The sequence below is a fragment of the Tauraco erythrolophus genome, chromosome 2, assembly GCF_009769465.1.
Source record: "Tauraco erythrolophus isolate bTauEry1 chromosome 2, bTauEry1.pri, whole genome shotgun sequence".
NCBI classification, from domain to species: Eukaryota; Metazoa; Chordata; class Aves; order Musophagiformes; family Musophagidae; genus Tauraco; species Tauraco erythrolophus.
Window position 1 is genome coordinate 130249927 of NC_141466.1, and position 144179 is coordinate 130394105.

The 144179-nt window shown below is 39.5% G+C and overlaps 2 protein-coding genes across 3 annotated transcripts; one reads left to right on the forward strand and one right to left on the reverse strand.

Moving 5' to 3' along the window:
- The first annotated feature begins 16005 nt into the window (after positions 1 to 16005).
- FANCL (FA complementation group L) lies at positions 16006 to 46383 on the forward strand. The gene is made up of 14 exons (XM_086631136.1): positions 16006 to 16098; positions 19078 to 19136; positions 20150 to 20210; positions 21268 to 21324; positions 22982 to 23079; positions 29717 to 29813; positions 34634 to 34702; positions 42158 to 42308; positions 43710 to 43793; positions 44404 to 44449; positions 44548 to 44629; positions 45383 to 45499; positions 45802 to 45873; positions 46345 to 46383. Exons 1-14 carry the CDS (start codon positions 16006 to 16008, stop codon positions 46378 to 46380), a joined length of 1122 nt encoding a protein of 373 aa, XP_086487262.1. The 3' UTR covers positions 46381 to 46383.
- A 43-nt stretch (positions 46384 to 46426) lies between these two features.
- Positions 46427 to 92848, reverse strand: VRK2 (VRK serine/threonine kinase 2). Of its 2 annotated transcripts, none has more exons than XM_086631135.1 (13): positions 92713 to 92848; positions 81855 to 81910; positions 81242 to 81311; positions 80326 to 80413; positions 80079 to 80187; positions 78990 to 79082; positions 70229 to 70361; positions 59800 to 59920; positions 57202 to 57257; positions 54733 to 54914; positions 50157 to 50321; positions 49639 to 49815; positions 46427 to 46666 (listed from the first exon to the last, which is right to left on the reverse strand). In XM_086631135.1, exons 1-13 carry the CDS (start codon positions 92846 to 92848, stop codon positions 46427 to 46429), a joined length of 1626 nt encoding a protein of 541 aa, XP_086487261.1. The 2 variants fall into 2 exon arrangements, with proteins under 2 accessions (XP_086487261.1, XP_086487260.1); XM_086631134.1 differs by having other exon boundaries at positions 57199 to 57257.
- Positions 92849 to 144179: the final 51331 nt, after the last annotated feature.

Below are 144179 nucleotides of genomic sequence, written 5' to 3' on the forward strand. Positions count from 1 at the left end.
AAAACAAAACCACTACACTCCATGGCGTTTGTAGGACTCTACGTGAAATTTACATTTAAAGTAAAATAACCTTGTATCTATTGTTTGCCAGAATTTAGTTACTGGTCTTTATTCTTCAGCCATTCAGCGTGTTTGGAAAGTCGCAATGCATACAATTTTATTTATCGCATAACTTTCCTTCATATCATTGAGATATACACTGGAGCTAAGATTGGCTGTCATTTGCCAACAAAAGGTTGTTATTTTTAGTGTTAAGTGTCTGCACGCTGTTTTGACAATAACTCTTCCCTTGTCTCCTCTGCTTAAACTTCATAGCACATACTAGATAATTTAGCAGATCTTCTGAAGACTGCTACTTATCAATATCTGTTAGCTCCATTTTGTAACTCGCATTTGAGGAAGGTGTCATTTGATTTATTTCTTTATTTGGATTTTTACTACTTTATAATAAGAGTATCCAGTCAATGCTCTAGGCTGTACTGACAACCTTTTTAAAATATGCATGTAAATAAATAGAATTTCCAGTTGTCTCAATATCCATCAGAGAGTCCAGCAACAAAATAGATATAACAAAAATAATTTGTCCCTACAAAGTGACTGATAGTTCCAGTGACCTCACTGGAACAGCAGCTGTATATCATCACCATAGTACCATGACAACATCACCAATCCTTCCCACCTGTATTCTTATGGAATGGAGAGAAAGAATGGGCCAGAGATGAGAAAACCTATGATTTTATAAACTAAGGGAAGGCACCTTGTAAGGGTTCTCAGAGGGATGTGCCTAATATCTGTACGACAACTGAAGAGAAAGGTATCGGGATGTAAGAGATCCTGATTATAACACTTTAAACATTAGTCTTAATCCGGCTCATCAATTTATGTGGATTTCTCTATAATTTTATTGGTTTGAAAAGAACACAGCCAAGCTTACAATAGGCCTAGTTAGCATTATAAGAATACTGATGCATACTACCTGCTGAACAGAATCACATACACATGTGTTTTTGTAAAATCTGATTCCAGTATTGCACCACAGCAGAATCCTACCTTTTCTCATAAAGTCTGCAACAATGCTGTACAGCTCCTGGGAGAGGAACTTTTTTATATAGTGTTTGAATCACCTCCCTTTTAAAATGCTGCTAAGTGTGAAATTAGTGTTGTCCCTCAAAGTGCATGAGAATAATTGTCAGTAATTGAACACAGTTTGGGGGCTAATTATATAAAAATTGGTATTAAAAGAATACTACGGGATTGATTGAGTTTTGCAGCTCATATTTAGTTTTCAAATTACTAGAGTTGAAAGGCTGTGGTAAGAAACAATAAAAAACCATTCAAAGCTGCTAAAGCAAATGAAGGTTTACTAGTCCTTTGAAAGACAAATGATCCAAGTGAGGTAATGTAGGGAGGACAGTAAAAATGTTCTTGACATTTACCACAGATTTAAAATATCAGGTGTTTTAGGATGCAATATGCTGAACACATTTCATTTTTGCACTGAATTTCTGTTTAAATGGCTGGGATTTCTGTTTTGGTTTGTCTTTAAAAAGGGGAAAACTCATAATGTTGCAGAAGAAATGAAAGAAGAAATTCTGTAGGTGTGTCAACTCCAGAATTTTGTTGAGGATCCACTAAAGCCAGTACATGCTGAGATGCGAGAAGAGCACAGCCTGTCATGACCTTGATCTATGCTTTTGAATGGGAGCAGGAAATTAGTTTTGGGGAGAATTTTTAACCATCGCTTGTTCTAATTATATAGTGTCAAAAATAAATGGGTTTTTGACAAAAGTAGAGCAAATGAACTTACCACTGTTCCTCATGCTAGAAGGAATTTTGCAACCCCAGAAGCAGTTGGAGCACTCCCAGATCTTCCTGGAAGAAGAACTGTAAAAAAAATAAGACAGAAGGGAGAGAAATCATGGATGCTGCTGCATGTCATAGGCCCAGGAGATTTCAAGACCTATAGTATATATCTTTGCGACCAGAAATAGCTGGAAATTGCTGAACAATTAAGAAAGAAAGAAGTCAAATAAACATTGATCTACCCCAAACAGTTATTGGTACAGAAACATTTCCTTTTTAAACCAGTAGCATGGAAAGACCCGCTAAGTGGTATTTTGATCACGCATGTGACAGTGCAGAATGTTTTAGATGTGAATAGCCTGCTCATGCAACATTCAAAAGACCAGACCAAAACAATTTAATTCAGGGGTTTTTTTTAATCGAAGCTTACAAGTATTGTGAGGAAGATAATACCCTTTTCAGATTTATTTTCTTATAAAAATGTCATTCTCTCTTTATCAAAAAATCTAGAGAAGTTTGTAAGAATGACTGCTGATATTTTTCTCTTAATGGAAAACGGTAACTCTAGAACCAAAAAGTATTACAATAACATTTTAAATAAATATAGGCTAGCTAAGTATAAAAAAAATATTATTGTAAAATATTTTTAAAAATCTGATAAATTCCAGTTTCCATGTAATTGTTTGGAAGGTGAATATCTTGTTATAAATAGTTACCATTTTACAGGATTTTTGTAAGAAGTAATTTGGATGTTACAAAAACAGTGAATATTTACATCGATAACAAAAATATTTCTAAATTAAATAGCAATTAATAGTTTTGGAAAAATAACTGAAATGTATTTGAGTAAAAAAATCCATTTCTTTCAATAAAGACAAAGTTCAAGGCTAAACAATTTTTTAAAAATTCAAAGAAAAGAAAAGTCATCACACCAGCAGGAAGAGACAAGGAAAGACTGCAAAATACTTGCGACCTCTAAATGACCGTAAAGAAGGGATTAGCCTCTGATGAATCATAAGATTATCATTAAAGTCATTGCTTTAAGGAAAAAACTTTTTCTTCTCTTTTGCTATTGGTATAGAGAACACAGCATTTGTGCTTCCAAGGCTCTGCTGTCAGCCACAATGTCATCGCCTTCAGCTGCTCTCAGCAGCCGGCCATTTAAAAAAGTCATTGTATCTGGAGTCACATCTCAAATTCACAGCTTTGGCTGGATGCTAGACGTTCCATGAGAGCATCCATTCTGCACAATTGGTTTATGTCCAGCAAAAAATTAATATTTGCAAAACCAAGTTACATGCCTGGGCATCTGCTCAGAGAGCAAAGTTTAGATGGTCATGAAGAAACCAAGTTAATTATTCTGGTTTTATACAAACATTCAAAACCAGACCCCTTCAGTAATCATTTCTGACATTAGAAATAAAAGCAACATGCAGCAGTTTTGCAAGTTGTATGAAATGTGATAGTGGTTAACATATGCAGAAAAAACAACGGCCACCCAATGCTCAAATACTAAAGTAGGAAATATGATTCATTAGCAAGCAATTAAAACGTTAAGGAGATAAAGCCAAACTGTTCTTTCTACAGAGATGCCACTGACTAAAGTGACAAGCAGAGGAAGAGGAAACATACTCAGACGTAACAGCCAAATGCACATGATCAAAGAAATTTGTCTACTGAAATGGGTGTACAAACTACAGTTAATGAATCTGACGAAGTTTTTAATGGATTGGGATGCATTAAATCTATAATATATCACATTGCTATAGGCCCCAATGTGCTTTCTGAAGTAGATGTGCCACATAAAACCAATTAACTCTCAGAATACAAACTGAACTCCACCAGATGGCTCAACCATTTGGAGTTAATTCAGGCTCTACTGACCGGGTTAATAGTACGGTCAGTGTACTAAAACAACAACAAAAAAAGTTATGAGAACTTTAGAGATAAGAAAGACATGAATAAAACAATCAACCTAAAGTAGTTCCCCAGAAGAGTAGGTGAAGAGATCACATCCAGACTTAAAAATGCAAGAGAGCTTTGGGATGTCAGCCAAGGAGCCTGGCAAGGCTAACTGTATAAAGAATTTGTTCCTTCAACTGTTTTCAGCAGAGGTTTGCAAGAATGAATGTTTCACAATTCTATCAGCACCTGATTTTTAGGAGTATCTTGTTGCGGGTTTTGAAGGGTGTGAACAGCACGGAATCAACTAATTACTACTGATCTGATGGGAAGTGAGGAAGATCAGCTCCCAAATCAGGATGTTTAATTTCTATAAAGGAGAAAGAACATTAGACTGAACAGAAACACACTTCTTGTTCAGCCTGGAGGAGTTTGGTTACGCAGAAGAAAATAGTGACAAAGAGCCAGACTTGACCTTGTAAAACGGATTTAGGTGTATGAATGGAACATCCCAGAACAAGAGGATCTGACATACATTCATGGGCTTGTTCCCGTACTTGAACATATTCATCCATAACTTCTTATGGCTAAGCACCTCCTTCAAACAATACATAATGACAGCAGGTTGAATGGCAGAAGAAAAGCCTTTGGAATGCAGGAAACATTATTCCTCAAGTACTAGAATATTCTGAGATTAGGCAAGGTCCACAATCTCAACTGTGTTATTTACTATTTTCATATTGACTGACACGTGCTTCTAACTTTCTAAAACACAACAGAATGCTCACACTTCTGGTAGTTCAGAAAGTCTCTTGTCTAATGCCTAAAAACTAGGATTATTTAAAAACCCCACATACAAATGATTGTTTTCCTAAATTCTGCTGTACTTGCTGAAGTCTTATTTTATACTATCACCGCTGTTTTGAAAAATAGGTGAATTATTTGACTTTTTCTATTACCATCACTGCCGTTTTAAAGCATGCGTGCTTAACTGAGATGTGAATGCTACATAGCTGGCAGGAATATCACTGCTGTGAACGCTGCCTTCTCTTCAGCTGCCTTAGAAATACGAGTCCAAGGTCAAGGTGAAAACATTTTCCTTAAAAATAATCCTTCCTTACAAACAGCTCACACATATTACTGAGTAGTACAACATAACCATAACATTACCCAGTTTTACCAGAAAAATCTTTCAAGCATTCAATGGTTTCCAGGCCATGTAGTTTGAAGAGAGAAACTTCAAAGATCAGCCTCACATCCCAGTCCTTCTATACGACTGCATTCTTAGCCAAACCCCTCCCTATTTTCTTTGTGATCTTTCATGATTTAATTAGAAACATCTTTAAAAGGCACTTTTTTTTTTTTTACTATAGTAGTATAACATCTGCATTTTCAGCAGTATGCTATTTAATCACATTGGGTTGTAAAGTGAAATTCTCAGTACTTAGTGTAATATCTTGTGGAACCCATGCGTTTGGTCTTTTAGTGTCCCTGACTCATCATCTTATATTCTTTCATCAACATTTTAATAGCCACTCTTAAAAATGTAATTTGATGGATAATTCTCTAAACCTGTTTCAGTTTTGTTGTTTCTTTAAGAAGTTAGGATTCTGCACATGTTTTCTTTCTGTGATTACTGCACCTGAAACTAATTCCAAGCATTCAAACATACAGACTTGAACCCGGGGCCAGCATAAACTCAGAAGTTGATAGAGCTGTGCTAGATTGTGTTATGCAGATCCTAATTCCCAGGTAAGAAGATTCCATCAGTGTCAAGAATTCCACTTTTAGCTTTAATTGAACATATGTATTTATTATGTATCTAATGTATGGTATGTGATGTGGTTTGAGTTTAGACACCTGAATTCTGTTTTAATCTTGGATTCAGTTCCCATGTGCTCTATTGGATCTAGCATTTGCTGTCTGTGGTTAGTTCTCTGTTCCAGTGTGCTTTAGTCAGTGACTCTGAAATCAACTATCTGCAGTGATTTTGCAGCTGACTGAGTGAGTAGAGCATTCATTCACTTACTTAACTTCTTTCTTGTTGATTTGACAAAAATAAAACTCCACACAGTAAAGTGGGATATCTATGAATTTCAAGGAATTTTGGATCAAAGCTTCCCTGAGGATAGCACCTACTTAAAACCGTACCTGATCCGGACAGCTCTGAAATAAATATTTATTTTAAATGTTTTCCTAAATATTTTTCTGAATGATTTGTTTTTCTTAAATATGGGGGGTGAATAGTAATACCAAGTTACCTATGACAGCATCTCTTCCTTTCTTTTGTAGCAATTCACAAATAGCTTTCATAGAAACTGGGGGACTAAGCTGACTGTGAAAGCCCAAAAGACAGTTCTACTACCATATTTTTCCTTTGTCAGATTTCTTCTAGTCTTTAAAGTAGTAGGAAACAGCGAAATTCAAACTACTTCCTGACTCTCTGAAAAATGCTAATGGGGAAGTGGGGAAAGATAAAACTGGCATTGAATTATTGACAAGATCCGACATCACTGAACAGCCTAAAGTTTAAAAAACAAACAAACAAAAAAAAAACAACCCTCAACCAAATAAAAACCTTTAAGGTGTCTGCCATTGTTAAGGAAACCCCAGACAGATAAATAACTTGAAAAAACAGAGTAAAGAAGATGTAGATGCTAAATATCTGATGGGGAGTCTTCACCTAAAACTTGAAAACATACTTTAAGTTCTGTTTTGAAAAGTGTTTAAAAAAAATAAATAACTTGTATACAAATTTCTACTACATGCTTAAGGATACACACAGAAAACTACTATGTTCCCATAGGAATAAGGGAATGTACTGAAAAAAAAAATCTGAATTTTGTCTACAGAGATTTGCCTCACTAGGCTGCATTAGTTGTTACAGAGTGATAGGCTCATCTGGGGAATAATGCAGAGCAAAAGCCTAATTTTAAGTGTTTTTAAATTTAATTTTAGATTTTTTAATTTTATTTTTAATTTTAAATTTAAAATTTTAACTTTAAATTTAAACAAATCTTTTTTGTATTTATGTATGTATATGATATACCAGGTGACCAGTCCTTAATTCCAGGCAGTGTTGCTGAAGTCTTCATGTTTTGACACACCCACCTTTCACTTTCTGAAACAAAATCATTAAAGCACTTTGGTCCTTGAAGCACCATTGGATTGAATATATGTTTTTGACCCACCAGTGAGAATTATGAAGCCTTGCTTCAAAGGTGGAAGGATGCTGTATTGCAACTTACATTACTAGTTAATTCTTAAAAAAAGTAATAATCAGAGCCATTGTCTGAACTCCATTTCATTACACATGACCAAATCTGGAATAAAGCTACTGCAGTCAGGTTAAAGTCAATGAACTGTATCAGATTTATATTGGCTCAACTGAGATCATAAATTGGCCCCATAATTGGACCGTTAGTTTTAAATATAACATTTGCAATTGGCTGTTCTGCCCAGGGAACAGACAACTGTGTCTTGACAGAGTTCTGAACCTATTAGAATTAGTTGGGAGAAGGTGACTACATGATGAACATCTAGTTCTGTAAAAGAAAGATAAGTAAAACTAGAAATAGGGAGGTGCTGAATTTGAAGTGGATTATTTGCATCTGCACTAGCAGTGTTTATAGACCAGGACAAGTGTTAACTTAAAACAGGTGGTGATGAGAAGGTGATGTCCATGTCACACTTTTTTAAGTTTTAAAAAAGCTATGGTTGAATTCAATTGACTGAATGCCTATTTGCAGCTGGAGTGCATTAGATGCATTCCAGTATTTTCCATTTTGGTTTAATCCTAAAGGAATTCAGTTCATATGCTTCAATACCACATCATGATTTGAATCAAAGCACACACCACTGGGACAATCAGAGATTCACTGCAAAAGCACAATGCTGATCTGAACTAAAATGCCACTAAAAAGAGGAGAACTCTCAGGTACTGCAAGGTATTTGCTCAAGACTGTTTATAGACTCAGTGGAAACGGTCTTACAAAAAGGCCCTCAGTGAATCCTATCTGTGTCCTTTCCTGAAGTAGGAAGACAGGGCAAGAAGGCCTGTCAATGATTGCTTCCTTTTAAACAACGAGATAAAATGATTTTGTCAAGATCAAACTATGCTTGCTGGTTTTTAGCCAGCTAAAACTAATCAGGTAATAGAAGAATGGTATATAAGACATCTCTTAAGACTGAATTGTTCCCAAAAGAAACTATTTGGAAAGGAACAAGGACTTGCTGAGATAACATTAACTCTTCTGCTGACCTTTAAGAGAAAACATCAGTTGCAGTGTAGATATTTTAGCCCAAACCAGCTAACCTGGCTAGGTTAAGGGCTGAAGTACAGGCTTGCTTGCTTCTCTTACATCTTCCATTTTCAGCACAGATGAAAGCTCTAATGTGTTGATAGTCCCTTTGTGCCCTTTCCACAGCTCATCCTCATGGGCCAACAAGGTGTCTTACAAGTCAGCTTGCAGGAGAAGTCCATGCTACTTGACCATATGTCATGTTGAGAGGAGGGCAGAAACTGTCTGTATCCTTCATACAGATAAGGCCTGATAGTGAGGATGCTCACGCAGTGACTAGACTCTTGTTTATGCACCTGAAGCAGCCATCTCAGCTCTGCAATTCTGCTTCCAGAGCTTTTCTGGAAAAGGCAACATAATCTGCTTCAACTGCCTTCATCAAATATTTAAATCAGCCTGGATGGCTTTGCTGGAAGCAGGAGGATCTGTGGTGTTCCCTCACTCGGACTGATCAGCTGAAGAAGCACTTTTTGGCACAGAAGGAACCGTCAGGTCAGCAGTGTCTTCAGCATCTCCAGCCAGTAGAGCTGCTCATGAAAGGAGTTATCTGTCCACAGCCTGACATTGGGGCACGAAGCTGCACGTTAACTGCACGCTGCAGACACAACCTAAATGTAATTAGTTCTTTTGTTTAAGAACAAACCGATTCTAACCACTTCTTGGGTATGTGGTTCCTTCAAGACAAAAAGGCAAATAACTCAGTTACATTTAGAAAAATGGCTTTAATGAACAGGAAAATGGCATTTAATCTTTCAGTGCATCCTGCATTTTATGAGTAAATTCCATGGGAAACTGTGTAAATGGAACATAATTATTTTTAAAATAGAATCCTTTGTTATTAGCTACATAACTGTCATGTGTACATAAAGCACCCTGCTGTACAGACAAAAGACTGGAAAAGTTTCCTGGAGAGTTTCTGCTATTGAAAGAATAAAAATTGAAGCAGTGGGGTGAACTTTTGGTTCACAGACTCAAATACTGAATGTTAAACCTGGCTGAGAGAAAATCACTTTATTCTGATAAACGGATTACTTAGAACAAAAATAGAGTAAATTAAGAACTGAAGAGCAGAAAATTAAGGTGGAATGCAATTTAAAGAGTAAGTAGATGATGTAGGCTTTCATTTTCATCCCCCCCAGTGTCCAGCTAATTAAAACTACAATCAAAATGAAAGTCTAAACTTGTAAATATCTTTAGCTAATGATTTTGTCTTTTTAATCATCTTCACATTCAAAGACTTTATTTTATTCATTTAGAGCTTTACAATAAAATGAAATTGTTTTTCTCTAGTAAAATCCTTTTAATTTTCGTTATCTGTTTCTTTTTACATCATACATTATGTATTTTCCTTTTTTCTTTCTAATTTCTGCACAGTATTCTCTACTTTTTATAGCCCGTGCTCCTCTTACGCATTTACTTATAACTATTATAAAGTTAAATGTAATAAAGTGCTATAATGTAAACTTTTTGCTTAGCATAAAATCAGTAGAGTTGCAACTACTGGCTTGAAAACTAATCCAGACAAACACTAGCTTTCTTCACAAGGTGCATGTGCAGATACAATGAATTTTTATGCCACTGATCACATGCAACTTTAAATTTAGACAGAACAGTAAGTATTCATCTTCTTTGTTTCTAAGACAAAGAATGGATTTGCCCCAATTTATAGACTGCTAGCCCTGAATAATGGCTGTTTTTCTGTGAGTTTTGAGGCAACTCTTTTAAACGGTTCAAGAGTTAAAAGTAATGAAAAAATATTCTTAATGGACTGGACAGCAATGACTCACCTTTCTGACATTAGTGTTCTAAAAATTAGTGTTTGTTGCCAGAATACTTTACACTTCCCAACAGTCTGGCAATAAGAAGTAATTTTATCTTTTAAAAATGCATACAGACTTAGAGCCTTTGCTTTACATGTTCATGTTGTTGTGAAATTTATAAAAGAATACATTTAATTTTGCTTCAAAATTAGTTTTGTTCTATAAGCTTTCTAATTTGAGGGTGAGGAAGCCTTGAAAATGTAGGGAAAATGATGCTCGGTAATATGGCTCAATCTTGATGACTTCCCTCATTTTGGATAAAACAGACATTTTATTTTATTTTGTGAGACAACATTGATTTGCAATGGGCACTAAGGCTGGAACTTAGCCAGTCATAACACCATACAAATACAACATTTATTTAGTAACTTAATTCTTTTCAACCTCAGTGTTACTTGCATGATCCAGCTATGCTGTGAAATCTCAGGATTCTGAACTGGATCTTGGGAATCAGACTGTGGAATAGCTTGAGAGATGGTTTTGTATTCCTACAGTATTTAGAAAAGCCAGTGCCAACACCCAAGTGACATACCACAGGTTCGAAACACTCGGATTCAGTGGCTGGCTGATGGACAAAAATTCCGTGTGAACATATCTAAAGGTGCTAAGCCTTTCACTTTGCAGAATGACGTTTCTCAGATTTCACATCTGTACGGACTGTTGTGGATGCTACAAGTCACGTGTGTACAGGAGACCCCATTCACATGCAAACACAGATCACAGGTGCGTTGGCAACTTTTAGCAGTTTTCAACCTACCTGGGAAGATTTATACCATCAATCATCACTCTGGTGTATGACTTATTTCCGGGTAAAACCTATTAGCAGCACGAAAACCCCTCAGAGCTATCACAAAGTGTCTGACAAATGTTTTGGGGGTTGTAGGACTTCTAGCTGGTAACAGTATTTTTGTTTGTTATCTTCAGTTTGGTTTTCTTTAGGAATTAACAAGAAAGACAATGTTAGCATTATGCTCTATCTTGCAAGATAATGATCAGTGTTGTATTTATATTGGTGTACAAATACACATCACCACTGAAACATTCTCATTTTACACTGGTAAAAGCAAGGCCAGGTTTTGGCCCAGCATCTTTTGGAATTTCTAACAACATACATTCCCTGGTTCTGAAAGGCAACTCTCATCTGGCTGCTTGGAAGATCTCCAAGAGTTTGTGCTCTGCAAGGTTTGAAAGGGATTAACTGCACACTCTTGTGCCTTTAGAATCAATACAACATATGGATTGGCCTCATCTTCTTGAGTGGCCACTGACTGCAGAGGGAGTTTTTGTACAATTCAGGAGGATGTAATTGGGCTTGAAGCCTCTGTGGTTTTTATGTGCAGAAGTTAATTTATGTGAATGCATTAATGTTCATACATCAGTCATTTCACTGGGTTGTCTGCTAAAGATTTTGCCTGTGTGTACAAAGATGAACAGGAGTTTTGAGAGCCCTCTAGACCTAAGGCGTTTTAAAATATCCAGTGCTTACTTAATCATTTAATACTGTTAATAGATCAATCAGTGTTCTTGGTTTTGGTACCAGCATGTTTTCAATATCGAAGTTCTTAAATATAGAAGAACAATTGCATTCAAAATCATCAGAACAGACACATTTGCTGCTTCAGGCACTTTTGTTAATAGCTGCACTGCTTCGTACTGAGGTATCAGAGAGATGTCCAGAGTCTCCATCTGAGTTTGTAAACTCTTAGTGATGCAAAATGTTTTAAAATAGCCAGAAATAAAAGTACAGCGAAAAACAACTCTATGCAAATCAGCAGAAATATTTTGTAGCAAAAATTTCTCAAGTCAAAGGAAGGGGAATACATGAAAACTACTAGTAACAGGCTGTGGCCTGGGTGGGTTCTGTTAGAAGGGGGAGCCTAGTGGGTCTCACCTGTGTGCTCCTTCAGCATCTGATCTAACATTTCACTGCTTCCAAACAGAGTGGGCTGGCTTGTGGCTGAGCCCTCCTGATGCTTGCTTCATGTCAACTCTAGTGCTTGTGTCACAACTTCAGCAAGCCAGGCCAGCCTAAAAGTAATTCATCAAAAAAGCCATTAGATTTTGGTCAGTGAGCAAACTGGCCCAGAGTACAAGAGGAGCAATGGGGAGCCAGAGTTGGCACAAGTGAGAGGAAGGGGCTGCAGGGCCAGGAACGGGGTGAAGGGAAGAACATGACTGTCCTTCACGACAACAGTGAGCCACACAGTGGGAACTGTAGTACAATAGAACCTCTACCAGATGGCAACCATGACCTGCTAGTTTAGTCCCAGAAAACTCCACCTAGTCCCAATGGCTGTTGGTGTGCCTGACCTGTGCTTTCACACACTGGGAATCTGAAGCTCAAGAGAGGTAAACTCCCCAATTAGCTGAGGACAAGGTTTAAGTGTTATTTTTTGTCTAGGACCTCAGTTAAGTTTCCCTGGTTTTCAGTGTGTACGCCTGTGGTGCAGCTTTTAGGCATAAGCAAGCAAATTTACCTTTAGTAAAAAAAGGTAAAACTGCCTATTATTAAAGGTAGTATCAATTTTACCTTTAAGAACTCATTAGGGCTGGAATTCTTACACTGTGGTGGACGGTGCATTTTGTAGAGGCCTGAGAAGTTGTTCTGTGTTTTTAGGTCTGCTTAAAAGACAGCTAAAATATACTAAATATTTTTCTAGTGTGGCTTTTCCTTACAAACAACGACTGCTTTTAACACCAGATTTTGTGATCACCAGATAGATGAGGAATCACCTCAGAAGAGAGGCGCTCTCTGAAATAGAGATGTGCTGTATTAAAAATAATCTCAGCTACAAAAGTTTAAAAACACTTGATCGATGGCTTTGCACTCATAGTAACATTGACCTTCAGTGGCTTGAAATACTATTGTAATTTTTCAATTTGCTATTATAAAATCCAGATTTCATAAACATATTATTATCCTTCCATTATGATTACTTATTCCCTCTAAGGTCTACGATGCTTTTCTATAACATCTAAATGGAAATGGGATTAGGATGAGATTCTGTCACTCAGGGGATTTGTGGAAAAGGTGGGGATATGCACAGAAAAGGTCATTTCTTAGGGGTGAGATGAATAAAATGACACTGAGTTATGATGAAGGACAGCAATAACAGTATTAGCAATTTTGCATGTTTTTAAATTGATTGTTTTATGTTGGAGATACTAATGTTGGAGAACAATGCACTGTTATTTTCTTGCCTTTCATAATATCCTTACATAAATAAAAAAAAAAATCAAGCTCCTAAGAAAACTACGTTATTTCAATGAATTTTTTTTTTTTTAGGTTACTGAGTGGTTTCCTGCAAATTCTGTCTTCTGTGTATGTACTTGCTGTCTGACTGTTGTGGGATAATTTTACTAACAAAATCTAGCCTATTAGATATCCAGAAATTGTCGCTTTCAAGTGTTTGGTCTGCATACTGTTTGTTTTGTGACTCAAGTCATGATGTTTTTGATTACTGAACTGGCCGAATGTGACATTTGAATGGACAAATAATTAATAACAAAGTCAGTTGTGATTCTTCTGGCAAACAATGATTGTAATTAAATTAGTAAAGGTGGCCTGTGGCTGAAAGATCAGATCAGGACTCCTTTGCCTTAAGAAATATACCTGTTGAAGCTCTTTCTTGCTTTTACTTTTTTTCCTGTTTTAAAAATGCTGAAGTCTGTGTGCCAGATTTAAATAACATGATGTTTCAAGTAATTGTGGTTTTATACAAAGTTTAAAAGAGTGTGGTATATGCAGTATAAGATAATGATTAATGTTCTCTGGGCCCCAGGACTAAAATAATTAATGGTTATGATACTAAAGTATTTTTATTTAGATACGTTACTGCATAACTGCACTAGGCTAAAGCGACTTGACATTTCTTTTAATGTCAGAGACTAAGACAAACATGGCCAAAAGAAGAAGAAAAAAACTGTATTCAGTTTTGCATTTGATGCAATTAAGATACAATCTCTGTACCTGGTGAAGTACCGAGATACTTCACAATTAAATAGGCTAATTTCTAGTGTAATGTATATTGAGAGAAAACAGCTCAGGAGAAGAAATCAAAATGAAATTAATAGATAATACCAAGGATGCAATTTACTATGAAGCATTGGATTAACTGCTCAAGGTGAGCCATGCAGGGTAATGAAATGCACATGGACAGCTTCAGAGGAGCAAACTATGGGCATACAGTTAAACAAAATGGGATTTAAAACCCGTTCTTGCCTATATTCAAAAAATGTTTCTTGGACTGGTAACTGAGTGTTGTATTGTTTGGAGTTCTCTGGAGCTAAAAAGGGTGACTAGAGCAATGTTCTTGCAAAGAACAGAACTAGAACATGCCTTTCTCAGGTACACTGATCATTTGCTGGAAGTTTAGAAATCATCAGTGACATTTGCGAGGTGTAAAAGCACCTGTTAACCAGCACCGAGTATATAGTTTTATTAGCACATATTGCTGAAAATCTTACTGTGATTAATTTAAATGGTAAATCCCGGGACTCTTTCACCTCTCTATTGACTCTTAGTGCATTGTATGCCTGATGCTTGGGCAAATCACTGGCAGAATTTGGGTACAAAGAGGAACTTTGGTAGCATACAAAAAGAACACAAGAGACTTTAAAATCTAGCTTAAACAAGCAAACAAGGCTTTATGTTCATTCCCTTACATAGTAGAATATATACGGAAGTGAAATTGTCCCAAGTGTTCAAAAGCTGGAGTGTTTTATGTGGGGAAAGGTGAGGGAGATAAAGGGCTTCGTTGTATCATCACTATGTATCATCTATGTATTTCTAATAGTCACTACAACAATACAAAACTGCAAAGGGTTTGACCCCTTTTGACTCCTCCACTTCCATGCAATTCCCATGTACAGGTCTCACCCTAAGGGAACAAGATCTAGTTGCAGGTGTAAACATTTTCATTGTTTCTTTGCTTATCTTTCAATTCTCTTGTATTGCAGGTACTGAGCTGCTGCCAGCAACGAAAGACACTGGCTGCCATAAAAACTTGCAGAAAATACTTGCAGCCACTTCCCAGTTGCCTGACTGGAACAGCTGAGCTCCTGCTAACTAATACTGCCTTTTCTACATTTAGCTTAGATCCCTGTACTCACTTCCCCAGTGAGAAGCACTAGTTTAAAGATAGGAGTGACTCAACGCATGTTGGGAGAAATAACCTCCTCTATTACAAGAGAGGAGTAACTTGGAAAAGTTGAAAAGGTTTAGCCACTTTAGTCATTCGCACCGTATCTAGCAGTGGAGACCCGATCAGCTGGCCTATAAATACATGACCTTCTACAAACTTCAGTAATATCTGCACGCAGATCAGATTGTATTTGCAATTGTTCCCACGGGAAGCAGCCTCAGGGGATTCTCAGGATTGAGCCACTAGTTCCTCAACACACCTCTTGGGTGACTTTGGGAGGTCACTTATCCCTTTGTAAACCCGTTTTTTTCCTTTCTCAAACATAACTATTTAGGCAGAAACTGCCTCTCACTGTGTTGTACATGATGCTCAATATGCAAGGTCTTAAGGCATCCTGAAATATACATGACAAACACCAAAGTTTTGGTTTAAGTCTCTTTCTTCAGGCTTTCCCGAACACAGTGACTGACAGGTCCTACTGGCAGCCCAGTAGGGAGGAAGGCTTTTATCCCAACACCTCTGCGAGAGAGCAGAAGAGCCTTTATTACCGTAACGCGTTGCAGGAGGAAACACCGCACCATCCCGAGAGCAGCCACGCGCGAACCGCGCCAGAAGCACCCCGTTGCTTTGGGCGGCGCTGCGATCTGCTCGGCGCGGCCGGCTGAGCATCCGGAGCCTCGCTCGGCGGTTCTCCTCGGCCCGGGGCACCCGTCCGCTCAGGCGGCCGAGGAAGCCGCGGGGGCTGCTCCGCAGCTCGGCCCAGCTCCGCTCCCGGGGAGCCGCGCTCCTCAGAGCTGCAGAGGCTGGTGCTCGCGGCGCGAGTCTCCACAGGACAGCCCGCCCTCACGTAACGGCCGGCGCGCGCGCCCGCCCCTCAGGTAACGGCCGGCGCGCGCCCGCCCTGACGGCCGCGCCGCGCGCCCCTCCCTCCCCCTCAGGCGCGTGCGCCGTCCGCCGGCGGGGGCGGGGCCTCAGCCAGCGGCGCGTCGGATTCGAATGGCCGAAGCGGGCGGGAAGGAGCGGGGCGAACGCGGCATGGTGGGCCCGGCGGCTTTGCTCCGTCAGTGCCCGCTGCTGCTGCCCCAGAACCGGGAGGGCACGGCCTACGAGGGCTTCGTCACCGCGCAGGTACCGCGGCCGTTACTCCGCAAGAGCCTCTCCTCTGTGTGTCCCCCCCGCCCCGCCTGCGCTGACGGGCGGCCCCGGCGCCGGGGCTGTGTGAGGGGGGGAGCGCTTCCCGCCCGGGCCGGGGCTGGCAGCTGCCGGGTTTGCGAAGCGGGAAACGCCGCGGGGCCTCTCGGTTCGCGGGGCCTTCCTGCGCCCGGCCGTGCGGTGCTGCGGAGAGGCGCCCGCGTCGCCATCCCGCGGAATTGCTTTGCGTTGGCGGCGCCGTCTCGCCGGTGGCTCGTGGGCCGGGTTTGTCGTGCCGACAAACGTTTCTTTGGGGCGGGTTCCGTGTGCCCGCGCTCTTGGCCGAGGGTGAAGGCAGAAGCCAGTGACTGACTGCGGGTGTTTTCCTTTCGCTAACTGTGCGTGTGAGGTTTCGGCTTCAGTCGCTGCGTCATCTCTCTGAAAATGTGGAAAATTGCAGGAGAGCAGCACCTGAGGACGGGCTGAGAGTGGATGCTCCGAAGCCAACCTTGTGCGCTGTGCAGCGGTGCTACAGACGGGGCTCGTTGAAATGCCACACGCGTGCGTGCGTGCGCACAGACCGCAGGAACAGCGCTTAACACCTGTACTGTCGCTTAGAAATAGCGTGGGATTCTCTTCCTGCAAAAATAAGCACAAGTCAAAAGACGTGGGCTGCGTCACGCTTTGCGTTGTTGCTTTACAGACAGATTTAGGAAGGTTTTTGGTGACTTGTAGTCGACTTTCACAAGATACATGCAAGCGAGTATTTGTATTTGCATGACTCTAACAGCTGCAACTTTTGAAAAGCTGTGTGTGTTAAAATGCGTCCTGGAGTTAATGGGAAAGTTAAGATGTGAGTGTGAGCATCTGTTCTCTAATGTGATTTGTTTTGATTAGAGCTAAGGCTATAATGTAGCAAACTCTGAGGTTATGTCCTTAATAACATAACAAGCATACAGTCAACATTGGCTTTGGAGGAGATTGGAAGCAACTGATGTGCCAACGGGCTGTATTCAGCTTTGAAACAGGTTATCTTGGTTTTGCTTGTGAGAAACACTGAGGTTGGCAGGGACCTCTGGAGGTCCTCTAGCAGGGTTGGCTGGAGCAGGCTGCTCAGGGCCATGTCTGGTTGAGTTCTGAAGTATCTCGAAGCAGAGACTGTGCAACCTCTCAGGCAGCCTCTTCCAATGGTTGACCACCCTCATTCTTTGAGGCTTTTTTCATTGCATTTAGATGAAACTTCCTGTATTTCAACTTGTACCAGTTGCCTCTCATCCTTGTCAGTGTGTGTCACTCAGTCTGGCTACACCGTCTTTAGTTGTCCTCTGTCAGGTATTTGTACACACTGATAAGGTCCCCCTGAGCCTTCTTTTCTCCAGGCTAACCAGTTCCAGCTTCCTCAGTCTCTCCTTGTACAAAAGATGCTTCAAGCTCTTAATCACTTTCATAGCTCTTCACTGGACTGACTCCAGTATGTCCATGCCTTTATTATATTGGGGACCCACCTCTCCAAGTGTGCCTCACCAATGCTGACCAGAAGGGAAGGACCACACTCCTTGTCCTGTTGGAAATACTCTGCCTGATCCAGCGCAAGAAGTTGTTGGCCTTCTTTGCTGCAAGGCTGCGTCGCTTCCTCGGGTCAACTTCATGTCCCTGAGGGACTCTCGGGTCCTTTTCTGCAGGGTCACTCTCTAGCTGGTCAACCGCCAGCATGTGCTGGTGCGTGAGCTGAATCCTCTCCCAGTGTAAGGCTTTGCACTTTCTTAAGTTCATGAGGTTCCTGTCAGCCCGTTTCCTCAGCCCGTTGAGGTCCCTCTGAACAGCAGCGCAATCGCACAACCTATCAACCACTCCTTCCAGTTTTGTATCCTCTCCCAATTGCTGTGTGAGGGTGCATCCTGGCCCATCATCCAGGTCGCTAATGAAGGTCGAATAATGTCGGCCCCAGGACTGACCCCGGTGTGCACTGTTAGTCAGGAGCTTCCCGCTGGACTTTGTCCTGCTGATCGCAGCCCTTGGAGACCAGGAGTTCTGCAGGTTTTCAGTCCACCTCGCTGTCAGCTTGTCTAGTTCATCCTTTTTCAGTTTGTCTGTGAGGATGTTATGGGAAACAGCATTACAAGCCTTTGTGAAACTGGCATAAAACATCCACTGTATCAGTCATCTATCACAGGAGGAAGTCTGGTTTTGTTCTTAACTTCCTGCCGAAGAAATCTCAGAAATCGTGGATGTAATTCAAGGTATGCTGAGCTGGAATAGAGTCTGGAATAAAAGTTTTGAGATGAGTTAACTGCCCTCTTTGCTTCAGGGAGAAGTTAAGCCTTCTTGCAAACCTTCTTTATTTCAATTTCGTTTTGATCATCCCATAAGAAAGCAGAAGGAGGATCACAAATAGGGACAGTTACTGAAAATACAAGTAGGGGACATTTAGGAGCTGCCCCATATGGATGGCACTAACAGGAAAAAAATTACATTCATGTACTTGGGACTGTTTTTGCTTACTGTTTCTAAAAACTTGCTGAAATGTGTTGTGGATCAGTGCTCAAGTTCCTTGTTAGTGTAGTACTTTTATGCTAAGAGTCTGGTTTGGCTGCTACTTGAGTTGAAGCCAGACTTTGGTGTACTTCAGCGTGGCTTGGATTAAATGATGTTTCTTTGTGTTGTCCAGATTTGGATAATGTTTATTCTTCTAAAAGGCATGAATTTTGCTTTATCAAATGTGATGCACTGAAGAGTTTTTGCTGAATACTGTTAGATGTCAAGAGTATGTCAACTTCAGAATTAAAATCAGCGTTTTTTCTACCTGTCACTCATGCTGCTTTTTTTTCTAGATAATCAAATTCCGAATAATATTCCTTAAAGTCAGATAAGACAAACTTTCTTTCTTAGTAGCTGGTCTTACGGGGAAAACTTCCCACAAGTGTCTAACTATTTTTCTTTGCTGACCTTCCTATTAACTGAATGTTTATTTTCAAGGGTAGGGACTTCCATATCAGGATACTGTTGCCAACAGATTTTCAACTGAAAAACGCAAGGTAAGATAGTCTTAGGAAAGCAATTTGTAAATGTATGTAACAAAAGCTTATTTTGATGAAAGCCATGATGTATATGCGTGTGAATTAGTATTTTTTTCAATATCAGTGTTGGTAATTAATTCTTACTGTTTTCAACCTTGCAACAAAATTGTACTGCATCAGTGCTAATAAATGCTGACAATAAACATTGCCTATATCAAAATATTTTGGTATTAATTAACTTTGAAACCTGTTGTAATTAATTGGTTATTTATATATAAATAAATGCGCTTGAAAAAAAACCCGTTCATTTAAACCAGATTATTTATGTGTCACCATTTGGGAAACAGAAAATTCAGTGCAAAGTTGTAAATTTAAGCGATGATATACTTGTAGTTAAAAAAGCTGCGCTAGCCATCATGTTCTCTTTCCTCTTAATGTGTGTTAATTTGTGTTGTCCAACTTTTCTTAAAAATCTCTATTCTTATTGTTATATTATTATATTAATATATTATATTCTTATTGTACTTATGATTCATAGTGATCTGTGAGTGTTTATGGTAGTAACGTGGGTCTGACGTGTGTTGTGTGTACACAGACGTGCACGGCGTGGGCTTCTAGCGTTGTGTTCCCTACTCCTGCGTGGGCCAACCTGCTCATCTGTGAGCAGAGGTGGTGTTCAACAGCTTTATTACATTCTGTGTCACATTATAGGTGACTGACGTTTTCAGGACGCCACTTTTAAATATTGGTATGTTGTATGAAGTCATGTTAGCTTGCAAGAAGTGTGTTGTTGTTTTCAGCAAAGAACAGAGGCTTTTGTAGGTAAATGCTCAATTTTTAATAGGCTTTGGGGTAGTGACATTTGAAAGTTTTAAGTAACTTTGAATACGAAAACACAAAGACATTTTGAAGTATTGTTTACTTCCTTTGTTTTTTTGAAGGAAAACTTTTGTGGTGCAGCAGACTTTCTGATCTCTTCTAAAAATCATGTGCTGTGAATTTAAAATTTATACAAAATATTGTTTGTCTAGGATAGAGTGTAGCTGGTGCCTAAAGAAGATACTGCGTGGATATCAGCATATTTTAAAGCAGGTATACAACTTGTAAAGTATAAATTTCTGTTATGTGTACTTACAGTAGTTCTGAAAAGGTTATACTCACACACCTATTCTGAAACTGTTAAAGAACTCTCCTTTCATTATATAGCCAAGATTTATTTTGAAATGCTTGAGGATTTGTAGATCAACCTAAAGAGAGGTAGATAGAATTCAGTAAACATTTATTTTTGTTCAAGCTTTATTTTTCTGAAGATAGAATGATTTTTAGTGAGTGGCTGCTGACATTTTACTGGAGTTTTTCTTTAATCTCTCAATTAGAAACAGATTTTTTTTTTCCCTTTTTCTATATTTATGTTTTATAATGTTCACAACGCAAAGAAAATTCACATTAATTAGCGGTAGAACTACCTCATTCTGTGTTGTAGACAGTCAAAGAATGGAAGTGAAACCTCCCTATCCAGAAGAAACTCTGGAGCAAGGAGACAACAGCCCTGCAGTCGTGAGGAATATTTTATTTCTAAAAAGGCATCTTTGCCACCTGTGCTAGTTGAGACACTGGATGTCCTGGGCTGTGCACCCCTCGTAAAACAAGGGTTGTGAGCAGGGAGAAGTCACACAGTCCCACTACTACACAGTAGTAGTACTGCTGCTGAAGATAGACAGGGATCCTTAATCGTGGGCAGCATCTAAAAGCAGAGAGATCTGGAGAGTTCTTAAAGAAAATGTAACAAACTAAGAAGTGTTTTTGAGTGATTCTGTAGCTTCTGTTCTCGTTGGTGAAGACTAAGTCTTCCTAAAACGTAAACTCTTCATAAACTATATAAGTGTGGAATGTGACATGGTGTGCCGAAGGTGATGGTGAATTTTCTTGAAGTTTCCTTACTTTGGGAGGAAATTTGTTCTGTAATTGAAATATTTAAACATATGAGGAAATTACAGAGTTTGTTCTATAATTGAAATATTTAAACATATGGTATAAGGTTGGGTTTTTTATGTTAGTTGGTTTGACAATACTAGAAAAATAGACTGAAATTGTTTACCGCTGAAAGTTCTGAGTTGAAGAAAATGAACTGATACTGTGTTCCCTCCAGAGGCTGCACAGCTGTCCAGATCTTGGCAGTTTTATGGTGGAGCTGAAAACTATTTTGGTAAGTGACAGAACATGTGTGTGGGAGATGGGATGTTCTTATAGGCTTGGTTTTCGCTTTCACGTTTTTTACAGTTTAATGTTTGAAAGATGGATTTATGCTGGGATTTTTTTAAGAAGCAGCGAGTTTGTGTGTATGCTGTTCGTGCAACATTTGTATAAATATCCTTCAGGATTGTAAGTGACTGTACTCTTTGGAAATGGGAGTGTCAAATGCTGCAAGGGATCTCCACGTAGAGCCACCCTCTTTACAATGATCTTGGAATTCCTGTTGTTGTCTGGATGATAAAGAAGGCTTATAATCACATAAAGGATTGTACAGTCAGTGGATTGCTGAAGGTGCTTTCACCTGTGTGACAATTTGACCAATACATGCAGAAAGCTTTTTTTATAGTTCAGAGACTGTTGTTTGTTCTTTTTTTTTCAAAGTTTTTCTAGTCTGGGATTGAAGAATAGCAAAGCTGTTAGTTAACAACGTGAAACTGACAATTTCTTTTCTGTTAGTAAAACATTGTTCTCTGAGTGTTCTTGGCAAAGAATACTTGTGTACAACCTACTTAATTTAGGAGTAAACCACAGTAAATATTCTTCAAAACAAAACAAAAATATCCTCCCGGTATTACACTACTACTCTACAACAGGAATGCCTTTCCTCAGTACTGATTAAATCCCTGCCAAACTGGATTACTTGGAATAGGAAGTAATAAGAATGCCTACATGTGGCTATTTTGGAATATTTCACAACAGGTATTCCAGTCTATTTCCCTGGATACACAAGCATTCAGAAAATGAGAAAGCAATGAAAGTGTAATTCATTCAAAATAGTAAAATAGCGATCTTCAGTGCAGGTAGTAAAAACAACAGAAGACACTGCAGGAGAACTGGACAGAAATGATTGTTACACTGATTTTATTATTCTATTTATTATTTATTTTGTGTAAATGTCTTTTATTTTAAATGATTAACAATTTTATTATAGATATTATTTATTTGTCCTATAAGCATAGCTTTAGTTTAAGTATGCTTTTAAAGAACACGAATGTGGAACATGATTTGATTTTGGTTTTCTCTGTGTATTCATGGTATTACCTTTTTGATAAAAATTTCCTTGTGAGGCATTACAACATACTTGATGAGTGTCTGTACCAGAACTTACTCTCTGGGATCTTATGATGTTAAAACTGAGACATTGTGCGTTTTTTTTAATTTTTTTTATTGCTAAGTAAAGTTGTATATAGCTACTTAAAAATAATATGGAGGATTTCATACATGTGTTGTCTTTTGTGGCTGTGGAGCCCAGGAGACAGCTGTGGGCTTAACAGAACCTTCTTTTGAAATGTTCTTTCAGTCAAGATGCTTGACTTCAAATTTATTGTCTGAAAAAGAGACACATTTGATATTCGCATCTAAAGACTATGTTGTCAACATCTGTGGATTTTTTTTTAAAATTGCAGATGTTTTCATTACCAGTATCTGAAGGAATTTACCAGACAGCTTCTTTGTCTGCTTCAGCTGGAGGCTGTAACAAAACAAATGCAGTATACAGTTAATTTCACATAAGCTTAATATTTTGAATGAATTGCAAAAATCACCTGACTAAATGGATGCAAAAATATTGAAATCTCTTTTAATGATGTTTTTAATGTTCTTTTAAACAGGAAATTGCTTTAAAGAATACACAAGACCTTCATATACCACGGCCACCAGAATACTACTCCTGTCTTGTCAGAGATCTAGAAATACTGGGTTGGAATAAGTATGTTTATTTCTTACCAGACATTATCTTTAGAATATCTGTTCTTCTTTTGTATTTGAGAGATGAACATATCAAATGTACTTGTTCTGTTAATTTATCCTGTTGAGAAACTGGTTTTGCTTTAAAAACTCTGCTGCTTTGTTACTGCAAAAAAAACCCCAAACCTGTATCAACTGAAAGTGTATTTTCAGTCTCAAATAACTGAGCTGAAAGGTGAGCTGCTAGTACTAAGAAATCAATTCTTTTTTGACCCATAAACTGTTGGCATAGTAAACATGTTTAATACAACTTTTACAGTTCACCTTTTTCGTCCTTCTTTTCCCTGTTTTGTACAGCTTTTTTTGACTATTCCCGTATGCTATGGTTGGTCATCATGTACTTTTATACTTTCATAAAAATAGTTCATACATTTATTAAAACTAGAATAATTATTTTTAAAGAACAGTTCTATCTTCCTTTCCATAGCACAAGAATCTCCTTAGACAAAGGAATAACATATTTAATCCACATAAAGGTAAACTACAAAACCAAAAAGTGAGTAGAGCAGAGAATTTGGAAAGCTGTAAATCCAGAACTTCAAAACAGCCAGCTCTTTGCAACAGAGAGAAACTTATAGATATATTTTCTGCTATCCAGATGGGTTCAGGCAGAGATAAGGGCTCTTGAAAAGCATTCCTTCATCTCCAAAACCTGTGCAAGCAGACCCTGCTTAGGGGAGCAGGGGACGTTTCCAAGTGGGAAAAATGTTGGTTACGGCACAAGGAGAGTATAAACTGCGTCACCTGAGGATGGAGGCTCAGTGCACCCAAGAACGTGGTTTCATGTATATGCTGTACTATAAATTGAGTATCTGCGGAACACAAAGCAACAGTTCAGGTTGTCTTCTGGGGGAGGGAGAACTAGAAGTGAATCTTTTCACTGCAACTAAAATGGTTGGTTTAATACCATGGGAAAGAATCACATTAGAAAAGGATATTTGACTTTGTTCAGGAGTGAGATGTAGGCATAGCTGTCTCTGGGTGCTTTCTCATTAAGGTCTTGAATGGGTGCAAACAGGTTCTGTGTTATTCACAGTCCCATATACTATCAGGTGAGCTTGGAAAAGAAATTTAATTTCAGCCTCTACAGAGGAAAACAAGGTTGTTCTTCTCATGTCTCCTGTAGAAACCTGAAGGAACACACAGTTGTGATCAAGTATGCAAGGTCCATGTGGAAATTTTTCAGAAATCTGCAAAGCTTCCTGTTTTGCAGGCTTTTACTTGCAAGTTTTTAACTGCCATCACATGTGCCACCACTGGCAAGTTCTGAGTCTTTTACTCTTTCAGCAAAGGGCCTGGAATGGGCTCATTTCTGGCCTTTCTTCCAGAACCTCCAGGAGACCTCTGTGGGGTCGACGGTAGTTGTTTGTGTAGGGAGGCCTTAAGGAAATATATTTGAAGGCTGTCTTTAACTAATAATACACAATTAATCTCACAGTGCCTTCTTTCAAGGGATTTAGACGAAAGATTTTTTAGGATACTGAAGAGTTTTGAATGAGAAGCTACTTTTTAGTTTCAGTAAAATGAAAGTTTAAACAAAAGTCTACATTTGTGAGTTTCATCAAGAGAAATCTACTTCTACCTTAGTCTTGGATGGTAAGTTAACTTTAACAAGTGTTTATTTTGCTAAATGAAATAAAGAAGCCTTGGATTTAAGAAGAGTTTTGGGTTTTCTCACTTGATTTGTATATAAATAAGTAACATGTGGTTAACATTAAACAGGAATTTGCTTTGAAGGTCCACTTTTATTTAAAGATTTTAAAACACACTTGTTAAATCAGACAAAGTTGTTTTTTTTTTTTCAGTGATTTCTATTAAGTATGTAGTTGTGCCAGCTGATGACATACTCTATTCAAATTTCTCAGACTTGGGTCTGAGAATATTAGTGAAAATTTACTAAACACATGGGAAATAAATTTTGAATCATGCCTGCTCTCCCAAAATGAAAAAAACCCACAAACCTTCAAAAAGCCTGTGCCAGCAGAACAGACACTGACATACAATAAATATACTTTAAAGATATCAATATATAAATGTACTGTATTGATGTATAAATATAGTATCTAACTAAATATAGTAAAAATACACTTTGGATAAACAATTTAGTAGCTTATCTTAAAACTGATATTTCTTCTGACTGGCTGTACGTACAAAACATCCAGTGGTTTGTCACTGAAAAGCACATCAGTGTGTTATCAGAGAGCTTCTGGGGTAGAATTTGACCTGGCTTCTCGGCAGAGGTGGTCTTCATGTAGGTGCACAACTTAGCCGTGCTTTTGTCCAGTGTAATCATGTAATTCAGTAAACATACACCTTTTGATTGACTTATGTTACTGGTAAGGTCTCCATTTGATTGGCTTTTTTTTGTTTGTTTGAGGGAGTCAATCATTAATGAAAGGGCTTGGCTGTATGTAGGGGATCAGATGTGGTTTGCTATGAGCTGGAAGGAACATAACCTAGAGAGGTGATTTGGAGTACATTAGGAAGTTACATCTTTAATTTTAGTGTGCTTTTAACAATGGAATGAGCTACTAAGGAGACTTCTTAAGCTAGACTGGTTTTGAGTTGCAGGTGGTGGGTATTTGCATGTTAGTTAAAAACATCCTGGTGCGGTCTTTCAGCACAAAACTAAGCCTGCAGTTAGTCCTGGCAGTAAGGAGCAATCGCTTCTCACGCCTCGAGAAGCCTGTAGCTTTATTTATCAGGATTTTTCTTAGAAAAGAACTGGCTTGTTGCAGACCTTAGATTTATTTTTTCCTGCTGAGTTTTGGGTCGTGCTGGAAGCTGACTACATCCAAATCCAAGTGAAAAACTGAAGGATATTTTGTTTGAAAGAGAATCAAAGCAGTAGGCTCTGGTTCCTTTACCTCTGAACTGAGTCAAGCAGCTCTCAGGTACGGCACAAACTTGGTGTCTTCCAATGGCTTTTATCTAAGGAATACGTGAAGTTTCTCAGAAACAAATTGAAGACGTTATCTGCAATGATCTTACACCTCTTTCCTCCTAAACCACTGAAAGTACAAACAGTAATGAGGATTGCAAATGGGCAGGCTGCTGTCAGTAGATATAATCACTTTGGGATACAGAAAACTTGATTCTTTGACCTAATTAAGGTGTGGGGGAGGGTGAACATGCTTTCATATTCAAATACTTATACACAAAAGTCACAGTAAAATTATTCCAAATTTCCGACACTGAGTGCTGTCCTAACAGCTGAGGTGTCCGAAGGAGGATACTTCCTTCGTTTTAAGAACGTGGTAAAATACCAGCACACGTCTCATCAGCTGAGGTGGGAGAGAGTACACAGGTGGTGGTGGGAAAGCTACAGGAAAGGCTCTTCTAATACTGTCTCATAATCTCACTAGCTGATTCAACGACAGTGTCTTGGGAACGTAAATTATCAACTAAAACATCTGTAGGATGTTTATCCATCTTATCACTCTCATGTGGATTCATGAAGGTTGCTAGTATCTCTGGAATCTGTCGTGTGTGTCATGATCTCTGAGGTCTCAGTGCATTTCTGCCTGATACTTGCCAGGTTTTTTCACAGAAAGTATCTTCTCCTCTTGCCTTCTCCATTTCCGAGGGAATCCTGCCTTGTCGTGTGCTCTCAGTCATTTGAGTGTTACGCTGAATTACAGTACTTCCGAGATTTAGCTGAGGCTTTCCATCTTTATGGTCATTCCGTTGGGTTTTTTATGTATGAAATGATGGAGCCTACAGAGGAATAAAGGTTTATATAACTGAAATATCTTATGTAAACAATTCCTTATTTGATTATACAATCATATGGAGAAGTTCATATGACTTTACAGCATTGTCCTACTTTCTCCAGTCCTACAGAACTGACCCTTTTGTCTCTTCTTGCCCAAAGACAGATGGAGTGATGTTATCAAACAGGTAGCCACAAAGCTACCGAGTTTCTTTTTTCTATCCTGAATGGAAAATTGAATGCTGCTTCATTCCCCAGAGGTAGTTTATTATTTTTACATCTTGTTGAGAAAGAAGGAAGGCTAGCTATGAATTTTTGTTTTGGGCATTCTTCAGCCCTCTGTGCCCCTTATCTGAGGAGTTTTTTACTCCTTGGTGTTCCCATTTGTGAGAAAGTTTGAAAAGGAAGAGAAAGTTTTACTAGACAAAACCAAACCCTAGTACCTGGTTTGTAACAAGAAATAGTTAAAAAGTGTTGTGTTGCTTAGGTTGAACAGTTGTGTTCTACTAGCGGTCAGTTGTTGGAGTCAAAATTTAATAAAAGTTGTGAGCGTTTCCAGATTGAGTTTTATTGTCATGGTGCTTCAGAGCGGTGATGATCTACGTTTTTGTAGTTTTGTTCTGTCATCTCCAAGCTCAGTGAAAATCACATTTTAAAATAGTTTTAAAAGCTACTTTAAATAGGAATTCTAAAACTATGTTAAAAATTGAATAACGGGCAGAACTTGAAAATCAATTTATGATGAATCTCTTGACATAATGAAACTGGTGGATTATTGGTGCTCTTAGCACCTTTTCCAAATGCTTTCCTTTTTTTAAAAAAGTCTAATTTACGTTGTCCATAAAGCTGAATGTCAAAGTTCTTCACAAATATGATTGAATGTAATCATGTTGTTGCTATGTTTTTGATATAATGGTATGCATATATTTATATTTTAAATATATAAATAGGCACACGTGTGTACATTTATTTTAGAGGCTGTCAGGTTGTTAAACTAATTGTAGAAGTACTGAACTCTTAAGGATTTCAGTTTTAAGTTATGTATGTCCATTACTACTCAAGAAATAAAAATAATTTTTTAATCTTGTTCCCTCCCACTCAGTATAGAGTGAGGAAATGCAAAAATACTTGATTTTAAACTAAAATAATCCATACTTTTCTGACTGGCACCTCAAGAATGAAATGGTCCAAACAGGAAGACTGTCAGAACAGATAATTTTAAATCCTGACCACTTTGAGAGCACCCCTTTAATTTTCCTGTTCTCGTGCTCTCTAACCTGCCAGTGCATTGATGCAGGCACCACTTGTGCTTTGTCTTGGACGCTGCTAAATATTTTAATGCAGTAACTGGTCTGGGCCTTAGCTGCTGGTTTAGGATTTCCCCACTCTAGGCAACAGCAGATGGAGAGGTGGGCTATAAGTAGTTTCTTATCTTTATAAAACTTTGTGATATAATTTTAAGGTAAAGTTGGAACAAAGCAGGAATAATGATTTTTTTTTTCCAATTAGAGAAAGAATGCTTTAATTCTTTCTAAATAAATCGAGTTTAATTTACTACAGTTTATCAAGACATATTTTTTCAACTGTTGTGGAGAAACAGTGTCAAAATACTCCCAGAAATCTGTAGGACTATTTAATATTGCATTAAAGTTGGTCAGCATTAAACATGAAATAATATCTATCTTTCCCTGCTTACTACCTTACTACTACTGCTTTTTCCATCTGTATTTTTCAGTTCCCTCAAATTGAGGCTGTCGTTTAGGCAGATGGTTTTCTTTTCTTCTTTTCCCTTCCTTCCTAGGAATGTGCACACCCTTTGGTGTATGTCTGCTTTTTCTTGTACAGGCTTCTGCAATTTGGTTGCCAGTTTCCCTTGAAAGAGAACCATTTTTCCCAGCACGCTGTCTTGAGTGACTGGGTTGTATGCAGTGGGTTGGGTTTTGTTGTGTTTTTTTTTTTAAATCAAGTTACTTAGGCCAGCAAGCAGATGCTTTCTTTGGACTCCAATAGGCCTTTCCATCAGGCTAGGTGATGAGTTTTACAGTGATCTTGGACTGCTTTTTATCTTTACACAACAATGACAGTAAAAATGCCAAAATAGCCACATGCCCAGTTCCCTGGTAAATACATGGAGGAGTTTGAACCTTTTTGACTGTTGCTGAAGCTACTCAGCAGAACATATTTCTAGAGAGCAGTGTGGTTTACAATTGTGTTCATCTTCATTGTTGTAGCGAGCACAAATCAGTGACATCTTAAGCAAAGAGTCAGTGCTTATGTCAGAAGTTTCAAAAACTTATTTACATTTAATATGTGCTTGCTAGTTACTTGGGTGCATGTATACTGTGTAAAACTGTCATGAAACAAAGGCAAATCATCATAACTAACTCATTTTGTACTTGTTTGGGTACTATTTTCTGCGGAAAATCCATTTCAGAATATGAACCAATATCCACTGAATTTTCCACAATAATAGTATTGATAATAAAAAAGAACTTCATTGAAGAGAAAAGCAAATCAAGAGCATAAAAGTCTCATACAGTAAGAAACTGCAGAAATGGATCAAAGATTTGACAGGAAGTTTAATGTGTACATAAGTAGAGGCTGACAGGAACATGCTGTGTGTGTCAAAGGTTCCAGTGATGGAAAACTGAAACACAGTGCTCACTGACCACAGCGTGAGCCTTGACACACGTTGTAAATAACCCAAAGATATATGACTGCATTAAGCAGTAGGCTGGTGTATTAACAGCAGTAAATCTAGAGCAGCAGAAATGGTTGGCATATAGAACTTCCTCTGATTAATATTTGTAACAGACTAATAAGAGCGTTGCAGGCGTTTCGAGCTGTGCTTCTCACAACGCCAGCAGAGTTTTCTTTTCTCTTTCAGAGTCGCATATGTGGATGCTGGTCTTGCCACAATCAAGCTAAAAGCTGAAGACTCTCGTGGTCGACAGCATCTCGTCACTCTGAAGTTGAATGCAAAGGTGAATTTACGTGGGAGAAAATATTTTAAGGCTTCCTTGGAAGAAATGGATTTTTCTTAATTCAGAAAGATTTTTGAGAGTTGGTTCGTTTGTTAGTATGTCTGTTCTGCCAGATAATGGTGAGGGTTTTTTTGAGAAGTTTTTTTTATATAAAGTAGAGTTTTCAGACTTTAACTTATTTAAGTTAATATTGTGTTTTGGTTATCTGTAAGAATCATTTCATATGAAACTGTGCATCACATGAAAAACACTTCATGATATTGCAGTTATTCTACGGGATTAGAGACAAAGCCATCTGGGAGACTTTCATTCTCCATCCAGAGACTATGCATAGAACAAGAATTAGAGGATGTTGGGTTGCTTTTTTAGCAAGTCTTATTGTTAAAGCTATAAAGATTCATGAAAAACCAACTACAGAAGTGAGTTCCTTACGTTAAAAAAATTATTTCTTTTTGGTCTAAATGGCTGATCGTGACAGGGCTCGAAAAGCAAACCCATAGTATGTGTGGAAGCAGAAAAATTTTAATTCTTCCTGGTACTTAGAACTGAACTCAAATTGCAGTGATTCTTCATAGGATTTCTCATTTCAGGGCATAAATCTCTTATCAGAAACTGCAGCTATCCAGGCTGTGTGGTGACAATTGCATGGTAACAGCTGTTGTCTTCAGGAAATCAGTCTAGGGGGAAAAGCGGATCCAAATGTGTGGAAATGTTGTTGTTTGGGACTATCCTTGGTCCATCATCTGGAAATAGTCTTGAAGGGATGAGGAGTGGGCACAGTACTGTAAGATTAAATTTTACCTTCGCAGACATCCTGTATGCCTTTAACTCCTTTTACATAAGACAAGCTATTTTTACCTTAGAGAGGAAAAAGGAGCCTGTGGAAAAGGTACTGTTTGAGAATGGAGGTTGCTAAAGTGCATTTTAAAAAAAGAGTAAAACTATTCTACATGCACAGAGTAATGAATGCATATTTCATGTGCTAGCCAGTCTGTTGTTTAACACATTGATGGAAAAAATATATCAGGAATTACAATTAAGGTGTATTTAATGTGCGAGGACAGTAACTAGACTGCGTTGTCATTGCTTATAAAGGAGCTGCTCTCCCATACTTAGTATGACACTAGAAATTTAAGTGCAGCCTCTTGCCCCTAAGTTTTTTCTCGATTTTTGGGGTGACTGAAGTAACATATTTTAACTATTTGGAAGTATAAAAATGCAGAGGAAAAGTACAGTGCAGTATCCTTTTTTACCAAGCAGCTGCCATGGTCAAACACTGTTACACTTAGGCACTGGCTGGTTCTGTTTAGCTTGAATTATCACTGTGCTGTAAGGAGAATCGAGATGACTGTTTTCTGTTCTTGTAAAAACTTACGTGTTTTCTTTATAGTAATAAAATATCTCAAGTTGAGACTCCTAACAGCGGAGGAAAGCACTGTCTGACAACTAAGGATATAGCGTAATAGAGAGACTAGATTATCCAACTTGTCTGTTGTAACAAGTAATCATCAATCTTTTTTTTATTTTTTTTTTTTCCAAATCATTGTTATGATGAAGGATCAATTGCTCATCCTTTTTAAACCATGTCTGGCATTTAAACTTGCCACGAGAGAAAATTTATGTGTGAAACGTGGTTTTGGTGACATGGGGATTTGATTTTTCTTGATATACCCATCTAACACATTTGAAAGTCTTTTGCTGGAATATTTTTTGAAGGGATTTCTTTTGATAACCTGCCTCAATAAAAGTATGCTTATTTTTGTTATACTGCTGCTTTGATTCAGGTTAGTATGAGAGCTAAACTCTCCAGCATGTGTTGCTGGCTCTTGGCTGTATCCTGGCAGATGGGTTTGTTCAGCCTTGTCCTCATGGAAGCCATACAGCGAAATGAGTTTATAAGCCTGCCGACAATGTTTTCAGGAAGAAACTCTTCCATAAGTGACTTAGGAAATTCTTTTTCATAAGGTTATCATGTGTATTGAGATAATCCCCTCAATATTCTTTTGCCGTGATTATTAATGGTTTGGATGTGTTTTGAGGAATTTTCCTTTATGCGTTGTCAAATGTTTCCACCTGTTATCCCTGTCTTAATGGGCTTTGTGTTAGGAACTGTCCTTTCAAAACACTCGCCCTCTATAAACTGCATTTGTAAAGCATCTAGGAAACGTGGTGTGATCTTGGTGGAGGAATTGAGAATGGTCATATCACAGTTAGGTGTGTCAGCCAAATCCCGTGCTACAAAATTTTGACATTTGTAACTGATGAGGCTTAAACCTCATAAGAGGATATGTTGTTTATTGCTCAGATCGCATTTTGTGAAATAGTTTTCGGACTTGTTTGGTTGAAAATGCCTGGTCCAGAGATCTTTATCCATTCACAATTTAAATAAATGACTAGAGAAGTTTTCTGAAAGCAAAGTGTGCATCTTTGCAAGTGTAAAACCAAATACATGGAGTTTTATTTGTCTGATTTCATTTCGTATTGCATGAGAAGTGGGTTGGGTGCTTGCCATTTCAGATCCCAAGAATTCAAATAGGCCACTGCAAGAATTTGCATGCCATGTAATAATCAAGATGCATTCAGATAAATCATTATCTGAATGACTTGGAAAGGGTTATGAAAATCCTCCTTCTAGATAAAGTTAGCTGCATGCTCAAAAATACAGTATAAATATTTCTGTTTAATAATTGCTTGAATTGTTCTGAAGAATAATAGGATGATTTCTGACAGAAATTTGAATGTAACTGTAGTAACATATGATGTCATTGATATGCTGTGGTATAGTATTTTAAAATATATCTCCTGGGGAATCACTCACCTTGATTTATATAGGATTTCACTCTGCAAGTCTAAAAGCACTGTGTACATTTGTACAGAACCGTTGTTGCATCGTTCTTGACAATCACCTGGGGCACAGTGCAATATTGTGGTCTTAGAGAATATTTGACTAAAAAGACAGAGAAAAAGTGGTGTCTTCTTTTTTTTTTGTTTGGGGTTTTTTAAAGTAATATAAAGTGAGTAGAATCTGTTTGCAAGCCCTTGTGCAAACACACCCTACTAAAGACTGCATAACATGAAATTACTTACCAAGAAAGTAACAGATAATTGGCTAGTGCTGCTGGGATTTAAATGGAGTAGTCCTAAAACCAATCCTATGGAAGGATTGTTCTGGCTTAGTTTGTTCTAGGCATACTTTTCTCCGTTGAAAGCAAGTTCATTTCTATGCAAGCATTGAAGTATTTCATGAAAAATAATACCTGTAGTACAGAACACTAACGCTACAATGACTACAGTGCAAGAACAGTAACACTACAAGAAAAGAAACTCTGGCAGCTGTTGTGGATATCCGTTTTGAAGTTGTAACTGCCTCCTGTCCAAATTAGTTGTTTGGCTTCTCTTGCCCTGTCACCGTTATTTAACTGTCTGCCACCAATTTGATAAAATGATAAAGCACAAGATACTCGAGTTGTAGGAGTTGTCTTCAGAAAGTGGATACCTAACCGAAACCAGAAATGAAGGCACATTAAAATGCAAGTTAAAACAGATTTCTGTGAAATCCAGGAATCCACTAGATTGTTATTAAGATCAAAGCAATGAAGAATGGATGCTTTAGGGAAGCTGTGTCTCTTTTTTGCTCTTTGCCACTGAAAACAATTTGAAACTGATTACAGTAGAATTACATTTTACATAACATAAAGACTAAAAATTCTGATAAATTGATTGCCAGATGCCTGGTAAATAAGGACAATGTCTATGTCTAGAGCTTTACTTTGGAGGGAGAATGGCTATGGGAAGCAGCACAGCTAAACTTGCCTCTTTGTCTTAACTCTCTTTAATTCTGTGAGGAAGATGGGACTTTTTGTCATAATTTTCCCCAAACGAGATGCTCTGTAACATTTTCTTGTGTTGGCAGTTGATGCAATACTAAAACTATGTCTATAAAACCACTGTGTTCATCATTGGTAGAATTTGAAAGGTTGCATAGGACTGAGGAGACAACTGCTCAGGTGAAGAAAATTTTGGCTAAGAGCTCTTAGAAAAACACAGTTTATTTGTAATTAGGTGCTTCTTTCCTTTGCTACTTTATTTTTCAGAAAATACCATTTTTTTCCCCAGAGATTTCATATTGGATGTTGAACAGCAATAGATTTACTAGTGTAAGGAAATAGTCAGTGGTTATTTTTGGACTTATTAAACTTTTATAGCTTCGATTTTTCTTAATACGGTTGTTTTTTCTTTTCTTCATTGATACCTTTTAATTTGGGGTGGGGGGCAGGGAGCTGTTTTAATTTTGGATGTGTGCTCATTCATCTCTTTCTAAATAGTTCTGTACTTACTCTGATTACTTTGAGTTTCAAATTGTTGCCAGTCAGAGCAAATATTCTAGTTTAAATGAAAATTAGTTCTTGACTCATGAAAGAGTTGTGGGTTATTTTTACATTTTCTTATCCAGTACAGGTAACTGAGGAGAATTTTTTTTTAAATATTTGATCTTTTTGATCTTAAGTTCTTTTTTATTGTGTCTTTGTGAACACTGAACAGAGAAAACTGATTCTCCTGCATTTACTAAAAACTGATATATAAAAACTGTTTACATGTGGATTTCTTCTTTAAATAATTAACATTCATAACTATTTCTGAAAATGTTTTACATACTGTTTCCTCTAAGAGCCAAGTTCTCAAGATGCTTGAAGTGCTCATATTTTGTTATCAAATTTGGCAGCTGAGTATGAGTCTGACTTTAAATCACTTAAAAAAAACCCACACAAAAAAACAACCAAACAGAAAAGAAAAACTGTCTTTTTCCTTCCCTCCCTCAGTATCCAACAGAACCACCGGATTGCCTTGTGGATTTTCCTGTTCAGTTTGCTGTTTCTTGGATGCCACAGGTAAACTGCTATGCCATGCATCTTTTTAGAATAACTGAGATACATATGCAATATGTGGGTGGTAACGAAGAGTTGTACTTTATTTCTTAACTCCACTTTTTTTCCCTGGGGGCATTTTACTCTTATACATGCTGATGTAAATGTGATAGTACTGAACTTCATGTTCCTTATGCTGGTGTTTCAAATGTTTTCCTTGCCATGCAGATATACCTTGCATGTTGTATGCTTTGCACTCATACTGGCTGGCTTTTTCTTAAGCTGTTCTTTAGGAATGGTATTGGGAAAATATCTGCACGAGAAACAATCATCTTCTAGAAAAGAAGCACCCTCTAAAGTTGACAGATATTAAAAAAAAAAAAAAAAAAAAAGGTGGTCTTCCAGTTCGTTATCCTCTATAGTTTTTGTAACATAATAAAACTTTTTCAGTAACAATCAAAAGAACAAGAAGAAAGCTCTTAATAGAATTCTAATTTCATAGTTCAACTGATACCGTTAATATAAAGAACTAAGAGCCATTGTCTTTTTTTAGGCTCTCTCGCATTATTTCACGTCTCTTTTTTCTTTAATAGAGCATGTGTACTTGATTAAATGGATTTAAATGTGACCACTTAGATGTAAGTTAATTTGAATTATCTCTGGAAAATAGTTGATGTTTAATTTCATTTAATTCAGGAAAATAGATTTTTACATAAATGATTGCGTTTCATAATTCCAACTCTTGCGAGGATTTCTACCCATCGATAAAACCTCTTTCTGGTGCTAAATCTACGTAGGGAGCACGCAGAAAGGTTGCATCAGAACGATTTTAAGATGGGCAAAGTTCTGTGTGTCACCTCTGATCCTCCAGTGTGAGAGCTTGAGGAAACGACTGCAAGAAAGGACCATTGCAAATGAAAAATATGTTTAGTTTCACATGTAATTTTAGGTTTTGATTCACTGACAAGGTTTTGAACAATTTAAACAGATAACAGATAATGTTTTTCCCTTAAATTACACTGGATTCCATATACTACAGGCAGAATTTTGTTTCTAACCTCAAACTATAAACATACTTTTAGTGGTATTTTATTAATTTTACAGCCTTGCAATGGATGTTGCCTTAAATTAACTGCGTTTCAGATATCCATGAGAGTCATGGCTTCTCTGTGTTTACTTTTAGTAATTTTAAAGCTACTAGCTGGACTTAGGTTTTAATATATTCTTGAAAAACACGATGTGAAGCAACCTTCTTTGACAAGTTAAAGATGGGAGCAAATATATTAATACTGACACTTACAACTAAGTAAAAATCTAGTGTTAAAAATACAGCATTCTAATGCTTGAGATCTTAAAATCTTTGCACAGTTAGAATTACTACGGACTATTTGAAAAGACAAACAATAGATGTTTGCATGTAACTGAAGACTGTTTTGAAATCATGAGCTACTAATTCTAGCTGCAGATAGCCTGCTGTGATACTGAACCAAATACCAGCAACCTGTGCCTTGTGCTGGAAGAAATACTTCAGTTGTAGAGTTTTTTTTTAAATTGACCTTATCTGTGTGGGTGACAGGAACCTAACACTTCTGGAAAAAAAAAATCTGTAGAGTAATTGTGTAAATTGTGTTTATTTTCAAAATGCATGGAACTCATTACAGTGAGCAATCTTCACACCGTGGTAAAATAAGGGTTAAGCTTAGATAATGGTGAAACACCGTAGGTAGCAGAATTTAGCAGGTCCTCAAGTGGTTGAAAATTTTGCTTCCTAAAAGGGAAAAAGAAGACACTATACCTATTTTCTAGTAAAATAGTATGGGTCTTTTGTACTGGTAGATCTTAAATGTTAATGTTTGTTGGTCATCTTTAGTGTAAAAAGTGGCGAGGCTTAACTCAAATTTTGCAGTTGCACTATTGGAATATAAACTCCTATGAAGGAAAATCTAAATAGATTTCAGGTAATTTATTTTTTTCCACCCTGCTGTGTGTGTGCTGTTGCCTATTTCAGGTTCTTTTCAGTGCTCGTGGACTTTAAACTTGAGGGGTTGTTGGGTGGTTGTTTTTTTCTTTTTTTTTTTTTCCTCTGTATAATAATAGACATGGCTTTATGGCATCCATATTAAAAATGGGTAATTTTCCTTATGGTCCCTGTCTTCCCGCTGGGTTGATAATGTTTTGATGTATTTTTCTTTTGCTCTGATGAGAGGTCTGCTGCTGCTGCTCTGACATATTCATTTGGATGAATAATTATAACTTGCACAATGTCAAGCTGAAGATGGTAGGGTTTTGTGCGTCATGACAAGCCCAGTAGCCAGTGCAGGTGTCTCACAGCATGATCAGCAACAGCCAGTGTATTCTGGCTCAGAGGAGACATTTTAGAGTAGTAAGAAATCAGCACCAAGGGCAATGCTGCTGCTGCTGCTACTGTTCTAAGTGCCAAATAAATGCAGAGTGCTTCTCAATGACAAGTGCAAGAACATCTACTTATTTCTGTTAGATTCTTTTTCTAAATAACCAGATAAATGTGCTGCCTCCACAGCTCAGCACAGACTGTAAGCAGAGTTCTGCAGTTTCAGTGCATCTCCATTCCGCTGCCCTCGCATCAGGGTGTTGTTTCTATACTGACCACTGCCCACCTGCTTGGCTACATGAAGGTCACGAGAGTGGAAATTAATGACTAATGAGGTCATGCAGCCAGCCGACAATGGAACAGCAACGCAAGGTTCAGAAGGTGCAGTGGCACGAATGAGATTATTCTTTGGCTGTTTTGATGGAAACACAATAAAACGCGTGATAATTGTGCTTTTTCTTAGCAAAGGAGCTTCACAGACAGCAGCTTTATATGCATCCATAGATTCAAAAAATGGAGATGGTTGACCGGACGCTTCATAAAGATTTCAGAGTGTTGGGTCTCAGTTTGATTTGTGCTAAGGAGGGGGAAAATTGTTAAACTTTTGTTTGCGAGAAATAAACAAGTTTCCAAACAAAGCTAAAGGATCATAAATTATTTAGGCGATACAGGTGATCCCTTTTCCAGCCAACAACTGTTCACTTTATTAAACTGTATTTTATCTATGAATTCATAAAAGGCAAGCAGGTGGCAACAACAGCTATAGTTTAGGCTACTTTACCTTTTCCATCAGGAGACTTTGCAGTTGTTCTAATTTTCTTAGGAAGAAATTTAGCAAAAAAATCTTGGAATAAAGATCATATTTTAATCTTTTTTTGAAAATAGATTTTCGTAAATTGTGCTGCATTTACCTGAATTAGAACATTCTTACTAGCGTTTGATTAATGTTTAGTTCATCCAGGATTTGAAGCAGGTGTCTGAAATCTGGCAGAATAGCCATATAGGCATGTAGCGCTGCTAAAAAGTTACTGGAAGGCTCCATGGATTTTATGGCAGGCACAGACTCAAGGCTTTCTCTTTATTCTCCCCAGCCTCTATGGCTCTAGATATAAGAATCAAGAGTAGAGTGACTTTTTTTTCCCCATTCCTTCTTATTCCTTTAATTGAAGGGAACAGCATATGGCCAATAGGGGTAAACTTGGGAAAGTGAATTGGGATGAAGTAAAAAAAGAAGGAAAGAATTGGTGCGAGGAGCTACCAGTGATGAGAGTGCAGATGGTAGAAATGAAAACAAAAATGTTGCAAAACTACTGGAGACTCCTGGCAGAAGGAAAAGTGTGTTCCCCTCAGAAACAGGCAGGTCCAGAATACCTGATTTTCACTGACCACAGCGTGCGCTGCGTCTCCTGCTGATTGTTGAAAGGAACAGAGGATACAGAGCAGTCTGATAGCACAAAGGTAACGTTTGGGTCAAAGTTCTCTGAAACTGCTGGGGAATCATCAAAGTCGATATGTTTATGTGTCTGTTTTCCTGTAAAAGAACCAGTTTAACCCAGTCTCTACAAACAGCTGTTTTCAGAAGCTAAGATCCCAGGATCACGGCCCTCCAAATTAACATTAAATTGCTGTTCAGTCCCAAGGACTGTGTTGGTATCGCTTCCAGCAGTATGTATCAGATTTTTGCCTCATAGAGCCTGGAATAAGTGGGCTTTGTGGCTGAAGATCTGCTTTGTTCAGAGAGAAAAGTCTCTGTTCTGAGAGTTACTTACAGTGACAAGTCAGCACTAATTGTAGTATTTGTTTTCTACACTCACAACTTGAAGTTTGAAAAATCTGGAGGAGTGTTGAGTGTTTAAAGCCATGACTATGGTCACGGGAGGTGATGCTCTAATAAAAAGTCCTCTTAAAGCCAGAAGAAGGGATCTTGAGTGAAGTATTCCAAACTAACATTTTCTCAGTCCCTTATTTGTCCATATGAAAACTCGGTATGAGGCCATCTATTCTGAAAATGCGTTTTGATGATAAACTCAATAATGTTTCTGGGCTGCTCGGTTGCTGCGACAGTCATTAGAGAGAGCCGAAGGGAACAGGATTGTTAAGTCATGCAGCAGATCTCTGCCAAAAACTTACCAAGCTGGCACTTGAAGGGAAGGAGGTGTCCTGGGACTGTAAGGCTTTCTCAGGACCTCAGTGCTCCAATGGAGAGGAAGCCAACTCCAGCTGCTGAGTTGGTGTGAGCTCACATTTGATGGGTCCTTCACCCAGCCCTAGCTCTAGGTATCTTGTGCAGCTACCATAGCGCAGACAATAATCATGTCTCTGCTTAAGCTGTTTTGCTAGTCCAAACCAGTAAAACTTTTTTGACCTTGTCTAATGGTGGACTCTCCATTCCTCATCTTAGAAACTTTTCTGTCCCAGCTCTGGTTGCTCGGTTTACTTGAGAAGGTCTGGTCAGAATCAGGTGCAGTGTTCCAGCTTGGACAGCACCCTGGCTATCCCCTTCTGCACCGATTCCAGTAACACCCACTCAGCCTGGGGAACGGGGAGCGCAGCGGCAGAGGGATCGCTTCCCAGCCAGTGCCATGGAGGTCAGCGGTCCGTAGGGGAAGAGAAAAAAGTCGTAGTTGAACGAGTTAGAGCAGACTGTGCAAAAACCTGCAGTACGGTTTTGTGACTGCTCCAGCACTAGTATTTCCTGACCTCTGCCAGCTACTCAGTGCTGCTCGTGTGGGCAGCTGATGCCAGTATCCTCATCGAGTGCAAGGTTCATATTACACACTAAAAATATCTTCCTTTTGTTTGAAGTTGTGAAAGATTAAACTGCCACAGTGTTCTTCGTTTCCGTAATGGATGTTTTGCCTGATGAGCATGGAATGTACCTAACCTGCAGAGGCTGGAGTAACCAGTTTGGGTTTGCTGCTGTTTTTCAGAGGCAGAGCAGCCAGTGATGTTACAAATGTCTTTTTTTCCAAAGAATATTTGACGTATTTCATACAAATTCTAATGCATTTGTACAAAGGTGACCAAGAAACAAAGAGAGTTTGTGCTGTCTGACATTATTAATGACTATCTTGGTGTAGCATAGACAACAAAAAAGCATGATAGTCTTTTCTAAAAGTGTTGGGCAATGACCAAAAATGAGTTGGTTAATCAAATAAAAAGGAATGTTACAGTTTTCACGGTTTGCATGACAAGCATGTGATGTATTTAAATGCTATAGATGCCTTTATGTATATAGCAGGAGACAGCTGGCAACATCAATGAAGCATGCAAATAAGATCAAATGAACAGTGCATTAAAAAAAAAAGATTTAACTACCTTTTTAAGGAAGATCATTGAAAAATTACAATTAGTATTAAAATTAATTGGATTTTAAAACTTATCTGTGGGTTATAATCCCTTGATGTTTCTTTTTTCTAGTGAAACCCTTTGAATTCCCGGAAGATAAAGATAAAAATGATTATTAGAGGATTTATCTGTATGTGATATAGAAAAATGTAAAAAATCAAAATGGAAAGCAACTGTTGCAAGTACCAGAAAATTATGCTATTAATTTAAGTGTCATCAGAGCACAAAAGATCACATTTCAGGACTGTGTGAAAATTATTAAAATACTGGAAATAATAGTACTTAAGATGAAGATATTATACGCTAAGATGTGGTTAAGTGACTGACACTATTATATCACTTCAGGTATTATAAAAGTAACAAAATGCTTTTAAAGATAATAAGCGTTACGTTTTGAGATTGGCAGTATTCACACTTTTCTGCTTAAGTGCTTTCCTACTTTAATAGAATTTAATAACAGGAGGAAAAAATGTAGCATTTTATTTCTAAGCTACACCGTTTCTTTCTAAAACATGTATGCAATAAAATAGGAAAACTTATTACATATAAAAATCATACTTCTTCATCTGAGAATGTTCATATAATTTGCTTGGTTTTGTCCAGGTGAGAAAGGAAGAACATAAACTAAAGATTAAAGGAAACCATTCCATGTATATTTTGTGTTATTTCCAGAAAAATACCTCTTTAAGAACCGAACATTTAATTTGCTTTTTCTTTTTGACCCCAAAAATTTGTTCCTGGACCACGTTCTGAAGGCTCCTTATTCTCCCATGTGTCTGCTCATGACACTTCCCGGTTCCTCCTGATTCCACCTGACTTGAGGCTCGGAACCCTGGGGTACGGGGTATTACTCCAAACAGAACTCATCGCTTTCCTCCTCGTGTGTTCTTCACCTCCCTTCGGTTCCCTAAATTCCTGTTTTGTACCCTCTGGCCATCTGCATTTGGAAAGGTGTTAGCTCGGCTGCCGAGCGTGTTCTGCACTTGAGGAAGTTTTTCCCTGTGGAAATAGCTGCTTCTTTTGTGCTCACGGAGGGTTTTAAAAATGACTTCTTTTGCATCGGTGTTCTGAATATTGTCCCGTATAATGACAGATTTTTCTGATTCCATCTAATCCGCTCTCAAATATTGAAATCCCTTGAGTGTAATCCTCTGATTATTAGGTGGTTTCTCCTTCTTTTACCATATTTACATGGCTCGAAATCTAAATGTTAAGTACCTGTTTTTATACTGCTTAATTTTGAGATAATTGTGACATTGTTAGGCTCTATTTCTCAGAGTCTTTAAAAAATAAACAAGCTACTTTAGTTACGTGGGTATTTGTGGGTGTTTTTATTTGGTACCAGTGCCACGTTGCTCAGCTGAAGTAGAAATGAAATATCAGAATGTTAAGAAGTTTAATAGTAGATTAATCATTATTCTTACTTTAATTTCCCAATAGTTTGTTACAAGTTACAATGCAAATGAATAGTTGTTACCAGTTTGCAGGAAAGTTTTCAGAAAAGGAGTGTAAATCGCCATCAAATCCAGGTGTGATGTACACGTATCCCAACACGTTGGAACTACTGGGATTAGAGCACTTGTTTGTACTCAGGATCCAGCTGCTCTTTACTTAACGTTGTTTCAATGAAAAAAACCTGTGAGGTTCAAGGTTTTATGCTACAATTGGATACGTGCTAAATTTTAACACTTCTTAAATTACCTAAAGTTTGTGTTTTAAGTGCTCTCTATGGCTGTAAGTGGAAACTATATGAAATTTGTTTAAATTTCTTCTTGTCTTAGAACTCCTTAATAGACATTTATAATCAGTTCGTGGCGGCGTTAGAATCGCTGAAAGAATTCTGGGATGCCATGGATGAAATTGATGGGAAGACATGGGTGCTTGAGCCAGAAAATCCCACACGGAGCGCTACAAGAAGAAGAATTGCAATAGGTATGAAAAGATGTGAAGGAATACAGTGGGGTTTAGAAGAAAAACTCAGGGTGCTGTTTTGCTTTGCTTGTCTAACCAGATGGTGCTTGTCTGAGTCAGGAAAACAACAGGCAGCACTTAAAACCAGTGAGACACAACTCTCTTATTTTGTGTATTTAAAAAAAAAATCACCTTCCACAGAATACTGAACCTGTTCAGGAAATTAATTACAACTTTATGGGGTTATACAAAATGAAAGTTGCTGCAGGAAAATATGGTGTATTTGTAAACTATGAACACGTAGCTGTCAAAAACTGAGGACTTGCATGATAACTCTAGAAAAATGAGTATTAGTAAAAAAAAAAAAATTAGCTTAGATGAAGTCCTTATTTCATTCACATAGTCCAGATTTTTTAATAGACTGTTCCTTTAGATTGATCCTGTCCTGCAAGAGTGAAAGGAATATTAGAGTGTAGTCAAAAGGCAGAAAAGGGAGTTAAAAGTGGCGAGTGGAAAGGAGAAAGGAAAAAGAGAGGGAATTCGAGGCATATAGTGTTAACCATCTGAAAAAGTACCTTAATTCCTATGCCCATGTCTGGCATTTTAAGGTCTTAATACATATAGGATTAGGAGTCCTATAATTGCAAAGGAGAAACTTGCCACTGTCAGAGGGCAGAAACACCGGGGGGAGCATTACCTTTGAAAGAGAGTTCTGATTTTCAGCTGAAATCCAAAATACCAGTGGCACGTTGTAGAAATCCGACAAGATACAGTGGACCAAAGTAGACTGAAGTTGTCCCTGAAACCTCTGTGTGTGCGTGTGGTTTTTAACCTGGATCCCACACATTTTTGAGCCGCTTACCCGTATGAAGAGCAGACCTGCTGAGGATGATGGGGTCCCTTGTAAAAGAAAAATACTTGCTGTTTCAAAAGTCTGCCACTGTTCGCTCAGTCGGGCAGCGTGCTGTGGAGGGGACTGACTTAACTCATTTTACTGCTTGATGTTGGCTTTATGCTTCTCTTTTTGATTGTATTTTTTTTTTTTGACTGGGGAATTAATAACAACTACTTCTCTACTACCTTTAAAATTTCACTAAGATTTCAAATGGATTATGTCCTCTAGCTTCAGTTTGGTTATTCAGAAATAAGTCTAAATGTCAAGGTTAAGACTAGGCTAGAAGTGGTGTAAGACTGGCAGCTTTTTTTAATCAGTTGCTATTTTTAATTACAGTCCATTGAAATTTAAATACTTCATATATACTGATATTTTGTACAATTAATTTGGATAGCTACCAACTTTTTAATTATTTGTAGTAATGAAAAACAGCCTGAATTAACCCATTTAAAAGTGCTTTTAAAAAAAAGTTAATGTTGACTACTAAGTAAAGCTCCCCTTATGACTTACTTGCTTTCTCACTGTAGGGAACAACGTCTCGTTGAACGTGGAGGTGGATCCTCGGCATCCAGACATGCTCCCCGAGTGCTGTTTTCTGGGAGCGGATCATGGTAAGGCAGAAGTAAACCAGTAAAACCGGTTGTTTCTCTTCTCAAACCTGATCTCTGGTGAGCCGGTACCAGTGCACGCGATGTCAGGCTCCTGGGCTAAACAGGAATTCAGCGGCGTGCGTGCAGGAGAGTTTTACAGTGCAGGCGCTGGGTGTGTCACAGCCTGAATCCATGGCAAGCTGTTCTGCTCTGCGAGTGACACTTTTTTCCAGTTCAGAGGGAACCCTGTGTCCCACAGATGATTACCCAATCGTGTTTATATTGTAATATGATTTTCTTAAAAAAAAATAAAAAAATAAAAAAATTTACTGCATATGTCCTAATAGTGTTTGGAAATATTTAAGTCTTTTCCTCTGTGTCCCACAGCTTTTTTTCCAACTTTTAAAGGTAAATAAGACCATATTTTCAACAGTATGATAGTTTAAATATTAGTGTAATGAATTTCCAAAACAAAAAATGAAGAGCAGTCATTGACTTAAGAACCTTAAATAGTTTACAAAAACCAACCCGTGCCTTCCCCTGCAGTGCTGAAACAGTAAGAGGTCAAATGGGGTGGGGGAGCAAAGAGGATCCTACAGATGATGTAATGATTTATGTGCATTGTTTGCAGTGGTTAACCCTTTGAGAATTAAGCTGAACAACAACATGCACTTATGGTAAGCATCTTGAATCATACAGGTTTGAAACCGAAATGGTATTTGTCCTTTTGTCATTCCTAGTGTTGATTTTTTTCCTCCCTCTCTCCCACCTGCAGGGATCCAGAAATCAGTTTATTACAAAACTTGAAAGGCGTCTTAGAAATTGATTTTCCGTCTCGTGCTGTGCTAGAAAAAAGTGTAAGTTGCTTTTTGTTAATGATCAGTCGTTATTTCTGAATAAGTAAAATTTAAATGGTCACTTTATAACTGCCAGCAAAAAGGAGAGACTTAGAAGAGAGGTAATTGGATTAATATATTGTCACGAGGACTTCTGAACTTCCAGCAACAATTGTCAGAGCTTGTTAACCTTTGATTAGAGGTGCACACTTTCCTGTGGCCTTCATAGCAGTACGGCGATTAATAACAGGCTTCGCTATTAAAAGGGAAGGAGGAAGTTCCAGAGTAGCTAATGAGATGTGGAAAATCCAAACATTCTGTTATGGATGTTGATGACTTAAGTTCTAATTAGGTAGAGCTGCTTAGAGGGGACCAGAGGCCATCCAAATACTGGTGCATTTCAAACAAACTTGGAATTAATTTTTGACAATGCTGGAGCACTGTATGACTTCACTTTCACTTGTGAAATTTTTTAAATTAATATCTGACTGTCTGATGTCCAAATGTAATGATAAATCCTTGTGTTTAATAAAAAAGAAACAACAGGGCCCCAAAAGTATGAAAATGTTTGTCAAATGAGATGTAATTCAGTGAGAGGACAAAATAAAACCTAGCTGCTATGGTATAAACGTATATATTGAAGGCAAAACTAATTAGTAATTCTAAGTAACAAAAAATGCAAAAGCAAAGACAAATGGATGAACGTGGTTTCTGCGTTACCAGCCGTTTCTTGCTTTCAGTTGTCCTGTAAGCTAAAACGTGTTGTGTTTTAAGGATTTTGCTAAGGACTGTGGAATCTGCTACGCCTATCGCCTGGACGGCACTACTCCAGACCAAGTGTGCGACGATCCCCGATGTGGACAACCTTTTCATCAGGCTTGCCTCTACGAGGTAAAGTAATTAACGGGACAGGCTTGCTCATTAACTCACAGATTCTGGAAAAAAAGCATTGCCCACTTAACTGTCGGATGAAGCCAAGTCCTTCGAGGAGTGCTGCAACAGTCACTGGGCTTCCTCTGGCCTTCTAACCCCCCATTCATGAGTGGGCTCCCTGCGGAAGGGAACTCACCTCATGTTGTGGTTGTACAGACCACGTCAGGTGTTGTTCAAATGAACTCTGGTAATAGGGGGCTTTAATTCTTAAATTTGATACTAAAGAAATGTGAGTTTTAATCGACTTACTTGTGTTGCAGTGGCTCCAAGGCCTTCCTTCCAGCAGACAGAGTTTTAATGTCATCTTTGGTGAGTGTCCGTATTGCAATAAGGTAAGGAAATCCAGTGAAAATGCGTGATTGCACCAAATAGCGTGGGGTGGCTTACATAAAGGCAAAAACTGTAACAAAAGCAGTTGTAAAACAGAATTTGTGGCTACTATCTTCCCTTTACACTTGGGAATAAAGAGAGGAAAACTAAACTCCCATGCATTTAATGCATTGGTATTTAACTCAAGGTTTTCTGAAACAGTACAAAGATGGCTACACGCCAGTTATCGACATATTAGTGTTAAAATAATTAAACATCACACCCCATTGTATTTCTTGATACTTTTTTAATGTTGCTGTAGCAAAGGTCCAGTTTTTTAAAAAGAATAAAATAAAATCTCACCCTTTGTAACACAAAACAGCCTTGTACAAATAGTTTTGGCGAATATGTAACTCTTGAGTGCAGATTTGGAAAGTTTAAGAGCCTTTAAAAGGTATGTATTGACAGTATTATTTAAAAAAATCTTTTTCAAGCCACTGACACTGAAATCTTCAATGAAGAAACTTTGAGAAGAAACTGCGTGATGGCAACACTGGAGACACTGGCCCAGCGACATCAAAGCAAATACAAGGAAAGCAATATGAGTAGCAGAAGTACCAGTATAGCTGTGCTGTAGGGGTATGTCTGCTCAGTGAACGCCAGCCTGAACAGCACCGAGATGGAGGGGCGAGTGATGGCAGAGCCGGTTTCTTGCCGTGACACTGGAGGATCTGTTAAGAGTGGATTGTGTTTCTTTTTGGATTCTGAGAACATTGCTTGGCTGTCGAATGGTGGTAACATTCTTGCAGTGTCGTTCTGCAGGAAAAAAAATAAATAATAAACTTAATATTGAGTAAGCGAGATGTGAATTGGAAAAACCAAGCTGCCCAAGATGCCACCTAGGTATTGAAGTTATCCCAGAATACAATCCAATTCTTACAAAGTCTTAGCTCTGGGATTTGCAGGTCCAAGTACATCGTATATTAATATGCATAGCATTAGGTGTGATTATACACCTGCGAGAGAGACATGCTCTTATGGAATTCAACAGCGGAAAGTCTTCTAGATCTTTAACTCATTTTCAAAAAATGTTAGATTTAAAGTGTTCCTGCTAATAAAGTTTTAGCCTGGAAACCCTAGATATAACTCTGAAGTTTAATTTGCCATTTTAATTTGTGTAAGTTTTTGCATTTCATCCTGAAGCTGAAGTTCTCCTGATTTATTACGGGTAGCGTAACGGTGCTGTTAGCGCGGGGTTTGTTCTAGGTGGGTCGGGTGCTCTTTGGTCTCCAGAAGCAATGTCCTCCTTAGCTTACCTTTTTGATCTCCATTCCTGAAAGGAATCCCCAAACACTACAATTCTCTTTCTCACATATCCAAGACCTGACTGTGTTTTCCACTGTCCCTTAGAAAAATTTCCACCTGTGGTTTCCTTTCCATGATCCCATTCACAACATGTTATTTTTTAGCAGTACATCCCACTTATTTTCAACCCTAGCAATATAGTTTTCTTGGTGAAAATTCAAAACCTAAATTGTATTTCTCTAATAGAATTTTCCTGTCTTCCTGTTTTGTTTTTTTTTTTCCTCTTTCAACTCAGTTACAGACATGTCTGTTTCTTTTCTTTAAAAAAGAAGCATGGGCCCCGTCTGATAGAAAGATACTGTTACATCCAACATAAAGGCAGCTCCTATGGTTTTTCTTCATACTTTTTGCTGTTCCCATATTATTTTCTAGATGTTACTTCTGTCTTCCCCAGTTTGTCAGCTGTCCCATCTCTTTCAGCCCTCCTCCCCTTCTTGTCCTACTCCTCTCTGTCAGGTGTTCCTCTTTCAGCACAGAAATGTTTCTCATTTTAATTTACACCTAAACTGGAACTGCTTTCCAGCAGCATCTTACCTCAGCAGACCCACTCCTTCTTTCACCGTCCCAGCTCAGTGATGTTTTTTTGAATGTCCTCTCCCAAAGGATAAATCTGGGAGAAAGGACTTTCCCTCTGAGTAAGTTCTGTACTCAGACCTTAACTGCATCGTCTGTTACTGGCCACCCCACCTGAGTGTCTAATTTGGGCAACAGCCTGGAGCAGTTGACTGCAGGCGCCTCCTCTAACTGAAGTGTTTGGAATTGCTCTCCGGAGAACGCCTGACAGCCTCTCGCCACTCCAGTTCCTGCACAAACCACTGCCTTTTCCCCACTGTGCCTGAGGAATCCTCCTCAATTTTCAGTACTCTAAAATTTCCCATACAGCTTTCCTTTACCAATCTCCTAAACTATGTGAAAAGAATGGAGAGGAAGTCTGCAAAAGGAAACTAATACACTTCTGCCTTTTGTCCTTCTCCAGTTTCTCGTCTGAACATCTGAAACGTTCCCTGACATCCCTTTTGACTCCCCCCCATTACGCACAGTATTCAGCGAGTACCACAGAACTGTTCTACACAGATGCAGCATTAGTCACATTGGAATAGCAGCTTTTCCTTTATAAAGGCTAAATCAAAACACAAATACAATCTAAATACTAGACCAGCAACTGGTCCCTTCTTTAAAAATGTGTTTTCCTTCCTCCTACAAGGAGAGAAACACAAATCCCAGTTCCTCTCTGGTGTCAAGATCTACAATCCATACAGTGTGCTTGCTGTTCAAGTACACGGGAAGTTACACCAGCTTGTTCTTTTCCTGTATCAGGTGGGAAACCTAAATGTGGCTCGAAGATCTGCTTCTTTCTCAGGACTGCTGTACTTTCCTACAAAATACACAGGAGGGAAGACATTTGCTACTTTTTTTGCTAATCTCTTAAATTTTACATTTGAGGACTAGGAAGTAGCACTGCAATATCTTCATATCACAAAGCTGTATTTGTTACTTTGAGTCACTGCTCTGTCAGGACTCCAGAGACTTTTCAGAATCTGTCTGCCTCACTATTAGCCAAAACATCTCCAAAAATCGTTCTGCTCACCACTTTCCTGCCTGATGCTCTCAGGTACAGCTGTGCTTTTTCTGCTTCACTCTCCCAGCTTGTACCGGAGTCTCCAGGAAGTGATCAGCAGACTGCTTGAAGCAAAGAATTTTGGATTAATAATTAAGCTATCTTTAAAATTGCATTTTTTGTGCTTATTAGAAATTGTCCTCATTTAACAAGTTATTTTTCTATGTGAAAGAAAAACAGGGTAGAATCTCTTTGTTAAAATAAACTCCCTAGAAAAGGAGCACAGTGTGATTACTAAGATGTACTTTATTCTGCGTTATTTTTACTAAAACCTTGATTAAATTTTTTTCATCAATTTTTTCAGGTAACTTTTTTGTGAAGAGCAAGACTGAATTCATTCATTCAACCTTTTTATGTAGTAAATTACGAATAATATATGAGGTGAGTTAGTTAACTACTAAAATCCTCAGATTAAAAAGTCAGAATTTAAAAATTTAAAGGGCGCTGTGAAGTTTTTCACTACGTAGAAAAGGAAACAACTGAAGTAAGTTTCTACCAGGAAAACAACGGGATCCACAAAGGGAGACTCACTTCCCAACACTTTTATCTGCACGCTGGTGCAGTGCTTACTACCAAACTAGTAAAAACTGGGGTGTTAGTTTGCTAATAATATGACCAAGCCACCAAACTTAGCTTTTGTGGCAAACAAAAGTTTGCAAGTGAAAGTTTGTATACATTTTGTTCAGGCTTGCTTTGCGGTGGTGTAGGGCTTGGGTTTTTTTTAAAAAAAATCTTATTTTTCGAAAAGCTGATCTTTCTTTTGTGGGGTGCCATGACTGTTCGAAGGTAACACCAAAAACCTCACCTTTGGCGGGCGGTCAGGCTCCGGAATCACAGTGTACAATTTAACTGGCTTCTCCTCAGCCTGGCATTGCCAGCGTGCTGCCCGAGTGTGGGGCCTGCTGGGGCAGTTTGGTTCTTCCTCCTTCACCTCGGTTGGCTTCCGTCGCACTGGTTTCGGTGACGGCTTCAGCAAGGGAACCTGTCAATGCACAGACAGTAACTCTGGATGCTGGAAAGAATTCAGAACGTTCAAAATTATCACAGGTACCATTCCAGTACTTGGCCCTGTCAGGTCTGAGACAGGGATGGGCAGTGTGCCCTGTTTGCACTTATTCCCTGGGCTTACAAGAAACTCCCAGTTTTATGTGTGGAATAACACAAGACAGTAAGCACATGCCAGCTTCTGCTGTTTGTGACAGCATGCTTGGCTTTTTCCAAGCGCTTTTCATCCTTGCCCACCCCAAAAGGTGAACATGGAGCTAACAGAGCAGACGAACTCCCAGGAGACACCATGCGTCACTGCAGTGCCCAAATCCTCACCTGCTCAGGCTCTGTTTGGTGAAGCATCCTGTTTAATTTACTTGGCTTTTCTTCATCTTGGAGTTGTTTGCCTTTTAGCCCAGTACAGGCTTTGACGTATTCTTCATCTTCCATCTTTTTTTGCTTCTGCCGAACTGGTTTTGGCACAGGCTTTGGTAAGCAAACCTGTTGATGTACAGTGAACAATTTTGCGTAGTAAAAAAAAGTAATTATTTCAAAAAGAAAAATGCTCCATCTTCAGTTCCAAGAACATAGAATGAGTGTAAGCTTTTCTCTGTCTCAAAAAGAATTGTCTTCAGCATTTTAATTATCAATAAACGTCTTCTTCAAGCAGTACAAAGCACTCTGCTGTATTTGGGAAACATGGTATGCAATAAACTTCCGTTATACATTTCGAAGCATTCACTAATAACCTGTATTGGGAACGATGCCAGTAAGTCACTGTTTGTTTCCTTAACAAGTGGAGCTGAACACATTTCGTATCGCTGGATTGAGTCAAATGCAAAACTCTACAGGAAGATAATCACCAAGTCTCCTGGCTCGGGTAATCTGATGTAAGAGTTCAGGCTTATAGTCTCTTTCAGCCTTCTAGAATGTCAATGGGGATAGCTGCATGGCTTAATGCAAGTTTTTTGCAGCGCTGCTCGAAGCACTGAGTATCAAATGATATCTGGTTGTGGCTTTTGTAACTTGGAAGACAAATGCAGCCAACACCCAGGCTGCACGCCACATGCCTTTGGTACTGCTGGCAGACTGGTAACTCTGTAACTGGAATGTTTGCATATGGTCCTCTGTGCAGCAGCTGTACCTGAACACAGCAGCTACAAAAGGAGTGAAGGGCTTTTGTACACTGCAGATTAAATATGTGCAGGGGATAGAAACTGAACAACCTAAGTACTGTTGAAAACATCGGTAGGCATTTCATCTATTGTTTAATTCAAAACACTTTTTAAGAATATAATCCATAGTTCTGCTCTGTGAAACTATTAATGTTTAGATACGTAAAGGTGTATCTGAACAGCCACTCAAACTAGTTTCAAACAGTCTCCCTCAGTACGTAACACCGCAGACAGCCCTGAGAACGCAGCTGCCCGGGTGAGGCTCCGTGCCACGCCGACAGTCAGCCCAGCGCAGGGGCCCAAGCTGCTTTCTTGGCATCACGGCACCATCCTGCACCGCGCAGGAACGGCTCCTCTTGCTGCCAGCTAACTCTGGCATCTTCACAACGTACACACACCTTAAACGACTACAGCACTGTCAAACCAGGACTTGGAGCACTTGTGAAAATATTTATTTTATGCCTAAAAATTACCATATTCCACACTAATTATGCTTTGGTATCTGTGTAGTTATTTTTTAATATAAAACCTACAACATCCAGCAAGTAATCAGCTGGCCTTACACACTTCACTTGGCCCTAATGCGAGCACTATCACCGTGGGTGAAAAAGCCAAAAATATTTATCCAGTGCCAAAAACTGTGCTAAACAAATTTGAGAATCAACTCAATGAATATTTTATCACCTATGCTCCGTGTGCAATTGAAACAAAGAACCAGGAGGTAGCCACTGTTACACCTTTTATGTCATCTCAAGATTAGGTTCATGTACTATGGCAGGGAGCTGCACCTTAAAATTCATGTTCTGTAGCAATTCTTCTTCACATCATCTTCAAGGAGCAAGTGTTACAGGATCCCCTTACTGGTACTTACGGGTGTTTACTGGTCTTCAGAAGGGAATTAACCCCAAATCACCTCTTTCCTGTGTAACAAACTGGTACAGGTGGAATCAGACAGGTCATCTGGAGTCAGATTCTGCTCATAAGCAAGAAGTGAAGAGACAGTGGATTGTTTGTAGTGGCTCCCACTATTCTTAGGTTGCCTCTTTAACGGAAGAAGTGTTTGGTGAATAAAAGGAGAGGTGGAAAAGGAATGCGGAGGGCTGAGATGAAAAGAGTCAGGGCCAGGATAACTAGAGATGGTGCCGTGAAGAGATGCAGTGGGAAGTGCCTGCCTGTCATCCCACACTTTGTCAGGACTGTAGCACCAAAGCACACCAGGCCTTGAATATCCTCCACAGCCCATAACCACAGATTGAGAAACTGTATTTTCTGAAAATAGCAATAAATTTAGTTCAGTTACCTGCTCTCTCTCCTTGTGCTTAAAGATTCTTTAAGTCTTTTGAATAACCGTAGAAATTTCCTTTCTGCGGCTGTTCTGCAGTGAATGTTACAGGAAACCTGCGTATACAAGCAGCAGAACTGGCTGAAGAAACGAGTATTACGCAGGTAAAATACAGGTGATCGTTGGAGCAGCGCTACCATTCCTACTATCCCAAGAAGCAAGACGCTCAACATTAACAATTTCTCTGAAGAAGTGATGACAGGTGCCAAGATTTAGAACTATGCAGACACACTCGCTCTCTGATCTTGTTCTTGGCCTTCGAAACCAATTCTGCTTAGTCCTGCGCCACAAGAGCGGTGATAAGAGAGTTGGGGCTGTTCAGCCTGGAGAAGAGAAGGCTCTGGGGTGATCTTATAGCAGCTTTCCAGTACCTAAAGGGGGCCTACAGGAAAGCTGGAGAGGGACTTTTTACAAAGACATGTAGTGATAGGACAAGGGGCAATGGATTTAAACTGAAGGAGGGGAGATTTAGGTTAGATATAAGAAAGAAATTTTTTACATTGAGGGTGGTGAGGCACAGGAACAGGTTGCCCAGAGAAGTTGTGGATGCCCCATCCCTGGAAGTGTTCAAGGCCAGGTTGGATGGGGCTTTGGGCAACCTGGTGTAGTGGAGGGTTTCCCTGCCCATGGCAGGGGGGTTGGAACTAGATGATCTTTAAGGTCCCTTCCAACCCAAACCATTCTGTGATTCTATAACGGACTCTCCTCACTCATGGGTTTTGCAGTGGGGTTGTGCACGTGCAAACTGCAAGTGCTACAGCAGCTTTTACAGCCTGGAAGTTCAGGATCATCTTTTACACCAGCACACTGCAAAGTCTTAGGCCAGGTGATAAGAAGAAAGTAGATCTACTGTTCAATAGATGACTCCAAGAAATCAAAGGCGCTTGTGAACCAGATCAGCTGGAGATGAGTGAAGAGCTACCTGCTATTTCAATGAAGTTCAGAAAACAGTACAAAACTGAAAAAAAGCTGCTCAAATTAGTGAGAACGAAGTGGTCATCACCATAGCGAAAGAAATACTGTCCCTGAAACAGCTTTTGGTTTTGATAAAAGAAAAAAAAAAGTGGTAAAACCAGAAAAGTCAATAAAATTGCTAAAATAAGTATCTGTAATTACCAAGATCAAAACCCAGTGCCTTTTTATTAAACGTGAACTTTTGTTCTGCCTACCATAATACGTAAATAGTGCTGACAATTGGTTTGTGAGGCACTTGCTACAATAAAATGTAATTGTATCATGAGAGAAAGGTGACAATCAGGAGATCATGAAAAAATTACATATTCTCACTGGTGGTTAATTAGCCATGCAAAACCCCCTCAAACAGATATTCTCTTCTATTAGGAATGATTACTATGCAGGCCTACAGATGTCAATACCACAGTCGTTCAAATACTTCTTTCCCTACTAATTGAAGGTTGTAAAGCTCTGGTGCCAAGGTTTTGCTTCCAAAGAGCTAATTTATGACTAGAAGGATATTTTATGTCTTCAGTTGCAGCAGCTACAAAACTCAGCAAATCAGAACCATCTGTGCACCGATACTTGAATCACCATTCATCTCGCAGCCTATCAGTCACGTTAGTTTGCATCCTGCATTCTTGGCTCACGTACACTTGTGATGGTCCAAAGTTCACCAGAAATATTGAAAATGAACGGCACCCTGACCCTGCCTTGCTGCACACGCGCCAGAGGCAGAAGCGGGGCTTTCGCATACGGGGAGTTTCGAGGCAGAGTATGATGGGACTGACATTTCGCAGCAAGTCCAGTAAGGCTGCTTATTCCCTCAATCTCCACTTCTTAAAACATGGGTTTATTAACTGTGTCGTTTCAGACTTAAAAGTCCAAAAGGAAAATCTAATGCGATAGCTGTCCATTTTAATATTCTGGGTCAGTGCATCCCACAGCACTGCATACCAACAACACAGTGAAATCCCAGAATAATCCCTCCTCCACATTAGCGGCTGCAGGAGCAGAAAGGCAAATGACAAAGAACAGTTTGAAAGTGAGAAAATGAATTAAATGTTTTCACTAATAAAGGTAACGCTGCTTTTCATCTGGAACGAAGGAAAAACCTGGCATTCGGGCGCATCTTCAAGATGTTCGTGAACAAAGTCCCTGACTTCCCCATTGTCCTGAAAGTAAAGCGTTCTCCACAGACCCAGCGCTTTGAAGCGAGAGGCTGCAGGTCAAAGGACTCATGACAGTTCTTCCTCCTTAAGGGTGGACATCCCACATTTTAGCAAGCCAGGGGAAACAGGAATTAACAAACATGGTGTATTTAAGGCAAAAGAACTGCTGCGTCAGTCTCATTTTGAGATCTTAAACTATTTCCTCTTCTACAAAAGAAAAGGCAACAATCAAGCAGGAGATGTCAGAAACAAGCCCAGAACTGTCTTACTTTTGATGTTTTAACAGCACCGTGATTCCGTGTGCATGCTGCAGCAGAAAACTCCAGAGGCCCATCGTAGCGAGTTCCACTTGACTCTAGTCCATCCAGCAGGATCTTCTTGAGCACTTGATACTTTGGCTTCTCATCATAAGCCAAGTCATAAACACATGCCAAAAACTTGGATATTTCACCTGTGGAGCATATTTTAATGTAAATTTCACTTAACGTAGATCTAGAACTTCAGAAAGAATTTAATTCCAAAATGGATGACAGGATTTCAGCTGAAGACACACTCAAAACACAAACCTGACAATATCTTGTCTTTTCGAGAACAGGAAAGGAAAAGGTAGACTTGGCCAAACAAACTAACCCTGAAGTGCTATGTCTTGTCATGCACTAATTCATATAGCACCAAAAGCTATCTAAATATAAAAAAATTCAAAATACTGACAAATATTGTTGGTTCCGTGTAAAATAGAAGTATTTTATGTTTGATAGATCATAACGCCCCTTTAAACATAAACTGCTCTCAACAACCCTGTTTGAATCTGCATAAAAGTTAGACTCTGAGTGCTTGGGAAAAAAGCAACATCGTTTTTTACTTTTAATACTTTGACAAATACTGTTTTTGAGATTACATCCCTAAACCAGTCTAACAGCAGCATTGTTTTGCTATCATGGAGTGGTTCTAGAAACAGGGAAACCACTGAACAGGCAGAAATAATTCCACTGGGAAAAACATATGGGGAGGGTCAAACTTTTCTTTCAGTCAAGACCCAAGTGTATCCTGAAACTGGAGTACTACACCAGATATTAGCATCTGGTAAAATCCCAGAAGTAAAGATTTACTAAATACGTATCCACACCATGAATATATTTTATGTAACACATGATGCATTCCAATAATTCAAATACAGAAATGTTACGACAATAAGTGAACAAATCAAAAATAGGTACTGACCTTTGAAGGAAGTTTGGTGTTTTCCCTGAGTTACTCTTGTGTTTCAGTGGAAGGAGAAACACATGACAAGACAAACCGTCCATTCATTTGCTTCTCCAAACTCTGAATACTAAGCAATAAACCTTTTGTAGACAGTTGCTTACTATTTCCATACTAACGGCTCCTCTGTTTCTAAGGTAGTCACTGCTCCCTAACACCTTGGATTGCCTACGGCTAAGATCCCTGATGTCACACGTCAGAGATGAGACTGATCAGGGTTTTTGTACTACCATACACCAGTGTTGGAAATTCAGCCCTTAAAGTCTGTATCATCCACTTAGTACTTGTTTATGGGATCATGCAGGAAAGCAGCAGCAAAGAGAGTTCCTGCAATAGAAGAATTAAGTGTCCTGCATCAGTAAGGATTGAGATCCGTTTATTGCAGTGACCAGCATTCAACAGCACCCAGGAAATCTCTCCCCTCACAGTAAACAAGCCTTTGAGCTAAAAATGCTTAAAATATAAAACAAGCCTGTACATGAAGGGTCTGATCTAGCTCCACTCAAGTCAGAAATATTAATTCAATTAAACTGTCCCCTGAATTAATGAGTGTGACATTCAATCTAACAATGAGTATTGTGTAACTACTGTGTTGTCACTGCCCTGGTGAGGCCGCATCTGGAATATTGTGTCCAGTTCTGGGCCCCTCAGTTCAAGAAGGACAGGGAACTGCTTGAGAGAGCCCAGCGCAGGGCCACAAAGATGATGAAGGGAGTGAAGCATCTCCCTTACGAGGAAAAGCTGAGGGAGCTGGGTCTCTTTAGCTTGGAGAAGAGGAGACTGAGGGGGGACCTCATTAATGTTTATAAATATGTAAAGGGTGACTGCCATGAGGATGGAGCCAGGCTCTTCTCACTGGCATCCAATGATAGGACAAGAGGAAATGGATATAAGCTGGAACACAGGAGGTTCCGCTTAAACATGAGGAAGAACTTTTTCCCAGCAAGGGTAACAGAACACTGGAACAGGCTGCCCAGAGAGGTTGTGGAGTCTCCTTCTCTGGAGATGTTCCAAACCCGCCTGGACACGTTCTTGTGTGATCTGATCCAGGTGGTCCTGCTGCAGCAGGGGGATTGGACTAGATGATCCTTTGAGGTCCCTTCCAATCCCTGACATTCTGTAATTCTGTGTTATCAGCCACCCACCGATACTGCAGGCTGAGTTCTGCTGGCCAGTGAGCGTAAGCGGTTCACGCAGCCGTGACGTCAAGGCGTTGACTCAAGGATGACTTCTGCTTGCACACTGTAGGTTGCCTGAGACCAGAGCCCGGGAATACTGCACGGACTCAGGCCTCTTGAAGGCATCTACCTCACGGTGCCAAACTTTGCCATTGCACTTATGATTTCAAATTGAAGACTTTGTTTAACTTGTGTTACTTCTACTTTTGTACTGCTTCCACCACCTAGACCAAGACATTTAAGTATTTTTTGTAAGAGACTAAAGAGCTATATGGTACATAGTACAAGCACACTTACTACAGCTGCTTCCAGAAGAACCCCATTCCATCACTGAACCTGGGAGCTCATCCATAAGTCTGAAACAACATGAAAGTGCAAAAATTTAATGCGAGTTTGGAGCAGGTGATTCTTCATTTGGGATTTAGGAAGACAGCAAGTCTCAATTCCACAGGGAGCGGACCTCCGGGATAGCTAATGATTCACAGTACTGCTTTTAAAACAAAATCTCCTCTTACCAGCTATATTTTTAACTCTTTGGAGACTGCTGATTTCAGCAAGACCAGGCTTACAGCTACGACTGCACTTTAAGTTTTTCTTTGCAGAAGTTTTAAGCTTTCTAGAAAGAAAAAGAAAAGTCCTTTGAGCTGAAATGGCTGGTTTGGATTTCAGCTTAATGATTAATATTTGTATTTCAAAATTGAAGCAGTTCTGGTCTGCCTACTAGTCATTTACCACCAGCTTCTTTCTGCCACGTAGCTCACGGGCAACTGGGTGATGACTTTCAAAATTGCAAGCAGGCACGGCAGGGACAAAAGGAGAGAGGGAGGTTAAGCGACCTTCAGTCCCATGCACTTCACAGACTGAAGGGCAGGGCCACGGATGTACTTTCCATCTATCCAGAAACAGAAATAGCAAAGGACACTGGAGCTCAGAATCAATCACACCCTAAAACCAGACGAAGTAACGCCAGCTCTCATCTTTATGCAGGCGTGAACCAGATGATGTCCCAGCACCTGCAGGGACCTGCAGCTGCACGAGCCCCCTTGCCCCGCTAAGTGGAATCTGCTAGTTCAGTCCAGCTGTTAAAACTGTTAAAGGACCCCTTTTGTTTGCTTGTTTGTTTAAAGGAGCCATAAAGCCTCACCAGTAAGTAACAGGATGTGTTCTCATAAAGGTGGGTACATCGGCTAATAACCTTCAGTTTGTTGTTCAGTACCAGGAACAGGAGTTTCAATTTCGGGGAAATTAAACAGTTAAACATTTTCCTGTAATCTAGCTTAAATTCAATTCAAATGGAGCCTCTCCTCCAATTACGGCATGGCACCAACATTTCTAAGCCCAAATATACCAGCAGTCCTTAAATATCCCCTTACCAATGCCCAAAGCTTTGGCACAGTTGCCTCGTTGACCCAGCATTCCTGGGAAGCAAGACTAGGAGCTTGTAGCGAAGGGATGAGAGGATGAGACAACTGGTGAACAGAGCTGGAGGTTCTGCTCTGGCTCCTGCCTCTCAGCTGCACCCCACCTTCCAGGCCCAGCCCCTTCCTCCTCCTCATCACACAGGCTCAGAAGCGATTCGCCTGTGCTGCTTAACGCACTTCCTAACTCGTAAGCAACTGGATATGCACAGATATCCAGATGTCTATTTCTGGCCTTTGAAAACAGGATAGGCACTGAAAATTAGGATAAATAAAAGGAGATGACCCAGGTAAGTTGCCTAATACCAAGAATGTAATTCATTAGATTAACAGGCTATTTCTGATAAATGGCATCAGTATAATTTTCTGTGCGTTTCCTCGAAGCATCTGTTCGCTTGGCACCTTGAAAGCGCGAGCAATCTAAGGGTTAACGCACGGGAAGAACTGGTGAAGCAGCTCGATTGATTAAATTGATTTAACATTGAATTGTATAAGTGTTGCCTTGCAGGGGGCTGTGCAGCGATCGGAACTTCTAAAGGAGAAACATTAAACGTAACATGCGATGTCAACATTTGCAGATGCAATCTGTGTTATCCGCAGTCTGCAGGCCAACCTCGTCTCTGCTGAGAGCCGGTGCCACACGGAATTTGCAGATTGATTTCCGTGGATCAGCTCTCCCTATTGTGTACCTCTGGTGTGACTTGCCCTACTTAAAAGTTTGCTGCCTTTTCCAATTGTGATGTTACATTTATGGGTAACTACTCTTCTGTACAGCCTTCTACAGGCTGCACTGTACCAATTAACTCTCTCAAGTCCCAGCTGCAAAAGCAGAGAAAGAAAACACTAACACACTCTGATGCTTCAGTAGGCTCTAAGTGAGTCATGCTAGGAAAAAGGAAAGATTTTAATCAAGTTCCTTAGTATTTTGGTATTTAATTGTTTGTAATAACACTAAAAACCTACATAAAAACATCTGAAAAAAAGTATCATATAGAAAGTTAAATAAATTGAATGCACATGTGGAAAAACTTCCAAGAGATGTTTGTACTATAGTCTCTGCAAAGCACCGTGAAGTTTAACGCAAACACACAGCCTTCTGTATGTTCAATAAGGCCGGCACTAATTCACAAATGTTTTCTTCAAAAAAAGAGTATTAAAAAAACACACAGCAGACAAAATGACCGTGTGCTGTGCGTTTGAATTTATCATCTCTCTTGAGCAGTACATACATAAACGTGTGGAAGAAGGTACACATGCACATAGAGTTCACATTTTTAACTGCTTCTAACACCTCTCATTGAGGAAAACTGTTTCAGCTTTCAGCTCATATGGAGAAAAATTGTTTTGCCTTTCTTGTAATATGCTATTTTACAGCACATATAGCTGTCTTTTTCAGACCTGTTTTGCGAAGGGGTGAGGATGCTGTAGGGTTCGAGGGTGGTGTGCGTGTGCACATATTTGTCTGTTGTTTTATTCTTACTTTGTTTTCGCAGTCTGGACCGCCACAGGGTCCTTCAGGTTCTGTTCCCAGGGCAGCTTCCCACATAACCACTGCAGCATGCAGTAGCCAAGGATTTCAAGGTCACCTCGTCTGGATGGGGCTAAAATGCAGGGAGGGAAGGGGGAAAGAGGAAAAAGAAGAAGAAAAAAAAAGAAAGATGAAGAATAAGAACCCCTTCTTAGGAAACAGAAAAGACTTTGATTGAACTAGTGTTGATGAAATATGAAAAAGCCAAATGGGCAAAGTGTTTTGTTTATTCAGCTGTATTAGACCTAAAACGCCCCGGCATTTGGCCACAGTCCACAGACAGGCAGTGACTTGTTGCTGCTGAAGTAAGGGTCAGTTTCCTCACCTCCTCCAACTTCATCCTTCCTCAGTCTGGCCTGTCAAATGGACTTGATCCCCATGGCCTCTGACATGATCCAGACAGCCCATAACTGAGTACCAACACTTTCTCAAAGAGCCAAGCAGTAAAACAAAGAAATAAATGTCTGCCGCTAAATTGCTAACACATGTTCCAGGAAGTCCATGGGGTCCACATTGGTCATGCAGGGACCCTGTGAGTGCAGACTAAACACTGATGGCCTTTCCTGTTCTCCTGCAGAGCTATTTGAACTTGGAAGATATGACAAAACTGCCATCTAGTGTACATTTACACACCAACGCTGTCTGCTGGCAAGTAGCACCGACTGTTTGTTTAGCCGTAGCACAGGCTACGTACACTTGCTGTTTAGCAAGTCCTGTGTAAACTTACCAATACTGCTTCCAAAAAGGAAGTTACTTCAGGAACAACTTATTCTTGCACTGCACATCCCAAACAGATACACTGACTACAGAATATAAATACCATAGATACCGTTTAATCAAAAATTAACCCCATCTCCAAACACCTTCTACGCAGAAAAACAGGTAACCAGAGTTAATCTATAGATAGACTTTTCCAAGAGCAAGGGGGGGAGGGGGAAAGGTGCAATACTAAGAGAATTGCTATTGCTTGCTGCTAGTCAGAGGAAACCAAACTTGAAAACATGAACAAGTAGGATTGCTGCAATCCCTCTTTGTATGCATTTGACTTGCAGGCTATGGTTTGCAAGTCAAGACCACATGGAATCTGCAAAACCAGAAACTGTTAATCATGATTAAAGGCAGACAGATGTAGAAGTTAAATTTGTGCTTTTCCAGAATAAATTTGCGCTTTCTAGGAACGAAGGAAGATTTCAGATTTGTTCAGTACTTTTTGTCTAGCATAAAGACTAGTAGTTGAGCACAGTGCTGTTAATCCAGCTGTAAACAGATATCATATTTTATGGGCCTTCATTAAATAAATTCCAGAAAGTCACTCGGCAAACTTATCTTTTAATTTAAAAAGTCATCTGCTAAGAGCTATGGTGCCAACACATCATAACTGTTCCTTGTTACTGTACACACATTATTGTAAAAGCAGAAGATTAGTTCTTAGACGTGTTCTATCCCAACTGCTGTTAGACTACGGGATTATTCAAGGGCCTTCAGTCTAACAGAATGCTACACCGTCCCCCGGGTGTCGTTGATTTTCTGCACTAGATTCAGCAACGTCCTAATGCAAGACTTGGCTCTCGTCTTAAAACAAAAACACAATCTCTACCACTCGCTGTTCTGTAGTGATTTCTTCAGCCATAAATCTCCTGTTAACTGTGGAACTATTCCATTCATACACATGTGTTCACAACTCCTTTTTCCATTATAGCAATTCCAGATTATAACCATATAAGCCAGCATGTTTGATTGCAGATCCTCCCGTTTTCACATGATGCTTCTCTGGCACCTGCTTGTGTAAGATGGGCTACAGAAAGCGGCTTTTTGAGCAAAACTGTCAAAATCACAATGGATCAGTTTTTTCCGCTGAGGGACTAATTGATATGAATCTGTAAGTAATGCTAAGTCGATTGGATTTCAGAAGCTAACCTAAGATAACTCGTTTTCTGACAAAACAGTCCCCAGAGAGGAAAGCTTACGTCACAGTTACCAGTTTGACCATGACTAATTACCTTCTCGCTCACATGCAGATCTTCCAGCCTTTTCCTGACACACTGGGGCAAAGCCTCCACAAGCAGGGAGCTGTCTGTAAGTAAGACTTCACTACTACCTTCCTAAAGCCACGGTAGTCAGCTGGGGGGGGAAGGTACAGGTAACTAAGCCACACATCACTGAAAAATCGGAAGTGCTAACTTCCTCAATTTTTAAAATCATTTAGATCCTTATAAAAAAAGTATTCAACTAACTAATCTCTAATGAATTAATATTATCTATGAGCAATGGAATTTCCCCCCAAATAAAGCACTAATACATAAATTTGAACTATATGTTTACTTGCAAAAATAAATCTGTTAATACAATCGGAGATTACACGACTTCTTGATAAACATCAACCGAGAGAAGACAATCTGGCTTCATTTTAAATGTGATAGCCATGCAAAAATAATACGATTCTGCTTGATAACTTGCTACAAGAGTACACATTCAAAATAGGGCTTATTTAAATCAAATTCTCTTTGTAGAGAGAGAAGTAGTCTACTTCTCTGTAGACTAAAAGCTTGTTGGGATTTTTTCTTTCTTTTTTAATAGATACTTGATTTCTTCTCTTTTATTAACCAGAAATTTTTTTATTATTATTTTAGTCTGATATGAAATCCTATTTAATGGGAACATGTTGGGGATATTTTATTTCACAATATTTTTATAGTTTAATTTTTTAATTTGAAGCTTTAAGGCCTGATTCTGTCCTCATTCCTGCCAAGATAAATCAGAAACAAGTCCCCTGAAGTTAATGAATTAACAGCCATGTTGAAATCAGAGTCAGGCCATCACAATTTTTATATACACCACAAATATATACTCAAAACGCAGGCACAGGGTTCAACAATAACTCAGAATAACAGAACTGAAGCAATTCACCCTGAGAAGAAAATATATTATGTATCTCTGTATACTGGATTTGGCAGCTGAGCCCTAATTTATATTCAGATTACTATTTCAAAATAGATCATAAATGATATCACACCGGCCACAATATGCTCTCAAAACTACACAGCTCCCAAGAACTCAGCTGAAACCCATGGAAAAATAGTTTTCCACTATGGTCCTTATTAAGCTAACTTTCTCAAGCCTGTTGTACAGATCTAGGAGGCTAACGAGTGACAGATGAAATGTTCTTCTAATATTTTTAATTAGCACTGTTATGTTACAATTTTACCATTAGTGTTTCTTTAGATTGGAAGCTTTTTCATGAAAAGGATCATTTTAGTTGCTCGTATTGCAGCGGAACCTCCGATTCTCACTGGCATTACAGCACACAAATTCATGTTAATTCACAAACAAATATAGCTCATACTATACTCATTAATCCAAAAGCCCATAAAGGAAAGCAGTTAACAAGACCACGGAGAATCACAAGTATGTTTAAAATGGATCATGACAATGTTTTAACAAATGAATTTAAAATGATATAACTTTTTAACTCAAAGTTGAGATGATAAAAAAAACAGACAAATACAAGACTTGTCAAAAATCAGTGCCTATATTAGGGGCAGGAAAAAGGAAAAGACCAAAAAAAGCTAATAATCAAGTATTGCTTCTCCAAGGGGCTGGTCAGTCTGAGGAGTCCACTGCAGCAGGATAGTGACTAACTGAATAGAGCAGGTGGCTACAGAGAAAAGGTTGGATAAATATAGTTAAATTCAAAAAGTTTGATAAATTTCAATGCTTGGAGGCCTTTCTGTACAGTTATCCAGTCTCAGGCAGGGCAACTGCCAGCAGGAGCTGGGAACAATCTCTCCTCCCCTCATGGTCAGTTCTGCACCGTTGGCTTGCATCGTGGTTTAACCTCAGCTGGCAACTAAGCACCACGCAGCCGCTCGCTCGCTCCCCCTTGGCGCGATGGGGGAGAGAACCAGAAGGGTAAAAGTGAGAAAAGCCGTGGGTTGGGATAAAGACAGTTTCACAGGTAAAGCAAAAGCCATGCACACAAGCAAAGTGAAATGAGGAATTCCTTCACTGCTTCCCGTGGGCAGGCAGGTGTTCAGGCACTTCCAGGAAAGCTGGGCTCCATCACGTGTAACAGCGACTCGGGAAGACAAACACCATCACTCTAAACGTCCTCTCCCTTCCTTCTTTTTCCCCCAGCTGTATATGCTGAGCATGACATCATGTGGTATGGATGTGTGGTATGGTCAGTTGGGGGCAGCTGCCCCAGCTGTACCCCTCCCAACTTGTTGGGCACCCCCAGCCTGCTCGCTGGTGGGGTGAGGAGCAGAAAAGGCCCTGGCTCCATGTAAGCACCGCTCAGCAATAACGAAAACATCCCTGTTATCAACTCTGTTCTCAGCACAAATCCAAAACGCAGCCCCATACCAGCTACTGTGAAGAAAGTCAACTCTAACCCAGCCAAAACCAGCACAGTTTGGCATGTTGCTGAAGTACTCACTGACAGTAACCACCGCCACAGAATGCTGGAAAGAAAAACAAACCCAGTGCAAACATGGTGTCACCACAACTGGACTACAGCTCTTCCAGAGAGCTCAGTATGGGATGTGGCAATGGGCAACTTTTCCTGTGCCAGCTATGGTCTCTGTCCTAAACTCATAGAGCCTACAGCTATACACTCGACTGGTCACACAGCTGACTGGCACAAAGCCTACTGCAGAAGTGGCAGGAGCTCCCATAGTTGTTCGCAGGAAAGACACAACCATGACTCCCCAGCACTGACCTCGCCTTGGGTGGTCACAGAGGTGCCATCCTGACAATATCAGCCTCACAGTCCTGAGGGCTCACGTCCTCTCAAAGGCAGCAGCAAAGCTGGCAGCAACCAGCCCACACATCGGCACTGTCCTGGCAGCCACAGGATGCAGTCCCAGCACAGCAGTCGAATAACTCACTTCAAGACCCCCAAAGCAGCAACACTACTGCTGCTGGCTGCCGTGGCCAAGCTCGTGAGAACATGGTGAGCCAGCAGGTCTGGCAGGCCAGAAGTTCCCAAACCTCTCCAAAACAGCAGAGCTTTCCTGGACGCTCACAGCAGCCCAGTGTGCAGATGTGTGCGCAGCAACCTCCAAACAAGTAGTCAAACATGTCCTCTGACCAGCAGGATCTAACTGCAGAGCCTCTTGTTTTCACACTTGCTCTGCTGCAAGAACAGCAGCTGGCAGCAGGTTTCTCCTCTAAACATGGACTGAGAGTGAATAATCATCAGGTCAGATGGAATGGGATGTGCTGAAAGGAAGAGGGCTGGGGTCCTGATTTGGTGGGGAGAAGTTTATGTAGTAGGAAGGTTGAAAGATGCAAGGGAACTTCACCACGAGATCTGGGTGGGAGATAAAATGGTGGTGACAAGAGGTGCAGGTACCTGGTCAGAAGTAAAAAGTTCCAAGCTTGCAGTAAGGAGAATGTGTGGCAGGAGAGTGGGGACAGGAAGTTTTACTCTTCTTTCACATCTGTGTGGCTGAAAAAAATCACAAAGGTAAGCGGCTGACAAGCAGCTGAGAGATTCACTAACTTTTTGAATTCCTGGTCTAGAGAATGAGAGCCAAAATTCAACAGCCAGTTCCCAGCCACACTCATCGGTTGTGCTAGGAAGCTGTGACCCTCACCATCTTATTTTTGTTGCTTCTGGACAGAATAAGCTTACAGAGGTGGTTATAGGAACCTATTCAATCTTTTCCTTGCTGAAGTCTGACTCTTCTTTCGCTCACAACGACCTCCTGCTCCCTCTTCTGCTGGACACACATTTCTAATCCAACACTCAGAAACTAAACCATCTTTTTACTTGTTTCACACTGCAAAGTTCCATCCATTTTTTGTCAGACCGGTTAGATTTTCCTTTTATTTTTAGGGTTTACAGTTTGTCGTGCACACGGTCTTTGGGAAACACATACCAAACTGCAGAAAATCAATAATGCATTTGACTGACAAAAAAATCCAGCAGGCTCCTTCTGACTCTTAACTATACATGGACAGATGCCAAATAAACCTCTTGATTCAGAGCCATTTAGAGCTGAAGTTCCCTAGAAGCCACGCAGGCTCAGAAAGAGTAAGTTTCCAGGAATAGGTGTTTATATTCTTGCACCCTGCATATATTCTAGTCAACTCCTGCATGTAAAAGAAAGGGAAAAACGGACGAGCATTGAGCTATGTTTTTAATATCAAACAGTAACAGTTCTGTCAGAACAATGGGAAAAATAAGAACAAGAACTACAGAACTTTGCCCACGACCAGCCTGATGCCTGCATTGCCCTGTACAAACACGGCGTACGAGCATTCGGACAGACCTCAAGGGGCACAAACTGCAATAACCCAATGTAAGGGGCACAAAGAACTGGCTAAAATATGGCATCAAACCTGGCTGCAACTGCCTTCCCCACCAGAGGAGATGAAAATAAAACAAACATACTTTTGCTTGATGAAACCAGCTCAGAGAAAACATACTTAGCAGCTACAAAAAAGTGACAACCAGTGGGCCGATTTGAGGCAAACTTCATCAGACTCTACTTATCCTTAAGTTTGTCCAAAGTCACCACCACTGTCTTACACAGCTGTTACTATTCTAGCTGTAGACCTGAAGGTTTCGGTAGGAGCTCCACCCGACGTGAGAGATGGCAAAACTGCTAACAGCTACTGCGAAATGTTGTTAAAAGGAGAAGAGTTATCTTGAAATCTACGGCAAACACTAATATGTGCTGGAGGGAATTCAGCATAGACAGTTCATACTCTTATGTTCATCAATGACAGCAAATTAAAACTGGTCTTATGCACTCAATGCACAGGACTGGAGTATTTAAAAAAACTCAATATGTTAAGCGCAGTATATCTCCAGAGAAATTAGGTATTGACTGCATGCCTCAGTGAGTAGAAAATCTACAAAAATCCATAGGAGGCATTGATCCAAATATTACTTTTTAACACTAACTATGTAACAATTTTTTAAATGTACACTGGGTGCAGATATATAATTCTCTTTAATCATCAACCAACAAACAAAAGCGTAATACTGTTTATATAGTATGGTCTTTAAAAATGAAAGCAATGAATGCACGCAAATACTTCGCTAAAACTAACAGTGCAGTTGTGCCGTATGGAATTTGCATGGAAAGAAAAAGGTTTTAAATTTGAAAAAACCCACACGCTGGTTGCAATGAGATCCAGCCACCAAACACAGGAATGCCGATGGTGTGGGTTGGATCCTGCGGCAAAGCCCAGCTTGGGCCCTGACTTGGTTCAAAGCGAACTCTAGGCGTAGATGAGGGGCTGACACTCAACCAATCTGGAAGCTCCAGGCAGCACTGTGGCACAGAAGAGCCAGCTGGTGGGATCCCCACGCTGGCTGGATCACAGGTGAGACGTGCAAAACTAAAGACAAAGCCAGCACAAAGAACTGAGGCACGAGGCAGGGCAGCTGCTCCCAGCCTTTCCCAGCGCAGGGGGAATTCCTCTTCAGTTCCAGCACAAAGTCAAAGCCACCAGCACCATCAGTGCACACCAGCACGCACTCAAGTAACTTGTTTGAAGGTCCATCAGGTGCCACAGGAAGGGCACATCTGACTCGGCCCTTAGCAGAGGCTGTCAGAAGAATACAGACTAACTCTACCACCCCAAAGTGTTACCACGCAGCACCTACCACTGGAACGAAACTTGCTGGATTTCAGTGGTCTGCATAACCTCTACACCTGATGAACTCCATGGAGAGCTTGGGGAACAAACAGGCATGCAGCTGGGTTAATCTCTCAATTCAGCTAGAGAAACACCAGTGTTGATTTAAATCAGCAGGAAGTGGTTGCATCTGATTTCTGATTTTGAAAGCAACAAATTCATATTTTAAGTTTCAGCATGTACCTCAAATCACTGTATATCTTCAGATAGGTACTCTGAATAAAAGCAGGGCAAGTCAAAACGCTCTCATTTGTCTAGCTCAATACAGCAACTAGTACTATTCAGGCGTTTTGAGGTTTTAAATATATTTATGTTCCTACTACACTCAGGAAATGCCCTCTGGAAAGGGAAAAAAAGATAAATTGAAACTATATTCCAAAAGCACTGAAATAAATATTCCACCCTGAAAAACTGGGTAACACCAGAAAGAAGGCTGTCTGTTCAGCTTTAATTTGGCAACAGTGCAACAGTTTTTAAACACTTCTCAGAAGAGCAGCCCACCTCACCTGGTACACGAGACTGCGCTGAGACTCAGCCGCAAGTCAGGAGTACAGGAGACTGTGGAGCAAAGCCCTTTGCCCCAGCTGTTGGAACGATCTACACAACTCAACCTCACAACGAGAGAAGAGACAAGGCGAACCAGCTGCTGTGTTCTGCCAGCGGGACCTGTGCAATCTCCAACAGAAGTCACTGCAGATGCCTGCTTTCCCTGGAATGTGGGACCTGCTGCAAAAGGGAAACTCTGGTAATTTGACTTTAAGGGATTCAGGCTGTTACAAGGTCAGAGCTGCAGCATTCAATGTGAATAGTTTGGATTCGCTGCAACATACCTGATATCACATAATGTTCTGCAGGCTTTTCTGGCAGGAGCATCAGAAAAATCCACAGATTTTGTGTTTGCAGCTATTAACAAGCAAAAAATTTTCAAGTGTATGACAGGGGTGAGCTCCCTCAAGCTATCTTTTTGAATATTTTGTTTTCTGGAGTCCTCTGCTTTTTCCTAATTCCATCACAGCTTTAGCTACTTGAGGAAGTGATCTAAGCCACAGATTGCAGAAGACAACAATTTAACTCACACTTGCATGTGCATACCCTTTGCTACCCAAGTCTGTAACATTTCCCTACTCTTTTAAATAAAAGGAATTATCTGTCCTGTAATCATGCACCCATCACCACACACCTGTCCAATAAACAAACTAGCAGCTGTAACTATCCAACTGCCAAATCCCAAATACTCCAGCTTCCACTTGTTCTTCAAACAGCATCCACATCAAATACTGGTACACAGGCACATCGCTCACGCTAACAGGAAAAATTGCAGTCAAATTTCTAGAAAAAGCATTGTGTGCTTGGGAGAGGTAGAAGAGTCTGAAACGGATGCCCTCTTCACTACAAAATATTTTTAGCAGGTGAAATTGTGCAATTGTCTTAGCAGCAAATACTTGACAGTCTTATTTCATTTTTCCTAATGACCAGAGCTAAACGATTGCAGGTTTTAACAGCGCCAGCAAATTATCAAGACCCTCTACATTACATGGTCAATGGTCCTTTTAATAGAAAAAGCAATAATATACAGTTGTTTGTGCCAACTAAAACTCGTTAGAAAGTATTAGTTTAAGGTAACAGTTCAGCAGCTATTAACAAGCACAAATTTCTACTGTTATCGCTTGTGACACTATGATCCTAGCAAAGCTGGCAGCAGAAAACCGTTCCTTTTGTTTCAGATGATCTTGGGAGTGAGGGGGGAACAGGGGAAAGAAAAGTTAACAAAAACACTGTTTCGTAGCAAGAGTCAAAGTTTTTCAATAATCACCATTTTTTTCACTAGCATAACATTAGAATTGACTTTTTGTCTTGCTGACATAGCAACTATGAAAGTTGTGTTGCATTGACCATATTGATTGTGAACAATGCAGCCATCAGTGGGACTCTGCACCATATATTTTCGATATTGACCTCCCATTCCCTTTTCCATGGCTCTATGGGTCTGCTATTGGATTTGGACTGCAGTGTAATAAACAGCTAAGGTTTAATTAATGGTAAATGAATACAAGACATAGGTTATGACTTTAACTAATTAGGGAATTGTTGAATTAAGTCTGCCTTGGAATGCAAGGCAGTACAATCAATATCCAATAAAAGGACTATGTATGTAATTTACCTGCAAATGTGTTTCCAATACCATCAAAGTGAGTTTAAATAAGTAAGATATATGAAAGGCTACTGGAAAAAGATTTCAAAAAGTTAACGCTTTATGGCTTCAAACAAGGTTTTCCTCCTTGCAGAAGGAATGTCATCTTGAAATATCCTCTCGTAACACAGATGGTGACACTCAGACACAGCTCTCCCCAAAGGACAGCGCAGACTCGAAACATTTTTCCTTGACAATGCAACATTAGCAAATATTGCCTCTGCCTCTACAGAGTATAGCAACCACAAACCAGTACTCCCAACATGAACCTATTAAGTTTAATGGCAAGCTCTTCTTTGGGCTTCCTGGTGAACCTTCCAGTACCACACGTGCAGCAGTCTTTCAGTTTTAATCGTGCTGCGCCCCCTTCCCCCACCAGCCCTGGAGAAGCGTTCCCAGGTACAAGAAGAGGTCACCACACAAGGGTCTGATCAACCCTGAGCAATCCCCAAGACTACTTCTATTGTATACATCAGCTCACACAGCCTGATTACTTATTCTGTAATCACTCCTCTGAAATAAAAAAAAGAAACCTACCTACTCCCTTGTGAGCATCTACGCTGGTAAACTCTATTGTCCCATTATGGCCCTTCCTAGGATTTTCCTGATACTGTTTGTGGTTCCCATTGGGACAATATCTGTAGGAAAGTCCATAATCTGCAAGATAAACCTGGAAGACATGAACAGACAAATGAATAATGCTTTTGTCCTTTGAAAGTATAACCTTTATAATTAAGTCTTAAGAAACTGATAGGTTAAGGACAGCCTTAGATCTAAATTTTATTAAACCAAATGGTGCCTTAGGATAAAATATGTACAACTGGGGGCTATAACAGCTGCCCTCCCCATTTAAATCCTTCCACTACTATACTCTTATCTTATTTCAGAGTCGAGCAGAATTTCAGTCTTTTTATTTTGTTCCTAAGCTCTCTCCTCTCCAGGTGGGCATCTAGGCACCATAAACTGCAATATGCCTTTTATGTATCCTCACATTGCTTATGGGACCCCTTCCTCTCTCTACTTAAATAGGCACATACACCCCCCTGTTCAAGTTTTCCATCAGTGAGACTGCGTTATTTCACATCAGCAGTGCAACTTAAAAGTCACAGAGGAAGTGAGAGGCAGCAGCTTCCACGAGCTGGACTGGACACGGGGCTCCAGCACTAACAGAGACTGACCAGAGGGTTGATGGGCATCAGCCTGACTGTACTCTCACCTTTTTCAATGTCACTCTAGTAACTTCATACTGGCAACAACTATTTAAATATAAAGCGTTATATAAAACAAAGCAAAACAAACTAGCCCCCCCAACCCTGAAAGCGATTTTAGTAAATAGATTTTAAAAACGCACAGAGCAAGACTTCCCTCTAAGTTACTCTGAAGCAAATCCATCGAGATAAATCAGTGTGAGAGAAAAAAACTGGGGCCCCACTGCGTATATTGCAGCAAGCTCATGCATTCCGCAATGTTTACCTTTCCATCCTGGCAAAGGTGATTTTCTTTTTTTCCCCCCCAAGATGCTTCACTGTAGCTACATAAATAACCAGAGGGAGAAAACCCCACAGTTCTGAATGACATATCTGGGAGATACAACTGCATATTCTTAGGAACTAATTGTGAAAGTATTAACTGACTTGGAACTTGGTCTTGCTCACTTTTATGGGGTTTGAAGCTGAAAACAGAGCAGCTCAGGAGAGCTGAGTTTTACTTTCTGTTCTTCTGCTGCCTGTCAAGACAAACCTGAACATGCCATCTGGCTCCTATGTCTTCTCTACAGGCACAGTGCACACAGTACTGCATCCCTGTCAATTCTGCCACTCACAGAATTCAGATTAAGGGCACAAGTCCACTCTATGAAGTTCAGATTAACACGTTCTACCCTCCAACAGGGGTGGACTTAATACGTGCACATGGTCAATCACTGCAGCGCAGCTGACAAGCAGTGACTTGTTGAAAGCAGCTGGAATTTATCACAATCTGTGCACCCCACAATATCCCATAGGTTATTTTCTCACTCTTGTCATTTTCACACTCCCACCTGGCCTTTGCTCCTTACATTGACCAGTTCTCACATTAGGTAATTGGGTTTTTTTATAAATATCCAAGTATAGTACTTTCATTTAGAAAAAAAAAAAACAACCAAACAAACACAAAAACAAACGCTACAGATTGATATTATATTGCCAATGGAACTGATCTCTGAGGCAAAAGCTAAACCATCTGAAGGCATATAGAGATCATTTCAACTAAATAATTTATATTATAAAGGAAAACATTTTCTTATTCGAAACTTAGTTTTGTTTCCTCTTTAGCTAAAAGAATAGTTTATACCTTAAAAGTCTAAAATAAACTCTTCTGGTGCTCACTTTCAATTTAATTATGTCACTCTTGGTGGGGGAAAAAGAAACAAAAGAACCTCAAGAAAACTCAACGCATTATTTTGTAGCACATTCTGTTGAACTGCTGATTCCTGTTTGTGCTGCAGGCAGTTTCAAATCCAGGATGGCTGGTCTCTTGGTTTTACTGTTTCTGCTGCAGGATCTGTGCTTATTTGGAGCGTGTAAGCTGGGATGCAGCACTCACTTCCTGCAGAGTGATGGCTTTTAAGATCACCGATGATGTTTTTCACCTGACAGACTATACAAACTGTGATACAAGACTAAAGACCGTAGGCACGTCTAGAAAATCTGGGACAAGGCATAAACCTCATTGGGTTGACCGATTTGATTTTCTCCTGCATCCATTCTCCAGCGTATTCCTGATGCTCTGGTACCTCTCCTAATTGACCCCACAGTCATTGTGAGAGAACTAATTTAAACTACCCTAATGTCAAGTCTTGTGAGTCTTCTGCATCCTTTGTGGGCTGGGAAGGAGAGAGTAAGCATGGGAAGAATACACCTTTCTAGCCAAGTCACCCATTTTGGATTTTGCTTGACTACACATTTCTGACACGTACAGTTGACCAGATACAATAAGATGAAATACAGAGTGGATTTCAATCTTTAAAAAGTCAGGCTATGCCTTACATTAAAATGATAATTTACCTGTTAGAAAAAATAAAACAAGAAAAGCATCTCTGCCAGCTCTCTGGTTGTCTGGGCTGGGAACGCTCACTTAAGTGAGGGACACTCCCATATGACAGCCCAGCCCTGGTGGTCTTTCAAACTGTCTTAACAACTGGGTATCTAGAAAGCAGCCACACATATTCGCTAGTCAAACTTGAACTATGTAACAAAGTTACCAGTTATCCTACAGATGAAGCACAGTAACTAGGTACTCAATCCATTTTTAAGCAACAGATTTGCTTAAAATACATTCAGTAGTAGTATAAGCACAGCAGTTTCAAATTTATACTGAAAAACTCCTCTGAAAGTGAGAAGTAGCTTTAGGTTATCCTGTCCTGACTGACAGCGGCAAGACCTGGAAACAGAGAAACAATCACTTCTTAAAGCCACTCACGTGCAATTGCAACAGAATCTCTGACTGCACCACCATTTGCTCCAGAAGCTGGTCATGAATGTCATTGTTCGGCTTACTTCTAGCTGAGTCATTTATCATTTCCACAACTTTCACACCAGATTTTTTCCATAAACATGCAACTGATGGCAGCCTCTCAAGGCAAAGCCTCTTGGCCACCAACAAAAATCAATCCCCTTCAGCTTGTACAAAACGAGCAACGCACTGTTACAACCTTGCCACAACCATTATCAGAATGACTACATTATTTTAAATTACCATTAATTTCATTACATCAATTCTCATTATAACCCTTTCATCATTAAAAAGATATATAGTTCTTTATAGCTAGTTGTCACCTTTTGACAATGTAACACAACGTGCCCTTCCAAATTTCCTCAGAACATGGCAGGTAGGGGTAGTCAACAAATTTATAGGTTGTTGGGGTTTTTTAAAGGGTATAGGGAGGGGAAAAGAAGATGAGTATTAAAGAATATTGAGAAATAACAGGTCAGTATTAGTACGTGTTACAGGATCATAAATATTTTTCATTGGCATGCTTTTTTTTTTTTTTAGGAACAGCAAAACAAATAAGAAAAAGAGAAAACATGCAGAGTAAGATAAACAAGACACTTGAAACAAGAAATGGTAACATGGATGATGAAGGTGCAACAGTGACACAAGCCTAGAAGAGCTGGGTTTAGCTGTGTTACATTTTACGCTCCTCTCCCGACACTTAACTTATTTTAACTCCTGGTTTGGTTCAAGTTTCTCTTTTTTACACCTCCCAGTCTGCCCTAGGCTCAGCAGTGCTTAGCACGGTCTGTTATGAGTAGATTTTGTTGTAGATCAGGAGCCAGATTTCTAAAGTCTTTGCACTTAATTTCATGCAAACATGAACGTGCCCATCTTATTCAAGTGAACAGTCACAAATAATTATTTATGTGCACAAGCAACCAGCTGTAGATTCAGTTCTTGTCCTTTCTGGGCATGACTCCCTCACAGTGCTTTATATCTGAAGTGCTAAATATCTGCTAAACATATAAAATTCTTACAACTTGTACATGCTATGATATATAACTGCACTGATCTGGGAAGTCATAAGCCTGGCACGTTGGGTTCTCATGGTATTCTCTTTATCGTGGAGTACACATCGCATGAGATTTATCGCTAAAAGGATAACAATACAGTGATTTTCCTTGTACATTTTCTTTCCAATGGTTCCATTACCAGGCTTATATAATGCTCTGTAAATAATTAAGTAGCTACATACTAATAAGAGGCAGATTGGTTGCTAATGGCCGTAAAGCTATTAACTTCAGTTGGACACTACCCTACAAAAAGGCTGAAGGTAGACTGAAGTCCACCTCGGGACAGGAAGTCTGAAGTAAACTGTTGGGACAGAAATAGTATCTTTCACAAAACAGAAGCCAAGGAAGGAGGAAAAGAGGTTAAACACAGGAGAGAGGGGAAGAAATCTTCTGGGACTTGTCAGTGGCCAGTCCCAATGCTGGAATCAATTGAACTCCAAGATATTTGGGCCATTACTATCAAAAGAAATGAAACCACCGTGAACAGTTCTATCCAAATGTAGCAGTCGGACTGATTCAAGAAAATTAAGGCCATCTGATTGTGAAGCTACACCTCAGATCAGGGGCGCAGCCAGCATCCATGCTTTAAAACTCAACTGTTTCTGCAGGGTATCTCTGCACACTGTATCCTTGCTAAAAACACATGAAGGAAGACAGAAAAGATTTTCATTCTGTCGTACGGGCTAAAGAGCAGGAACCACAATGATTTATCTCACAATGAAAAATGGCTTAAAGTTACAACTCTTTTCATGCATGTTTTTCCCATATGATCAAGGCATGAGCTCTGTATCTTCTACACTGGTCCACTGAAAGCTGCTCTTAAACGTTGACAGTTTGAAACATTTTTGGATTCTTCTTTACTTTTCTGTTAGGGCTATCTATGATAATCAAGTCAGAGTTTTATTCTGCAACTAAGAAACACTTAAAATCAAAATCAGAACTGAGGTGCAAATATAATTAAAATTTGCCGCTTAAAAATCCAAATGGGCAACTTCTGGTGCAGACTTGAGTCTGCAACACTGCAGCATGTCTGCCTACATATTCCGTGGGGGACAAAAAAGAACACGCTACAAGGTAATTGCTTTGAAGAGGCATTCTTCAAAACCTTATTTCATCTATTAAAAACTCTGATTTTAAGCTCTTGTCTGGTGACCGCTTGTCCCTGTTAATAGCACCACAATTTAAATGAGTTTAATGGATTTGAATTTCTCCTTTCGAGTCTACATCAATAATGCTTATTCTGCCTCATCATACAACCAGTTACTACTATGCACAGAGTTACCTTCAACTCACCATGACGCTGTGACTGTGCCTCACTTGTTCTGTAATTTATAGGTCTTCAAGTTTTCTTTCAGACCTCTCCTAGATTCATGGGCTGCGTGCTTCCCTCGGTACATCACTCCTGTCCTGTCAGTCACTGTGCTGGGACCATGTTCAGAAACGTATCGACTAGAGAATTGATCTTTTGACCTGTAGCTCACTGAATGGCCTCGCTCCCTTCTATTGAACAGATCTGCAGCAAGCTGCTCTTTGAGGTCAGTTGATTCTGATCTTCTAACCATTTCTAAACACCATTTGGAGGTCACAGAGTGACAGGACCTTTACTTTATTTGTTTCTCTGCCTTGCCACAGAAGGTAGGGGACAGCAGTATGGATTTCACATGCTCTGTGAAAAAGAGGACTATGATATTTATTGGCTGTGGTGTAAATTTACCAGGTTAATTTACAGAAGATAGTATAGCAGCAGAAAGTCTAACACAGAAAAATGATCTTTTTTGGAACTGCAGGAAGTCAGTGGCAAATTCACACGTAAGAGAACACATGAACAGCCACTAAATGACAAACACAAAGTTTAGTATAAAGGTACACATGCTTTTCTGAACAGAGATTTCTATCTCTTCACCAAAACAAAATATGGAAATATATTTTGAATATATATATTTTATTTTTAAGACATTAGATATGGGTTTCTTTTAAAAACAGATTTCTAGAACTACAGGACACTTCCATTTTATTTTCTCAAAATCCTAGACCCTAAAGAGCAAGAACGCATTAGCATAAAATTCTAAACAAAAACCTCATCGCAGAAATTGCTAGGTCAGACAACTTCATTATGACAACTCCCACTGGAGCTACAGGTGTCTCACCTTGTATTCCTGAGTTTGAGTTTGCCACTGGCTAGATGCTCTCACTCGCTATTTATGACATTAGTTTGATGACTTTACTTCTCAGTTCCATCGTTTTAAAAAAACAAGACCACGGCCATCTAGCTGTCCTCCATTTTAACAGAGAGAGAAGGCTGGACAAAACACTTCACAGGCATTTGGTAGCAATAACAGTGTCTGAGGTTTTATCTGGAGTGTCTAGGGTCAGTACAAGATTGCTAAATTAAAATACAGCATCTCTGAAAACAGTTTAGAGGATACAGGACAGAATATTCCGTATTATTTTCATATTTAGTCAGTGGTAACGGTCAACAGAGCTTCCCAAAATACTGCTCAGGTAAGTATACAGTACATTCAGCTCAACAGCATGTTAAAGACATATAGATTGTAGAAATCTATATGTCTTTAGACATTGATTTGTACAAAAGGCTGTCACAACACCATGGAGTCTTACATAGGAAGTGGACATGTTTGGAATAGGAAGAAGCAACTTTCATGGCAAAATTACATGCAAATTAATGGCACATGCAAATAACTAGGACATGACAAATGCAAAATCATCTGTGCAAGTACACATGCACAGGTCTGAATACCTGAATCTGTGTGAAGATATTATCTAGAATGTATTATCTAGATATTATCTATTTACCTGCTTCTAACCCTCATAAAGAACATTATTGAAGTATGGGGGCAGACAGCACATCTGAGTCAATAATTCCATCAGAAGGATATTCAACCATGTGGCACATGTAGATCTGCGAATTTGAACCCTTTAGCTATGGTGTCGGTAAGACTATTCCTTCTTTTCATGTCCCACAAGCCACAGAGCACACATGTTTCAAGATATTGGGCAAATTGTGTCTGGAAATATTTTTTGTTTGATGAGAAACAGTCCCATTAAGCCATCCACCCTGCTGTGTAAGCTAAACTTAGCACACATTACCTTAAAATACATTTAGAAATAATCATCACTGTATACATGGCTGTAGACCGGTATAGTATGGTTATCATGGCTTCAGTAAAACCAGCAGACCTGTGGCCACTTGCAGAATTCCTGGGGCCCACGACTGAGAAGTTTATCTGAATAATATCTGAACAGGTCTACGTTTCCTTAAGCATACAGAAATGAAAGTTTATTTCATACCTTACAAATGCAAGCAAATATTAGAAATTCTTTTCAGTTAGCTCTTCTGAATTGGAAAGTGAACTTTTAAAAATGTTTTATAGAATCATTTCAGTGGAAAATAAATTTTACCTAAACAAAATTCTACACTAAACCTCTCAGCAGTAACATACGCTTTGTATGTGTTGAGCTAGGAGCTACTTAAACTGGAATATTTATTGATTTCTTTTAGTTAATAAAAATAACTGGACTTAACTGTTCAGTAGCTCACAAGTACCTTATTTTTAATCTGTAAATGAAGTTACTACTTATGAAAACGAAATGCCAGTATAGTACGATCGTCGTGCAGACAACATGAGAAACAAACCAGAAAATCACTCCACAATCTGGTTAATCCAAAAGCAGCTGATCAAAGTCAGCTACATGTCTTAAAATTTTATTATTACTGTAAATGGACACTTCCAAAATTATTTCAATGTGAAAAACAGCAGCATATCTTGCTGTCATAAAAACACACAATAGCCATGACAAAAAAGTCATTTGAGTTATGTAAATGGGTTTGGGTAGCAGATCGTTTTGCTTCTAAATAACCTCCTCCTTTGGATTCAGCAGGCTGGTAAACACCATAAACAGATTATGTACTGGCTGCTACCACTGTCTAAAAACACAGTTGTTTTAAACAGCCATGAGAGTTTTCAAACTATGTGCTTTAGAAAGCTGAAAAGTTAAATTTGACTCAACTATTTAACTTGAAACTTGTAAAAAAACAGATATAGTTCAACAGTTCAACCTCCGATGGCAGCGAGCTGTTTTGTAACATCTGTTTCTTCATCAGTGCAGCAGAAAACCAAAAATTGAAAGAAAAGAAGTATTGCTTACAGCTAATTATATTAAAGTGAAGTTGGGAATGCCCTTTTTTCCTAAATGACACTTTTTCCAAGAAAAAAGCATACCAATATTTAATTAACTGAATAAAAAGCAGACACTGTAAGAGTATGACAGGATCAAAAGATTTGTTTCAAAACATTTCACCAAAACACTTCAATTTCAAGGCTAGCTTTAGAGTGTTAGAGAGCAGCAACCTTAATCCCACTCCCCTGTTGGATCCACCACAACAAGCAGGACATAAACATGAGTGGCACAGAAGCACAATTCGCTGCTTAGAAAGCCAGAACTTCCCAAGAATGAAAATACAAGGGGCCACATCCTTAAACTCAATATCCTCAAACTGCCGGAACCTAGACCAGCAATTACATCCTCTAACTTACTTGATTAGTTGTCCTGCTTCTTTCTCAAATCTTAAGCTCCACAGAGTCACTCTCTGATTTGTCATGAGATGATGTGAACGTTCACGCATTAAAGTTCTTTTCATATGTGAATTAATGCAGAACATACATAACTTAAAGCTATTAAACAGTTATAAACACATTAGAGTAACAGTGTAGATAAGTAAGCATGCTTACCTCGTGTGGATTGGTGTAGCCCAAAAGTAGATTTGCTGCTTTAATGTCACCATGAACATATTCATTTTCATGTATATATTCCAAAGTATCCAACTAGGAAAGGATTTAGAGCAGAAAAGAAAACATCATCTTCTCCATTCTGCCCCTAACCCCATCACCAAATATTTCTCACTTATACATTGAAACCAAGGGCTACGCAGACCAAGTTGACAAATTTGTTTTGAGTTAGAGCACAAGGAGCCCCCACTCTGTCCACAGGGTCTGTTCCCACCAGGCACATAGCTGACAGCAAATCATAAACAAGCCATACTTCACCATGAGGTATCCCTGTGTAACTACCTGTGAGTACCAGCTTCCAAAGTCACAAAGCCAGAACGAAACTAGTACTTCATAAACACCAGAGGAACGCTGACAACACCAAGCTTTTAAAAAGAACATATTCAGTCAGCCCTAAAAGTTTATAATATATTTGATCCTGCCAGTTAGGACATGGCATGCATTTCATGTTACCATCCTCCTGCATCATCTTCCTTTGTCAGCTCCTTACTGAGTTACGATAGCTCTCATTGTTATTAAAAAAGATGTTTGCACTTGGCAGCTCATACAAAGGACAATCTAATCCTGGTTTTTGGAGAATACAAAGAGTGAGTTTGTCAATTATGTGACCAAAAAAGCCCTTCACTTCCTTTAAAACAAATTATTATTTAGGTTAAAAGGAAGCTTTGGATGTGTCCAAAATAACCCCCTTGCTTCAAGCAGGACTAACGTAAGTTAGATCAGGTTGTACAAGAGAATGACTAGTCAAGTTTTAAATTCCCTGAGAATGGACATTTCACAGCCTCTGGGAAGCACAATCCAGTGCTAAGACACTCTTTCTAAGAAAACTTTTCCTTTATACTCAGAGTTCCTCTTCCTGCAAGTTATGACCATTGCCTCTACCTCATTTACTGAAATATAAGAAAACACATAGCATTTACACATTTTATTCTAAACTGAAGAGCTCCCTAAAAGAACTATATTAGAAAGATAATTTTCTAGTTGAACTCAGCAAGTTTGAGACATAGCAGTTTCCTCTCTCTCTGTACATACCATTCGTGCCCCAAGCTGCAGAACCGTCTCCTTCTTAAATCTGCTTCCACAGTCTTCAAAGATTCTTTGAAGGTCTTCCCCTAGTCTCTCCATGACCATGAATCTATAGCTACCAGGAAATATGTAAAAGGAGGAATCCTTTAAGATAAGACTGCAAGTTTGTGTCAGATTGAAAGGACTTATCTCCATTTTGTTGAAAATGGATTTTTCAGTCAATTTGAGGTTTAATTACAATTCATCTTATTACCTTTTTCCCTTGTACTCAGCCAAGCCCGATCCCCAAAACACTGGAATTCCTAAACATCTTAGTTTTTTGAGATTCATCCATTTTCTCACTGTAATAATAATAAAAAGGTAACATTGGGTTAAAAGTAGCTAGAGAATTTCAGGATATGAGGGTTTTTTTGTTGTTTTTCTTTTAGCTACCAAGCCAAGACTTTGAACACAACAATGAAACAAATAAGACTTATTTGGCAGTTTGCGTAGCAAACAATTCAGACCATAACTCTACTCTGAAGTTCCCTACATTCTGCAAAACAAGTAGCAGTTTTTGGTTCTAGTAATGTGGTACTTTATTCCCTTAGAAGGCATATAAGCAATTATCAATAGCTAAAGGAATAATTCCTTTAGAAGGTCTACTTTATTCAATACAGAATGCTTCAAGCTATCAAAAGTGCTTATAACCACCAGCAGCCTAAGTCATCTAAAGTCTTTAGGTAAGTTCCCACGAATAAATCACACCCATGCTTAAGCGTCTGCAGAATCAAGTGCCTTGATTACTACTAAATCCTGTGCTGATTACACCCACTCTTAACTCTGTACATTGAAATAGTTACTTGCAGAAACAGAGTCACCAATTAGTCCATGTAGTACCTCCGTTCTAAGGCTGGCCTCTCTCTGGATTCCATTCATGTAGTTGTGCACTCTGAAGCGTGCAGATAAAAAATTTGGCACATTTCTGTTCTCCCTTTTGATCAGAAAGGACAAGGATGACACCCAAGTAAAGCAAGCTACAGCAACCTAGAATTATCATAGCACCAACTAGGATTAGTTCAGTGTACATAAAATGAGTTGGCTATCAAGCTTTAAAGCTGTAAATCGGAAGCACATACAGTCGAACTTGTCCTTAAATCTACCTGAATCAGAACTTGTATATTACTTACTATGCTCTTGTTTTGCAGCCCTCTGGTAAAATTTCAGCTCAGAAAACAAGGGGCCATTTTCAAGGTATTCCTATTAAGAAATTGAAAAAAAAAAAAAGCCCTTAGTATCATAAAATGCATTAGAAAGACAAGAGTTTCTAAATAAAAGTGTATGAGAAAGTCAAAAAGCATGAAACCCTTTTTTTTTTCCCCACTTCCCATATACCATGCCATCTGAAACGTAATTTTTAAAAGTGTTGCCAAACAACTTTTCTTTTTAGCTACATTTTCATAAACACCACAGATTCTTTGAGGAATTATTTAACACACTATTTTCAGAAATATGGTAGATCAAGCGTGTTTAAGTTCATAGTCTGATCTTCCTTATTAAACTGTTGAGGGTAGTAATCAAAGAAAGGAAAGAATCAAGTCAAGGATATACTATGTGTCATAGAAATGTCAAATATATCCCTAAGCAGGGAATATATCTATCAAGATATAAAAAAATTGGAAAAAAAACCCAAACAAAAACCACAAACATGCAATACAGATCTAATGCTGAAAATCTGAATAGATAATTGAGAGAAAGAACTGCACACAAGTTAACAATTTAGTAATGAGATCTACACATTACCACTTTAATTACATGCACTGCATCATCTTCCACAGGAACATGAGTTTGAGGGGAAGCTGCAAAAGTAAAAAGAGGTGGGGATCAAGCTGTATGCAACAAAACATAATTGCAAAAAAAGACCATGCTAACATTGCATAAGGTGACTAAAAAAATCACATGGCAAAGATATCCAACATTTTGTTTGAATTCCTGTTTTTAAAGGTCAATGTTTTGTCAAATTCAAAGAAAAATAAACCAAAAAACACACACACACAAGTTTTAATCAACAAGCAGAGAAACAATTTTAATCCACATTTTCAGAACTCTCTCCCTCAATGCTAATTAAGGAGTAAGCAGGATGTCCCCATTCCGCGCCTGCACCACAATGAGGTATTCCATTGTAACAGACTATGTTTAAGTCATTCCAGTCAATTGGATAACCTCTGTATTTGGGTGCTGTCAATCCACTGTCGTGACAAAGACACCACTTAAAAGTTATGACCTACATTATGCCTCTAGACAGGATTGTCTGCTTTCCTCTCTTACAAATTAATTTGGCCCTAGAACCTCCATTTCTATTCTGACATTATTTAGACACTGGCCTAAGTTAGGGACAGCACAGCCACCATCTGCCTAAAGGGGAGACGAGGGATTGTGCCTCTTAGTGCCAGTAGAAATTTCAAAACAATAATTGACCACATGTTCCAATTACAGCCCAGGAGACAGAACCTCTCTGCACAGACAATGCAATCCTATTTTCTTCTGACCCTGCGAGAACTATCAGTTCCCTCTGATACTACTGAAGCTACATGGAGCTACACTGGGATTAAAATTTAATGAGACTAAATCATCTTTTAGAATCATCACTGAAAAAAACTAAAAAGAATCCAGTTCCTAGGAAATAAGTGTCCCTTTCAAACCTCTTATAATGATCAAATACCAACAACAGTCCAGGTGTGAAACACTTCAACTATCAGCACACATAAAAATAGACTACTTTTATCCGCATAATAAAAATCAAGTAAACTTGGATCTAATCAAACCATACAAGCTTACACTTTTTGATGGTCAGGGCATAAAAATATTTTTACAATGAACAGACTCCTTCAGCTGCCATCTTCCTTCAATTCTATTCAGCATCTGGATAGAATCAGGCAGCACGCACACCCCAAACACCCACAGGGTACCCACTGCCTTCTGCTTGACACTGCCCCATGCGAATGCTTCTGTGCTAATAACACATTGAGATAAAATGAACATATCCTAAAACAGGAGCTCTAGCAGGTGTGCACTATCCGTAGACTCAGATGAGCAGCAGTCACATTCAGAACACGATTTACAACTATCATACAACCAGGAAGGAATTTTTTGGTAAACTTTGTTGTTAACATATTCTTGTACTGAACTGGGAATTAAGGCACAGGTGCTTAAGCCTTTATCTTCCTCTGCCACGTGCAGTCTATGTGTTAATAGCTGAAGACATTAGTTTAAAGGAACACATCCCATGTGTTTTCACTGTATTCAACAACATCACATCACCCAAACAGAATTAGATGTGCGCCCTTCCTGACACAGATCAGAAAAGAACCTGTGTCTAAGAAAACGTATTTTAATACCAAGTTACTTAACAGAGGTTTGACAAGTATAGAGAAGCACCAAATATAAATGTATTTGGAAGAGTCTGATCTAACTTCCCTGTAGACATCTTGACATTTTATAAAGAGAGGCCTCATTCACGGTAATCTGGAACAGACAGTAACAGCTGTCAGGGTAATGAAGGAGAGCAATTAATGGGAGGTAGCCCAGCAAAAGGGCCTAACCCCCGTGGTTCTTACACTAAGTGTAAGAGATGCTTTTGGAGTCATGCTGAAGGCACCTCCCAAAGAAAAATAAAACCAAAACTAACTGAGAATCGTTACAATGTGAAAAGGGAGAAGAGTCAGACAAAGCTCAACAAGATACAGGAACAGATGCTCCACAAACCAGGTAACATGACATTCAAATCTACAAAAGGAGAAATGATATTACTGTTTTTACCGCACATACATGAAACAAGGCATAACATTCACAATAACACTCTAAACTTCTTACACAGATAATGCTCAGACAATTAATTGCATACATGCAGGCAAGCAGAAGTTGCATGTGTACCTTTTGTTGCATCATCTTAATTAATCATTCATATATCAGGCAGTAATACTCAACTGCAGCTCAGAAAGAAGACAGACTCTTTTTTGTCCATAAATATATATAAATGTTTTTTAAAAAATTGTCTCATTACTATGTATAGTTACTTAACAGACTGGAAAGGCTCCCAAGGTTTAACAAACAGTCTGATTACATACCTCATAGACCACCACCACATACTCTCCTGCGAGTTTAGCTCATAGTTAATTACTGCATACTCGTAATTAGCCATGTGCTAGCCTCGTTCTGTGTGGTAGCACATGGCTATTTATAATATTACAATCAGTTAAACGCTAGACTGCAGGACAGTAAGCAGAGACCCTGCAGGAGAGCAATGCTGATAGGCAGGAGGTCTCTGATGGTATATAAGTGCACACATACAGTACCAGGAGCACTATACGGCGAGATTACGTTTGCAAAGGACATCTTAAAATAGCATAACAAGTGGAAGAGTTCCCAGTTTACAGTTTGTTGCTTTTATCAACTAGAGATGCACGTTCTCCTTGCATTCGGGGGGAGGGGTGTTGATGTATGCACACAATCAAAACCATTGTCTGCATAATTGTTAACTGGGAACACTGGCCCACGATGAAGCTGTGTAGGGGGCTGTGGCTGTTTCCATCTCATACCAAGTCGAGTCTCACAAAACATTTGCAAAGGGCAGAGCTCTATTTTCCCTTCTTCCTCTTCATCCCACAATCACAGCTACCATGCCAGTGCAAAGCATGCAAATTTAAAATACGCTCTGAAATAAAGCAGCGCAGTAAGATTCACAATCTTTGCCATAATTTCCAACCGTTGTGCCTACACAACACAGCAAATAACTTACCTCAAATTAACCCATGTCCAGAATTCCCTAGTTCCATCCAGGCACAGCAGTTATGGTCTTATCATCCACTGTAATCATGAATTTCATCCGTTTTGTTGCTGAGTGCCACAACCTTAATTAATGTAGCTTTCTAAATGTAATATGACATGGTGACAAAAGAGCGTTTCTGGATGAACCGCGATTTCCTACAACCACCGAGCACAATTGCAGCACTCTGACAAAGAAACGTGCCAATTCTATGTGCCAGTTCAAACGCGCTTGTTGTAGTTTTAGCAGTTAATTTGTGGCAGTCACATTTGGAATATGGTGAAATATTTTCAACGACTCTCACAGAACCAGTTTTGTTGACAAAGTTTACACAGTGGAAAAGAAAACAGCATTGATTTGGCAGTTTGAAAAAACATCCCCGCTCCTGTCCACAGCTGGTGTCTTTGTCACTGCTGGTTGTTTTGAGGATGTATTTGTTTGGGAAATATGAATAAAATTATTTTCAGAAGTTCTTGGGTTGCTAGTATTTTATTTTAGCTTTGTTTCGTTGGTTAACTAAACCCGAAGAGTGATATTATCAGCTCAGTTTTTTGCAGAAGTAAAAAACTAACCTCAAAAATACCACACTTCTAAGTTACAGGCTACCTATAAAAAAAGCTGGAAAAATTCTGACCCCATATAAGTCAAACCAAGAGCTGTAAAATTCAATGGCTAACAAACAGGAGGGAAGAATTGCTCAGAGCATCTAACAATAAAAAATACAATCCAAGTCGCAGGAATATAGTTACTAAAACAAAGTGTACACACACAAATAAAACGTAGCAGCTGCTATTTGAAACTGTGTGTTAAATATTTTCCTACAGATGGAGGGTACTAAGGTAAATATTTAAAGGTGAACAAAGCACATTGCTTCCCCCTCCTGCCCTTTGCAATATCCAATATTTTCCAAGACCTGAAATATTCAGTGCTTGAAGGGTGTTTACAGTCCATTTTGAATGTAGCCTGAGGAAGACCTGCTTCTCTGCTCATGTTACTTCGAAGAAGCATCATCGTTTCCCGGACAGACTCTTTTCTGAGCAGTGTTTATGAACAGGTTTTTTTCTAGATTCTTCTTCTAGGTAGCTTTATGAATGCAGAGTTTTATTATACAAATTACATATACATAGCCCTCTGCATCGCGCTCGTGAAACCACTTGCCACAAGACCTAACTAAACTGCTTTTGGTAGAAAATTGTGCTCAACTGCTAAACTGTTTTGCAGATAACTGCAAATGCCTCCAAGTGAAGAACACTCAGTACTGGTAGGAAATTTCACTACATTTCTTACTTGTCTTTCTATAAAACCTTAATCTTGATTCACCAGAGCCGAAGTTTGAATTCCCCATCACTGGAAGCCACTGTTTGACTTTCAAAAGTTAATTACTCTAAGCTGGAATAGGTACGACACATCCTTTAACCCCAGGCAGCAAAGCTATGCATGGTCTGCTCTTACAGCACTCTCAGATGGGAGTCCGGGCCTCTAATATTTAAAACTTGATGCACAAACTGTTTTCTGGCAAGATTCTGCTCCAGCCCATCTGCCAGTCTGACACGGTGCCCACTCAGAAGACACTATGCCAGTTTCAGTGGGTACAGGTGCCAAAGACAGCTGAAGGGAGTGCCCTCCATAAGGCAACAGGTGCCCATCTTTCATCCAAAGCTCTTCCTGTTATCATATAACACTGCTCAGAAATACACCCTCACTAGAAAAAAAAAAAAATAAATCAAACCTGATGTCTTGACTTTCTAGTTTTACTTATCACGCCAGGGTCTCGGTCCCTGACCAGAACTCTTGCAAAGTGGACTAATGAAGAGCAAGATAATGGCTCCCAAATCACAGATTCATACATATGGAAAAAAACAAAAGCAGAACACTGAGGTGGAATAGTAACGATCACTGCAGACTTTGTAACAAGCTTTAGGCTACTGTGTAAATACGAGTAATGCTTTCCAAGTTCAGACCTCTAGTCTACAGAGGACCAAAAAAAGAACAAAGAGGGAAGGTTCAAGAGGAAGCAGTCACAAGGAAGAACTAGCTGACACAAGGTGTATTTCCTCTTTAACAGATGGTACAGGCTGATCCTGTACCATCTGGTCAGTCCTAAGTAACCACCCAGTAGCAAAAAATCAGGCTAAATTTACGATTTGGTTTGTCCACAAACAGTGTGAAAAATAATCTACTTGCTGCATCTGTATTTATACAGTTTAATATCAGTGACTAGATAAAAAGACTCCTGAAGTGGTGTTTCTCTGCCAATGAATTTATTTTCACACTAAAGTTCACACCTTCAGGTACAATGAGACCTTTGCTGAAATGCATTTTAACATCTGAAGGCAAAGAAAAATCCATCCCTAACCAGACAGTTACCTGCTAGTGCTATTAATTACAGGGTTCTGCTATTAATATTCTTCTTTCCATTGAGTTTACAAAAATCATGCTTGAACATGTATATTTTTTACTGCATTTTTAATTCATTTGCTGCACTTCAGTAAATATTTTCAGTGAAGTTTATCTAAACAACTGTTGAAGTGTTTTGTTTCTCTAGAACCAGTTGGCAAAGCCAGCTTCCTAACACAAACCAAGCTATGAACAGTGGGACAACGACAGAACGTGCTTCCACCAATGCTTCTCTTCCTTGACAGATGTACACCCCTGCTCACAGCTATACATATTACCCACAGAAATTACACTTTCTGAAAGAGAAACAAACTTTTTTTCACACCTCAGCCTGATTCCCAGAACATCAGGCCTCGGAACATCAATGGCAGTGTACTATGGTCCAAGCTTAAAAGTAGAAAAGGCCACAACTACATCTCTTCCCTACCTTGACCAGCAGCAGAGCTCCCTGTGTTCCCAGTATCAAAAGAAAATATTCACCCATTTAATCACTATTTACTGCTCAAGCAGATATTCTTTGACTCTTCTTGGAAAATAGGGGGGAAAAAAAAGAAAAAAGAAAAGGATAGTGTGCTGGCCATACTGGTGAGAGATCTCCAAGCAGGGCAGAATTCGATTATGACTTTATCACGTATTTTCCTGAGCTTCCCATATTGTAACAACACTGCAAAACCAGCAGGCAAACAGCAACATAGAAACACCTGCTGCAAAGCCAGCTACCAAAAATGGTTTCAAAACTCGTAGTATTTACCTAGCAAAGTTCCATTAAAATATATGCACATAATACAATTAAAGCAGATCTACAATGTAATAAATTATACTGTAAAAGACACTAACAAATATGTGTGTATATAACCATAAAAAATAAATATTTTGCAGAACCATCAGTTGCCGTGATAAAGAAGCCTGCAAGTAGACAGTGCTGTGTACAGCAGATTTCACTGAGACAGTAGAAGCTTAACAAAACATTGTGTGACCTTTCTGCATTGAAATTTTCAGTACAAATTGTGCATTAATAGAGTGCTTGCAGCAGGACTAGAGAATGATTTCTGTAAAGACTGGTGTTAATTACTGACTGTGATCAGGAAGATAAATGAGAGAATGGAAGGCTTCCAGTAGCACCTTTCTCAACTCTTGCTTAATTTTCCAATGTACCACCACTACTCTCCACAGGGCTAAAAACCAGTCCTGAGACCACCAATATGCCATGTTCTTCCTCAGTTGCTCTCCATTCTGCTCCCTCTTATCAAAGGGATAACTGTTCTGTCTGAGGTGCCTGACAGGAAATCAGCACAAGTAACAAAACTAAAAACTTCTAACATACAACGGCAGAGTTAATTCCCACTTATGATCCATATTGTTCCCACTATGACAAAAGCAATGCTTGAGAGAATATCTCTATTGCTTCTGGCAGCAGAGGAAGCTCTCCTCTTCAGCAGCATTGGGGGGAATCAGTGTTCGTAAGCCTTCTGCTGCTGGATTCGCTCTGGTCAAGATAAAAATGCAAACGGAAATGGAACAAGTCAACAAACAAATAGATAAGATGGCACAAACAGGAGAGAGAAAGAATAATCCAAAAAACAGCAAAAACATTTGTGAGGCAGGACGGAACGTGTAGATAGTGGTAACTTTCATGTACACAATTAGAAGTTTAGAAGCCCTGCACCTGAAAAGACTATTTGCATCCCAGGGCTCAGGGTCAGTAAACGGCTTTCAGCAGCTTTGACTTAGCAACCAGAACCTTTCACAGAATGCATCCCTTGCAAATATATTTTGCAGATACTGTAAAATTTCTCAAGAACATTGTTACAGATTAATGGAGTATGGAGTACCCTTAATGGGAAATTAAGCTATAACAACGCACATCAAAATCTTTACATCGCTACTGTAAAAATACTTATTAAAAGATATAGCTGGCAAAGTTAACCTTTACTTTCATAAAAGGGCTGTGCAGTTCATATCTGGCAGGCAGTCGAACCTATCTCCACTCTCCTGTCTTGCCCACCTGCCTACAGCTCCTTCTGGGTTAGCTTCTCACTAAAAGTTTAGTGGTCCTCTCACATCTTGCTGTATGTGCACTAAGTACTAGTCTAAACAGCACAGAGGAAGAAGGTGCCTCTCAGCACCTTACTCTCACCTTACTTTCAAAGGTTTGTCATCTACTTCACTCCTTTTGACTCTCAAAAACAGCTGAACTCTTTTTCAGGATCAAGCCCCCCAAAGAAGCTACTGAATGGTATACTTAGCGTGATATAAGCACATATCAGAGATAAAGAGGTGAATAAAACAAGAAAGTTTCAGTCAGCGTCAATACTTGGAGATAAATCCTGCTCACTTCCACTTTTAATTTTAGCAGGAGCTACAAGGGGAACTAAGCCTTCAGTTTAGTGCCACAGGTAACATCCATTCACTACTCCTTCTGAAAGAAGAGATTAAACAAACACAAATGCTGTTATAAAAGTGGCAGCAGTGTTTCTTCAGCCACGTTGTCACTTACGAAAAAACACAGACCAGTAATACCAAGGGTCCCAGATTGCATTCTCATTTTCCACTAATCCACTGACTGCTTTCCACTTCAGTTCAATGGGAGCCAAATCGCAACAAACACCACAATATATGAAATCACCTCAGTGGTCTGTGTGATCAGACAAAAAAACCTAACCAAATCTGCACGCAACTGACTGAATCCCATGTGTTATACCCCCCACAAGTCCAGTGTGATTTGACTGCAACAGCTAACGATCGAGCTATATTCTGAGCTATACATACATCCACTATAATCTTGCTTTCTGCCCTGCATCTCCAGTTCCCTCAGTTCCTTCTCTCTGTGGAAGCCTTCTGCAAGTTTCTATCTTCCTTTCCTTTACCCTTGAATAGCAATACCCAGCTACACCTTAACTTCACTTCTTAGCTCATGCTAAGGTCTATTTTCTTACAGTAACATCTCACAGATGCTCTATGCACAGCATTTCTCAAACATAGCCAACTGATGCTTCAAAGGAGGTCATAATGTGCTATCAGATACACCAAAACGCGAAAGAATGTCAATATTCTGAAAGCGTGCTCGCCTTTGACTCCTCTGTAACTGCAGTTAGCTAAAACTCCTGTCATTCCCACTGGTTCAGCCTGCAGAGCAGTTAGGTATGTGTGAACTAAAAGAATTCCAGAGGAAACCAGAGGAGAAACTCCACCACAGCAACCAGACCAGATGCACTCCAGCTACTAACAGCAACGTAAGGATTCAAACCAGTTCTTTCAGACAGTCTCAAGCCGTGCACTTGGTGAGGAAATTCAGTGCAGCAGACCACACCACATCTAGTCCAAAGTAAAACAAACCCTCAACTTAAATAAAGGGTAGATGTAGGGCCATACCCACCAACTGTTGCCATTTACTCATTCACTTCTGTTACACCCAACTACTTGCAAACATATACACAGCCTTAGTTTTCCTAATGTTTTTAGTTTACAGAGAAGCAGAAGCATTTGGGTTGTTACTGAAATCCTTTTGCTTTGTTTACACAGGCGTTCAGTGAAACCAAGTGGCAGCTTACGCCTTTCCCCCCACCTCCAAAAGTTTCTGCACTCAAACCTGAAGTCTAGATGCATCTTAAGTCCAGATGCACACGTAAAATTGTCCACCCTCCTGTAGTTTACAGCCACACATTAATAGCTGGAAGAACAGTACGACTGGGCAATCACTTCAGAGAAACAACGTCTTACCACGTAGGGGACTATCACACCACGAAATAAAATACGAGTTTTTGGTTGCTATTCAGTTTTTTGTGATTAACCATAATGGACATGAGGAGGGAAAAAAAAAAAAAAAAAAAAAAGAGGTAGAAGAACATTTCAATGCGATATAAAATGTTCCTGAACAGCTGAAAGCAGACAAGCACCATGAGATAGACAGACAGATGTTACAAAGATCACAGTAAATCTGTCACCCAAAGACCAGACCACAAATGCTACATTTACATCTGCAAATATGAAAAAGAGCAAACATGCTAACTCTTCTATAGAAAACACACACTTTTTCTCTCTACAGTAGGTGCCTGATGCTACAATTTGACACTGACAGACAACTCCTTCACCTCCAGGAAACCACACTGAATCTAGCACGGCTCTGCATATTTGACAAGAGTTACTAAAGACAAAATAATTGAGAAGGTGCAAGACATATGACACCTGTTCGAACGAAAACTTGTCTCATTATAAAAATCTAGAACTCATACTAAGTGAAAAGCTCATGCTGCATAACAGTGTATTCACAGATTATTTTCTGTCAAATGACTCAATATAAAGGAAACATCGTTTAAAGACCAACTGAAAAAAAAACAAGAGTGGGAAAAAATCAAACCTGTATTTTCCATGGCAGAAACATTCAAAAAGGAAAAGCTTAAAAAAAGAAAGTATAGCTGATTTATGCATAAAAAGAAGTCGATTTATGTATAGGAGTAACTTGCTTATCAAGTTTTAAATGTTAATACCCCAAATAGAGGGTTAACATATCTCCAACTTAAAAAGATCATGTTTGGCTCCAAGGACAATATATTAAACTGCTTCTAGATAATTCTTTACTGCTGTCTTATTATGAGCTCAATTTAGTCCCTAACAGTCACTGTGGATTAGTTTGCCTATGTTTGCCATGGGAAAACAAAAACAAAACCCCAACAATAAAAACAAAAAAAACACAACAAGAAAAAACTCATAATATTGCCTTGAAAACAGGATTTACTCTTTCATAGAGACCAGCAAGAGTAACATACATTATATCCTCTTCAGTGACCCAGAATGCTTTACAAACTGCCTTTCAGAACCATTCATTCCTTATAAAACACAGACTGAGTGAAATGAAGCAACTTCTAAAGAAAATACAGAAACATGTCTAGGCTAGAGCAAAGAACAGCATTTCCAGCCCCAGTGAGAGACTTTACATCAGAGGCAACACTCAGCTGACTGTTGTTACCGTTAGGTTTCTTGGATGAAAACTGATTTAGTCCTGGCCAGAAGATAATATTTCCAGTAACTAGAAACCCAGAGCGCTCCAGAGCACAAAACTGGCATAAGTCCAAAGCGACAGCTCACAGAAGCATCGCCATTACTTTGAACATCATCGCCTGGCAGTACCCTTTGGTACTCTGACTGCAGCACCACCTTGCCTGTCCCACACAAGCTCCATAAAAAAGTGCACCAGAAGCCAGCAAACTGGGCTGGATAGCCCATGGAGAACACGCTGCACCATCAGCAACCCTTTGAACAACAAGGATATCCAACAGAGTGCTGAAAACATCGGAAACACATATGACCACCTGCACGTAAACAACAGCACCAGCATGTTAACTTCTTAAACCCATTCTGTCTCATTCACGACAGAAATTCACAAAGAAATTCACGAAGAAATTTACAAGTCGCCCCTTTTAATCACCACCAGTTTTTTACCTAGATAGATCAAGCCAAATCCTCCTTGGCCGATCTGCCTGCCCAGCCTCCAGGCTTTTCCTTCGGTGTCTTTCAGGATCATGTCTCTTGGGAGAGGAACTGGCAGCTTGCCTCTGCCGCGATCCTTCGGCGGCATCGCACCTTGAGGGGGGGGGAAAAAACGAAAGAAAAAGTTGACTTTTAGTCAGAAGAAACAATATCCCTCAATGCCCTTTGCCCAACAGGCACGGAGCAGCGGACCAGCTCCCCGCAGCCCGCCCGGGCGGCACCCCCCGGGGCGGCGGCCGGGCTCCGGGGGGGGCTCTCCCCCGCCTCCGGCCCGAGGGCCCGTTCAGCGGAGCGGCAGGCCGGAGCGGCTCACTCACCGCGGCCTCCCCGCCACCGGCCGGCGGGACGCGGGCAGCGAGCGGCCCAATCCCCCACACACCCACCTCCGCAGGGGAGTCGCGGCTGTCCCCCAGCGCCAAACTTTCCAACCGGGAATTTCCTGCAGGCCGGGCCTGGGCAATCAGGGCCCGCCCGCAGCAGGAGGAGGAGGAGGAGGCGGGCCGCCGTCTTCCTGCGGGAAGCCCCGGGGCGGGGAGCGGGCCCGGCGGGCTGTGCCCGCCCTGCGCCGCTGCGGGCGGCCGTCCCGCCCCGTCAGGCGCTCCTCTCCCCTCAGCCGAGAGGGAGGGGGGGGAAGGTGGCGCGCGCCGTTTCCCGCCTGCCGCTCGCGCTTCGCCTCAGCCCGCGGCGCTGCGGCTCTCCCGCTCTTTAAGCCGCGCTTTGCAAATGGAGAACTTGCTGGTGGTTTGTGGTTTTGTTTTTTTTTTTTCTTTCCTCCTTAAAGCGCTTTGGTGCGTATGGAAGTAGTTGATGAGGCAGTTCCCCGCCTGAGGTGAAGAAAGAAGGAGAAAAAAAAAAAAAAAAGAAACAAACTTAGCTGGCAGGGGTTTCAGGGCGCAGAGCGAGGGCGTCAGGAGCTGTGATGGAGTCACCCCTCAGTCAGGACACTGCGCTTTTATCTCAGGATCTTCCCGGCTCTGGTCAAAGATCACGTCTACGCGCGGAAACAGGGCGCAACAGCCGCGCTCACCCCAGGTGAGATGGCGGAGGCCGGCGGAGGCCGGCGCTGCCCGGAGCCGTCAGCGGCCCCGCAGCGGGGCGGGAAGAGCCATCGCTCCAGGCGGGAACAGGAGACTGATGACTCAGTGGTGGATCAGCCCCGTCACCACCAGCAGCTTGTGAGTTGGTAATAAAGGCCACAATTAGGTGGTGGTTTGGTTTTGGGGTGTTTTGGTGATTTTTGTTTGGTTTTTTTTGTTTGTTTGGGTTTTTTTCGCACTTCCAGCTCCCAGGGCACACCTCTGGTCACAAGCCACCACCGTCTGCAAGCTTTGCACTATTAGCAGAATCCACCCACCCAGGCAGCACACCACACCGAGGTAGAGCTTCGCTGGGGACCATCCCATCTTCCAAGCAAAGACTTTTACAAAAAAAAAAAGTTCAAGAAAAACTAAAATCCAAAACATCTTCAGCAACCACATAATTTGCAAGTGAATTTAATAGTGGTAACACAGATTATGATTACAAAGTATGTAGTGCCATTAGTAGAGTAGGTCTTAACATACAACCCTTTCTGCTTCATCAGTTGTGCAGGCTTTGTGGTTTAACCCTTACTGAAAAGCAGGGCTAAGGAATTGCCAGTAGAAAGCTCGGCCATAAGTAAATAAATTCAAGATTGCCATAAAGCATTTCATAGGGTTTCTCCCCTTCGCAACAGATGTCAAAACAGGCTGTAGGAGGATGTTGTTGGAGTTGGTTGGTTTGTTTTTCTTTAAAACAAACAAACAAAACCACGGATGGCCAGCCTTCATCAAAGAAACAATTACCACTCACTGAAAAGAGCTAGCACCATGGCGATGGTCTCAGGATATAGAATCATAGAATGGGTTGGGTTGGAAGAGACCTTAAAGATTATCTAATTCCAACCCCCCTGCCATGGGCAGGAACGCCCTCCACTACACCAGATTGCTCAAAGCCTCATCCAACCTGGCCTTGAACACTTCCAGGGATGGGGCATCTGCAACATCTCTGGGCAACCTGTTAATAAAAATATTGTGATTACTGTCCAATATTCAAAAGTGTTCCTGTTAGATTTACCTGGACCAGCATCTTACAGCTCCAAACTCAGATTTTAAAGCCATATTCAGGCACTGGAAACACATATAGTGCCCAAAGGTTATGCACATTCTGTCTTTCAGAAATTTAGTTGTATGGTAGAAATAGAATTTAATTTTTAGTCTGTGGTTCAGTCCTAAGCTAGTAAATTTGAGGGACTACAATCAAAACATGATAAAGAAGTTTTATATTTCTGTATTTCAGTTTTAAGTTCCTTCTTCATTATCTTACACATGTATCTATTATGAATATAGACTATAAATCCTGCTAGCAACTGTGATCTTGGTTAATTGATATTCTCTAAGGAAAGAGTCCCAAAAATTTGCAGTATGTAGTAAAAGCGTAATGAAGAGCCTGCATTTGCAACACACATGTCCAAATAAAGCAATTTCTTCTTGATACATTAGAACAAAAAAAGGAAACAATAATATTTAAACAAGATATCTTAAATGAATCTATGGAAATCAGGCCTGCATTGTATTACAGTAGGCAATATTTATGCTACAATTAAACAATACTGTATTTTCCCAACATATTTATATATTCAGTCTTAATTGCAATCAAATTGGAATTAAAGAAGATTTTATTTGAACATTTATGCTTAAACCACTACAATGCAATTTTATTTCATAAATTATTTGTCACTTGATATGAAAGCCACCATTCTGCCATGGGTGGAGGGTGTTTTCAGAAGAAATTTGTCTCTAAATAGATGCTGGGAATCAGAGAACCAGCCTCTGTTTAAGAAGAAAGCTGTTTTGCTCAACTGTTGCAAAGATACATTCACATGATTAAACTGAAACAAAAGCAAGTATACAAGGGCTTGCTGCTTCTGAGCTATCTCACCGTGCCCACAAAAGTAAAACATCAGGATAAGAAAGTGAAACAAATCAGATGAGGTTTGCATCTGTCTTCTAGACATTGAGCAAATACCAGCAATAGCATTAGCTGGCTGGCAGACCTCTAGGTTTTTATATAGTTTAAGGATTCCTTTTTTCAGTGGAAGCGGAAAACCCCATAACAAGTTAAAACATTCAAAATTTGTAGATGTTATGTGGTGAAAAAACAGATTAGTTATGAATGAATAGAAAGATACATGGCCCTAAAGAAACAAAACTGATTAGATAGTCCTGTTTTTATTATAGTTTTAAGTACACGAGAACTGGAGTCAATTTCCCTTTCGTTCTCACAAAACCATGGAGAATACTCTACCATCAAGAAGTTAATGGAATATATTGATTTAACAACAAGTTAAACAAGTGCAAAACTTTACAGTTCAGAAATATAAGTTGTTTGGAACTTATTTAGTGCTTTTTGTTCATGAGCAAGGATAAGATCACACAAATAAAACAAGTTAAAGCAGTTCTGAGGAATAATGACATCAGAAAAGGCTATTTTAAAAATAGTCATAAGCTAATAGCAAAACTAAAAGTAGAAATAGATACACAAGTGTCTGTTTCATTGTTAATGAATACAGTAACATATACAGTCTGTTACTGGTTTTGAAAACTGAAGTCAGGCTACATAACATCCATTTGGCTCATACAACACAGATACTCACATAGGTAGCTGAGGTTTAAGGCCTTCAGTTTTCAAAAGAAAGTTCCCTTGTTCTACTAAAATAAAAGAAGTTGCAAGCTTAGAGCTTCAACTCTATCCAAATGGAAAAGAATCTGAAGTCTCAGCTGTCTTTAACATCATGCAGCTCTTTCACAACTGGCACAATTTCACATTATCACATACTATAAAAGGGTTTAAGATAAACACTCAGCCACAGAAAACAGGTTCTACAGGAAAGAGTTATGAGTTCTTTTTCTTTTTTTTAGAGAGACAATAGACAAAGTTAAATATTTTGAAATTTTTGTCATTTGTTATAGAGTCAAAACCCCTCAAAGATAAGTGCACAGGAATCTAATGGACTAATAGTATCACTTAGACAAAAAAAAAAAACACCCTACTGAAGAGAAAAGTTTCCTACATGTACCAGACTACTCCTGAAAAGTAAGTTTGTGTGCTACTTAAATACAGATGTTTATCAGTAAACAGCCATAACTAATAGAACTACAAAAAACATATGCAAGCATAACTAATAAATTCTTTATATAATTCTGTTCTAGACAGAAAACAAAAAATCAACACATCTAGCTTTTTAAAAATCAATAAAGATCAAATACCTTACCTGAAAAAAAGCTCTAAGCAGATTAGAGCTCCATACCAGGGCCTTTTGCCCTATAAATAGCACATTGCTGTGTTTTGTGGGTGGGACTAAGAAAACCTGTTTTCCTGTTGGGCTCAACTGGAGATGGGGCTTTTTTTTTTTTTCTGATTATCATCAGTCAATTAGCAACCCTCCCAAGGAATAGGAGCTTCATTTAGTCAGGTTAAAGCCTCCATTGCCTCTTCACAGTTGTTTCAAATTAGCAGTTTAGGAATATGATGTAAGAAAGATAAACAGTCAAAATAATTATAGATACAAGGGTGGGGTTTTGTTTTTTTTTTTAGAAAAACTTAATTATGATGGAAGCAATTTCCCTTCAAGGTGATATAGCTAGCATTAGTACCAAATTCAAGAATCTTTGTAGAAGAAAGGTGTGTATGCTACTAAGAGTAAAAATATACAAATTCTGCCAGCATAGAACTGAAAATGCTACCAAATTACTCTTAGTTTACTTACTAATGGCACATTTTTGCCAACTGCTGAGGGCCACAGGCCCTTCTCATCAAGAACCCATCCCTCATGCAGCTCAGGTGGGCATTTTCTCGTTACTCAGAATCATATATTAGAAGTGGTGGAAGAGACTGCTTGGATGTTTGCTGTAGGGCTCCTGTTATTTTCAGGGCTTTGGTTATTTTGTTTACTCTGTGCTTACCAGCATGGGATCCATAAGGAAATCTTCTGAGCTTCTCTGCAGAGTCAGGACAGGTATGGTCACTGTCATATTACTGAGAAAGCAAATGGTGGTGGTATGTTCTTTAGGTTGTTCTGTGATAGTTGCTAACACTCTGGACTGGCTCTTCTTTGGGGTAAATGCAATGATCTAGTTTTGGGGTGGAGATGTGAGTGTAGATTGTTTAAAATAGTGAATTGAAGTTATGTACCCATGTAACTTTTGAATGTATGGCTTTGCTTTCTACTTGTGGATTCAGGTGTCTGATGCTGTTTAATATCTAGTCCCTTAGATTTGTAGGTGCCCAAGAGGCATTTTGGAAGTTAGAAGTAAGTCTGTAAGGTATAGATTTTAGAAGCTTTGTCCTAATCTGTGGCTCAGACACAGTACCCTTTTCCTAATGTTTTTTTACAGAATAAGTTCTAGAGGGTGACAAAAAGCCATGATGTGTTATCACGGGTTGCATTTAAAGGTGTGGTGGGATTCTACAGAGAGCAAGAGCTTTCTTTAAATATTTAATGATACAGAAAACTTTTTCTCTGTTCTGAGGCTGTGTTTCTTTCTGTTTTTTTTTTAATGCACTGTACATTAAACACTAAGTCCATTTTCCATTCATTTCAATCCTTTTTTTCCTCTTCTTGCTCAAACCTGACATTAAGTATAAAATATTTCAGTCAATAATACAAAATCTTGCAGTATCACATACAAAAAGCCCTTTAAACTTGTTACAGTAGGTGTGCAACTGGTAACTTTTCTCCCTGTTGCATTGTGATGCTTTTGTGGTGTTTAATACTGGCACTTTAGCACTTTTGTATTTCATTCCCTTCTCTGCTCCAGATCTCCTTGTTGCTTAAAATATCGTGGCTAAAGTTACACTAGAGATGTAACATCTCTGTACTAAGACTATTGACAACGAGGCATCAAGTTTCAGACTGCTTCTTGCTTTCTGCTGAGAAATCTATTCATGCTCATGCATCTGTGCAGAGTCCCGTCCGCTTGCCGTGCTGATTTGGATGTCACTGTGCCCGCTGCCAGTTTCTCAGAACTTCCAAAGTAATTACTTTTTGCAGTATCAAGGGATCTCCAACATCCAGGGGGCATGTTGCTCAACTCAGTCATTGTCTAGGTGCATTGACACCCATTTTAAAGACTCTTGACTCTATTTTGTGCAACTGGCCCCCTGATTGAGATCACGTAATTACAATAATTAGGAAGCTCACCTCAGGATATTATCAGAGCAACCCACCCAAACCTAAGTCCATATGGTTTGCAATAGCTAATGAGTCAGTTAATGTGCTATGTCCAGGAGTAATGGACACTCAATATGGATGGCATGAAGACATAATTTACCAACTTCCTGACTGATTAAGGTTTTCTATGTAGACAGTTCTTGTATTTTGCATCTCACAATAAGTTCAAAGATTTAAAGGTTTTTATGTGTTAAACAGAGCAGAAGAAAACAGCTGAGGCTTTTAAAAGGCAGGCAAGAAACGAGCCCACTCTTTAGAGAAAATACAAAAACTGGACATCCCAGAACTTTCATTTTAAATGTAATAATGCAAACAAATTATTCGAAAAGCTCTACTAAAATATAGGAGATGACAATGGCAATAGATGACACTTGCTTTAATGCCATGTAGCCTGAATAACTCCAACACTTCATAGAGAGGCTGCTTTAGCTGCTGTGACTTGTTTACCCAGTCTCCCTTCAACACTCACCTTGCTACTGGTGCCATGAAAACATGTAATTAGTTGTACACCCTAAACTAACCAGAATAGGGGATCAGTACAATGAGGTCAAACCTTCTGGCAACAAAAGCACCTAAAGCCCTGAAACAGACAAGTGACATCTGATTTTTGGATGAGCTACAGAATCTATCTGTCCAGTAAGGGTCAGAATTTCTCCCCCAAGTCTGTTTCTGCGCTCTCATCATTTTAATGGCTGTTGAGATGAGTTCCTGTCACTATAACTGAGAAGACAGTCAGCCCCTGAGTGTGTTCCTTATTTCTTTTCCTATGTTGGAAGTTTTACTGTTCATATGTTTAGAAAGCAGATTTTTTGTGAACATTGAAGAAAAAGTGTTTACTTGGCCATGTTTATTTACTTTCAGAAATGTGCAGAGATAATGTAAGTTTATTGTTGTGGGAACAGATTGCATTTGTAAGGACAGCAGAACATCTAGTGGTTAGAGCAGAGAAGGGGATCAGGAATGATTTTCCTTATGGGAGTAATTCCAGGAACCCTAATCCTGGCTCTGCTACTGACTGACCTCACATGAATAATGTCATAACTGCTTTGGTTTATCCATCTGGAGCAGTCTGGGTGGCTTTTTTTAAGGCACTGAGATTCTCAAGTGAGATTCTCTGTGTATGTGTTATTGCTGTGGCTATTAGCTGATGGTGAACAGTAGCCCTACCTCATCGTGTGACGTGATGCATTAGAACTGGTTTCCCAGATAGGCAGCTCGAAAGTATGTTGTTCTGTCATTGTTTCAAGTGCTTTTCATTTAAACTTCTCCCCTCCAAAACCAAACACATATGGAACACACAAAACTTGCATGAAGTTAAAGCCTTGTAAAGAAAATAAGTATGTTTGCCTCTGCTGGTGTTCTTCTGCATTTTATCCTAGGAATAAAAGTGAAGATACACTGGCCCAAAAATCAGGGGGAAGGTTGCTAAGCTTCTGTAGTGGTTATTATGTAGACACTAGGCCTTCGCAAAGGATATCTAGGAATGGAAATGAAGAAATTACAGGAATATAGGATAGCAAACGAGTGTTCTTGGTCTACAGGAAGCAGAGAGGTGTTTTTTTCCCCCTATATAGCAGTGTATGTGGAAAGGTTTAGAGAAACAAAGAGGAATTCGGCAAAGCGCTCAGGGAGAAGGTACATAGACTCATGTAAGTCTTTCCACTTCTGAAGTTATTCAAATAAAGTTGTTTGAGAAGGGAAACTCATCTGTCATAGCATTCGTTATTCACATATCAATGCTACTTTAGATATATAAACTTAATTATGATGATGGGATATATTAAATATGACTTGGTTTACTGCAAAATTGATTTTTTTTTTCCCCTGACCTCAGAATAAATATTGATCTTCATGATCTTTAAATGTAGTGCAAAGGTTGTTATATTAATGACATATTAATAGAAAATAGTCCTGACCATGCAATATTAGTATATTTGCATTGTTATTTCTCAGATCCCATCCAGAAAGAAAAAGGGAGGGTGCCAATGTCTTCTTTCCCAGAAGAAATTAAAATTAGGAACCCATTGCACTTTAATGACTGTTCAGGCTACTTTCAGTTTGTTGTTGTGTTATTTTTTTTTTGGGGGGGGGGGGGGGGGTTGTTGTGTTTTTTTTAAATTAAAACCAGTGGTGAAGTGGCAAATAGATGGTGTAATACTTCTAATAAGATAGTGATGCATTGCTTTTCCAGCATGCCCAGGAAAGCCAGGGGCTGTCCTCACTTGGTAGGGCTCCATCACTCATTGCCATGCAGGTAATTCCATAGGCAGAACTATAGTTGTGAAAAGAGACTGAGGGGATAATTTTACCATTTTGGTTAGTAAATTCAGTATCCGTGGCTCCAACTTCTTCAATAATCATGCTAGTAATTTCCTTAACAGCTGATTTTTAAAAGCAGTTAGCTTATTCAAGTGAGGCTTTGACCTGCTTGTGTCACTTTTTTTTTTCTCCTCCTCTTTTTTTTTGATGTTTATAGTGACTCTTGAAAATCTGGGCTTGGATCTGCTGTTCTAATGGTTGGTTGAACCAAGACAGATCTGTTGTTTTTAAATATTCCTCATACAGTAGTTGTATATGACTTTTCTATAAAGCCTGCTTTATAAAGAGCAGAGATGAGAGAACATGCATTGAAATAACCTTTAAATAATACTGTATAGTTCCTAGAGGTCCTGAGAAAACAGTTCCTGCTTAGATAGAGGAGGAATATTTTTTTTATGCCTTTTATAAATGCTGTCTTACAAGCGGTCTTTCCATTTAATATGTGTTTTGTGCCAGGTGACATAAGTCAAGAGGGAAGATGATGACTCCCATTCTATAGTTTATAGAAAGTAAGGAAAATAAACGTGTTTAGTATGGCATATTGCCATACTGAAAATACTTAAAATTAAGGAGGGGAGGTGATTTGAGCACCTAAAAATCTGGGAGCTTGACTTCCACACTTTACAGCTATAGAACTAATTCTGAAAGAAAGAATAATAATTCTGTGATGATAATTGGAAAATGGAATAAAAAGCAGTGCTGCTTTGCATCATGCCAGACTAACTTGGTAGCTATCTTTAAGATAACTGATTTGCTGGACAAGAGAAGTGTGACAGAACCAATTCATTTGGACTTCAAGGCATTTAATGCAGAATCACGTGGGAAATCATTGAACAAGCTGGAGAAGGTGTGAGTAAGTGCCAAAAGTGTGAGACAGCGGAGAAATGGGCAAAGAGTAATAAACTAAAAGGGGAAATTGCAAATAACAAAGAGGTTACTAGTTTCCTAAGGATCTACCTCAGGACCTGTTTAATTCAGTAGACTAATTTTATGAGCAATAAAACCAAAATATAAATGTCCTTATACAATTTGCTGATGAATATAAAATTGTGAGGCACTGGCATATTGGTGTAAGAGAAACAGAACAGAATTTCGTAATGCAAAATTCGAGGATGCTTTTTGAAACTGCTGGTTTGGAGGAAAAAGAGGAGAATCACAGAATGACCATGGGCTGGCAACGTGACTGAAGAAAAGTCAGGCCTGATTCTAGGTTGTATGTGATCAAGTAGTTTTTTTATGAAATTCAGAATACACATTTGGTAGTCTTCCTCTGAGAATTCATCTTTCCTGGCGTGTATATTCCTCAAGTGTTAAACAGTGAACTTTATCTCTAAAACAATGTAGTCAGAGAGCAATGATCACTTTCAGTTCTGCTGTGGAAAGCAGAGCTAGATCATGACTGAATTTGAAGAGGATATTTTCTGCTAGAAAGTGATTCTTGTAAGAAATTTCTTTCCAGAGGTAGAGTAAGAAAAATTATATAGTTTTTCAGATGGTGGGTGTGTTGAGTATGAGCTCACAGAAACTCCTTTGCATAAACAGTAAGTGATGGGGAATTTGTTAACTTGATAGGTTAATTTTGAGCTGGGCAGAGGACAGAAAGGGATTATTTTTTTTTGTACTTTGAGAAATAACATCAGAAATACCATGAAAGAGAATAGTGAGGCGGAAGGTCATGTGAATTATTTTGGATATGCAGGGCTAGATTTTTGGAATCAGCCTGTCCTTCTAATTCTCTACTTTTTCACAATGTGAAGACTTGTTATTCAGTTCTACTTTCATCCCTTGCACAGGGGAAAAAAAAAAGACAATAACTGCTGAGCTTCGAGATAATTTTGTTATTTCCTCACAGTATTTTCTAGAAACAGGAGAGATTTCAGCCCATTTAATTACCATTATTAATTTGGTGCTTCCAAAGTACAGTGATGCAGTAATGGTTATGCCCTAGACAAGTAAATGAAGACAACAACATTTAAGTAGTATTTCAGTAACATCCTGGGATCAGTTTGTCCCAAAACTTTTCAAGGGATAATCAGACCTGTTTGCTTGTTAACTTAATGTTTTGATGAGAATGTACCTTTTTCATTTTTCTGTGGTTTTAAAAACTAGTAACTACATTAATCTATATCTTGGGGATCAACAGAAACAGTTCATGTATATTACTGCATAAATAATACGCTGCATATGGTACTGTTAGCTTGCTTGTTTGTGTATCCTGCTTCTGTCGGATATTTTATTGGAGCACATATGCTTTGAAGAAGCTGATTGCCTGTTGTGGTATTTGTCCTATATAAATTCTATGCTAAATGACAAATTTTAGCCCCATCAGAGACAGAAAACAAAGTCCATCCATTGAATTCCTATTTGTATTATTACTTTCTAATGAATTCTGTACTACAGCAGGTGTCAAATCATATCTGTTGTTCTGCAATCGACTATGAATAGAAGATGTATTGCTATTGCAAATGAATCTAATATGAATCTAATGAGCAGTAATGAGCAACTGTTTTGTCATTATTGAGGCAACCACTGTGATGCTAATAAACTCTCATTTCTGCTCTTTACAAAAAAGCACTGACCAGGATTTATAACATGGCCTTAATGTCCCAAAAGCCTGAGGCAAAAGGGAAAAGTGGAACCCCTAAACTGAGCGTAATTTAGTCATTTTCTGTGTGGCAGTCCTCTTATTTTCTCATATTAAACTAAACCTGGTTTAAGTCTTTCAAGCTTTCTTATTTTCGAAAGGAAAAAGATGAAGAATGAGTGTCTATTAAAGGAACATAAACTTAAGAGGATGGGCATTCTGCCTTAATCTTCTTTAATGTAAGTGCACTAATTCCATACTTCTACACTTGACAGTGCTTTTGTAATAATAAAGGCAACTATGTGCAACTGTTTTAAAAGCAGTCACTTTAAAAGTAACAGGCCATTAAATCAATATAGAACTATAATACGTTTTGGAGGAAATATCACAACTGTTTCTTAATTCAAACTTCATTTTTTATTTTTTAAGTTATCTTCATCATCTGGTGATCATAAGACTGCTGAATAAACAAGAATATCTTTGACACAATAGCATCAATAGCTTACTACATAACTGATAAGTAAACGAGTTGTGACTCCTGTGTGGCTCTGCCTTTTCCAAGAATAAATAATACATAGAATGAGACATAAAGCTGTGTAAAAGGGACAGCTGGGTACGTGGTACTTAGAAGCGGAGCACAGGAAAACCAGTCAGCACTGCTTTGCTAAAAGCGAAGTACTATACTTCCATCAAAAAATAATGCTTCTGTGTGTATAGTCTTCCTGGACTCATCTCTCTGTGCAATAAAGCTAGATGCACTGTAGAGATTCGTTTCAGTATTTCACTTGGAGGTTTGAACTGTTCTGTGTGGGGTACAGCTGTTAGTTTTACTGCAGTACACTCCATAGTTGCTTTAACTGCTGAATGGAGACTATATTGCCAATATTTAAGGTATTATATAGTCACAGCAGTGAAACTCTGAATTTGTGAGCAAGCCAGGGGATGGGCATTAGGGCAAACAACAGCAGTTGTCGCTCAAAGTTCCAAATAGTGTCAAAGGTTGTATGAAAGACCTAAACTCTTCCTTCCACACTGGGGCATTAAAAAGACTTTTGGCCACTGAGCGGTAGCTTGCAATCATTCTCATTTACTGACATTTCAATTCCATCTCAATGCCTAAGAAGGGAAGGGAGCAGGTAGTCAGGATGCTGTCGGCTTTCCATCAATTGTTCCGCCAATGCTGTGTTAGCTGTGTGGGCCGTTACATTCAGCTTCTCTTCCCATCATCAGTCATATACAGATCATATTTACTTACCCTTTAGGTATATCACAGGGTTAATTTTTAGTAACGCTTGATGTGCAGAGTTGAAAAAGGCAGCTTGGCTTAACAGCATCAGTATCCCAGAACTCACCAGGAAATAACTTTCTAGATATATCCACGTTCACTCCAAGTTCTTTCACACAGCTTCATTCATTCCGAAGGAGCCAGTTCTTATACTCCACAACTGTTCTGTAACACAAACTGAGGCATGACAAGGGCAGACAATCAGGAGCTTTGCTTCAACAGTATAACCATGATTGAACTCGTACATTGGTTGAGATGCATCCATAGTTTAGAAGAAAAGGTGAAGCAAGAACATGTCCAGGTCTCAAGCGTTAGTACTAAACCACCATCTTTATACAGAACAGCCTGCAAGTCACATATGATAAAAGGACTTTGGTTATAAAAGCTTTCATACGAAGTATCTGATTTTGCTTTGTGCATTTTGGTGTAATGCACTCCATTAATTTATTGGGGATTTGATTCCTTAGATGATAAATAAGATCTTGTGATGCATCACATCTAATGAAGGCTTTTAGGTTGCTTGTGTAATTAATTGTACCATACATACAAGTTACAGTTTGAAGGTGTAAATTAATACTGCATAGAAGTTCAACAGTCTTTATGAAATTATAGTTACCAAAGTGAAATATAAAACCATAGAATTTAGGCCAAAAAGGACCTCTTGAGGTCATCTGGTCTAACACCAGTACACAAAGCAGGACCAATTCTGAAGCTATAGCAATCTTTGAAGTTAAATTAATTGCTCAGGGCCAGAGCTTCCCTGTCATTTGAAAGCTGTAATAGTTTGTTATTGAATGTCTGGCAGTTTTACTACAATTTACATTTTTTCTGATTGCTTCCATCTGTGGTAATAACAGATGTATATTACAGTGGCATCCATGGGCCTGTGTTAGGACTGAGTCTTTCCCATAGCAAACATGGTAGAAGGAGGTAGACGTGGCTGCTCTCTGAAATGTAGCTTATGATCACAAGATGAAAATGTTTTGTGGTAGTAGAAACCATCTTTCTGTTGCTTTGTTCGTACAGCACTTTATAGATGCTGTCTGGATTCATGACTCAGACTCATCTGTGTGCTATGTGAACAGTAAGAGCACATGGGATAAGCTTTTCTTGTTCCCAGAAACCTGTCACAGTGGAACCCATTTAGCCTTTCATCCTACCAAAGTCAACAGGCCTTTACTGGCTACCTTTAAGAAAAATATGTGCAAGTACTCATTCAAGTCTATACATGATAACCTAGCAGTGTATATATTATTATACATCTTGTATACATCAGTTTGAAGTATTTTATGATTTAATGAATGTGAAAATCGTTTAGAATGCAGTAATGATCCACAGGTCTTTATACTGAGATACCTATAGCCTCTAAAAATACTACTTCTGTAATGTCTGCATTTCAGCATCATTGAGGAGGATGAGCTCAGGATATTAAAAGTTATAAATTTTTGTGAGAAACAATGACCTGGAGGTAGCTGATGAATGGATTACAGAATTTTATGCCAGAGGCACTAAGTGCTGAGGGTCTGTTCATCTGACAGTTCTTTCTTTTGTGCTTATAAATTTTGCTCACATCAAAAAGCAAAGTAGTTATTAACTCTGAAACCACCTTGTCATGGAATTGCTGAGTAGTAAAAAACTAAGCTGAATGTTACCTTAGACACTGTCACACGTTTGTAGGATCAGTTTCATTTTGCAGTAAGGAGTTGTGCAGTGGCTATTCTCATGCTCTGGCCACAATTCTGGAAGCTCTGGACAATTCTTTGAGGTCTCCCAGACCTTCTGCAATGCTGAAACAGAGCTGAATTGTTGCATGTGTGAGGCTACAGAAGTCCAAGGGGAGTTGAGCAATTGAGTGTTCAGAGACAATTCTGCTCAGTTAGTCCAAGTGGCGGAAATATTCCTGAAGATTAGATGAGAATGGAGAAAACGTTGGCAGGAAGGGAGCAAAGGAGAACTCATTGTAGTTTTTACAGCATGATGTATAAATCACAGGAGACTCACATGGCATCATCACTAGTATATAGATTACAAGAAACTCTCTTTGGTGGGGGCATGAGATGGAGAGCAAATGTTCAAGGCTTTCTGTTCTTCACCTTGCAGCCAATGTTCTGGAGTGGCTCAGGTAGGAAGGAGATTGCTACTGAAATTTGAGGCAGGCAGGTTTGGGAAGTGATTTTGTTCACACTATCTTTAAATTCTTTAGCTGTGCAGGCAACTTTCCAGCAGCACTACTAATGGTGCACAGATTTTGTGGTGCTGAGTGTACTGTCTGCAAACTGTGTCAAGCCCCACTTGGAGAATTGCACCAAAAGGATAAAAGCAACACCAAAATAAAGCTCTAAGTGAAATAACTAGAAATTCAGCTGAGATGACTACAGTTTTTCTGCTTATCTAAAATAAAACTACCTTACTGCCTTGTATAAGTGTCTGTCCCTGACATTGTCATTATACCACTACAGTGACCTATTGTAGTTGAGTGGTTCATCAGATTGCGGCTTTATGGAAAGTGGATTGTCATGGGAAGGCATTTGATGAAATCCCCTAAGGATATAAATATCACTTGCAGGAAACAAGAAGCGTGTCTTTAGGAAAAGAAAAAAGATTTCCTTCCAAGAATCCTAGTCTTTATTTGCTGCTACTTCTTACATAAATAATGAAACAACTGCTTAGCATAACCATTGAAGGCATGTACTAACTTTGCTTACATGTGCACCAAACCCTAGACAATCTCCAGAGACATTCTTCCCTTTGCTTATGGCTCTCTTCTCTGTTCTGCTGCATCTTCTAACTAAATGTTGACAAAAAATTAAGAGGTCATTAAGCTCTAACGATCTATCCCTTGTTCACATAGAATAGAATCATAAAATAATTTAGCTTGGAAAAGGCCCTTAAAATCATCAAGTCCAACTGTTAATCTGGCACTAACAAGTCCATCACTAAACCATGTCCCTGAGCACCTTGTCTACATGTCTTTTAGATACCTCTAGGGATGGTGACTCAGCCACTTCCATGGGCAGCCTGTTCCGGTGCTTGATAACCCTTTCAGTGGAAAAAAAAAAATCTTCGTAATATCCAATTGAAACCTCCCCTAGTACAACTTGAGGCTGTTCTTTTCTTGTCCCAATACTTCTTACCTGGGAAAAGAAGCCTTACATACATGTGGCTCTTTTCCTGTCTCTGGGGCTGGAGCAAGGAAAAAACCACACCTTCCATTCTTCCCTGTTATACCACTGCCTGTGGAGACACACAGTAAGTCAGTAAATCTTCTCCCTTGTATCCTTTCAGTGTGGCTCAGTTCAGCAAATGATGGAGTTGACGCTTGGGGAAAGGGTGCTAGAAACTAGCTGACATCCTAGGAATTTTGGTGAGAGGTTTTGGTAGGCATGTGACTAAATTTCTGGAACAGGTGGGCATGAAACATTGTAAGGAGAAAGTAGTAGCTTTAGCTATGCAACAATTTTATGCAACGTAGCTTTATAAAGTTATATTGAATTGTATTTGCATTTTCATTAAACCATTATAAGCACTAAAAGAGCCATATGTGAACCAGCAGCAATATCACCATATAGATAGTATCCTGATCAGATTGAGAAATACAGTCTTGCACTTCTTCCCTGTTAGAGAGCTGACCCTACTCTTAAGGAGTGAAGGGCACATGAATCTCAGAGAGAGACAATATGCATAAAGAAAATGGAGTTACATTCCCTATTCTAATCGGTGGCAGAAAATCTATAAAGAAGCTCTTTGTAAACTTGTTCACAAGGCATGTGAAAAAGCAATAATGCAGCCAAGCTAAGTGTTAGCCGTGCAGAAGATGAGCCTGCTGTGTACTAACATTGTACAAGGGCTGCATGTACTGTGCAGTAAGGTAGGATTGCATGTATAAAGAGCATGACAAGCAGAAGGTGATGGTCTCCAGTGAATCCCTGCTATCAGCTTTAATTAACACCAGTCTGGGCCTCAAAACATTTGCAGTGCTGCTAAGTGGCCTCCACAAACTCTGGAACCACAGATTTTAAAGCATACTGTGTGGGGAACGGCTTCCTGTTGCATCAACCATATCATGCATACCTGGCAACAGGCTCCTCCTCTTCCAGGAGGGAAAGATGGCCAGTCGCCAAGTAGAGATGTTCTAACACATATAGCTACATGCAGTGCATGCTGACAAATAGATTTATTTTTCTCTATGGAAAATAGCCAGAATATTGTAAAGATGCCTGATGACACAAAGCCAAAAACTCCTATCTAACAGTTATGACATGAAGCTAATGGTCAAATCATAGGATTGGGAGAGCAGAAGCAAATCCATACCTCAACTTTCCAAAACTGGGGTTACTTCAAAAGGTCTAGAAACCATTTTGTTTGCCTTGAGTACTGACTCTGAAATAGGGAGTATGGAAGAGAGGAAAGATTTGCAAGTGTCTGGTGAGATGAATTTCTTGCCTACAGGCTACAAAAGTAATCTTTCTTTCAGAGCAAGTCTCTTATCAGCTCTTCTATCCTACCAAGTTATGAGAGGCTGCAGATTTGGCCCCGTTAACTGGGCTGGGTGTGTAAATTACAGGGGGAAGTTTTATAGCTTGTGATTATTTGAACAGATGATCACAGTGGCTGTCACAGCCTTTGCATCTCTGAAACATTCAGACCTTTCAGCTGGAGGCACTGTCATTGTATTGTATTTGTAATCCTGGTTGCCATTCCCATGTCATTAAAGGGAAGCTCTGGTCCCCACCTCTCTATAGTTGCTCCTAACTTGAAAATGGATCCCATCATCCAGGGACCTGGATGTTTTAGCTGTAGCATATTGTTAATCAGATACATGAATTGTTTCTGGTTTCATAGCAATTGTGTTCAGTAGTTTAACATAATTTTGTAATACAAATAGAAATTGGTTCAGACTGGTTTACTGCCCTGCAGAAGGTACTCATTCCCTACAATCAGATTAATTGGAATGGCTTAATTTTCACAATACTTTCTCTTTCTGAGTTCTCAAAGTTTCCCTCTAGCTATCGGTGATCTTGTCATTCTCTAGCTCTCATGTGCTTTATTCCTTGACTCTGTAGTGGAGTTTCACTGTGGCTTTTAAATATCCTTTTTAATAGCTAAATGCACACGGGAGTGAGGTTCATTTCTAGTTCTTGGGAGATATTTCTTTTCTCCAGTTCTTCTGTACTATTACAGGCTTATTAAAGATAATTCCAAATGCACTCTCTGGGCACTACTCTTATTTATTTCTTGACTCCTTGATCTGTGATGCTTTTGTATTTGTCTAATGGAAGGCTTTAATTTCATCAGTGTTATGCAGGCTTCCTGACTAAATAAGAATGTATTCTTGGTAACTGCCCAGCTCACCTTTGATCTGAGAATGGCCTCTCTAGAGGGTCTTAGTAACACTGAGGAAAAAAAACTTGGTGTCAATCCATGGCAGAAAAGTTACTTTGCCCTGTGGAAACCTTCCTGCTCCCTTGTTTTCGCTCATCTCCCTTAGTTGAGCAGTTGCTGTAAGGAGTAACTTGCTGCTTAGTACCGTGAGCCTTAATGCAGCTGTGCTTGTGATTCCTGCTGAGCTTCACGAGGGCCTATGGCGCAGCCCTCGGAGGAACTCGCTGCTTCCATTGAGCCCTGTCCTTCTCGGAGCCTCGTTGCCCTGGATGGCAGTGCTGCTGATGCTGAATGTTGCTGTACTGCAGCCATGTGAGACAGGCTGATGAAAGTCTTCATCATTTTCAGTTAGAAAAGACAGAACTTCAGCAACTGACTAGGTGGTAAAAGATCTGTGTTCTTTTCAGTAGCTATTCTGAGATATTTTGTACAAGCCCATTTGATAAAGTTCACTTGATTTTGAAATTTTTGTTGTTATAGCAAGGAGAGATTTTTTCCCTAATGGAAAAAGAAAAATTGCTTGCATAATATAGTGTTCTTTTAAAAAAAGTATTTAAGGGAAGAAGGTGGTTTGAGGATTAGACATAGGTAATTTCTAAACAGAGAAAGTACAGAAAGCATCTCCCTATTAAACTCTGTAGTTGAGGACAAAACAGTTTTAGGAGACTGTTGCAAACAATAATCACACTGATAAAGACACGGGCTCAGCCCCTGCAGAATGGTTCTGGTGATAGTCATTCAGCTTCTGATTCGTGCAGTAAAATCCACAGAACAGAAAGCAAAGCATCTCCAAGTGTAGGAAGTGGAAAAAGATAATAGATATTTTACGTTCTAGGTTTAAAGAGATTGTAAGGAGAAGTAAAAGATAATAAGGAAAGAACCTAGCTTTTTATTCTTCTCGGCGTGAATGTTGGAGAATTCTGTAACTTCAAGGAACTTTGAACATCTGGAATTATTTTTCATTGATTTTCCTGAGAGTTCCCCAAGATGCATTTTTAAGGTGCAGTGGATAAACAAACTATTTGCAGCTTCTCTTTCCAGCTTTACAGTGAAAGCACTGTAATAAACACAGCACACATGCAAAACATCTGTCAGAACCTGACATTATTTCCTCTTTATAGCTCAGAGTGGTTTTTCATTAATTGGTTGTAAAATGAAAATATCAAAAAGCTTGTTTGAAATGCACAGTAAAAACCATAAATGCTTAGAGGGCTGTGTTTATAAGTGTGGTTTTCATGCTGACATTTGAATGAGTCATGAAACACAAACAGATGAAACAGAAATACAGACAAAGTGTTGAAAAGTCCAGGAGTTCAGTCCGTTATTCTTCTGTTTTACTAGTCACTGTCAAGGCATGCAACATGCTTTCAAGTTGTGGGTTTTTTTTGAAAAAAGCTCTCATCTTGTAACGTGCTATGAGCTAGTACATGATGGACTGTCCCAGGTGACATATGGCGCTCACATATGAGGTCATTTGAGGATTTTGCAGTTTTGCAAAGAAAGCAAAAGCTTTGTAGTTTAGGCATCAAACTAGTAACTTACAAGTGCAAGTCTTTTGTCTGCACCAAGCTTGGGACTCTGGACTATCATAAAAGGGGGAGATGGACCTGTTAAAGAACTTCTGCTGCTTCGAAAGGGGAAGCAGTCAGAAGTAGTGCACAAGCACATGATTTTACTGGTGTGATCACAGCATTGAAGTTGCTCCTAGGGTTTAAATGGAATCCAAACACATCTCGGGTCCCTGCTTCAGTGAGATACAGCAGACTGTTAGTCTGATGACATAATTAATGGCTATTTGGCAGAAGCGTAAGGTACCAAAGGCAACAAACTCACCTTTGTCAGAATTTAGATTTTCCCAAAACTTGCATGTGTTCTGCAAGTATGCCGATGCTTGTCCAAGGTGTCTAACAAGCATTCATAAGATTTTGGATTTTTTTTCACGAAACATCTGTATCTGGGTGGGGGTTTTGTTGTTTTGTTTGTTGTGGCAGATTTCTTTTTGTTAAACCATTGACTTCTAAGGAAAGCAGCAAACTAGCAAGCCTGTATTAAAGTGCATTTTCTTAGTGTATTTGAAGTAGACTACAGTGCTGTTGGTAGCCCAGGAAGGTAGTGACATACCAGATGATTTCCAGAATACAAATAATGTGTTTAAAACATATTTGTGTATTGTATTTTTATATTTTAATTCATAAAGGTGTATCTTGTGTGACAGATAGTAATATTCCAACCCGCAACAATAACTTTTCAGTTAGATACAGTTTAATTTAAATGATTTTTTTAATCAAGTGAAAATTATTTCGAGTATCTTGCTTTCTATTCTGTTTTTTACCCCTTGTTAAAATTGTAATTTAAGGAGTACTATCATTAACAGTTTGTCACTTTCTAAAATTCTGAACAAATCCACTGCATAAATTGTAACATCTAGAACAGAATATGTAGAATAAATCTAATTTAGTCAAGGTTTATATAACATCAAAAGTCATCTTTGGTCTAGTGGTATGAAAACTTAGTTTATTGAACAAAGGGACGGTAACAGTCTTCTGCACAACTTCTACAAGCAGAAGATTTTCAAAGATCTGAAAAGTCTTCTGATTGTATCTACTAGAAAAATTATTTACCTCAGTTTCTTTTAATCTTTTTACATCAGGTAACCACAAGTTATATTACAAGCCTATGTACTGTTCTATTTTCTTTTCCTTTTACTTCTCCCCATTTACTTGAAGTAAAGTCCCAGCTCCATGAATTCAATGAAAAACTCCTCATTGTGTTCCATGGAAACAAGGCTTAGAGCAAAATACTTATTGTTCCTTCTTTCACTTCTGCTGTCTCACTTTTTTCCTGTTTGCTCATCATGTGGTTGTCTCATTGTGTGAAAATGGAAATCAGATTTGAAGGTGGCATTTTTAAAAAGGACTTCAGTGTATTATTGCTTGGAGGTCAGCGCAGGAAGAAAAGATTAAATTAGCTATGTGATGACTCATCAGTATAGTGACTAGGCTTCTGTTCCCAAAGAGACCTTTTCTATCATGCTAATATTTGGTTCTTTGTGAACCTATTTGAGTCAAGGTCTAGTGTTACATATCATCTTTTTGCAAATGTTTAGAATTCTTCAGATATAAAGGTGAGTGTTTGAAAAGATTTTGTAAGCTTTTATGCAAAACCCATAATAATCAGAACTTCAGAAGTCTTCTTGAAAGCTGTGTTGCTCAAAGTATGTTTGGCAGACTTTGCATTATAGCACATTATGGGGAACAGTTGCTCCTTATGCTCTGGCATGTTTTCCTAATGGATTGCATTGCCAGACTCAACGGACTGCTTTGTACTTACCAGTCTCTGCTCTGTTCTTCAGTCATCTCCTATAAATATGGCCCCCAAAATTACTTTTTGCTGATTTGACATTTATCCCAGTCTTTCAGGAGATTCTTCAAAGCAATTCTGTCAACAAGACCTTTGTCATGATACATAAACTTCACAAGCTATGGTGTATATCTCTTCTCCATATAGCGTTTGGCTTTCCGGATGAATTCAGAAGAAACCCGATTTGAGTCTCGGACACAACTTTTTCAACAAGATTATCTTCCCTGGGATAGGTATATTTTCAGTCTGATTCAGTTTTCTTTGAAGCTCTGCAAGACTGCAGAATTTTCGTTCTTGGAAACCGTGGTGATGGTAGATCAATTATGTCTAATGACAGCTAAAGCTTGCATCCAAGTTCCATATTTTTTAGCTGGCTTTAGCAGGTGATTACAGGCCAGTTTTTTTGCTATGCATCCCTACGCAGTGTTGTAAATCCCAAACCTACAGTCACGCATCTGCAGGGTGGTCCGTTGATTTGACTGATTTCACTGAAAGTACTTGGCAGAACCTTTCACTTAGTGATAAGATGTAAAAGCCTTTTTTCAATCATTTAACTTTTTGACCTAAAAAGTTAATAACATTGTAAGTATCTTCTTTTACAGAACTCTATAGGTTTCCAAGTGTAGGCTGAAGGTATCTGCAGCTTCTGGCTACATTCAAGTATCTTATTATATTTTCTAGTCTAAAGAAAATCTTTTGAAAGGGCCATGGCTTAAGACTTATTACCTATATTGTGGACTTCTAGTAAAGTAGTGAAATTTCCATTTCAACTAGGTAGAGTTAAAAATTATTCGTGCGTTCTGACAGTCATGGGCACAGCTCCTACATACATGGATTTGCTTTTGCTGAGAAGTAGCTGTCTCATCTGTCACGGAAATTCTATGTAACTTGAAAATTCAGGTTTTATATCTGCAGAACGCAGCCTCAAACATTCAAAAATTATATATCTATCTCTGCAAAGTTTCAGCATTGACTTGCAGGGATTAAGTAAATGTTTGTCAAGCTTTTAATTTATGTCCTGGGCTTCTATGATTTTGTGTTTTTTTCTATTTTTCTTTTGAATAACAAGGTTTAGAATCTTTTAGAATAAGAGCTGAAATTTTTATTGACTGTCAATACCCCAAGAAAGTGAGGCTTTTAGGAGATACTTAAAGTATCGGAGGACAACAGTGAAAGCATAAAGAAGATCCTTGGTGCAATAAAATATAACAATCAGATACAACTTTAGTATTGTATAGCTTGCTTGCTTTTAAGAGAAAGGCTAATATTGTCAATGCACAGCTACAGGTGGTGAATCTAGGAATTGTCCTACCATCTAAGCTTCAGAAGGGGCAAATTTTTTTTAGTTTTGATCCAAATCTGGCACACCATATCTCAGTCTGTCAGAAGTGAGGACATGCAGCACTAAGATGTATTTCCAGATGATACATCTACTGCATTAACCAGTGGAAGGAACTGAACGCGAGCATCTGCATTTCTGAGTATAGGACAGAAGAAAAACAAGCCTAACTGTTTGGGTCAGAAAAATCCCAAGGAGGAGTGCTACAAGCTAGGCACTGACTGGGAAGGTGTCTTGGAATGTGAGGGGGAAAAAAGTGCTTCTTGCTGAGTCCTGCCATCTTCAGGGAAATGGAGTTTCTTATGCTCTTTACAGACGAACAGAATCACTTGGATGGGATACACAGCTCCGTTGCCAGTTCTGCCTTCTAACTAGAATAAACTCTAAAACTCTTGAGTTTTTGGTTTGGAGAAGAAAAGATGGAATTTTGTGTATTTTTCCCTCAGCCTGGCTTAAACAGTAAACTATTTAAGCTTTTGCATTGATTACTGTCACTACCTGCTTTTAACACAAACACAGTAGTAGCTGTTCTGGTATAGATATAGCCTATATAAGCAGCAGTATTTCCTTCCAAGTAGCCGAAAGTGTTGCCGTTTTCTTGTGGAGTGGAAGTGTCTCTATCTTCACTTTACATATGCACGGGAAAAAGTCATGCCTCTTCTAAGGTCTCACAGGAAACCAGTATCAAAGACTGAAATAAGTGTATGTATATACATAAATGTGTAGCTGCAAGACTCTTCCTTCCTCATCTATCCTTCTGCTAGCGTTTTCACCCTGTTCTTCCTATTGATCCCTTTCCTTTTTCCTTTGTTTTTCCCCTCCCGTGACACTTCCCTTTTCCTGACAAAGCCCCACCTTACCTCTCAGTTCTTTATTTCTAGACCACTCCATGCTCCTTTCTTGTTCACCTCTTTGCAGAAAAACTTTTCGGATCATTCTCATACTGAAAGTTGTTCTTCTGTAGAGTGATAATGCTGCCTTAATGCTATGTGAGGTCTGACTGGGGTGAGCAGGATAAGGGGTGGCTGTGCTGCTTCTCCTCTGCTCAGAAATGCCAAGTGTAGTCTCCTGTTGGAGCAGAGCTGCAGTGGAACCAGAGCTCAGTGCACACAGGTCAGGCTCGGGAGCCTCGCAGCAGAAACGGTGACAGCAGTGGCAAGTGTCAGCTCTCGCCAGGTGTGACGCTGCAGCATGAAGGCTTTAACTCTTGTAACGACAGCGATGAGTATGCCTAAGTTTGAAGCTTCTCTGAAATTAAAAAGCAAAACACAAATAAAAACTCAGCTGAACAAAAGCTGAGCATATGAGAAGCGTGTTAGTTCCAGGCTCTGTAAAAAGAAGCTGCTTTGGGATAAATCTGACCTGACAGTGACCTTCAGAACAGGCTGATCTTCCCAAAGGAGCTTCCTAATTTGTGCCTATAATGAACACATCATCTATATAACCAATCCTGCATTTGAACTGTGCCGTGTTTGTTCCATTATATGATGAAATACAGGTGTATTTCCAGAGACACCAGGAAGCTATTTCTAAATCATCTTTTGCTCCACTGCTGACTAAATAAAGTTATTCCAGCCTTTCAGGATTTAAAACAGGTTCTTATCTAAACAGTTGTTGAGGGTTACTTTATAGTCCCTGTAACTGCAGAGAGAGTCCTGCTATTTCATAGGAAACTTCCCCAGCACATGTAGAAAATTAGAGTTAATAGCTTACGCTAACCATTTTCTCCAACAGTTTTCAGAAGCTTTAAGCTGTAGTGTAGTGTGTGCAGTCCTCATGCTGACAAAGAAACTGAAGCCTGTCCCTCTCTAACCATATGGTCCTTATGTTCTTTCTAGCAAGGCAAAAACCTCTTGTTTCTCAGGACTGCTTTCAGAGGGGTGGCCTTTAAACATCTCAGAGAATGGAGCAACACCTCCTCTAAAGAGAAAACTGGGACTAACTTCACCTGTAGGTAGGTAGAGCCAGAGATTTCTATGGTTAGCAGACTTCTGGCTTTGAGCTGTTGTGTTTATGCAGTAATGTGTCGATGTCCGTGACTTCTCTAGCCATCACGTTAGGGGTTGACCATCGATCATCCTGCTGTCGTTATTCTTTCCTCCTTTGCCCTTCTGACAGAGACTGCCCTGAGTCACCCAGTTGCACTGAAGCGGTGCTTATTGAGAACTTGTTTATGTTAAAATAGGAGATAAAATAGTCTTCGGTATTTTTAATATTTCAGTAATATTTATGTATCACACCAATGCTGACAGAAATGCATGGAGTATCACCTGTGTTACTACAGTAGCATGCCTCTTCTGCACTCCCACAATTTAGATCTTGCTGTTACAATGTTGTTAGCATAATTGGAAAGATCTTCTGTTTCACTATACTCACTCTGTGCATTTAGATGGTTTGAATTTAAGTCTCTGCGTCCACCCATCCCTCTCCTATTAGATTATTTCTTATGGGAAAATCTCTTTGCTATCTATAAAATCACTAAATATTACACTTCTCAGGAACATGGCAGGACATTGGTATATCTTGGCTAGATTTGAAAAGCAAATTAGTCCTGTGTGGGTGTTTAGGCCAAGTGTCTTAAACTGCTGCAAAAGGCAGTTGTTCCTTACAAGAGTAGCAAGGTTTTCTTCTCTGTCTTTCTGGCTGCAATAGGAGCAGTAGGATGATTCTTCTGACCTCATTCTGCCCTAATTCAGTACGAGTCCTTTGTGTCTCCCCATTCTAGGGTAGAGCAATGACTTCCAGTTTTCTTGGCTCTGGTGAACTTTTCTGGTGACACCTAATGCTCCATTTTTCCCTGGTTGTTGGGCCATCTTGCTCAATCTAATTCTATCACCTGTTTGGACTTGGAGAAAATACAGCTATTGGTTCACAGAGTAAATTCAACTCTTCATTAAGTGTGTATAATTACGAGAAGCTAAGACTTTTTTCGTAATGGGCAGCATGCTGCTCACCCAGGAATGCCAGGTACACTTTTGTTGTCGCTTGGGTTTATGTTGACTGTCTTTGTGCCACCTGCTTCCCCTTCTCACTCCCTTTGCACCAACCTGGTGCAGCAGTTCTGACCTCCAGCACACTCTCAGCAATATGCTCTGGACATGTGCAGTTTCAGCTGTCTGCTGTTACAGGGGCATGATTTGTGCTTCTGTTTGCAAGACAGGCTTCTGCAGTGCTGCTTCCCTGGCTTCTGTAAGCATTCTTCTTGTGTATAAAGCGTTGTACGTACCTGCACGCTCACATGCCTGAATGCTGTGGGAGGCATGTGTATGGCAAACTACAATGAGAACTCCTTGAAAAAAACAAATCCTTGTAATGTGATCAGAAGGGAGCAATCTATATTTCAGTGTACGCTGGACATGTTCTGAAGGGAGGCAAGAGCTTGGCATTATTTTAGGCAACTTTGATATGCTCTAACTGTATTTGCTCTTTTACTTCTCAAGACTTAGATCTTGGCTGAAAATATTTCGTGTCCTGACTGGGCACCTCTAGGAAACGCTAATCCAGCACCTTTGTGCATCTGGTGCTGTTGGATATGATGCTGGGATGTGTAGGTGTTTTGGCAGCAGATGGACGAGCAAGCTCTGCTGTGGCATTCTTACAGGAGATTTAACAAAAAGTTTCTTGGATTGCCACCTTTGCTTCTAAAAGGCTCTTCCTACCTCTTGTTGAGGCAGTTTTCTCCTTCCCCCAGCGTGGTTTTTGTGAGACTTAGCCTGATGCCTTTTGGTTTTCCAAAATCATTTGACCTTATGTGAATGATAGTGATGAAAGGTTAGAAGAGTTAAACTGCAGAGCTTGAAAAAGGTGAAGCTTAAAAGTAACAAATATATAGCTTGGTAAACTTGTGTTTTCCATGATTTTTATGTAATACATGAGATGAAATTGAAAGAAATACTAAAAAGCTGATTAGATCAAATCCAAAATGTTACATACTGATTTGGAAAATCATGGAAAATGATTACATTGTTTTAATTGGAAAACAATGACAGAAAAAAAGTCATACTTAGAAAAAATCATACCACTGTCTAGCGTTTCTTCGACTAAATCTTGTAGAAGCACAATGTCAAATGACCCATTTTTGTCTCTAGCCAAATTTCCTCTTGGGAATTTCCTATTAGGATATTTTCTCTTCAAGTACTCTTTACTTTGAGCTTCTAAGGTAGTTCAGCCTGACTACAATAACAGTTTCAGGATGTTTCTAAGCCCCATTTACTATTGAAAGAAATACTATTCAGAACACTTCACTGATTAATACACAACAGTAGCACATACACAAATGTCCCATTCTACTTATATAAGATTGTACAAACACTGCATTTTGTTTTTTGTGCTTGCATTACCCCCCAAAAAATGTATAGGCACGTTAAAGTGGAAAAAGAGGGGCCAGTGGTACTGGGCTGCATGTGACTTTCAAACTGTCCGTATCAAAGCTCTCAGTAAGAAGAAATGGATCAGATTGCATGGAGTACAAATGAAGTGTGCATCTTTATCTATGTAGGGACATGTATGAGTTTAAGACTTTTTGAGCTTAAACAGCATTAGAGATCAACTTTACTTTCTCCTGATAAGGCTGGTATCACACGACCTGAGCTGAGACAGCCCTCTCAACAAATGTTGCAGGGAAAGAGCTAAGCGTATGGTCATCAGCTGATGCCATATTTTCCTCGCAACACTATCAGTCAGCAGATGCTTTATGTAATCATAAATTCCTGCTTACTAACAGAGAAATCACAAATATGACACAGTGCCCAACATTTGGGCTTTTTGTTATTATGAGACGGCTACAGGAATTTTAAATATGTAGTATAAAAACTAATGAGTCTGTTTTATCTAATTTTCCTAAAAACAGAGCCTCCCTAGTCACCATTTCCAGTCCCTTTCTCTTGTCTCATGAAGCCAATATCTCTTTAGAAATGAGGTCATAAGATTCCTTTATTTGTATCCTGTTGACTTCTTACTAGCCCACCTCTATGGCCTTGTTCCCTGTGCCTTCGTCCGAGTCAGCTGTGAGGGCTGGCCCATTCCAGTGTCCCATCCCTACAGAGAGGGGATGTCTTTGTTTTCACAGATTTAAAACTTTATTCCTTGCATGTGGACAGGACATGCTTTTGGACACCCATCCTTTCTTCCCAGGGGAACAGAGTTTCCCCAAGACCTAACGAAACTATGTAGGAGCTTCTGGAACACACATAAGAAGGGATAAAAAGATCATGAGAGTTGCTCACCCCCTTCCTCCTCGGATTTCTCAAGCTCTTTGCAGAATCTGGTGACTTTCCTGTCTGGCTCCCTACTGCCTTTAAAATATTCTTCCTTCCTTGAACTCGCTGTTCATTAGTTCCCGTGTCCTCCAAAGTGAGAATTTGTGTATGTAACTTGCTTTCTTTTTAAAAAATATTTTAACTGTATTTACCCCAAATAATAAAATATGTCTCTGTCAAAGGTTTTTGGTTTACTAATATCTACCCAGTTGGTTCTCTTGAATTCCTTTTGAGGATCAAATGCAAACTGACACTAGGTATAAAATGGAGTAAGTTAATATTATAGGTCCTCTTGTACCACCTAGTTCATTTTAAAGGTGGTCAGTACAGGGGAAGCCATTCTGGATTTCAGAATCCTAATGTGTTCTATAGTGTCTTAGGAATTTAGACACCTACCTACTCAGGGTGCCAAATATTGAACATTAAGAACATTTGGAGCATCACATAAAGCTGTAGTTTGATCCACTAAGGATATGCAAGAATAGAAAATACAGTTTATCAGAACTTTATCACTTAGGAAAAGCTGTTTTTTCAGGCCATATCTTGAAAATCACAGGCAAAAGTGACCCTAAGCTTGTGACACTAACTTTACATTGCATCCCCATGAGGCGCACCAAATTTCAAGGCAATTTGAGCAAGTATGTGGATTTTAGAGCACTTAGTGTCGACCTTTAAACAGAAATAGGTACTCAACCTTGGAGAGCCTGCGCTCTCTGATAATTAACAGGAGGATTTAGTTTTTAAACTGTATTGTGGGCATGTAAAAGCTCTTTGTTGATATTATTAAAATTGAATATTTGAGCTGCAACAGGTTTAGATTTTGCTCTTACACATTCTAATGAATAGCACTGCTTAGAATATGTCAGAGCAGAGATCTCCTTAAGGGTCTTTACCTGCTATATTCTGGGGCTGTCATAAAATGCTAAAATGCACTTCATTTTGTGTCCTCAGAAAGCATTTGTATTTCCTGAAGAAAATGCTTGTAACATGTTTTGGGTTTTTTTGTTGTGTTTTTTGTCTCAAGTCCATTGCAAGCAGTGTCAGATGGAAGCAAGCAGTCTAACCAGCACGGATGCTAGCATGCCTCTCAACAGCTCTAGAACATGACATGTTGCAATACTTAATTTCTGGAGCACAAGAGCGCATTGTGGCATTAACTACAAGTTTTGTGATGCTCTCATGTGCACACCAGCTGGTCAGATGTTGCTGTATGTTATGGTAACATCAAGTGGTTCCAGTAGAGGTCAGGTCCTTATGGTGGTAAATATTGCAAACCACCCCCACCCACTAAAAACCCTCAAATGCCACCAAACAAACCTTGCCAACTAAGCCAACCCAAAACAGTAAAAGCAAAGCTAAAGGTGCAGATAAAGATAAAAAGATATGGTGGCAGGAAAAACAGCAACAGCAAGGGGATTGGTGGCAGAGATAGAAAGATAATTCAGCTCTTTCTCATATCTGTGTATCTCATCGTCTTCTATGGGCATGCATGTGTACTTTGGAGTCAAAAATATTCACTTATTTAATGGATATTCTAACAATAATTGTAAATCTTTCCATTAGTACAATTTAATATCATGCGTGTTCTCCAGTCTAGCTTCAAGCTTTCCTAAGAAGTGGGACAAGGTGTTTAGTAGTGCTGCTTTTATCTTTCTTGATCTTGCAAGTCTTGTATAACCAGCTGGATTCTGTGATCTTCAGAAGCATGTTCTGGTTGTAATCCAAACTGTAAGGAAAGACTTTAAAACAGTAGGATGTTTTCTCGAATTCTGGAGACACTTACAGTTGGTGTGTCATAAAACTTCTTTTCTGTTACCTGCTTATGATTTTTTGTTGCCAGTTCATCTGCAAAACCCTCTCCTCATGGAGAGTGCAGTGTGATTGTATTTAGGATGGTTTTGCTCATGTGAAACTAGCCTTTACGTGAGTAAGTCCAAGTTCTTCGTCTGCAATGTATCTTCTGCATTTGCACACTTACGTTGGACACCGTCCAGCCCTTTCTCATTTCTGTGTTTGTCATTCAAGAGCTACTTTATTCTTTTTCTTACCTGTCATTAATACAAATGTCAAACGAGTATGGGCCTACCTCAGGACCTTCTGGCTCCCCAGAAAGTAACAATATACCAGGTTGAAATGTGTCAAGTATCTGTCATTACCCTTTGCTTGCAGACCTACAGGCAGCATCTTTCACTACCCCTGGCAGACTATCTTCTACAAGCTATACTGAAAAATTGATATCTAGTTGCTTAGGCAGGGGGACTGTGACATAGGTGTGTTAAATAATTCTATCAAGTGCTTTTTGTGCGCTGTTTTTGAGTGTGTTAAAACAAGAATCACATAGATATACTGTCCTGCTTTTGCTTTTTTAGATTCTTCATTGCTTATTGTTCAGCATTTTTATATTTCATCGTCATTTCCTGTGCCTTCAATGGTTATTGAAAATCAAAATATGGATTCAAAGTTGCATAATTAATGTAATAAGTCCTCACGTATATGTGCGAGTGTATAGGATGATATGTGCACACACATGTAAAAAAATCTCTTTCTAATTTGATTTTTATCTACTTGATCCTATTCATTCACTTACTGTTTCTGATGGTCAAAGACTATCAAACCTGTGGAATGAAAGTGGTATCTACCTTGCTCGCTCCAGTGAGAGTTTACTGTTCTGGAACAAATGCTGCATCTTTTCATTCACTAAAGAACATAAATATAAACCTAACAAGATACACTTACACAATTTAATTGAAACTGCACAAATTGAAAACATGTACTAATGGAAGTATAAGTAGGTAATATTTTAAATAATTTTTAAACTGAATTCAGAGGCATTTTTCTATGTTAAATTTGCTAAGCCTCAGTAACAGATTTATTCCTTTTCTTAGTTGCTCTATGTATGGCGTTTTAGAAGATTTGCTTAGCTTGAAAAGAGCTGTGGAAGGAAAAAAACCTTCATTCCATTGGCGTGACATTGGAGACACAAATTTGAATATCACATCAAACAAGCTAACTTCTTACTGCTCTGTCACCCCTGGCAAGTCCTTTGTCTTTTAAAATGTAGGTGTTTTGGGAAGTGGAAAATTACCTTGTCTGTACTTTTCGTGGCCATGTGGTAATAAAAGACAGTAAAAATAGACAACTAACAAGGGAACATCTTTACAAGAGGGCAAGGAAGCACTTAGACCTGTGGGAGATGACTCTTTCCCCCTCTCTCTTTTTCCTTCTCGCACACACATGCACACACTCAGATGCGCACACACACACAACCCAAGATGTGAGTGATCAATGCACCTGCTGGGCTGGGCTCCTGCTGAAATCACAAGTGGGCTGTAACAAACCAGCTGCCTTGGTGGCCTCCTGTAGCATGCTCTTCAGGACAAGGCGAACGCTTCCCTCTGAAATCATGTTTTGTTTGCATCCTAACTGAAACAGCATTAAAGGGGAAATGGGAATTCAGAGCTGCCAGCTATAGTATCTCTGCTATCAGTTCACCAGTAAGGCCTAGTACAGACCCGCAGAGCCTCTGGATAAATTGTATTTTCCAAGGGTTAATTAAGCTGTCTTGAGCTTCTGCATGAAGGGGAACAAACTGGCACTTGCAGCGTTTTCTGAAACCTGCTGTCGACATTACAGTCCCTGCTGCTTTTAGCTGTATCGATCCGATGCCTGACCTGTGAAATCCTTGATGGCTGCTAACACTGGAAGCTTACTGGAGCTTTCCAAGGGAGCTTCAGGACAGCTTGTGTAGTCAAGTACAATTACCTGTCCCTCCAGGAGAGCCAATTAGTTCACAAAGAGCTGGAGCAGAACAAACGTTTTGTGTGTGATTTAGAATCTTTAAAAAAAAAAAAAGCTTTGTTCTGTCTGACTCTTTTGTTTCTAATTTTATGATTATTGCTCTGTTCATGACAATTCACATTGCATTTCCTTACGTGTCTCATAAAGGACTGCTTGGGCATGAGAAAATGAATTTAGTTGCTATTTTTTGACAGAAAAAGTCTCGTGCAATGCAAAAGCTAACCTTAGTAATTTTAAATATAAAGTAAAAGTAGAATGCTCACATATTGAATGTTTGAAGAGCCTTAGATTAATTTGTTTAAAACTGACAGCATATGTAGATATTTGTGCTGTAACTTTTATAGCACATATATATATATATACACACACAAATCTCACTCAAAATTCTAGGTCTTGATTTTTCTGAGAATGAAAAGACAGCAGCTGTTGCACAAGAAAGACGACCTCTAAAAAGAGTGGAAATTAGAGATCACCACATATCTTAACCCAGTTCATGCAGTGTTTATAACTTTTAAAAGTAAAAATAAAGGACAGTGAACCAAAAATTAATATCCATTATTCCAAACAATCTTACTACTTGGCTCAAATTGTGCAGGGGTAACAGAGCAGTATTGGCTCATAACAAACCTCTTTAATTCATTTCAACTAATAATTCAAGTAAATAAGGATCCAATAATTTAAGTGGTCAGTTACAGTGGACTGAGTCCAAAATATATGATGATCTGCATGTAAATCAGTCTATAGAGAAGGTAGTTGCAATAAGAAAATGTTGGATGGTTATCAGCTGGTGGTAAGAGATGTCTTGGGGTCAGTGATTATGGGTTTTGTAGGTATTCCGCAGTTCGTAGCCTGTTGCTGAAAATGGAATCTTTTTTTTTTTTGACAGGAAGAAGGAGTTAGTTTGGGTTTGTGGTTGGTGGTTTTTTTTTTTAATTTTCCTTTAGAAGCATGGTAGAGAATAGATCTCATTGGCTTCCAGTTTAGGGCTCAGGGTTCAGTGACATATCCATTACATTTGGATTCCTTCCAATCCTAAGAACTCTTGGTGTTGCCTTTCTACTTGAGAAATGGAAGGAAGGGGAGTGGGATGCAGACCTTTTCATTTCAAGGTCACTGGTTTGATGAGGTCTGGGTTAGCAGTGACCAAAAGTTATTACTGCATGATGACTGTTTTGGTTTCCAGTGTGAAATGAGACGATGGTCTTTTAGTCCAATTCCCAGTTGAAGAATGCTCGTAGTACAGAAACCACCATTACAACTGACACTAATTGGCACTCTGCTTAGCGCTGATTGCAGATAGACCAAGGATTGAATGGACATTAGAAAGGATTTATATTCTGATTCTTTGCAGTTGGCCTTCCAATGAAGGCTCGAAACACTGCAGTACAGCAGTGGGGAGATATAATGTGCTGTTTCATGTACTATACAGGTGTGTCTTGTGGGGGATGCAGAAATCCATGCCATCAAGTTGGCAATTTTCACATATAGGAGAAGAAAATAAAAGTTGATCCACACCTGGGCAGATAACTAACTTATTGACCAGAGCAAATGGTAAAAAATTCTTACCATTTTTTAACCAAATTACCATGTAATTTATGTTAGAAAACTGGGAGCACTTAGATTCTCAGCTGAAAAAATCCTGAGTCAGTCCTTATGTGTAAGAAAAAAGGTTTTCATGCTTGTGTACTGGTAAGGACTTGGTGAAAGTTGGGGTTTCCAAGCCTTTCCCTAAAGCATGAGCATATGCAGGAAATAGCTTTTGTTTACTCATTTCCCGAGTTTTCTTTTATTGTTACTCTGAGTGTCACTAAATCACAGGCATCAATTTAGGAGAAAACGTGAGTTTGGCTTAAGGGCTTTTGTCAGCTTCTTTTCATCAGCTTTGGTAACTTGTCTTACCTCTTGGACTGAACGGGTTGACATGAACGGAACATGAAAGAGACACCAGGAGAGAAATCCGCTGCAGAAGCTGGTACAGTAAAATTTGCTGTTGTCAGGAAAGACAGCTATTTCACAGGTGCTTGTAGTCTCTGAAGTTCTCTGGAGCATGTGCAGGTCAGCATGTGGTCCTTCTTTTTTGTTGCATCTAGGTGCATGCATTTATACTTCGTAGGTATGCAAGGAGAAATGTTATTGTGTTTGCCTGCTGTCTTCTTAAGCAAGATATGGAATATCTTGAAAAAGAGATCCAGGAGTGTCCCACGCTGAGGAACACTATTCTTAAATTAAGTTTTCTCAGGCTAAGGCTGTGCCAGGCATTTTCATGGCAGCAGAGCCATTCATAGTGGGCAGGATTATTGCAGTGTCTTCTCTATTTGTGCTTCCGTCAGGTTTTCTTACTCTTAGATGCCTTAGTGAATGTGAAAAACATGGACTGTGTTGGAAATTCATGGGTTGGATTGACCAAGTGACACTGTATAGAATCTGGAGGACTGAGACTTATAAATGTCTGGTTTAACTTCCAGGATGGTGAGTCAAGGTGCTTGCCATTTGAAGGGACCCTCGCTGACTTCCAGAGATTTCCAAGAAATCTACTGGCAATCATAGAGCAAAGGGTGAGGCAGTATGCTCTATAGGTGGTTTATTGTTTGAACTAGCAGTGCCCACAACTATATTCAGCCTATGTTCTTATCAAATGGTAGGTGAAGGAAGGAATTAAATGAACAAATTTTGTCTGGCTTCCACTGGATTATCTGCATACTGCACTAAGTATCAACAAATGCCTGATCTTTTGTGCATTATGTGCTCTCATAGTAATTGTGCTGAGCTATAAAACGATCAATTATTCATATAAGCAGCATAGCAAGTTTGAGTGGCATCTCTGTAACCTGGAGCTTCCCAATTAATAAATAAAACCATTTCTTCTACTGTCAGTGACCTGTATCCTTGCTTGCTGAGCTACATGCTGGGCAGCCAGAAGAGGAATTGTAGGGGCACATGGCCATACGTTTGCTTTGCTGATGTGATTACTTGGCAACATTGTCAATGTTATCTGCCTTGCTTAGAAGAAAAAGGATATTACTGTGAAAATCTCTGCAATAGTATTAAATGAAGCCTTACTTAGGCATTTGCTAAGGAAGTATCATAAATTATATTGCAGCGAGCTTTCAGAACAATTCTTTTCTTTGGATGTATCCCTTTCTTCCCTGCTGCTTCATACTGAGTCCAGAAAACCTCCGTGATGTGGTGGGCAGAAAACACAAGGTTAGCAGTGAGGAATAAGTGTTAACCACCTGTTGTGGTTGTAACCCAGCCAGCAACCAAACACCACGCAGCCGCTCGCTCAGCCTTCCCTGCCCCTGGGGAATGGGGGAGAGAATTGGAGGAGTAAATGCAAGGAGACTCATGGGTTGAGAAAACAATTTAATAATTGAAATAAAATGAAGAAGAAGAATAGAACATACAAATGAGTGATGCACAGTACAAATGCTCACCACCCACTGACCAGTGCCTAACCCATCCCCAGCTAGCGATCCCAGAGGAGAGAAATTCAAAACTTCAATCCTGGAAGAGAGAGAACCTCCTGGCCAACCCTCATTTATATATTGAGCAGGACATCACACAGTATGGAACATCCCATTGGCCATCTTGGATGAATTGCTCTGGCTGTGTTACCTCCCAGCTTCTTGTGAACCTGCACACTAGCAAAGCATGGGAAGTCAATAAGTCCTTGATTTCTTAGCAAAAACGAAAACCATCAGTGTGTTATCAACATTCTCTTCATACCAAATTTCATACTAAATCTGAAACACAGTGCTATTCTAGCTATGAAGAAGAAAGCTAACTCTATCCTAGCCAAAACCAGAACAGCATCACAAATATTGCAGTACTCCTTGCAGTGTAATGATTTTTGTCTTTTGGGTCAGGGCTAAGCATAGTACAGCAGCACTTTGAAACTACCTTACGAGTATAAGAAGTTACGAAGGAGGTCATCTTGTGAAGAGTCAGCAAAAGCAAAATAACGAGGTGTATCTGCGTGTGGGAGGGAGTGTTTGATGTGTTTGTGAGAGATGTAAGAGACCAAGTGAAATCTTCAGGATTAACATTCAGTGTCCAATCCTTGAAGTTCATTTGTGCCTCTTAAGAGAGGTCTGATTCAGAAGTCTTAGGAGGGCAACTTGTGAAGGAAAAATAAGTCAACCATACCACCAAAATTTTGCAGGTTTTCACTTATTGGGTTTTGTCCCCTAATGCCTTGGCTCCGAGCAGTCTCAGGTGTCTGGTTCACAAAAACTTAGCCACTCTTACATGGCCTAACTGTATGCAGGGACGGAGAAGAGTGGTAGTGTACCAGGAGAAGTATCAAAGGCACGTACAGAAGTACCTTCTGTGGCTTCCAGGTGCAAAAGGCTACCTGTCCCCCATTGTGGTCCTCTTCAGTAAATGAAGGAGACTGTTTTCATTCAGGAACGCAGGCTGCTGAGACTGAGTCTTTTCCTCCTGTACTGGGAGAGTCACAGGCCAGCAGATCCTGCGTTACTGTGAAACTGAGCATTTACTTGGGCTGCGGTGTGGAATTGAAGGATTCTGGTACTGAGAGGTGCAAAAAGTCCCATTTTGGTTGGTTGACTGATGGAGGCCTTTTAGCATGTGCTCATTCCCATGCTAAGTCATTGGAAATGAGCATGCAGTCTACCCTGGGAGGCGTAGTACTTCATCTTTTGGGCCCTCTTTTTTTCTACCTGCAGATCATACTTTCTTTTTTTAATGTCCAAGCAGTCCAGACATCTTTTTATTCTTTTACTACAAGAAAGATGCAGAAAAAACAACCAAACACAAACTTCTGTTTTCCTATAATTACAGCAGCAATTTTCATTTGAGTATTTCCTCAGAGTGACTGACTGAGGAAATGTAACATGGTGCTGAATAGCTCTCATGGAAGAAAAGCACCTGTGCTCCATGGTTTCTCTGAGCCACTAGAAGTGGTGCTTGGGGCACGTACTGTCCACTTGGTACAGGCTCACTTGAAGCTTGTAAAGCATGCAAGGAAAAGTGCAAATGCTGAACGTGTGCGGTGAGCTAAGTTAGCTGCATAAGAAAAAGCCCACTTCAGGTGTTAGGATAAGATAGCCAAGATGCTTATTAATTAATTAAATGGGTTTTTTTCATTCCTCAGCATTAAAACAGTTTGAGCTTTTCAAGTACAGAGAAGACTTCATTCCACTCATCCATGGTAATCATGTGCTCTGTGGCCAGAGAGGCGGTCACATAAAAAACCAAACCAAAACAAAACCCCATTGTGTAGCCTACAGTGTCTCTACCTACTGTTGCAGCTCTCCAGTGGTCTTCATAAAAAATAGATTTAGGCAGATTATAACCATTCTTCAAACATCTGTGAAATATTGCTATCCACAAAACACTTTGGCTTTAATTGTTTGAAATGCCTGTCTTAAAATGATCCTTCTGAAAACAATTTTGATTTTTTTCCTTTTCAATGTAAGCAACATTTTTATGTTCTACAAAAAAAGGATCCTACAGCTTTGTCACAAGTGCTGTGTTCCACTTTATGAACCCTGCAGTAATGGCTCTGCAAAAGTATATGCAGAAGCCTGTTATTGACTGCGAAGACATTCGGTACCGATTGACTGCAAACTCAAGCATCACTTTCGCTCTCATACCAGCTTCAAGATAACATTCCATTTGAACCTCTGATTTGATTGATACATCTCAGCAGCAGGACGCTTAGACTTTTATGTCATAAAATGAAAATGAAATATTTTATGTCACTGAACACAACAGCCTGGCATGCAGTAGTTAAAATCCAATGAAGTTCCAATCAATCCTGTAGTTACTAAAATACCTAGAATCTTGCAGCTTTTGTTCTGAGAGGGCTTCCAGGAAAACATCGTAAAGTTAAAACGGTGACTAGTCAGTATTTGTACTTTTAAGGCTCTAAAATTTCCCAGCTTGCAAAGGCTGCTAAGTATAGACAAGCAGTTGTATAAACAGCAGCTTGAAATACAGGGTGTCCAACTCACTCATTTTGCAAACTGGGAACTTGGTATTTTGCAAGCGTATTGACCTACTAGTGTTCAGGCAGACACGTTTTGGGCTTTGCTGAACTCGGGGATGTAGTTTTTGAAAAGTCTTTCCTAAAAACCCTCTTACTAAAATACTTTTAGTAAAATGCAGGTGATATTCGAATTTCTCAGGTTTTGTAAGACAAATATCTGTTCATTAATCTAGAAAATATTTAACTTGAACATCTCCTCTCAGCATTACTTATGTTTTTTGTTGTTTTTTTTTTAAGGGGAAAAAAAGTAAAGGTTGTTTCAACTTTTTATATGAACTGCTCATCTTGACAAGTTCTTAACTTCAGTATATTGTGCCTCATTAGTACTTTAAAACCTGCTGAAGCTAAACTGCATCTTGCTTGCCTATTAGTTCAACCTTAGGCCCATCAGTAGAGCATTACCCAATGTCTTGGGAACAATTAAGGCATGCCTTCCCTACCAAACAGTTTTCTAAGTGGACAAAACATATTTAACAGTAGAGTTTGTGGCACACAGAATGGAAATGCAATGAAAACTACTGGGAATATGCATTAATCCTAATGCTGAACAAGTTCCTAATAACTCACTCAGAACTCCTGGGGATATAGTATCAAGTATGTACTCTCTAAATGCTACTAATGAAACATTTACAGTCTACAGTGATAAAAGGAAAATAGAAGAGTCTGCGGCCAGTTAAAGGGCTACTTGAACAACACCCAGAATGCAAACTTAAGATGTACGGGATTATTGATCTTTTCAGCAAAAAGACTTTATGAATAATATTCATAGTATACCATTAGAAGCTAAAGTAGCCTGGGAATTGAGCATCAGCAGGAGAGCAATTGATGGATTTAGACAGGTCAGACAATGGCTTTCTAAAAGCAGCTAATCAATATGGACAAATGTGTCAGAAAGGTGATTTGAGAAATGACTTTATAATAAGGGAGGGGAAAAAAAAGCCAGGTTCCTCAGGTCCCAAAGTTTTCCTCCTTCAGAATTCTACATTATTGAAAGGAGGTTGTTAACTGTTTCACACTTCCGCAAGCAACAAAAAGAAATTAAACGAAAAAAAACCTGCAAGGGCAAAGCTACGCTTTCACCGTGGTGAAGATGAGTAAATAGGCTGACACTGGGGGAAGTTTGCCTAGTGTAGCTACTGTGGTCTCCCTGCTGTCCAATTTCAGAGCTGGGCCATACATTATCCCACCTTGTTTTGAATCCTCTTTGAAGTTGCAAACTTAGCACCAGAATCTGTGTAGCATTTTGTTGAAAAGGGTTGCTCCAGCACTCCTGAGGAGGCAAAACCTTTCTGAGCTGGATTCTTTTTGCAACAAAAGAGCTGTGATGGCTTTAACTTGCTGGCTTAGGGAGCTTTCCAGCTGCTTTGTTCTCATTCAAGTGGTGCGAAGTGGTCAGAGAGATGCCACTTGATTTGTAGTTGGACTTCTTCAGGAGTCGGCTGCCAGCCATTGGATATTGTTTAGCTTTTGTCTGTCGGATTAAAAAGTGCGCCGCATTACAGCGTGATGTTATTTGCCCTTGCGGTTCACCATAACCTATCAGCTGTCTGAACAAAACACGCTTGTCAGAGCTTGTCTAATTCCAGACTCACCCAGCCAAACTTCTCACTGGCATCTGTCCTCCCAAAATGTCCAGGAAAATCTTGTGACTAATGCTTAGGGTTCCAGGTTAATGTGAAGTAACTGTTTCTACTTCTGACAAAAACTTCCTGTGTGACCTATTGGACACATAACCAAACCTGTCCTTTGCTGCAATTTGCCCATCTGTAAAATAAGTAGAATAGCACTTCACCACTTGAAGTTCACACTTACCAACTCCCCGGAGGTATTCCAATGGAAGGAATAAAAGAAAACGTTTATAAGTACTTAGTGGATTGTTATTATTTCTGCTTTTGTCAGACATGGCTACCTTCAATTTATTTGAATCTCAAAAAGTAGAAAAAACAGGTCATTGAAAAGCAATAGGTGTGGAAGGTCAGAACGAATTTTGTGTTCTTTTTAGTCTCTGCTGTCTCAGAAAACACTGTTAATTGCATCAGTCCTTCTGAAATTCTTTTCTGTCATCTTCCCTCTGTGACTTCCCTCTCTTTGATCCAGTAGTTGAATGTGTCAGCTGACAGGTGATGTTTTCTTCCCCAAAACGGCCTTTCTTTTTGAGGCCCATCTGTGACATGTCACCGGAGCAGGAATTTCCGTTTCAATATCCTGCAAGTATTGTACCACATCTGAGATGATTCTCGCCGTGTCCCTGGAAGAAGAAATGCTAACTTGGGTGTCATCAGTAACCTCTTAGCAGAGTTTTTTATTACCCTTTGAAAACATTCTTATGCCATGAGCTGGATGAAGGTGGTCAGAATGAATGTGGTCCTTTCTAGCCTGCAGAAAGGAGGGCTCCTGGGGAAGGTGGTCCATTGCCACCCTCTGGGTCTTCTAGAGAGGAATGAATAGAGTCATTGTAATGTGGTGCCATCTGGAAGCAATTGGAGGCAGGGTAAATAATGAGGAACAATTCAGCCAGAGTCAATAGGCTTTGGCTTGCGTAGGTACTAGGTCAATACATGGCAAATACATTTGGACGTGAAAAATAACACGGGATCAAGAAGTACAGTTGGGGATTATTTACTCACCAGGACGTTTATCTAGCACGCTGCTGAGGAAAAGTTTTTTTGCAGTTTCAGTGGGGCAGTAAATAAAACTCAGCCAAGACCTAATGTACGTGAACACTGATGCCGTTGTACTTGCAGGAATGGAGACTTGTTCAAAGCTTTCATACTCTTTCCTTTTGTTGCTAGCTGTTTGTTAGACATCTATGTGTTTACTCAATCCTGAGTCTTGGTTTAAGGACTGCAGAAGATGTACCTGTGGTGAGGAGCAGCTTATACATAGCCTTGATTTTTACCCGGAGAACAGGCCTTTCAGCTCTGGATCTGAGCTGAGGCTAAACCTTAGGGCCAGTCACAGCACTTGTAACCAAAACATGATCCTCTTCTCTCCTTCTCCCCTTCTGACATAGTTGAAGAGGTTTGGCTTCAAGGTTCCCATTTCTTCTCTTACTGTTGGCAATTATTTAAATAAGACTAAATCCCTAGAATGTGCAGTATATACCTTATTTATTACTAGATCATCAGTTGTTGGTTGCATTAGTTCTGTGATCAAATTCAGAGGAAAAACCTTTAAGAATATCAATTTTTTTCTTTCCTCTATAGTCCTGCCTCTTTGGCATGGGTGCTCACAGCAATTCCCACTAGTAGCAGTAGGTATTGAATAGGGTTTTTCTCCCCTTAATGCTACTTCAGTTGTACAAGGTCAATGCTTCTTTCCCTCTGGTTTTCCTACCTCCAGAGAGTAATGTTTTTGAACAGCAGTCCCCAGTGTTTAGAGCTACAATGTCCCCCAATCCTGAAGCACATCTTTGCTGCTAAGAACAAAACCATATTCTCCATAGTGCAACATACCCAAGGTATTAACCCCATAACCTGCTGAGCTCCTGTCGCCATCTGCAAAAATAGATCCAGAGTCTGTTTACAAATCATGGTGATATTCCCAGGAACACTGTGTTGTAAAACAACAGTTTGTCTTGAATGTATTTTGATTTTTCAGAAGAGTTTTATCTTGAAAGCAATCCTGTAAGCCTTATCAAGCAAAGCCCTAGTTCCGATGTATCCGTTTGCTGAATTAAACAGCGCTAAACATTTAACATTCTAAATGAATTAGTCTGGGAGATGTGAAGAAAGCTGAGCTTTAAGATGAAATGTAGGACAAACTGCAAAGGATGTTTTGCCTGTTTCATTCGGCATTAGTATCTTGCCTATAGGCCTCCCTTTGAAATAATCTGTGAACATGGTTACCATATAATTAGCTGAGCAGTAAGTTAGGTGTTTAAAAATATTTTTTCAGGTGCTTTTTTGTATTCATGATAGCTTCGCAACACCAAAAATCAATCTCAATCAAAGCTGCTACTGAGTTTATCATAAATTATCATGAAAAGGTTTTCTACTGAGTAGATGGTTAATTACTATCTAATTTGAATAATTTTGCATATTAATGAGAAATGAATGAAAATCATTTTTAGATTTTTAACTTCAGCTGAGAAACCCATGGAGATAATGGCCCCCTTTTAAGATGCATGTGATCCTGCTACTAAAGGAGACTGAGAATTTTTTTCATTTACCAACTTGTTTTAAATTGATTAATGGATTAGCGTTTTTGTCATTAATAAACTATATCCAAATGAAAGACAAGTTCATTATTTGACTGTGTGGCCTTATATCTGCTGCCAGGAAAAAAGTAACTGACTGAAAACAGATTAAGGCTTTGCTTAGGGAGGATGTAGCCTCGCACAATCCTTCGTAAATGCCAGAAAGCCAGAAATCTGCAAAGTTAAGCAGAGCTGGTTGGAGGTAGGTAGTAATTCATGTGCATTGCTGTACGAAACATGAAAAGGTATCACAAACACAGCCTCCTTTCTTCTCCTCAGCACCCACACCTGACTGTCGGTGGGCGAGAGCCCTGCCTGGGGCAAATGGGGGTGGGATGCAGCCCTGTGTGCTGCAAAGGGCAATAGAGCTACTTTGCCATGGAGCAGCCTTTGTGCTTTCAGTGGGCTCCGGAGGAAGGACCAAAGGAGCCTTGTTGGGAGCTCATCCTGCATTGCTCTCCTTCAGGCTTCCTTGTACACCAGTTTACAGGGAAATTAGCTGAATTATTGTTGCCTCACTGGATCACACCAGTTCTGTGTCTGCAGTGAGACATGCGAGACTCAAAATGTAAATTGGCCCAGCAATAGGAGCATAAGGACATTGGACATTGGGAACTGTAAATGACAGTAGATCTGGGCACTCTGAAAACCTTCTGTATTTTGTGTTGTCCTTTGCTATACGTAAGGCGGTTAGGCAGGTGACAGTCTCTTTGCAGAGTACTTAGAATAACGAAGCCCTGATTCACAGTTGTGGGACTCTGCATGCTGCAGCCATACAAATATAAATAAGGATAAAAGACACACATCACTGTATGGAACCACATGCTTGTTCAGGGATGTCTAGTTAATATTGCATCGCTTAGGACTTGGGTTTCTGGGATTCCTCCCTTCTGATTTCAACCATGCAGTGTTTAGAATATGAGCAAAAGACGTTCATGATGAAATTGAAAGGTTGTACGTTAAAAATGAGTATACAGTGCACTCTTAGAATAAATAATTAATTGCCAGACGATATTAGTGAAGCCTAAGGAGTGGTATTTCTATAAATATAACAAGGCTATCTAGATTTCTAATGGCAAATATTTAAAGACAGAAGGAAAATTTTTTGTAGGAAAATAAACCATTCTGCTTCAAAGCATGTGCCAGACATTACCTAATGTGAGCTGAGGAGCAACTACGCGTGCTCATTACAGTTTGCTTGTCTTCCTACAGCAATTGGTAACAGCCTTTGTCAATAACAGATTACTAAATACTAAGTACACCAATCTCCAGTCATACCTAAATATTTTTTAAATTGTTTTTCTTCACTTTGATGAAATGGAAAGGAAAAGTTATATGCACTCTTTAATAAAACTGGGAACTTTTAGAGCTGTGATCCTTACTCTGGATTGCAAGGTAAGTGGTGCTGTGTTTGAGGGGAGTCTGAACTTTCCCAGGAAGAAGTTTCTTAAAGTACGGTGTTGCGATTGCTAAACTTGCACAAAATAAGAGGTTGGAATTTTCAAAATGGAACACGGTATTTAGCACAGGTTTTTCATTCTTGATAAATGTACAGCTAAATCTACCTAAAGGTTTGGGAGGTGTAGATCAATGTGAAATGTAACCAAAACTGTAGGGAGATGATAGTCTATTTTGGAGTCAGTTCTGGTCCCTGCTATGATCCTTTCCTTGACTCTGTCTGCATTTTTGCAGACAGAGTTACTTCCCACATGTAAATGTTACTTCCCACATATAAGATGTTTTGGGGGGATTAGAATTTTTCTATGTTGGCAAAGACTTCCTAACCTCCATTCCCCTCCGTTATCTGCTTCCATATTTTTACTTCTGGAAACAACTACCATGCGCATGGCTAAACCAGCGTTTGGTTGGATTTGTCTTGGGGGACCTCTGAGGATAAGCTGTGGACCTCAGACTGTACCACAATCAAAAATGGTATGTCAGCTGTCAAAACACTGGAAAAGTAAAGATGCGAACTGTGTATCAGAAGAAGCTGGTTAATTAACATAATTTCTTCAGCATGACAGTATTTTTTTAGGACTTGGAATGGAATACCTGTAGAAAATACATGTTGAAATGAACAATATGAGAATTTAGTAGTGATCAGTACACTTCTCTTGCTTGCTAGCAGGGCACTTATATATCCAAGTTCACCCAAACGAAATATTTGCTTTTGTTTAGAACATCATTGCAACCTGTGCTAGTGCTGATAAAAAGACCTTAACAATCATTAACTCTTAACAGCATATGAAAATTCCTATGTTTTGTCAGTGTACAAGCTAACAAAAATGTGACTAGCATCTTTTTCTGGCATTAAGCCATACTTTACAGGCACTTATATTAATGTATCTCAAATTATTTGGTGCAGCTCTTACAGTCTTCATTTAATACTCTGATTTCAAAAGAAATTTTGCCTGAGTTTTGATTGCCTGATTGAGTCAGTAATTTTGTCCCTAGGAGCACTATTTCAGCAAAAATAACCTCTGTTTGTAGAGGATCTGGAGGTGTGGTTTGTACATAATACCAATGGATTTGGTCAACAGGTCAGCAAGAAACAATGAAGCCATGAGATCAGAAGATGTGTTAGCACCTTGAAGTCACCATGCATGTATACACAGAACCCAGTGCCTGCCACTGATACTGGAGTATCTAATGAACCATTATTTTCAGGTTTTCTGGGTTCTTACACTGTAGAAGAGGCTCTACAGCTTGTACATTTTCTGGTGAGTAAAGTATTTGCTATCATCAGAAACATCAGCAGAAGGTCAGACTGACTGCACAAGAACTGTGTGAATATTTTTGCAGCTTTCATTAGCAAAATTATTTTAATTAGTGAAGCCCAAAGTAATTGAAGGAGAAGGTCATTTTATTTGTTTAGGATCAGTGCCTGCATCACCATCCTGGTAGAATGGATTTCTCCAGTTGTGAGGACTAATTCTAATTTGGTGTAAATCAAGAATAACTCCATTGACGTAAAATAGAGCCTCTCCACTACAAGACTTGAATCCTAAACACTGCTTTAATGGTGAAGAAGGAAACTGTGTGTCTATTCACATTTGGTCCCTTTCAGTGGCACTTTGCTTCCCAAATAGTTCTTGGAATATTTGAACCTATAGGATTATCTGCAAAACTGTAGTACACTTTTAAGTATGTAATGATATGACGTGTATGTCATGTCCATTATATCCAAGATATTATATGAATGTAGTAGGGCACTGACCTTGTTCAAGGTGTGAGCAAGTTGTAGTGGGGGGAAAGATATTGCAGGCTGCTTCACACTGCACCTGAGTGTAAATGTCTGGTTGTGTATTTTCCATATATCCAGTTATTTTTCAAGGGGACCACACATAGGTAGAATGAGAGGAGTAAAGGCAGCCAAAAGTTAAGAGCTCTGTTGGCATTACATTTTCTTTAATTTTATGATGTTTTCACCTCTCTACTATGTACATAGGCCCATGCACAGATTTCCAGTGCACCTTTTTCTGAACTTCTCTCTTAAATGGCACAGCTCTAACCTCAGAATCAGTCATGAGAAAGGCACTATTCCTAGAAGCCAGTGAGCTTTTTAAGATCCAAATGCTTCAAACACTACTTGAAACGATCAAGGGCAGGGACCACTCATGAAAATGACCATGTGCCAAGAAGCTAGGCATTTAAAATAAAACCACCACAAATACTTGCTGGGCTTGTTCTATATCGTATGAATTCATAGAGTAATGACTAAACTGTGGCACAGCTCCACTCTCACTTATATGGAGTGTAAATTTATAGTAGTTGCAGTGAAGTCAATAGCATTTCTTTGGACTTACAAAGGTTACTGAATGTCAAATTCTGCTTTCAGGCTGAGAACAAAATAATTCTAGAGATATACTGAGAGCATGATCCTAATTTGCTTCGGCAGCCTTTGGCCTCTTTGTCGTATAGAAACCCAGGAAATTACAGAAACTTCAGGTTTGTGTTGCTTTTAAAGACGGGATGATTTTTCAAAGACCATCTGAGGAAGCAGAGTGTGTACCAGTTACATGGTGGCCTGGTTTTGAAGGCCTGGTGGATATGCATGCCCTCAACTGGAACCAGGAGCATTCACGTGCTCAACTGGAACTAGGTGATCTTCATTTCCTTGAGTAGAACTGCCTACCTCAGGGCAGGTGAAATTCTCTCTCTGCTTCCTGCTGTGCCCTGAAGTGCACAGGCTTGACATACTTTAAAATGATAAAAATTCCCTGAACTCCAAACAGGGCTCAGCCCAGGGCTAGCTGTTCAGACAAGCCATGGAGATGTTCCGCCTCATTTCAACAATTAGTGGATTATCCTTATGCTGTTTGATTATCTTTGTTGTAGCCTTGCGTGTGTTACCGAAGTCTAATTCCCACTGATTTCTATGTGTAAGATGCGTTTTGTTTTAATGATAACTCTGGAACCTGGAATTAACTATGCCAAATGAGGTTGCACATGGAGGTCCAAGTTAATTTCTGTTTAATAGAAATAAATACAGGTGACTCTCCCTCAGGAAAACAGTCTGCAATGTCGTTTGGCTTGCTGAAACATGTGGATGATGCTTCTAAGCCAAGCCTAAATGTTGGGCAGGATTAGAGAAGTTTCAGAAGGTCATTTTGAATTTGCATATGTGCAGATCGAGTGGCCTAAACCAAAATATCTTGAGAAATGAGTCCTAAAAAAGGAATGGGAAGTGTGGAAGGATGGCTTTGTGTTTCCTCAAGTTGAAGTGAATTCCCATAGCTGTGTCTTTATGCCCCAAATAGGCTGCTGTTCAAACCGTATGCTGGTGGAAGTGTGTTTCGGGATGACCCTGCTGGGTAATCCTTCAGATGCACCCACAGCTTTGAAATCCCCTGTAGCACAAGCTGAAATGCACCTCCAGCTATTCTACCTGCCTTTGCAGGAGCAAGATCAAGCAGAGAAGACCTCATCTGTTGTCCCCTGCTGTGAGGACAGACGGGATTTATGCGTCCCTGAATTTGTTAGCTGGTCAGACGAGGTCCCAGTGGCAACTTGGGATTTAGAGCATGCCTGGGACAGTCGTGGCAACCCATGTTGCCTCCTGCACATGCACAAAGGTCATGGATGTGTTACACCACTTGCCTACGGAACGGATCCTATAGCTGAAGCTGTGAAGCTTTATGCTTTCAGCCCCAGTCTAATCCACCAAGTCTCAGCCAAAATGTCACCTGTTACAAAAGGTGCTTCTGATGGTCGCTGTGGTGCTGAAACAAGGTTGCTTCTCGGGGAAATGCAGTGACCAACACAATGAGTTTGTTGGATGAATTAAGTCTTGACACTCATCCAGGCAAAGCAGCGGAGATGACAGATAGTTTGGCAGAAGAGGTACAGTCAGCATATGAAAGCATATCTATAACATATGGGCATCAGTATATATTTGTGGATTAATACATAGCTATTCTTCTGAAAAATAGGTTTTTAAATTGTCCTTTCTGCTTAAAAAGTCAATGAAGATTTAATTATAAACCCAACCACACCTAATACATATGTAAGAGAGATCTTTGGAAAAAAATTTCAGAGGACATGAAATGAAAATAAAGCCAAAACTTTATGGCAGCATAACCATTAATTGCAATGGATCAGTGCCAGTTTACACCACCTGAGAATCTGGCCAATAATACCTATTTAGCACACACTGTCCTGCACCTCTTGTGATATTTATTTTTAGTCATTAGGATACCTTTGACAAAAAAAGTCCTGCCTTATTCCAGAGACAAGCCTTAAATGAGCTCTAATGCCTAATGTTCTTTTTCAGTTTTCTTTTTTTGTGTGTGTAGAATAAGACAGCTATATACAGTACCTTAGGAACTATGCATTTCTATGGGCTATAGATTTTCTTATATATTTATATACTAATTATATATAACTAGTTTTGTAAACTTGTACTTCTTAGGTAAGATGTTCCAGAAATCAAAATAGTCAACATTAAACACCACAAGTACAGCTGCAGTTTTAAATATTTTATAATCCAATCAAATTGTTTGAGTAGTAATGCATTTAAATGTTGTTATGGAATCCCCTCTAGACTTTTTAAAATGGTTACTCTGTTCTTGGCTTTGCTATTTATGAAATTCATATGGGATGACATTTTTAATAATAGAGCATTTGACTTACAGAGTAGCAATTCCTGCAGTGTCTCAGTGTAATCTATAATTTTCTGACTGAACTTTCAGAGGGACACAAACACATATCACACTTTTATTAATGAACATATACATCTGTTGATGTTGCCATAATTGAGATGACCTTAAGTGAGAAGACCTACATAAGTCATTTAGCATTTTTTATGATGCTTGGGTGAAGATGCTGTGCAGATGCAGCTTTAGGAAGCTAAAGCACGAGTACAATAGCTGTGCTAAAATGACGAAGGGAGGTTTAATTTGGAAAAAGGCATGAAGCAAAGAACAGCCCACATATAATTAAGCAACATCCGGTAGTATAGAGTCAGGCAGAAGCGAGCTATCAGGGAGTCCAAGTTACCTCTCCTGCCTAGAGAGGATGGCACTGCGGGGTCAGGGCTGTGCTGAATGCTGGGTAACACGAGGGTATTTGATTGCAGTTGCTTCCACTGTGCAGAGGTTGTGGATAAACTGAGGACGTCATTTCTGAGAGGCAAGAGTTTCTTAACCTCCTCAAGCACAAACATGTGTTAGAAGGGCATTGATAAAACAACAGCCAGGGCTTTGGAAAGGAAAAAAAACCCAAACCCATACCATATAGCAAGCTCTTGTTCCTTTGCAGTTCATCTTAGGCTCTCTTCAACTGCAAGGCATGGTCAGAAGCCAAACAACTGCGTGAAACTGGGTCAAAAATTTACAAAAAGACTGGTGGGGGGCAGGACTCCTCTGGGCCCAGGCCAGCAGTGCCTGATTCACCTGGCGTCCCGTGCCCCAGCTGCTGGTGGCAAGAGCACAGGAAGAGTGCGGGCAGGGAGCCTTCGGTCTCCCCACTTCTCTGCCTGTAAAACCTGTGGTTCCAGGCAGAGGAGCAGATGTCAGCTTCCTCTTCCTCAAAGTTTGTGACGACTTCTTGCTGTGCTCTTGCAGGTGTCTCCTGTGTGAGAGGGTGTGCTGTGAAAGCCCCTGGCCACAGCTGTGCTGTTTCCTGGCCAGTCCTACAGTGAGGGAAGGGGGGGTCCAGGACATATGCACAAGCCTCCTGGACTGACATCCTGAGAACCACAGAAATGTAGCCAGGGTTGTCAAGGTGGCCTTGTTTTGTTTCAGCAACGTTTCTTCTGCCCTTTCTGTGTATCTCTTCATCTGCTTATGTGTGTGGAATGATTTTTCTAATGATTATGGCCAAACCAGATGCTCACATGGTGAAAATCAATGTATGTTGCTCCACTGGCTTCAGAAGCATAAACTAAGATAAGGCTGCTGATGGTTTTCATTTGCTCAGTACTGTGGAGAGTTTGATTTGGATTTTAGACCAGAGAAACTTTTGAGAGCCTACAGGTGGAGATCCTGCTCCTGCATACACAGTTGTAAATCTCACTACATGAAAGCTCTGGAGCTACTCCAGATTAACTGAGCCTGGAATCAGGCCCTGTGGTGCCTGAGTTACTTCAGACTGTTATTAATTTGAAGAGAGAAAATGAATTCTTGTTAAGGGGAAATAAGCAGTCTTTATTAATAATAATTAGAGAGGGAAGACATTAGTTTTGATATATTGGCTTCATTTGGTAAATAGACAGATCGGTAAAAAATAGAATTAATAATTTTACCAACTGGTAAACGTTTTCTGTAGTTTAATATTAATTGTGTTTAAAAGTTTCCTTAAAACTGTGGGTTGCTCCTGCAGTAGCAGGTACACCAGCAAGTCGTCTGAGCATCCCAGCTTAGTTGCAAAGTCAGGCGCCTTCTTCGGTCCCTAGTGATGAGGTGGGATCCCCAAAGGGCAGTGAGCCTTGCTACTGGAGAGGTAGCACCAGCAGGGTGTAGTTGTGCCACCAGCAGCTGGGGCACTACAGATTTCAGTCTGCATGCCACTGCCCTTCTTAGGGACTGTTGCTCAGGATTTGTTTCTGTCTGTGCTTTTTGCTCTGGTTTCAAGGCATGTAAAAGATGAGATGTGCTGTTAACACAGCACCACTTAAAGGCATCCTGTGCTGAGGTGTGAACCTCCTTACTGTAGGACCTGGAGACTTTGGTTGCATGTCTGTTTAGATGGCAAAATTTAGGAGAGGTGAGGGAAAAGAGGCTCGGGATGTGTGTGCCAACAGCATATCTGAGTCCCTTTCCTGTCATTAAACACATCTCCTCTGAACTACCAATATATTGTTTCTTCACTGGCCAAAATGGAGCGGTGACACTCACCACCATCACTTCTGAAAGATCTCACTGGTACTTTGCTTTTCCACCTAATCACCCTAATCTTACTCCTGACTTTTGTTGGGATCACAGCACAGCGTAAGGAATGGCTGCAGTCCAAACTATTATTTGACAGGAGCTAAGTGGAAAAACCACCGGTATCAAATTTCACCAGAAGCCGTACGCTAACGTACCAGGATTATTGTGTTCTTCATAGTCTGAATGATTGTATGTAATTTTACATGTAATGTTCTTTGAACATATGGTTCGTAACATAAAAATCCCTTCATTTTAATTGACACAATAGACTGGAATGGCTGCTTTTTTCCTTGCCAAAGTACTTGTTATGGTCTGTATCACCTATAATGTGTGCTCTGTAAAGCTCCTAACTAGGTATTTGGATGCCAGAATGCAAGAGATAGCTATTTATGAGACCATGAGACCACCTAGTGGGTCAATGATTTGCATTTTAAAAGTTCATTAATATGTACTAAGATCACAATAATGCCCGTGTTTTGTCAGACCAACCTTCATCTCCTTCTAGTAATAAATATATTTTTAAAATGTCTTTTAATATAAAACAGAGGAGCAAACAAATATGTGTTTTTGTAACTCTCGCATTGCTCTAATTGAAAGTTTAAAGGACACCAGGCAAAGCATTTTTCTCCCAACAGTAGATAAAATCATTTTTTCCCTCCGTTGTTTTTAAGAATCCACTAGAGGCTTGAAAGTGAAATCAGTTTTCTTATCTAATCCCTTTTTCTTCCTTCACGGACACATACTGGTTCGCTATTGTAAGGCTGCTTATAAGTGCTAGTCTGCCTGGCATTGATTTTTTTTTTTTTCTCTCTTATTTAGGAATAGCACTACTGTGTATTTGTTTAAGAGAAAATACAAATATAAAGAATTATGTGTTTTTTCACATCTGTTACAAAGAAATATAAACTTTCTTCTGCAAACTATGTGCTATTTCTTGTGCTCTGTGCCTCATCCAGGCTTCACGTCGAACCGTTTTACATCCCTGTACCCGGCTTCAGTTGAAGGAGCCTTTATTAAGCATAATCAGAAACACCCTTTCCTCTCAACCCTGTGTTCGTTTTGATCCATATTCTTTTCCCTTCAATAGAGAAAAGTCAGTAATAATAATTCGGCTGACGGGAATTATTTTTTTTTGGTCTGTTTCAGAACCGTAGCGTGGAAGAATTTACTTTAGACTCCTTTTCATTAAAGTTGAATCACTAAGGCATATGCAGAGTGAGGTGAATGCCTGCATGACTTGTCTGAAATATAGGTTAATTAAGCA

What these genes read in the sequence shown, in the direction of transcription:
- FANCL (XM_086631136.1), top strand. Translation starts at nt 16,006, where the DNA reads ATGGTGGGCCCGGCGGCTTTGCTCCGTCAGTGCCCGCTGCTGCTGCCC. An exon ending in TTTCAACTGAAAAACGCAAG is followed by an intron (nt 19,137 to 20,149) that starts GTAAGATAGTCT and finishes TTGTTTGTCTAG; the next exon opens with GATAGAGTGTAGCTGGTGCC. An exon ending in CTCTGAAGTTGAATGCAAAG is followed by an intron (nt 29,814 to 34,633) that starts GTGAATTTACGT and finishes TCCCTCCCTCAG; the next exon opens with TATCCAACAGAACCACCGGA.
- VRK2 (XM_086631134.1), bottom strand. Translation starts at nt 92,848, where the DNA reads ATGCCGCCGAAGGATCGCGGCAGAGGCAAGCTGCCAGTTCCTCTCCCA. An exon ending in AGATGCTCACAAGGGAGTAG is followed by an intron (nt 59,921 to 70,228) that starts GTAGGTTTCTTT and finishes CCTGCATTTTAG; the next exon opens with CCCCATCCAGACGAGGTGAC. An exon ending in AGCCTGACCGCCCGCCAAAG is followed by an intron (nt 46,667 to 49,638) that starts GTGAGGTTTTTG and finishes TTTTTCCTGCAG; the next exon opens with AACGACACTGCAAGAATGTT.